Source organism: Peromyscus californicus, unplaced genomic scaffold, assembly GCF_007827085.1.
Source record: "Peromyscus californicus insignis strain IS unplaced genomic scaffold, ASM782708v3 Scaffold_22__1_contigs__length_63687245, whole genome shotgun sequence".
In the NCBI taxonomy this organism is placed as follows: domain Eukaryota; kingdom Metazoa; phylum Chordata; class Mammalia; order Rodentia; family Cricetidae; genus Peromyscus; species Peromyscus californicus.
The window spans coordinates 40,723,139-40,867,317 of NW_026294525.1; the positions used below are offsets into that span (position 1 = coordinate 40,723,139).

The 144,179-nt window shown below is 39.6% G+C and overlaps 1 protein-coding gene, 1 non-coding gene and 1 pseudogene across 4 annotated transcripts; all 3 read right to left on the reverse strand.

Annotated features, from left to right (window-relative positions):
- Positions 1 to 3,398: 3,398 nt before the first annotated feature.
- Pkib (cAMP-dependent protein kinase inhibitor beta) lies at positions 3,399 to 104,897 on the reverse strand. Of its 3 annotated transcripts, XM_052751309.1 has the most exons (7): positions 104,767 to 104,890; positions 91,893 to 91,936; positions 84,488 to 84,580; positions 48,811 to 48,878; positions 27,466 to 27,577; positions 13,178 to 13,354; positions 3,399 to 4,111 (listed from the first exon to the last, which is right to left on the reverse strand). In XM_052751309.1, exons 5-7 carry the CDS (start codon positions 27,548 to 27,550, stop codon positions 4,044 to 4,046), a joined length of 330 nt encoding a protein of 109 aa, XP_052607269.1. In that variant the 5' UTR covers positions 27,551 to 27,577; positions 48,811 to 48,878; positions 84,488 to 84,580; positions 91,893 to 91,936; positions 104,767 to 104,890; the 3' UTR covers positions 3,399 to 4,043. The 3 variants fall into 3 exon arrangements, 2 of the variants coding, with proteins under 2 accessions (XP_052607269.1, XP_052607268.1); XM_052751308.1 differs by lacking the exon at positions 91,893 to 91,936 and having other exon boundaries at positions 104,767 to 104,897; XR_008221264.1 differs by lacking the exons at positions 3,399 to 4,111; positions 27,466 to 27,577; positions 91,893 to 91,936 and having other exon boundaries at positions 13,241 to 13,354; positions 104,767 to 104,896.
- LOC128118798 (U6 spliceosomal RNA) lies at positions 38,833 to 38,939 on the reverse strand. The gene has a single exon (XR_008221325.1). It is a non-coding gene; the product is annotated as a U6 spliceosomal RNA (small nuclear RNA).
- A 25,042-nt stretch (positions 104,898 to 129,939) lies between the features above and the next one.
- Positions 129,940 to 130,583, reverse strand: LOC128118141 (eukaryotic translation initiation factor 5-like; annotated as a pseudogene).
- Between the last annotated feature and the right edge of the window lie 13,596 nt (positions 130,584 to 144,179).

The following is a 144,179-nucleotide window of genomic DNA, read 5'->3' on the forward strand; positions in this document are numbered from 1 at the left end:
GCTCAGAATTTTGCCAGTATTGGGTCCTTTCACCTTTATAATAATTCACTGGTTTGCACATCGAAGAAACTGAAGCAGACAGCATGAAATAATTAGCCGGAGTCATGAGAACAAACAGCAGAGCTGTGCTTGGAAGATGCCAGGTACACAGACAGGAGACCGACTGGTAAGTGGCAGTTAGTTAGCTCCCCACCCCTCCCTTGCCCTGCTCCTGCCCCTGGGCACCTTCTTTCTTTTCATACCCACTCTCTCCTAACCCCTTGTCCTCTCTCCTCTCTTCCTTCTCTCCCTCAGGTTCTTGTCTTTTCACCCCCTCCTTTCTCTCTTGGTTCCTTTTTCTTTCTCTCCTCTCTCACCCTTCTCTCTTCTCCTCATCTTTCCCATCCCTCCCTCCGTCCCTCCGTCCGTCCGTCCCTCCCTCCCTCCCTTCCTCCCTCCCACTTTTGTGTTCTTTTTCCTTTTCCTTCTCCTCTCTCTTCTCTTCTCTTCTCTTCTCCTCTTCTCTTCTCTTCTCTCTCTGTCTCTTTTTCTGTGTCTTCACTCTCTTCTCCCCTTTCCTCCTTTTCTCCTTATTCTCCCTTCTGATCCTCTCTCTCCTCCTCTCCTTCATTCCTCTCCAGTCATCCTCTCCTCTCGCCCTTTCCTAGGCTCTCCCTTCCTCTCCCTTCTCCCATCATCCATCCAACATGCGCAGACCACTTAGGAGAGCAAAGCCGAAGAAGATACTGCATTATTTCCTTTCGCAGTAGGATGCTCATGTTCTCGCTCATATTCTGATAAGAACCAAAGATCACAAAACTGTCTCTGAGCACAGGACACAGAATGGATTACTTTTGCTCTCCTTTTTCTTTCTTTGCTGAGAGCTAAGTTTCTAGGCAGCTGCTTGATAGCTTTATTATTCCATTTTAGCCTGGTTCTCTGACAGCATGAATTAAGATTTTCTAATAATTGACTCAAGCAAGCAGCTTATACAAAGACAATGTAAAAACGGGCTGGGGACCTTAACATACTGCAACCACAGAGCCAAGTGATTCCTTTTGAAAATGTCTGCTTCCTGAAACATAATATTCTTTACATTAAAAAAAAAAGCTGGTGAGAAAATTCAATTTTGTCTCTAAACAACTTCTGACCTCTAATTCTCCTTTGTCTTGGCTCCTTGGCAAAATAATAAACACATTCTCTTTCTCTAAAATATTCTTTGTCAACAAGTCTGACACCTTGTATAGGACAAAATACATTGTGTGTGTGTGTGTGTGTGTGTGTGTGTGTGTGTGTGTGTGTGTACTATGATAAATTATACTCTCCGAGATACACAATCCAGAATACTTGTCACTACTAGAAATGAGAAAAGACAGTTTCAGTGTAAATGAAAGAAAATGTCATTAAATAGCATGACTCAAGAGCTATGTTATTTATTTTCCTTCTTTATTTTCCTAAAAAATTAAATATTCATCTAAATACTGACTCACAATTATTTTTGGAGGCAACTATCATAAAACCCTAGTGTCAGAGACTCATCCTGAAACAGCAATGGTCACCAAGTGCCAGCCATTAACATGACTGAATTTGCATTAATGTGGTAATTATCCCAAACTGTCCATTTCCAATATAATCTATTCTCCCAACAGCATGAATTAGGGACATTTGTGAAACCAGAGTCAACTCACCAGTTTAGTTACCCATCTACCTCCTCACCAAAGAACAAGACCAAGAGGAAGGGGGGAGGCACTGTGATGACAACAGCTAATATCCATCCAAACACTTCTTCCAGGCATCATTCAAGTGCTTTACATATACAACCTTATCACTGCTTTCACTACTGTCTTAGTTTATTCCCACTGTTGTGGTAAAATATCCCAACAAAGGCAATTTAAGAAAAAACAAAGGGGGAGCATATTTTAGCTAACAATTTCAGGTTACAGTCCATCATTGAGAGGAAGGCACAGCACCGGGAGCTCAAGACAGCCTGTCATGTCACGTCCACAGTCCAGAGCAGAGCAGACATGAATGCAGGCATACCCTGCAGATACTCTGATCATCTTTGCAACTCTTCTAGAGGCTAGGACCCCAAACTAGGGAATGGTACCACCTACAGCAGACTGGGGCTTCCCACATCAGTTAATGTTGTCAAGACAATGCCCCAAAGACATGCCCATAGACTAAGCTAACCTAGGAAATTCCTCAAAGTGACTCCTCTCCGCCGTGACCCTGGGTTTGTCAAGTTCATGATCGAAACTGACCATCACACTCACTCTACAAAATGTAGACTATTATTGATGCCATCTCACAGAGGATAAAGGTAGAAACATGCAGACATGCTCTTCATTGGTCAAAGTCACGTAGCTAGAGTTGAAATTCAAACCCAGGGAGTTCATTCTCCAGTCTCGCAACTTCAGTAACATTGACAGTAAGGTTAGGCAGTTCCACTCTGGAGGCCTTTGTGAGGGACGAAGAGTGTTTACCTGTTGCTAGCAGCATCCCAGCTCTGCCCACTCCACTCCAGCAGCAGCTTCTGTGCCCGCCTCCTTTCCCCGGTGGTCTCTAGACTACGTCAAAGTCCACTGGGAGGCTGAATCCTAACCCCAGCCCATTTGGAAACAACTATTCTCTCTGTTTCTCATGCTGACCATTCAGTCTCACCTCATTAGACAACTTTCCTAAATACTTAGATGGCTATAATATATTTTATTGAACATTAATTTAATACACACCTATACACTAATTTTGATTATTTTAGCTGGAAACAATGAAGCTCTTGGAAATCTGCCTTTAGTATATGTAATCATGAAGTTAAACTGGGTCGATACAGTCACAAGCAGGAGGTGATTTAAAGTACCAAGACTGTCACTGCTACTGTTTCAATAACATCACCACTTTTTACCCAGCATACTTCAGAAAATGAAATAAAGGAAAACTGTATCAGTAACGAATTTCTACCATAAAATTTTATTTAGTTAATGTAAACAGATGTAGTCTGTCAACAAACAATTAAAATGTAATTACCTGCATATATATAAATATAAATATTTATAAATAAAATTATTCAAAAAAATTAAGATCCAGAATTATATTATTTTTCTAAACTATCTAACAGGTTAAAATTTGCTGGCACCTTGGTTTTGCTACTCTTCTTTTCTTTTTAAATCTATATTTAAACATATATTAAAAGCATGTGTTCTGCTATTTTTACTTACAGTATCATGCAAATATTTAAGTGATTACTGCTACGTTAGCTACTTTAGGAAAAATATAAAAATTGAGGTCAGAACTCCTGATGGAATTACTTTAGCAACAATTTGTACACACACACAAAAGTCCAGAGAATAAGAAACAGTCCAGAGAAACTAGCACAGTATCTTATACAGTCCACATAAAACAAGATACACACATACACCAAGTTAAGGAATATAGTGCAATTTATTTATTACACATGTTTTATATAAGCAATTTGCCACAAATTTTACATTCTGTGGGTCCATATGAAAAATCACAGTATACACAGACTAGATGCAAAATACATCATATGAAAGCATCCTAGAAATGTTTATGTTGTCACAACTCTTACACTATTTCCAGAACACTCAACTTTTTGGGGAAAACATGGTATAATTTTGACCAAAAAAAAAAAAACATTTTGTACGTGTGATATTTACTATTAATTCCATCTCACCAAAAAATATAATTTCCTACAAATTCTACAAAATATTAAATTACTAGATTTCTGTTTATGCATATCAAGAAAATTTTCTATCTCAGTAAGAACATAATTAAACACATATCTGACTAAGTAAATCCCAAGATAGACAGTGGATTTTGTTGGTTATATAAACAGTGTGTTCTTCCTTGGGGTGCAATTTGAAAGTAATACCTTTTTATAACCTATTTGTGTATCATAGTTGTGGTTTAAAGACAGAGTATCACAACAAAATGACCTAAAACACACACATTATCACGGCTACTACCAGATCAAACACTTCAGGAATGCATACCCACTACGTCTCCCTATGTGAACAAAATCAACATCCTGGATAAATTCTAAGTGTTCATTTTTCTTCATTTAGGGGCTTTTTCAGTTGGTCTTGTGCTTTCTCTTCATTCTTCTTTTTAACATCTGCAAAAGAAAATAATTTCCCATTCATATGCAAAATATGTTGAAGTAGGTTTTATATTTAGAGTGAAGGAGTTGTCTTTCCGCTTTGTCTACCTAAATAGTTTCCATCCTGACTAGGTTATATTTTGCCCTCCACACAGATATGAATCTGCACAAAGAGGACATATTTGAGTAGTTTCTACATTTTTCTCCTAGTCATCTTTCTTCCTGATCTATAGTTACTACGTGCCAGGCACACTCTTAAGATGTCATTATACTCTCTATCAACAGGGTAGCAAACTACAGTAGAAGCAGGTTAAATGACTTGTGGAAAGTCACAGAGCTAGTGAAAGTCACAACTTGAACCTAGATCAAATGGCTACATGGGCCCTCAATCATTTACCTATTCTGGGACACACTTTCTATGTATTCTTTATATTTTCTATTTCCTTTGCTTCTTAGAGACAACCTTATATTCTACCCTTCAGAAAAAGTGAAATCAATGCCATCTCCTTCCTCTTCCTGCAACTAAAAGTCAAAACTCTCCTGTTATTTGAGATTATTCTTTCTGCCCCTGTTCCCATAATAATGGAAGGTGTACTTCTCAGGAATGGCTCATAGTTTGTTATCACTCACTGGGAAATGAAAGTGCAGCGACCACTAATAAAGACTTTGAGACAGGAAGAGGAGACATTTGCAACTACAACCCTCTGTGAGTGTAGGGCCCCATTCACTGCCCTGGATGTACACCATTGCTGTTGGCCCTGATGATGCTCCTGATGCCAAAGTCTAATGCCCTCGTGGTTCCAACTCCTGACAGTTTCTGACTCATCAAGAAACTAACTCCAGTGACAATTCTCTGCTCTTTATTTTATCAAGCTTCCCCTTTTCCTGATTCTTCATTTCAAATCACTACCAACTTTAAACTCTCCTTCTCCTCCCCTACTCCTCTTTGTCCTCCTCCTTGAAACAGGATCTCCCCATGTAGACTAGGCTAGCCTCAAACTCACAGAGATTTATCTACCCTTGCCTTCCAAGTGATGTGATTAAAGACATGCAGTTCAGTTGCAATACTGTTCTTCCTTTCATCTCTTGAAACATTCTATATTTGACTGTCTTCATTTAAATAAAATTATTTAAGTTTCAATCATTTCCTCAAAAATTCTCCTAACAAAACCATCCATAAAACCTTTGAAGGTAAGTCTGATAGGGTATATTTAGGCCTTTTAATTTGTAAAATACCTGTTAACCAATCTTAGCTATATAATGAGTTCCAGGCCAGCGTGAGCTACAATGTGAGGCCTCCATTAAAAAGTAAAGGTATTTACTAAGCTAAGCACATGAAGTAATTCTCAAGTACCACCCAGTGAGTGATATGAAATGGGCAATAAACAAAACATTTGAAGTGTGTGGTATGTGAGAAGTGAACAATAAATAGTCAGGAGGTTATGAAATCAGGAGTAGACAATAGAAACTGTTAAGATGTCTCCAGGCCCAGCGTTTATAAACCAGTAGAGAATTGGCTGAAAATAAACACCCGCAAAGGAGGCATTTTAGTAAAGACCTGCAAAGGCGAGGTAGTGTGCTGTTCATATCACATGGAGAAAAGAATCCTAAATGAGACAATAGTAAAGTCAAAGGCAGCCAGATGAAATGGACAAGGGAAAGAAAAGAGGAAACATGACATGGAATCCAAGAAGCACCAAGACTTTGTATATGTGGTGGGTGGAAAAAATGGCAGATTTCTGGGCCAATGTTGAAAGTGCAGCTAACACTATTCTCTAAAGGATGAGATGCAAAATGTGCAAAATAGAAGGGGGATGAGGATGAGGCTAACATTTTTGGTTTCAGCAACTGAAGTTGAAAAATAGCTAACCGTCAAGATTGGAAGGACACGGGGAGAGCAGGTTTCAGAAGGAAAATCCAAAGTTTCCTCTTATGCTCATAAACTTGATATTACCATTGGGTGGATACCCTAGCGATGATGTCAGCCGATAGTTCCTTCTATGAGAGCAAACTCTAAGGATCTCCAGACTGAGATCCAAAACAGCTAATCATCATGTCGACTTGAGTGGATTTAGAATGACCTGGGAGACACACCTCTAAACACATGTGTGAGGGCAGTTCCAAAGAGGCTAGACTCAGTGAGTGAGACCCTGAATATGGGCAGTGCCATCACATAGGATCCCAGACGGAATAAAAAAGTGAACCAGAAAAGCTAGCTGAGCGCCAGCATTCACTTCTTTCTGATTCCTAACTGCAAAGACAATGGAACAGCCTCCCCACAGTCCTTTCTGTCTTCCTGCTGTGACAAAACTATACATCCTTTCAACACTGAGCCAAAGTGAACCCTTCCTCTTTAGTTGGATTTCCTCAGGCATTTGGCCATAGCCATAAGAGACTTCAGAAAACGGAACTGCAGTGCTAAACCTGGTTGAATGCTTCATAGGCCTTTACAACCAGCTTTTGGGAGGAAGAGCTCCAGGCTAGGGAAAAGCCTTAAAATGTTAAAAAGAAGTGCTTAACAGGATATTCTGGTGGGGATGTGGAAGACCAGAATAGCAAGACACGTGAATACAGGAGGTGTGTCTTATGAGGTGTCAGAGAGGAAGCAAGGATGCTATCAAGAATTAGACTAGAAGTCATCATCTAATGCTCTAGTGAAGTCTCTGCCGATGTCCTGAGAGCTTGAGTGAGACTGAACTGCAAAGTAATTGACTACCATGTTTGGAGGAGGAAATGTCAAGGTAGCAAGTGTTGAGGCTATGTCATGGCTACTGCTTCTTGTTCTTTTGCGTGCTTACAGTGAGAGCGAGCTGCCACTGGAGCAGAAAGAAGCAAACATTTACAGCTTGACAAAGAAGGGGAAACATTTAAAGCTGCAGGTCAGCCAAGTGTGGAGAAAGCAGCTGTAACTGTTAAAGAGATTGGGGGATGGATGGGAAAACTCATATTTTGTACTGGGTAGGAGGAAAGATGCCAGAGGGCAATGCCTTAGTCTTTCAAGCCTCAGGTTTGTAAAAATGAAAATTCTTTTGAGTAGGGTGGTACTCAAATGTGAAGCCTATGAAGAGGTTCTTTGCTAAAAATTATTCATCAAAGGAAGAGTTTCCCCAGGCTCAGCTACCTAGTTCCACAAAGACCTTATACAGTTGCTCTATAACAGTGGTTCTCAACCTTCCTAACACTGCAACCCTGTAATACAATTCCTTATGTTATGAATTAGGGCTATGGTTACAATTTAAAACTTACATGTTTGGGTGTCAAGTTGATAAAGGGTAGACATGTAATGGTTAATATTCATTATCAACTTAGCTAGATTTAGAATCACCCAGGAGGTATCCTAGCGGGTGTACCTGTGAGGACATTTTGAGAAGGTTTTAAGTGAGATGGGAAAGCCCAATCTGAATGTAGGCAGCACCATCCAGTCAGCTAGAGGCCTGCTAAATGAAAAGGGGGAAAAAGAGAAAGAGAGCTGAGAACCAGCATTCATCTCTCTACTTCTTTACAATAGATACAATTTGACCAGGTACTGCACACTCCTATCATGACCCCCATGATAAGAATTACCATCCTAACCTGTGAGTGAAATTAAACCCTTCCATGACAGCATACATAAATGATCCTAAAAATTCTACTAGGAAACTCCTATAGCTGACAAACACTTTCAGCTAAGTAGCTGAATACACAATTAAATTACAAAAATCAGTAGCCATCCTATATACAAATGACAAATGGACTGAGAATGAAGTCAGGTAAACAATATCTTTCATAATAGATTCAAATAATATAAATTATCTTGGGGTAATTCTAACCAACTAAGTGAAAGACTTGAATGATAAATACTTTAAGACACTGAAGAAAGAAACTGGATGGAAAAATGGAAAGATGGAAAAATCTCCCATGCATATGGATCAGTAGGATTAACATAGTAAAAATGGTCATCCTACCAGAAGCAATCTACATATTGAGTCAAAATCTCAACACAATACTTCACAAATCTTAAATGGAAAATTTTCAGCTCTATATGGAAACACAAAGAACCCAGGATCGCTAAAACAGTTCTGACAAATAAAAGAACTGCTGGAGGTACCATAAACCCCAACCTCAAATTGTACTACAGAGGTAAAGTAATAAAAAAAAAAAAGAATAGTATTGGCATAAAACAGTTACACTGATCAGTGGAATCAAAATGAAGAGCTAAACATAAATCCAAATAACTATAGACACATGATTTTTGATAAGGCAGAAATACATATTGTAGAAAAGACAACATCTTCAAAAAATGATGCTGGTCAAACTTCATGGCTATATGTAGAAAAATTCAAATAGATTCATACCTATAACCTTACATGAAACTCAATTCCAAATGGATCAAAATCCTCAGGCACTAAGAAAATCAATAAATAAATGGGATGACCTTATAAAACTGAGAAGCTTCTGTACAGCAAAGGATACCATCATTTGGACAGAGCAGTAGCATACAGAATGGAAAAGAATTTTACCAACTACACATCTGATAAAGGACTAATATCCAAAGTAAATAAAGAATTCAAAAAACAAGATATCAAAAAAACAAATAACCCAGTTAAAAATGGAGCACAGATCTAAACAGAGAATATTCAAAAGAGCAAACTCAAATGGCTGAGAAACACTTAAAAAAATTCATCATCAAAGAAGTGCAAATCAAAACTACTTTGAGGTTTCATCTTATACCTATCAAAATGGCTAAGATCAATAAAACAAGTGACAGCTCATGCTGGTGATGAGGATTTGGAGTAAAGGGAACACTCATCCATTGCTGGTGGTATTACAAATTCATACCACCGCTATGGAAAGCAGGAAGATGGGAATCAATCTACCTCAAGATCAAGGTATGTCACTCTTGGGCACGTACTCAATGGATTCTTTATCCTACCACAGAGACACTTGTTCAACCATGTTCATTGCTGCTCTATTCATAATAATTGGAAATAACACAGATGTACCTCTACAAATACATGGATAAAGAAAATGTGATATATTTACACAATGGAATATTACTCAGACATTTAAAAAACGAAATCATAAATTTGTAAGTAAGTGGGTGGAACTTAGAATAAATCATCCTGATTGAGGTAATTCAGACCCTAAAAAGAAAAATTTGGTATGTATTCACTTACATGTAGCTGTTAAGTCAACAATAAGCAAGCTACAACCCTTATAACCAACAGAGGTTAGGTATAGAATAAGGGACTAGCAGGGAGGATTAGATCACCCTAGGAAGGAGAAATAGAATAGATAACTATGGATGGATATCTGAGACTAGAACAAGAGGAACAAATGGGGCAGGGGAGAGAAAAGGGAGTGAGGGAGGAAATATGGATAAGGACAGCTAAAATTAATGACTGTTTGAGGGGTTATATGAAATCTAATAGAGTAGAAGTACTAAAACATATATATGAAGGCAATCTAAATTAAACAGCCAAATAATGGGGGAGACCCAACTAGCTATCTCTTGTTACCAAATGAAGCTTCCAGTCCCAGAATTGGGTTACATCTGATTGAGCTTTTGGTCAGAAAGATCCCAAGGAAACCCCCCAAGCAACCTAGGCTGTTAGTGAGGCTATAGGTTACTCTCCAAAAAACTGATGGCAGGGCCCCATTGCTAAAGCAACACCTAAGCAACTCATTGAACATGGAGATATCAAGCTGGTGCCTACATAGAGCCTTTACTCCTTCATCCCGGCATCTTTGTACAGGAAGCTACTTTGCACACTACCAAATGACAAACATAAACACCAACCCAGCCACAAACCCTCTGATCTACAATAGTGTCTTGCCTGCAAGATATGCTAGTGCAATGGTGGCACAAAGACTCTGGAGTAACCAACCAATGTCTGATTTGGCTGAAGGCCCACTCCGTGAGATGGAACCCATACCTGACAACGCTTGGGTGACATAGAACCTGAGACTAGATAGCCCAGGGACCTAGGATAAAACTAAATACTATTGTTCTAAAAAAAAAAAAAAATGTAGCAATAAGATGATTCCTAATGATGTTCTGCTAGACTCAGAGATCAGGGCCTTGCTCAGCCATAATCAGAGAAGCTTTCTCCTGTGTAGCAGATGAGAACAAATACGGAGACCCCACAGCCAGACATTCAGAGAGTAAGAGACCTTGGAACATTCAGTCCTAAATCGATGGCATCCATCAAATCCCTCCCCTCAGGGATCTGGAAATCCTGCAAAAAAAAAAAGGCAGGGGAGACAGAAAGAGTGTAAGAGCCAAAGGGGATGTAGGACACAAAGAAAACAAGCTCTCCAAACTCAACAGGATAGATGCTGCACATATGAATTCACAGAGACTGAGGAAACATGCAGAGAACCTGCATGGGTCTGCACTAGTTGGCGTCCTTGTGCTGATAGGACAAGTGGACCTATGCCCCCATCTTTAGGGTAGAAGCAATTTCCAAATGATAACCACTTGCAAATGAAAATTTAGTTTACTCCAAGGGAGTCTCACTGGGGAAATAAACCATTCAATTGTAGGATGTATGCCCAACAGCAGATGGCCAACAGAAAATGAACTCAAAAACTCAAAGTTATCTTTGGAGGTTCCTTGTCCCATAATGTCATGTCAGAACTTTTCCTTATTTTTTAATTTTTTTCCTTTTTTACTTTACACACACACACACACACACACACACACACACACACACACACACACACACACACACACATTTTTCCTCCTCTCTTTTAACCCTGCAGGTCTTTTGCATATGTATTGTGGTTTCCAGTTTAGTGTTTTTAAGAAATTCCTGAGTGTGTGAATGAGTGGGTCTAAGCTTCTTTATAGGTTTCTTGTGCCTTTTGTTGGGCTCTTTTCCTTCTTTTTGTTTTGTCCTATTCCAACATGCTTTTGCTTTATTATATCTTATTTTATTACTATCCCTTAGAAACCTGTTTGTTTTCTAATGAAAGAAATGAGGTGGATCTGAATGGGAGGGGACATGGGGAGGAACCAGGAGATGTAGAGGAAGGGAAAACTGTAATCAAGATACATCATGTGAGAAAAAAAAAAAAAACACCTATTTTCAATAAAAGAAAAAATTCTTCCTTAATATGGTTTTGTCAGTTAGTTGGTCATTGCAACAAGAAAAGTAACTAATATAAAATCTAAATCTATGTTTCAGAAGGATAGAAACTATACAATGAAATCAGATAGCATTAGAAGCAAAGAAACATTGACCAAGTTGTCAAAAGACTGTACTTCACACTTTCTATCCCATTGATTGATTGAGTGATTGAGGATATGAACAAAGTGATTGAGGATATGAACAAAGAGAAAGCCAAAGTGAAAAAGTCAGTGAGGAAAAAAGAAAGCCATGAGAGCAAAGTCTCCTGTGAATCAAAGGAAGAGACCTATTTGAGGGAAGATGTAGTAATCAATCATGGTAACATTTTACAGGGTCATGCTAGAGAAGGCCTGAGAATGGACCAACAACTATAGCCATGACAACACCACAGACTGGTGAGATGGGATGAAGTCTCACTAGGACTAGAGGAAAAGGGGGAAAAGAAAATTAGTAGTCAGAAGAGCAACGCATTGTCATGGTACTTTTCTACGAAACAGAAACAGGGAAACAGATAAGAGTTGCAAGAAAACTTAGGGCCTTAGCAGTCACAGTCTCAAATTTCACAAGATGTGGCCCTTGCTTATAGGTCCAAAGTTCTCTTCTTGTCTCTTCTTTTTACTCTTCTCTCCCCTTCCACCCACAGTGGCCAGCCTTTATTTCTAGACTACATCAGTCTGCTTTACCCCAAGGATGTTTATATTTCATTCTTAATTATGAATTCTCCTCCACCCCATCTTATAGCTGGATTACTGTTGTATGCAGGGAAGAGTTGCTGAGTTTTTATTGATTTTTAAGGATTCTAAAAATTGTGGTTTCTTTGAGGACTTCAGTCATGAGCCCTGCATCTGTATCACTCCTTTCTCCAATTCCTTCCTTCCTCATGCAAATTCATAACTTCTTTCTTACTTATTGTTGCATGCATATACATACATATGCACACTTCTATATATAACTTACTGAGTCTATTTACTTCTTCCCATATGTGCACATGTTCAATGCTGACCACTAGGGATTGGACAACTCATGTAGGAATAGGTTTGTCTCTGCAGGTAACCAATTCTCTCTTAGTAGGCCCTGACCTCCTGAAGCTCTTCATTTAGTGTGGGACCATGTGGAATTTCCCCTGTCTGCATTGGTGTATCAACTGGTCTCATCCTTATGCTAGTTTTCTTTGAGACAGAGTCTTACACTGCAGCCCAGGCTGTCCTGGAACTCACTGTGTATCCTAGGACATCATCAATCTCATAACAGTCCTCTTGCCTCAGCCTCATGAGATTCTGATTTCAGTGATGCCTTCTCTGACTTCTATTCTAATATAGTCACCCACGAACTCTCCACAAGGCACCCTATCTTGGTTTTCTGATAAAGCATATCATTGTTAGTCTATATATTTATTCCTTTAAAATCCAATACTCCTGTTGGACTGGAAGATTTGAGGCAGCAGGAGGTCACATCTGCCCTACTTACCACTGGGTTCCCTAGTATTCAGCAAGGTAGATGAAATAGCAATGATAGAAGCAAGACATTTTGTGACTGAAACATCATCTTCCATCACCTCTTCTTGATATGTGAGAAGGCTCGTTGTCTTTTTTAGGATTCTCAAACAGTAAGTGGTAAATTAAGACAGATAATGAACTAGTCATGAGCCACAATACTCAGCTCCAGTGCAATGGTTAATATTTATGATTACTTTTAATTAATTTTGTAGTGAAGATTGAAACTAGAATCCTAGCACATGACCCCACACATCCAATAGACACAACAGCAGTTTCTATGTTCATCCCTAGGACATCAAGATGAAATTATCTAGTTTCAGAAGGGCATAAAAATCTGCTTAGCCTTAAAACCTGAGAGCTTTTAGACAAGAAGAAAAGAGAACACTTAGAACTAGTTTAAAGGCTGCTCCAAAGGAAAAGATTAAAAGGAGAGACATGCCATGGGTTTTATTTCAGAGGATTAGGAGTGTTACCTTCCTTCATGGACAATGCCTCCAACTTCAGTGGAAGATCAGAGGATCCACCTGTGGCTGCTGGACTCTGGATGTCAGGTAAGGCATTGCGGCGGCCTGCCCTTGCTGAAGCTGCAAAGTTGCTGATCACAGACTCCACATCAGTCATCTCCGACGAATCTGTCCTCGTCACAGCATCTGTAGATAGAATGTGCACATAAGAAAATGAGCCCGTTCAGAGGTAAAGGGTCACCCCAGAGCCCGAGGGCTAGATCAAAATCACTACAGGTTTGAAGACCTGTCTCGGGTGGCACACTTACAGCATTTGTGCCTTGGCTCTAGGGTGCCCACGTGAACATTTGCTGAATAGAGCAGGAAGTACTTCTGTGAGCCAGATTGCTATAAATAACCCTGGAGCCCAAAGCACCACTTGAACGCTTGAGGGTGTAGTAGGCCTGGACTTTTGTTCTGCTTTTGAATCAGCCAAGCCAGGGCTTGGAAGCCAATGAAAACGGATTGGTATGGCCACTCCCAGAGTATTTGTTTGTGGTGCTTGTTTAGGCTGAAACCAAATCACTGTAATTGTGGGGAATAAACAAAGCATATTTCCCTTACTCTTTAGAAATAAATTCCACTTTATATCGAAGGCTCCCCCCACACCCCCCGCCCCGCTCCCGACGGTTGTAACTTCATTTGTTCTGATTCAGATAAAGTTTTCAATAGACCCATGCTTATGCTAGGCACTGTTTTCCTTGCCTTGGAGGAGACATAGTCATCACTAGCACCATCCCCATCGTCCTTTCACCTCCTAGTAATGACCTTTCTCTCACAATTCCTAAGAAATCATTCATTGTACGGGAAGTAGCAGTTATTACATCTTATAAAAAAATCATTCATTGTACAGGAGGTAGCGGTTATTACATATTATAAAAAATCTAAACTGACCGTCTTTCACATTTTTTTTTTCTTATAAAGTTTTCCTAGGAATTGATGTTGCACTGTAACACGGAAGCTGTGGCGGCAGAAGGGAGCATTTGTTGAGGAGGTATTATGCGTCCGGTTCCAGCAAGGCCTTGAGATGCTGAGGTATTGTATAAATGTGTGTCCATCTGCAGGCTGTGTATACTCAGAGGGACAACGGGAGGTATAAGTTTTCTGGAAGATCTCCTCAGAACAAAATGTGCCCAGTGTCCCCCAAAGGATGGAATTAATCCTTTTTTGGTATTTATGACAGTAAACTCTGGCCTGAGGAAAGCAAGCCAACCTTCTCATAGTAGTTGAAGGGTCACTCTCCTTGGACAAACAACTTTCACTCAGAAAATGCTAACAAGCAAAAAGGCGCATGCAGACACAATGTGTCTGATATTAGGAACACAACTCTTGTTGTCCATCACATACAAGAATTCATGTGGTGCCCGTGTGTCCCTCAGGAGTGTGGTGGCAGTCTGAAAGTGCCCCTAAAAGAGGCCTTCGATAGCTGTGCTAGTTAATCTCCTTTTACAAGTGTCATACGAGGCTTGCAGACACAATCTGGAAATTAGACTTTCAATGTCTGATATAAATTCGCCAAGTGTCTGGCATTGACAGCTGGGAGAAGCATCATGAACATTGGACTCTTAGTTCAAAAGGATCCACTTGATTACAGACTTGCAAGGTAGCAGTGGTCAATTCATTTAAATTTATAAGTCACAGTTTCCCTTCTGCATATCAGACATAACCATTAGCCTGTCTGATTTGCAGGACTCTCCTTGCGGAATGGAAAAGTGGTGAGATCAAGGGAAGATATCTGTTTCCATAAAACCATTGATGAGTGACTACTTGCATCATTGTCCATCTCTCACTGAATCATATTTTACCACCCTCCTGTGTACTCTCTTTAATCCTAGCAAGAAGATCCTGCTAGAGATCTCTTGAATTTTCTGAGAGAGAGACCAGCATTTCTTCACTAATATTAATAACAGATATTCTGTGTCTACCACCTCACTTAACCTCCCTATAATTCTATATTATATATTATAAAATGAGGGGGTATGGTCCTCATTTTATAGATGTAGCCACTGGGGCTGAGAGCTTCAGCGAGTGACTTAAAGTTGCATGACCACTAATCTAACATTGGAGAGAAGCTTAGTCTTGTTAACCCTGAGATCAAAATCACATGGATTATTAAGAGAAATTCTAGCCAGGCAGTGTTGGCGCATGCCTTTAATCCCAGTACTCAGGAGACAGAGCCAGGCGGATCTCTGTGAGTTTGAGGCCAGCCTGGTCTACAGAGTAAAATCCAAGACAAGAACCAAAACTACTCAGAGAAAACCTGTCTCGAAAAAACAACAATCAAAAAAGAGAAATTCTAAAGTCCCAGTGATATATGCAGCTAACTGTACATATACCTCCTTTAGATTCTGTTTTTCATTAATGTTGAACAGGGAATTCTGTCTGTTCAAAAATTTCCCTCTGCAACCCCCTCCCCCACTGTGTGTGTGTGTGTGTGTGTGTGTGTGTGTGTGTGTGTGTGTGTGTGTGTGTGTGTAAGAGAAATAGTGAGATACATACACAGGAATTCTTTATCTTAAATATTTGATAACTTGTGAGACCCTCCTACCCATGATAAATTTATTTCAGTTAAGGTGTCTTCTCTAAAGTTTGTGAAGAATTGAGTGATACCATCTTGAAACAGAGTTGGTTCTTGGGTCCTGACTCTATCCCCAGTCAGTTATCATTGTCTCAGACATAATGGCTATGATCAAACGCTCATCTACAAAAATCATCTCTCCATGTAACTGCAAGCACACCAAGATTGGCTTCATGGACCAGACTCATGAATTCTTGCTTGGTGGTCCATAGCCTTAAAGCTGAAGATAACAACAGAAATAAAAATATTAAGATACAAGGTGAGAAAAGTCAAAAGATTTTTTTTATCTTCTATCAAAAGAGAAATTCTAACTCTGTTTACATTTGTACATTGTATATAAATCTCAACGTTATTATTAAAAAAGTTTCTAAAAGGTAATTACAGCCTGTGGGAGCAGAATTCTGGGCCCTGAGTTAAGTTCTTTGCTATTTGGGAAGTTGTTCCTTTTGTCTTCACATTATTATCACCATGCAGAAATTTTCTAAACAAAAACATCACAAAACTATCTGAAAGTGTGTCAGCTGCATTCAGTAACAAGAATCTTAAGATGAGGTCAGAACTGGTCAACCAGGGAGAGCCAGCAGCCAGGCTCCCTTCTTTTGGGGCTCTGCTCTGCTGTTTCTCAGTTTACATTTGCATCAAGCCCCTCTCGGAGCCTGGTGCTGAGGCTAACCAAGATAGCCACCATTGACAGACCAGACAGCTCATCCTCTCAGCCCACAGAGCTTTGAGAGGATGGGCGTTCTACCGTGAAAAGCTGTCTATTTTCTGACCCAATATATTTGGTTTACAGAGAATTTTCAGGGCCTCTTGATTCAGTATTGGGCTCTTTGGATTTTCTGGCAATAGGCTCCCTGTAGCATTGGACAAAACTGGAAAGTCTATCAGGAAAATAATGTGAATTAACCATGGACATCATGCTATGAAGCTGATACTACCAGGTTAAGTAGAAAGTGTCAGATCTACTGAGAGAAGCATGTCCAAGCATGTCCACAGAACACTTTGAAATGTTAAAGTAATATGTCTTGTGGGAACAAAAAGAGGGAAAAAAATGAATATAACGTCATCTCAATTTTGTACAAAGAAAAAAAGACCCACTTGGGAACTGCAGATAGAACAAGGACCACATTAACCAGTGTTTAGTTCCTTTGACACATTTTGAAGTGTAATACTGAACATATATTACTTTTACAATGCAGAAAGATTGAAGAAAGACAAATTATGAGTCAGCAGACAATTCCAGTACAGAAAGGCTCTAGCAATAATATTTTGACCTATAAATAAACAACAAATCATAGTGAGTGCTCCTCCCTTCCCTAAATGTTCATTTTATTTCTCTTTGTTTTACTAGACAGTAGTGCTTTTTAGATTTTGTAAGGGATGGCATATGTAGAAAGAAGACAACTGCTCTCTTTTAATGCTCTGTGACATTTAAAAAACATAATTTATAGGAAGATGAGGTAACACAATGAAGGGAAATAAACTTAAGATAAGCTTCTAGGCATTTTAAATTTTGCAAGTTTAATTATATGAATGTTTGCTAACCAAGGTGGCTAACTCACTAGCAAAGCTTCCTCTTTCTCATTTGCAGAATTAACAGAGGACTCTACATGAGTTCTGCTTTGTAAGCTGTATGGCTTACAAGAGCTGGAACCATTTAAATATTTGGAGATTTCATCGAAGCCCTGTGTTTCCAGTGAGGTAATGCCATTTGTATTGTCCTGCACATACTTGATCTCAGTTGAAAATACAGTTTTTAGGATGCCTTAACAAAAGACTATAATACATGCATGTATACATGCACTCCAGCCTCTTTGCAATCTTCAAAATATGGAGATCAAAACATAAACACAAATGAAGACAGTCAGATGTTCAAGTTAAAGAGAGTAACAGATTTATACACACATATATATGTATACACCATACACATAAGTGCACATTATAATGTGTGTATGCACACATGTATAACCACTAAACTCTCAATGAACTTAAAAGAATTCGAGAAAATAGTGTGTTTCTTTGTTGAAAGTGTAGCTACAGACAGATATTACAACATCTCTCTCTACAGACCGGTCAGAGCATCCTCTGCTCACACTAGCCTTTCCACAGACTTCTTTACTTTAAGCTGAGAATGTAAGCAGGCTGATACTTTCCTTCTTTTCTCAGTTCCTGATCCCTGTCTGTCACCCCAGTTCCCACGGTGAAACCACTACTTATTCTGGGCATAACACTTCAAATAAACTTCTTATCTGCTAACTTAGTTCTTAGAGGGGTGGTATGAGTCAGACTGAAAAAATAACCCCCCACAACAACAATAGCAAACCAAACACTTAGAATAACAACAACAACAAAAAGAATTTTAAAAATTATGTTTTGAGAAGCAAAAGGAAAAAGAAAGATAGTGGTCTCAGCTGACATCTAGGGGCTAAAGACAACTCAGTGATAGAGTTAAGGGTTAGTATGTGCAAGGCTCTTCAGCAATAAACACTTTTCAAAAGGAAAAGAAAAAGAGGACAGGAGAGGAGGGGAGGAGAGGAGAGGGGAGGAGGAGAGGGGAGGGGAGGGAAGGAGAGGGGAGGGGAGGAAAGGGAGGAAAAGAGAGGCATGGCTTTATCTCTCTGCAGCTCTCAATATCCCTATATTTTATGCTAATGTTCTTCAGTTCTCTATGTTGGCAGAGATCCTTATTTTGTGATTTTCTGTCTTCTATACACAAACCACCTCCAAACATGGTGAAAGATGCTGAATAGTTGCTTCTTTGGGCACCAACAAATCAGATATTTATCCATCTAATCGCATGCAAGCCCTGTACCAGCCCACAAGCCACAAAGAGGAACCAGACTGTGCTGAGATGAGACACAGTCTGGTGCCTCCAACTGCCTTTCTTAACCTTGAGTCCTCATCTTAGGAAATTAGGTAAAAGATATGAATCCTGTAACACATCTATCCAACCAAGTGACAACACCATTTTAAGCTAAACAGGGCTTAGAAGAAGCATTTGCATGTGTAAGAAATTACTTTTTTACTTGGAGATATGTCTCTTTAAAATTCCTCCATTTGCCGGGCGGTGGTGGCGCACGCCTTTAATCCCAGCACTCGGGAGGCAGAGCCAGGCGGATCTCTGTGAGTTCGAGGCCAGCCTGGACTACCAAGTGAGTTCCAGGAAAGGCGCAAAGCTACACAGAGAAACCCTGTCTCGAAAAACCAAAAAAAAAAAAAAAAATTCCTCCATTTGTGGCATATCTATGTCTCCAGAATAAGACAAAAACAAATGAAAATTTATTTACATTTGTGGACATACACTTTTGTTCATGCTTAGGTTCTTGCTTGCAATAACACAAATTCTCAACATATATTCACATACATATTGAAGTTGTTCTAGCACAGAAATTTTTTAAGCAATTAAGCATGTAGTATTCAAATCCAAACTTAATTTTATTCTCCCTTAAACTTCCAGATGAAGTGGTACATAAATCTGAATACCTTTCCAGCACTATAGTACTTATTCTTTCAAAACAGGACTACTTATGATAATAGTATGAACTGAAGTGAGGTATAGTAAATAGTACAGGATGCTTAGCTATGTGCATGGTGGTGTTGGAATAGAGGATCCTCTTTAATGGACCATGCAATGTTTTCAGTTTTCTGCTATAAAGACTTACCCAATATACACACACTCTTAGAGGTCAATCTGTTACAAGGCTTTCTCAAATCCATTGCAGCTTCCCAAAGCAATAGTCTAATGCAAATTGAAGTCAAAATAAAGCCTACTTGGCAAACTCTTTCCCAAGTCCAGAGAGCATTCTTTCTTTCATTGCTATTGTTCTTTCTTTCTATAACAGAAGAAAGCAGCTACCCAGGAGGATACAATAGAGTCTCTATGCACCAGAACGTTTTCCTCAAAAATAAGCATGCTTCCCTTTGAATGCATGATCTTCCCTTATCCCCAGTTCTGGAAAGACTGAAACTAGCGCTATCCACAATACACTTCATTGGTGTGTGTGTGTGTGTGTGTGTGTGTGTGTGTGTGTGTGTGTGTGTGTGTGTAAGAATGTGTTTGTTGTATGTATTTGTGTGTCTCTGTGTGTTGTATGTGCTGGGTGACATCCAGAGCACAGAATGGCACTTTCAATTCTCCCTTGGATGAGTGCCCTTCGTTGTAGCTATAAGCTACAGCATAGCATCCTTGTGTGTTACAATTTCCATCATTTTGACAGTCTATTTCTTATTTTATCTTATCTTACACAAATTGAGAGGACTTAGCAAGAACTAGAAGGAACCATTCTCATAAAAGAAAGGAAGGAAGGGATGAAGAAAGGAAGGAAGGAAGCAAGCAAGCAATTAAAAAAAAAGACTTCAAAACTGAAAGAGCAGCACACCAGTTATTGTTCAGTTAGGGACACTGAGTCAAGAATTCCCAACCATGGATGGGAGCACATGAGAACCACATGCTGAGAAGCTCCACTAGGTGAGCAGAGGAGGAACAGGTTGCTCCCAACACCGGAAGTGGAGTTGGCTCTCCAGGCGTCAGCACGGTCTGCTGGAAGCTCCGTGGAAGAGCAAGCTACTGGGGTGAGAGACTGCTCATCTTCCCTCACTCACCCTTTTCCTTTCCTAGCTGCTTCCGGACACAACACATCCCCACACTTCACCATAGGGGCAAAGACATCAAAAGCTCACAAAAGTCCAAGAACTCAATTTCCACTTGTGGGAAAATAATATAATTTTAGAATTCTTATGGCCTACTTCCACTCACCACAGATGGATCAGTTTCTCTGCTAATGAGAGAGCTTTAAAATGTCCAATGACAGTTGGTGACATCAGCCAAAAGGAGAGGAGAAGTTAATATGACCATCATGGTTGCACTAAGAAGGTTTTGCATTCCTCTGATTCGTGTGAAATAAATTCACGAAGCAAATGGGAATTAGAACCTGATACCGACACCAAGTGTGAGCCAGCAAGTGGTAAAGTCCGCTTCCACCATTCATAATAAAGATTAGATGCAACTACAGAATAAGATAAAAACATAAGACTGTAAAGCCAGTTATCAACTGCTCGGTGGGATTTTCTTATGCTAACATTCAAATAGCTCTGCATGAGGGTCTTAAGTCAGGAAAATGCAGGACCTTGTGTGTGTGTGTGTGTGTGTGTGTGTGTGTGTGTGTGTGTGTGTGTGTGTGTGTGTGTGTTGGGTGGGTAACAAGCATTAGTTATAATTCACAGTCATAATTAATGCGAACTCTTACAGCATCAACTTTTATCCTCGGGTAGGCATTCAATAGCTCCATGATCTGACACAAGTCTTCCCTGGAAAGGACTCATTAATATGAAACTGGACAGACTCACGGACCTCAAGCCACTCGCACACAATTGTCAACTGTCTCCAGTACGTATGTCACCCCGACACTTGGGGGCAGTCGCAGACTTGTAATAGAGTCCCCTTTATTATGATGTTTTTTTTTTCTCAACAGGGAGGAGATTAAGCCTTTTTCCTCTGAGTTACTTCCCTAAACCTAGGATAACTCTGAGGGATACAGCATCAGTAAACGCTGTAGAACAACTGCTGTCCCACCATAAAGATAATTTAGAGCAATAATTTAAGAGTGAACACTTTAAGTCACATACTCTCATTTCAGAATACTTTTATAATGTGTATATACATATGCTTTCATCTTTCAAAAAAGAAATTTTAGTCTGACACAAATTTAAAAATGTACTATGTACCATATACGTCAAAATAATAAATTTAAGAATCTAAAGCCAGGTGGTGGTGGTGCACGCCTTTAATCCCAGCACTCAGAAGGCAGAGGCAGGCAGATCAAGTTCAAGGCCAGCCTAGGCCAGAGTGAGTTCCAGGAAAGGCTCCAAAGCTACACATTTGTTGAACTTCCTGGGCTATTTTTTAAAGTCCATCAATACAACCCCGTTTTATACCTATATATCACATGATTTCATGTTATATTTACAATATATCAGTATAGCTTATAAAAAACTTTTTGATTTAAAAATCGTATCTTCCATTTGATCACCCATCTCTTTGCACTAAAAGTGGCTTCAGCTTCTATTCCAAGCCCCCTTAAGAAATTCAGATTTGGGGCCTGGAGAGATGGCTCATTGGTTAAGAGCACTGACTGCTCTCCCAGAGGACCCAGGTTCAATTCCCAGCATCCACATAGCAACTGTCTGTAACTCCAAGATCTGACATCCTCACACAGACATACATGCAAGCCAAACAACAATGTACATAAAATAAAAATAAATTTAAAAAGAAATTCAGATTTGTGCCTCTTTGACAGAAAACCATTTCAAATGAGGACTTCAACCCATGCTTTCCAGCACTGGCATGTGTACCTAACTACTCCAGTATATGATACTGAACTACATTAAGTAGTACTTGCTTCCAATGTGGTCCTTTCATTTGTTTAGCAACCCATCTACAGAAATTGCAAGTCTGATTATCTAAAAGTGGACATTCCTGAAAATGAATCCTGCATTGCTTTCTTATAGTCTTTTGACTTAAAGCAAAACTTGGAAGTTCTCTGCTAACTTCCTACTCTTGACATCAAAGTAGGATTAATATAACCTATTTTACTGTATTGGACCCAAGCAAATAATGGCTCTAAATGTTGCTCATTAGTAACTACATAAATGAAAAGTGTTTAGCTATCAATTACATTGATTTATCAATGCTATCATAGAATATTGTTATGGACACCAATGGTCCTCTTAAGCCATTCTGTGGATAAGTTTTTAGAGACAGCCTATGGTGTGGGTTATAAAGGCAAAAAGGTTAACTCTTAGACATTCTTACTGAGTCAATGTTTAATAAAAAATACACTTATAATCAGTAGGCCCAACACACACACACACACACACACACACACACACACACACACACACACACACACAGGTTCCATCTTGGCTACTATTTTACAGCATCTGTACAGAAAAGCATTTTGTCACAGAAAACCACACTTCCTTAATCCTACCATGAGTCTCTCCCTAAAGGAGAAATTTTTACATTCTTTCTGCAATAAACTGTTTCAGTGTTGTCTTCAGGAGTTAAACTGGGTCCAAATCCTCAACTGTTTTATGATACTTCAAAGACAATTTTTAGTCCAAGTACTGTTCTAATTACACTGAGGAAGGTCACGGGCACAATTCCTGATCACCTTACTTTATTCAACACTTGTTAACTTCTAGTATCTATTCTAATTTAAGTAGATATAACCCCAAACAAAGCATAATGGTAAAAATAAGAGACATTGCTGAAGATTGAGATTGTTCATAAAAGTGGCCTGGATAGGCCGGGCGGTGGTGGCGCACGCCTTTAATCCCAGCACTCGGGAGGCAGAGCCAGGCGGATCTCTGTGAGTTCAAGGCCAGCCTGGGATACCAAGTGAGTTCCAGGAGAGGCGCAAAGCTACACAGAGAAACCCTGTCTCGAAAAAAACAAAAACAAAAAAAAAAAGTGGCCTGGATAAATAAGTTGACATATAGATCTGATACTTCAATATATCTAGTATATATATATTGTTTATATATATAATTTTTATTTCTACCAATGTATCTTATCTTATCCATTTAATGAAAATTTTTTTTGAATGTCTCTTACTCTATTTGTGAATAAATATAATTTTCATCTTTTTCCCTTTGCTGTGGAGAAAAGAGGAAAAATGATTGTACCCACTTAATCTCCATTTTGTTTTTTCCCACTGCTTTATTTTTCATTATAGGAGAAGAAACCAGTTAAGTATTTCATCAAGCAAAAAAATTAATCAAAATCACAGTAGCAAAATTTTAAGCATTTAGAGGATTTTTTTTAGCATGGATTAAAAAAAAAAACTACCCAATAGCAAAAAACAAGAAAAATCATCTCTTCAAAATGTTTTTATTCCTCAAATTATAATGCTTATATTATCCTATAATTGAGTTAAACAGATGAAAATGTATTTAAATGGATTCATTTAGCCTGTACAAAATCTTTTGTAAAACAAAAATGTTACTATATTTTTGTTATATAAGTACAATGAGTTCATGAAAATGATATCCAAAATGTGCCTTAAAAAGCAAGTAAAAAAGTAATGTTGTAACCCGTATGCATCTACAACTTTTATAAAATGCATGAGGAGACAACACTTTAAGAGAAATGTATTGCAACAGCAGTCCTTTATGTTAGTAGAGTTACTAGCTATGATTTCTGCTTTTCTCTTCCAGTTTTATTGTTTTCCAAACTTTCTGCAGTGGCAATTTTTAACAATAATGCTTTTTCTTTAGTCTTCGAAATTATAGTTACATGATTTCCCTCCTTCCCTTTCCTACCTCCAACCCCTCTCACACACCCCTCCTTGCTCTCTTTCAAATTCATGGTTCTTTTTAATGGTTGTTACATATGTACATAGAGGATTTTTATAACAGGAAGACTGACAAAATGATTTTGAACATGCACTGTTTTTAAGCCCTTCGATGAAAATTTTCTTGTGTGACCTTGGGATGTACGGTGGTCCTTACTAAGTCTATTGTAAAGAAAAGGAAGCCAAGGATCCTCAAAATGAATTAGCCTAGCTAACAAGGAAAGACCAGAGTCCATTCATCCTCACTAAGCCTTCATCTACACCTCCTGGGACAGTTACTGAGCACAGCTTGTCTCCTGTCACCCATGTCTTACGGAGCATCTATGGAGTGTTTTGCTCAGTGCTGGATTCTGGGGAATTAGTGACAGAGACTAAAAACTGTAATATACACAATAGTAACACCACATGTAAAAGGTAAGTCCCCACTAAAGAAGGGAATGCCTAGTTGGTATAGACTGCCACTGTGTTGGGACATACACATAACTGGAATCCATATTGCAAAGAAGCAAATGTCATTAAAACTCATGAGCACATCTTTTCATTTGAGCACTGGGGATCCAGGAAAATCTCCACATCACATAGAAAAGATGAGTATGAGAAGCATTACCTGGAAATAGAGACCAATGTCAAGGACAGCTATTAGAAGGCCATTAAGAAGAAAAGTTTTATGAGGAAATCTACCCCCCCAAAAAAAACTGTTTTCAAATGCAAATGACCAAGAATAGCTTCATATTAAAATTAGAGCAAAAATAAAGACCTTAAACTATCAGATCTGATGACTTATTATAAATAGTTTGTTAACAGTAAATGCTGCCAATAATACTTTATGTTAAATTCAATGAGTATGTTACAGAAAGGGTCAAATACAGTTTTTGACTAGTGGACTTCACATTATAAATATTTTCATTAAGATACAAATTATTCATCAATTAAAAGCTTGTGGTATTTAATATTTCTTTTCTTTTTTATTGTTTTTTTTGAGACAGGGTTCCTCCATGTAGCTTTGGAGCCTGTCCTAGAACTTGCTCTGTAGACCAGGCTGGCCTCAAACTCACAGAGATCTGCCTGGCTCTGCCTCCCAAGTGCTGGGATTAAAGGTGTACACCACCACCACCCAGTAGTATTTAGTATTTCTAACCATACACATATACTTTTTGTTTAACTACCTAAAATCAGGCCACTTATAATGACACTATACTCTACATACATAATGTGTATCTATTTGATCATATATATCCATAAAATCATGGGTTGTTTTTGTTTTGTTTTGTTTTTACAAAATTCTTTATTATGTATCGTATCCTCAGAAATAGTTCCTCTTGTGTCCCTTACAGCATAAACTTTAAAAATTCATGGAGTCTACTGCTCTCTGTACATTAAAAATACCTATTTTTACCCTCATTCTGCCAGAACTGAGTTGGACCTGACCGAGCACATCTCAGTATTATCTCACTTAAGACATTTGACAATTGCAAGGGTTCATTGTATGTGTCAACTTGATGGGGTCACAGGGTGCTCTGATTGTGACATCCAGGCTAGGAGAGTGGTTTGGGATGAGATTAACATCTAACATTGTGGACGCATGTAAAGCACATCCTCCTTCCCAGTATGTGCTGCCTTCATCCATCCCACTAAAGCTGGAGTGAGGAAGAGCTCGGTCTCTCTGCCTGTTTTTGACTTACAACATCAGTTTTCCTCTACCACTGAACTCAGACCTGGACTAGAGCAACAGTCATTCATCCTGGCCCTTAGACTTGAAATAAGACTAGAATAAACAGAAGTTTATTCAAGAGTTGGGGGAGAGAGAGAGAAACAGAAGCAAAGAGGCAGCCTTCAGCACTCACCTTGATCTTTGTAAGCTTTTACTCTTCTGGGCTCATGAAAAATTATCTTTCTTATTTACCAACATAGTTATCACTTAAAAGAGAGTTTTAGAAATATTTAATCCTGACATTAAACATATCATGTACTTGGTTTTCATGGCTGTCATATGTTTGGGTTTGTTTACTTGGTCATTAAGTTGTCAATAATTCTAGAAAACCTAGTTCTGGCTATAAATTTCAATTCTTGCGCATTCAAGTACTATCAAAGCTTCCCTTTCATCTGGTCATACATTTGCACATATGTTCAAATACATAAATGCATTGTTCTTTAATAGGTTTTTTTTTTTTTAAATCACGGGTCTTCATTTTTCCTTCATAGTCTTGACAGTCTTTTAACTCAAAATAACACCATTTACTTCCCCATTAAAATTTATTCTCTCTTTGTACATTTTCAAATAATTCATGACCATCTACAGGACTTGTTCCTTCATGTGGCCTATGGCAAAAAAAATTAAAATTAAAATTTTCTGTGCTGCCCTGACCTCTAATAAATTGATGAGGGCCTTCATTTACTTAATAGCATGTTTTTCTTTTCACTCTTCTGCCGTGGAGGAACCCTAGTTATGCCACCCTTAGTTCAGGGAGCAGGCATAAATTCTGCTTATCCCTAGGTAGCAGGCTTTAGCTCCTAGTTAGCACAGCAAAAATCCTATCCTCTTTGGGAACTCGTGGACAGGATACTCTCATTACTGTTCACAGCTCTGGTCACCCACTCTACCCTCTCCAAGTCTTTGCATGGTCTGCAGTGTTCTTGGCCTTGTCCTGTGAGCATATGTGATCCCAAAACTTTTGTGGATCTCATCTGTCAACTGTTAAATGTGTTCAGCCACTGCCAGGTCTCCAGAGAGAGAATCTCTACCTCACCAATGGGGTGAATAGGAAGGAATGCAAATTACTGGTGTTGGGGACTACATAGCCTTCCAAACATTGTTATCTAAAGAATATCTAATCATCACAAAGTAACTGCTGTGGGGTAACTGGTTCTGAGATATGGCAAAAGCTGAAACAGAAACCTCTAATTGCTGGGGACTCTGAGCTGTGGACTGTGTGGCAGCACGCTGTCTCTGTCAATCATCATTTCTCTTTCCATACTATGATTCTCTTGTCTCCAAGATGATGTCAACACGGTATCAGGTTGAACTTTGTCTGACAGGTGGTCGCCGAGGCTTCCGTTTCTTACAGCAGAGAAAAGGGCAATGCCTTAACCAAGCAGAAGTTCAGCCCTGCTTTCCGTGGTCCAATCTAGAGCTCTCTGGTCACCGTGTCTATCCTGGGGACTGCCACGAGTTACTTGAGGTTATAATACAGATATTGTTTGTAATTATGAGTACATGGGACAAGCCAAAGGACACCCTTGGTAAGGTCTGTGGAAAGGAAGGAGACCACCATCCTGCAGAGAATCAGGCATGGCATTCCTGGTGTTGTTCATGCAGGGGTAGTGACCTTGCTGGGCTCCTGGGCTGTCGCTTCCCTTGCTGCTGTCGCTTGTTTTCTTTTGACCCCCAAGGGCATCAAGGTTCACATCCATGGTGGCCCGTGGCCTGTGGCCCAGGTGCTGATGAAAACAAAAAGGGGGTAGAGAGAGGAAGGAGCATTTGGCACTCAACCAATCTTGGGATGCAAAACCCACTGCCAATATGCCCTGGGCTAAAAGCACACCAAAAAGCTAATTTACAATCCCAAGCCCATAGACTTAAGACTTTTCTGGATGTGGACCTCTACCCAGGAAGATGAACTAGGAATCCCTGGAGGAAGGGGCAGCCACTTACAATGTAGGCTAACAAGTTCCTGAACATTTCCCTATAACCGCACCAAAAATCTGTGCAAAAGATGATTGTGTAGAGACAAAAGTTAAAGTATAAAACATTCCCTGGTTAGAAACCCAAAATACTGCCAGAGAGTTTTTTTTTTTTTTTTTTTTCATTTTAAAAAGGCGGTGAAAAGGAGAAAGGGGGAGGGTTTACCTATGTAACAGGAAATGTGGGGCTGCTGTGGAAGGTGGTTTTAATTAGGTCTGAGAGTCCTATCTAGGGTTCTTTCCCTGCACCACATCACTGACAGTGCTTCTCTTGCAACAAACATCCTAATCCACAGAGTTGGAGGGAAATATCCGTGGCATCCTACAGGACAAACCCTTGGCATCCTTGTGGCACCTGTACAGGGGTGAATCCAAACCCAGTGTCTTTAAACATATATGTCAATGATTACCATGAGGCAGACCTGAAAACTTGAAGATATTGATTTCAGGAAGGAGCTTATAAATATCACAAAGGGGAAGAGGGCCCTCCCCCACCACCTCTACTAAATATATCCAATGCACAGCCACCATAAAAAAAATCTTTAATGAGAAACATAAAGATTAAAAACCTAAATACAGAGAAAGGAAAACAGCAAAAATAAATAAATAAATAAATAAATAAATAAATAAATAAATAAATAAATAAATAAATAAATAAATAAATACCAGAGCAAAGCTGCACAAGCTAGCCTAACTGGAACTTTAAAACTTACCTGAAAGAATTTATAGATCAAAGGGAAAAGGGCTCTGATCTATTTTTGTGTCTCTATAATTTACTTCACAATTTACAGTGATGTCCGCTGAAATGTACCAACCGGTAAATTACCACAGCTTTAAGTAAGTCTAAGGGGGATGGAAAGATGGCTCAGAGGTTAAGAGCACTGGCTGCTCTGCCAGAGAACATGGGTTCAATTCCCAGAACCCACAAGGCAGCTCACAGCTGTCTGTAACTTCAGTTCCAGGGGACCCAACACCGTCAGACAGATATATATGCAGGCAAACACTAATGCACATAAAACAAAAAAAAAATTTGTTTTATTCATGTGGTGGTGCTACAAGCCTTTAATCTCAGCACTTGGGAGACAGAGGCAGGTGGATTTCTGATGTGAGGCCAGCTTGGTCTACAAAGTGAATTCCAGGACAGCCAGGGCTACACAGAGAAACCCTGTCTGGAAACAAAACAAAACAAAAATGAAATCCCACTAGCAGGTAGATCTGAAGTGCTTACTAAATTTAAACATATTATTTCCTACAGTCTTAGAAGAATAAGCAAGCATAAAAACAGAACAATATTGTCTTAGTCATCAGAATACACTTGCCTTAAAGTATCACATGGTAGGCATAGACATTCTGACCTAATGAAAATTAAATTAAGTCTTTGACACAAATTTGTTTGACAGAATGAGAAATGCTGATTCTCCCACCCCCATTCCATGTTAACATAATTAACACGCCTCATTTAATGTAAAATAGTGTCTTCAGGGATTCAAACTTATTATATAAGAACTGGTGGGTGAAGGAGCGATTATCCTGACTGATTCTCCATTTTAGTTCAATTGGATTTAATTTGTCCCGTTCCTAAATTTTGGGATTGGGGACAAAGTATGATGTTCTGCAATGGGTTTCTACAATCTTTAACATATGGTCCTTTTCTATAAAGGCCCATATATCTAATAACCTCCTGACTAAAAGTGCCAATTTCACCCAATCAATAACTTCCAAATATTTTACTGCTATTAATCTGACTAATATGATGAATTTACCACACATTTGATCACAGTTGCTTTTACTGACAAAGAGACATGATACACCTTAACTGGGCTACTCATGGCATCCACGGGCAGCAATGCTGCTGAACACATTCCCTACAGAAAATTGCTTTAAAAAGGAAAATAATATTATAATTTCTTTTTAAAAAGTCAGAAAAAGGCTTACAAAAGCAGGGTCACTACCTCAGACATAGTAGAAGAAGGCCCTTTCACCTCTATTAAATACTTGAAATTCACTTGTTAACCCATGTGCCATTCCATTCCTGACACTGTCAAGGAATAGACACTGACATTTTCAGCACCCATAAAGTGAATACATGTTCAGCATCTGTGATGGTTTGAATGATAATGGCCCCCATAGGTTCATATGCTTGAATACCTAGTCCCCAGTCGGTAGGTTTGTTTGGGAAGGATTTGGAGGTATGACCTTTTTGGAGGAGGTTTGCCACTGGAGTTGGGCTTTGAGACTCAAAATACTTGCAGCATGCTCAGTGAACACTCTCTGCTTCATGCTTTGAGACCAAGGTGTGAGCTCTCAGCAGTTCTTGCCACTGTGTCTTTGCCTTACCGTCATGGACTCTAAACTTCTGGAACCATAAGACCAATTAAGTACTTTCTTTCCTAAGTTGTGTTGATCATGGTGCTTTATCAAAGCAATAGATAAGTAACTAAATCAACATCTATTTTTTTCTCCTTTAGGTTCTGGAGGCAATGTACTCAGTTGGAAATCTTAATATTACTAAAATTTTGGTCCATGTTGAATAGGAATCCTGCCAAGCCAAAAACTAGATAATCTGTACAAATTATAAGTGATAAACAATTCTGCTGGTACCTACAGATACTTTGGTTGCTACATCTCATATCCCCAGTCTCTGGATTGCCTATGATGATTATAAATTGCCCACGGGATTCTAATTTTTTAAAAATGCCTTTTCTTGGCCTCATACTATATTCCAGTAGAGTGGAAGACAGTGAAATTAACAGAGTCTTGGAATAGAACCTCATAGAACTTGAACCTATACTCAAAAGTACCCAGCAACCCATTTACCTTGGGTCATTAAAGTAGTACCCGCTTAGCTTGGCATGTCTACTGTGATCTTAGATACAGAATGGAGTCACATCTGGGCATTTTGACAAATTCTCCCTCCTCTTCTTTACTCTCTCATTTGCCAGACACCATGACATTCATGAAGTCATCCACTTCTCAATGTTCTTAGCAACATGACAAATTTCTTGTAATAAAGTAAGTGAATACAACAGTAATATTTCTGATACTCATCTTTGTGGAGAGTTGTTTCCTTTGGTCTTCTAGCCAAAACATTTCTAATAAAGGATAAAGCCAAGGGGAGGTTCAATGATCGCATTGCAGGCATTCATCCTAGCACTGGAAGCCATGGCCATTGGCCCTACCCGAACATTTTTGCAAACTTGTAGACACCATTCGCAAGAGTTTCTGCTTTAGGTAATGAGCACTGGGAATTTCTTGCTTTACAGATACTCAAAGCATGGATTGGATTAACACATTTCTCCTGGTAAGCTTACCCCACAACCTAACACCAACAGGGTACTCCGTATCTGACTAGGAATCCTAGATAACAACAGCAGTTGGGGAAATCATGTGACTTAGAATACTCAGGCTGAGAGCTTGAAGAAGACATGTAGTGGGAATTCAACCTCCCATAAAGACAATAGTGATGATTAAACTTGGGAGACAGCCAGGGTAAGTAAGAAGTCTAGTGATCTTTCCAAAGAATTCTTATTTAAAACACAAATTGGAAAGTGATACTCAAGCCCCTATTAAGTGTCATTCTCACCAAAGGCATTGATTAGTGTCTGGAGATAATGAGTTCTACATAAGTGTCACACAGGTAGCCATTACTGGCTGGACAAAAGACTGTGTAGTAAAGTTCATATTTTTTTTATTGCCATCTCAAAATATTTTGTCCTTTGTTAGGTGGGTGCTTTGCATCCAAGTAGAAATGCTTTTGCTCATTCCTAAAAGCCTTGGTTATCATCTAGTTATAAACTGTGGTCCACTAGGTATAGTAGCATGTGTCTATAATCCTACAACTCAGGAGGCAGGTTCAGGAGAATTGCCATAATTTTGGATCCTGCCTGGTCTATACAGTAAGTTCCAGGCACAGCTTCTGAAAACCCTGCATTAGCAGGTCTGTATTCTCTGCCTGCCTGCATAATTGTTCCAGCAAACTAATTACATCCCTTCCTCGGCACCCAGGGGCACCTGCATGTCTTTATACATAAAAACTTGCATGCCCATGGCCCTGTAAACGTACAATGTTCTCCCCATGCCCACTCCCATCCCCATGCTGTCACCATATGTGACTGATTAATTACCCTCAGCTTTATAATTTCAGTGTCAGGTGGTGTTTGGCTTTTCCTATCAATAGGGTGAATAGATGAGGACACCCCACATTACCATTACCACTTTTACTTCTCCCTTGAAAAGGAACCTGAAGGATAGAAAGGGGAAAGGCATTGGGTTTACATACGTCTTGTGTCTACACCAACCCTTAGTGGGGTGTGACTTACTCTGTTCTGCACACTACAATCTACAGTTGTTTGAAGTGTAACCACAACACTGAGTTGAAGTATATGTAGCTTCATCTTCTGGCCCAGCCTAGGATATATGAAGCCTAATGTTTGTTTAAACCACTCTTATTGATGCTTGAATCCTATTCAGTCATTTTTGGTGTCTCCACCACACTCCTCTTAGAGCCTGGAAACTCTGAGGTGGCCTTTAAGCTCATCCACCTAGGAGTTTCTGTTCCCCATGACTTCTCTGCCTTTCTAGGGCCACAGCACTCACGGAACTTCACTGCTGTACTAGAATCTTCCCTGGGAATTAAGCTGTAATTCTCTCTCTTGGGTTTGCTAATCTCATTAAAATTTCTATCGCTGCTTCTTCACTGCTCAACCAAGAGGGCTGGAGACCTGGGGACCTCAGCAAATACTCCGGAGCCAAGTTCTCCTCATATCATGAGTTCTCCCACCAGCTAATAAATGATTCATTTCCTTTCCCAGAAACATGAAACCTAACTCTCATGTCATTGTTTGTTTTTTCCTCCTCTAAGGTTTGATCTCAGTTCTCCAGTCTCATCTCAGAAGGTTGAAGTCAGGCTGCTGTCAGATGTAACGTTGGCTCTCAAGACGGTGGCTCTTTGTCTCCACTTAGCAAACATTAGAAACTTGGGCAATCTTTTGTTCTAAATTTTATGTCTCATTTTCAGCTAACAGTGTCCACACAAAACACTAAAGGAGGTTTAACGAGTAAAGAAATCTCAGTTAATAATTAAATTGTTATCAGTCATACACCTTTAGCAGCTCTTCTCAACTGAGCCTTTAGCTAGGCGGTTGCTTTATATACATTTATAAGCTGTGTATTGCTTTATTGCATTATTTCACTTAATCATTACCACAAGTATCAGTGTGTGTGTACATGATAGAATGAAAAAACTCATAATTGTGAGATGACTAAAGTTGAATTTTCCAGATGTTAATCTTGCCCTATGTTCAGATTTAAATTTCTTATATGTTACTCCAGAATATGGGTTTTTAGTCATTTCATAAAGTCAATCCAGTTTCCATTGACGTTTATAAAATTGGATGATATTAGGATAAGATAGAAGTATCTTAATTTAGAAATAAGCCTCCTAAAAGTTATCTAGTACAGTCATTTGTCACATACATGAATCTCCTCAACCCAAATATTGACCTTCTATGACCCAAAATACAATGGTATTTTTATTTTATTATATTTTATTTGTGTGTGTGTGTGTGTGTGTGTGTGTGTGTGTGTGTGTGTGTGTGTGTGTGTGTAACTGTATGTGTATATGTGTGTGTTTGTGTGCCAGTGGTCATGGAACCCAAAAGAGGCTTATAACCCTAGAATTATAGGTAGTTATAAACTGCCCAATGTGGATGCTGGGCACTGAGTTCAGGTCCTTTGCAAGAACAGAAGGTCTCTTAACCACTGAGCCATCTCTGCAGCCCTGTTTCTATAGTACTTCATACTCAAAACACTGTTCAAGCAACTCATACGATTCAAAAACTTTTATTTGAATTTACTTTTAAAATCCGATTGATTCTTAAAAATGTAAATCATTGAACTGAAAAATAAGCATGATTTTGAAAACAATGTGTGTTCTTTATGCTTCTTATTAACTATTATACAGTTAATATATGGGAATACATACTTCCATATTCATTAAAATTCTCTCATAGAATAAATTGAAAGAAAACTCTTATAATTTATGGTATAAACTTCTATATAATTTAATCACTGTGTTATGTCTGAGTGAGTTAATTTCGCCTTCCATCTTATTTTCCATTCACAATCAGTAACAGAACTTGCTCATTAAAAACAGTATGAGGCCAATGTGAACTTTTGTTTTTATACGAACTTACGAGTTTTTCAAATATTATTTTAGAGTTTTCTTGATGTACTTCATCCTTATGACTTTTTTATGAGAATACTGAAATAATTCACATCTTATAAAAAGACATTTTCTCTTGAAAAGGAGAGAAGGCACAAATAATGCAATAAAGGAAACCACTGTTTGATGATCTCACAATAGCGGACACCTGGGGACTGCATGCCACTAGTCTGTTCTTTGAGTCATTTCTATAGAGTAAGGCAAATCCACGTGAGATGCTCTGTAAAGTCCTGGGCTTTCCTTTTGAAACGTATAACTAAGATTTGAAGGCTTTCTTCTAGCTACACGTACCTCAGCCTAGATATCCTTTATTTTTAGCTGCTGAATGGTCAGCCATTCTGCTCCAGCCATCTGTCCTAACATTGACCTCATGAATTTTCCAGGCTTTAGATACTTTTTTATAGCTTGGCTAACAGAATCATTTTCCCTCCTGATGTCAGGCAGTGTAAATTAATGCCTCTTCTTTCTTATGTGCTGTTCTGCCACAAACTAGATTCTCACCTTTGCACTTGATTAAATTGTAGAAAGGAGACGACAAATAAAATGAGGTCTCAGAAAATTACATCCCTCCTGTGCCAGCCCAGAGCCCAACAAACAGAATTTACCGCAAATTAGCTCTCCCTGAGGTCTTTTTAAAATCTTCATATAAGAGCCGGGGGGGAAATACAGGAGGGGGGAATGAACCAACATAGGAAACAAAACAAAACAAAACAAACACTATTTGCTGAGAATTAATCTTATGCCAGAAGAATGAGGACAGTGTTTGCCTAATTTGTTTATGTATAACCATCAATGATGACAGCTCTTAATCAATATAGAGTTCCAGCTACTCCCTAGAGCTTTTGATTTAGACTATCTGGTATCATATGTATTCTTAAATCTGTCGGTAATTAAGGTTAACAGGTTTGAGAACTGAATTAGAATAAAGCTTAACTCACTACATCCTTCTCACTACATCTTGTTACTTTCTTCTACACCTTTTCCCAGAATGCACTGATTAATTTGTTTCCATATCTAAGAGGATATGTCACTCACACAGCAGGTTATATATAATTGGTGGTTTTAACAAAGAGTAACAATGCACATACTCAGCCTTGGAGACCTACTAGTTCAATTTTAGACGTAAGTAAAATTTTCCTTATACTAAATTAAAAATTGAACTAAATTGAAAAATAAATTCTTGTTGCCCTTGTTACATCAGAATATATGTCGGTGTCTTCCTCTGGGCTCTGCTACCTTTCATTTTCATAACAGATCATGAAGTTCACTGATGAAACACTTAAGTATCATTGTCACTAAATATTATGTAGGGTACTTTCCCCCTAGAGAGATATAGCTTCCTGGGAGGCAAGAACAAATATTTTCTATGCATCGACCATGGACAGCAGGGGTTCAATGGAACACTCCAACTGAACTTCATAACTACTGACCTTGACTGAAATCTCTTTGGGTCTCTCAGAGATGTAAAAGATGGAGTAAGAAAAAGGCAATATGGAAAAGATCTCATGTATTTAACTAAAATTTGACAACTATTACTGGAGAGGTTTGCTTACCTGAGTCAAACAAATCAGAAGAAATATTTGGAAATGTGGTCAATATTAACCAGCTTCATAAAAGAATAAGTTTGAGAATAAATGTGTGAAAGAAGTGGAGAGACGCTATGTGATCATTTTATACTGTGTCAGACATGCTTTCGTTAAAATGTGAAGTTCAGTATCTGATGGATCCTTGTTCTATTTGTTCCCCTAATGTAATATTTTTATTGATTATTTTAGAATTTCACATAATATACCCCAATCACACACATTTTCCAGTCCTCCCAGGTCCACCCCCAACCCTTGTGACCCCTGCCAACAAAAAAAAAAAAAAAAAACAAGTCTAATTTGTGCTGCCCATATAGTCACTGGAGCATGGTCAAATTCCCAGTGGCCAGCCCCTTAAAGAAAACTGAGTCCTCCCCACTGCCCCCACCAGAAGCCATCAACTGTGGAGAGCTGCACTTCAACATCTTTATCACAATTTTTTTTTTTTTTTTTTTCAAATCTTAAGAACTCTTCATTTTTATTTCAGGTTTCAGGCCTCACGTAAAAGTCTTGAAGCAGAGTGTGCCTGATTGGAGCAGGCACAGTACCACTCCATGTTCTAAGTACTTAGGAGTCTAGAATATCAGAGGACACAAATCACAGCACAAAAAAAATCAAAAATTACACTTACTGCTCAATAAATCAAGGCCTCTGCTGATTCTTGTAAAGGGGAGATGAAATTTCACAATTCGCCTATGGAACTTTGGGAAATCCGGAAGCAAAGGGAGATTTTCTTTAACTGCTGTGTAAATGTTGTTTTGTTATGATGAGAAAAGAGAGACCAAAGGATGGTTAGTTCTGCAGTCTAGATCAGTTTTTGAAAATAAAATAATAAAACAAAAACAAAATCAAGGAGCCGTTTTAAGATGAAATCCAGGTTTCCTTGATAGACAACGTAAAGCAGAGAGAAGGGCAGGTGGGTAGGTGCATCCTGGGGGTACACACAGCATTCTGAAACAATGGGTCAGGATGTGGACAGCAGGGCAGGACACCTGCATGAGCTGTAACTCATCCATAGCAATGTGAACTTGAGGGATGTACTGCACTTGTCTGTGTCTTAGTTTTTTCAATGGAACTTCAATAAAATAGGGACAATGATCATATATCCATTCCATCATGGAGTTGTGACAGTTCAATGACTTTCCATGAGGAATCCATTAGCAGTTGGATGGATATTAGTCCACTGTGCTATCTTTGTTAGCTAGCATCTTACAAGTTTGCTTGAAGATTTTTCTGCCAGTTAGAGTTATATATTGCAAGAAATTCTTCACCACCAGAAGACAGTCTCAATTATCCAAAAATATAAACATATGCAAATCAGAACATTTACATAGAATGGATCCAGAAGCCCCACTAAGTACCAAAAGTTAGACAGACTTGCTGTGTCCATGAGACTCTGTGTTCCAGGGGTCACTGTGCTGTCTTCTTTGCAAAGCTTTTTTGTTTGTTTGTTTTTTGTAGCTGTGACCACATTCACAAGCCACGTCCACCTATTTTATGGCCTTCCTTACAGGTATATTTTTTTTTTTTTTTTTTATTAATTTATTTTGCAATACAATTCAGTTCTACATATCAGCCACGGATTCCCTTGTTCTCCCCCCCTCCCGTCCCCCTCACCTTCCCCCCAACCCCCCCCCCCCATTCCCATCTCCTCCAGGGCAAAGCCTTCCCCACAGACTGAGGTCAACCTGGTAGACTCAGTCCAGGTAGGTCTAGTCCCCTCCTCCCAGGCCGAGCCAAACAATCCTGCATAGGCCCCAGGTTTCAAACAGCCAACTCATGCAATGAGCACAAGATCTGGTCCCACTGCCTGGATGCCTCCCAAACAGATCAAGCCATTCAACTGTCTCATCCATTCAGAGGGCCTGATCCAGTGGGGACCCCTCAGCCATTGGTTCATAGTTCATGTGTTTCCATTCATTTGGCTATTTGTCCCTGTGCTTTATCCAACCTTGGTCTCAACAATTCTCGCTCATATAAACCCTCCTCATTCTCGCTAATTGGACTCCCAGAGATCCACCCGGGGCCTAGTCATGGATCTCTGCATCCAGATCCCTCAGTAGTTGGATGAGGTTTCTAGCACAACAATTAGGGTGTTTGGCCATCCCATCACCAGAGTAGGACAGTTCGGGCTGTCTCTCGACCACCGCCAGCAGTCTGTTGTGTGGGTATCTTTGTGGATTTCTGTGGGCCTCTCTAGCACTTTGCTTCTTCCTATTCTCATGTGGTCTTTATTTACCATGGTCTCCTATTCCTTGTTCTCCCTCTCTGTTGTTGATCCAGCTGGGATCTCCCGCTCCCCCAAGCTCTCTTTCCCTCAACCCTCGCCTTTCATTACCCCCACTCATGTCCAGGCTGTTCATGTAGATCTCATTCCATTTCTCTGTCATTGGGTGATCCCTGTATCTTTCTTGGGGTCCTGTTTTCCGGGTAGCCTCCCTGGTGATGTGAGTAGCAGACAAGTCATCCTTGTTTCATGTCTAGTATCTTGCTATGAGTGAGTACATACCATGTTTGTCTTTCTGAGTCTGGGTTACCTCACTCAGGATGATTTTTTCTAGATCCATCCATTTGCCTGCAAACCTCATGATGCCATTGTTTTTCTCTGCTGAGTAGTATTCCATTGTGTATATGTACCACATTTTGTTTATCCATTCTTCAGTTGAAGGGCATCTGGGTTGTTTCCATGTTCTGGCTATTACAAACAATGCTGATATGAACATAACTGAACAAGTGCTCTTATGGTGTGGTTGAGCATTTCTTGGGTATATGCCCAAGAGTGGTATAGCTGGATCTTGGGGGAGATGGATTCCCAATTTTCTAAGAAAGCGCCATATTGATTTCCAAAGTGGTTGTACAAGCTTGCATTCCCACCAGCAGTGGAGGAGAGTTCCCCTAGCTCCACATCCTCTCCAGCATAAGGTGTCTTCAGTGTTTTTGATCTTAGCCATTCTGACAGGCGTAAGGTGGTATCTCAGAGTTGTTTTGATTTGCATTTCCCTGATGATTAGGGATGTTGAGCAGTTCCTTAAATGTCTTTCGGCCATTTGAGTTTCCTCTGTTGAGAATTCTCTGTTTAGCTCTATAGCCCATTTCTTAATTGGACTGTTGGGCATTTTGATGTCTAATTTCTTGAATTCCTTATATATTCTGGATATCAGTCCTCTGTCAGATGTGGGGTTGGTGAAGATCTTTTCCCATTCTGTAAAAATATGGAACGCTTCACGAATTTGCGTGTCATCCTTGCGCAGGGGCCATGCTAATCTTCTCTGTATCGTTCCAATTTTAGTATATGTGCTGCCGAAGCGAGCACCTTTATCACAATTTTTAAGAGTTCTTCTTGATCAGATTTTCCCAGACCAACTGCATACTGTACCCTCTTTCTTGACTTCCTTCATTGATATGCATCTTTCTGTTCTAGTGGCCCCCAGATCCTCCAAAACCTTCTTTATTTCATCTTATCAGACCATGTCTTGGGAAACTATTCATTCACTCATACATTCGTTTACAGGGTTATGCTCTGTTTGGGGTTCACCACAAACTAAACTCTAAATTCTAAAAGCCAAATCATTAGCGATGGCATCAGTTCACTAATGGAAAGAGTCTTTTTTTTTTTTTTTTTTTTTTTTTTTTTAAGGTGGGATAAAATTTCCACGAATTAACAAAACTTTGTCTTCTACCTATTTTCAAGTCTAGAAAAGATATTAGACTTGTGCTCCTGGTACAACTGAATCCACAATGTGAGGGGATTCCTCTTGTGCTCCTAGTCCAACCACATCCACAATGTGAGGGGATTCCTCTTGTGCTCCTAGTACAACCAAATCCACAATGTGAGGGGATTCCTCTTGTGCTCCTAGTACAACCGAATCCACAATGTGAGGGGATTCCTTAACCACCTTAAACTTCAGTTTCCTTGGTCCTTTTTGTGTAATGCCCCCTCAATGTTTGCATTGTCGGCAGGAATACCGACAATGTCTTGAGTTTTCATTCTAGTAAATAAGTATCTGTGATCTCACTGATTCATTGTACTGGCTGATCTTACGTCAATTTAACACACAAACTAGACGTTATCTGAATGGAAGGAACCTTAATTGAGAAAATGCCTCCATAAGATACAGCCTTAAGGAATTTTCTTAATTAGTGATTGATGGGGGAGGGCCCAGCTCATTGTGGGTGGGGCCATCCCTGAACTGGTAGTCCTGAGTTCTATAAGAAATCAAGCTGAGCAAGCCACAGGGAGCAAGCCAATAAGCAGCATTCCTCCATGGCCTCTGCATCAGCTCCTGCTCCAGGTTCTTTCCCTGCTTGAGTCCCTGTCCTGACTTCCTTTGGTGATGAACAGCACTGTGGAAGGGTAAGCTGAATAAACCCTTTCCTCCCCAACTTGCCTTTTGGTCATGGTGTCTCATTGCAGCGATAGGAACCCTAAGACACTCATGTTCCACAGACCTGCTTGATTCAAACCTAAACTTTCTAGCCACTTATTGGAAATAGGAGGATGCTAAGGAAGGACATAATGACTGAACATAGTCTAATTTATTTCTTAGCATTTGAAAATCAATTTGTTTTCACTTAAAGACCTATGGACTTGTAATAACTTTACCAGTTTAGAATTTGGAATTTGGCTATATGGGTAAAATTTACTAAAACTGTATCTTATTTGCATCAAAAGTATGAACTTAATATAATATGTACATGATGGCTTTTATTTGGCTTGAATGAAAAATGTTCTGGTACAAGTCCCCTGTCATCAGTCCACTGTCCCTAGGGCTTTTAGTACAAGAAGAGTTCAGTTTCAAATCCCCAGATAACACTGTGCCCTAGAAAACAAGGATTTCAGAAAACCTGAAATCCTCCCATTCTGGAGTCTGTGGAACTCTGACTCTATGCATATATCCAAAGAGGGATGTTTTGGAAAATTTCAGAAGCTCTAGTCCAGTATGTGGAAAAATGAAAAACAGCAGTAAAAGCTCAAATTTTTATTTGTTTGTTGGTTTGTTTTTATATGCATGCATGTGTTACATTCTTCAGCCAATTTTTATGGGTCACAGAGAGAAAGCTGATGTGCCTTCTGTCTCCTCACATAGCATCTAAAGTCTAAAGTACTGTTGATTACCATGACTAAAATTCTAAGCTTGTTCCATGATAAATTCTAGAAAGCTTTATGCAACTTGACACATGTATCTTAGATGTATTTTAAAGCCAAGATTAACTAGTTATGGTAGGAATTAAGTATTTCTTTGTATTCATAGCATTTGTTCAACTGAGGCCAACCAAGATGGACATTTTGCTTTTGAGTCTAAGATTCTTCTCTTTAATTTAATCCTTTCTAAAATTTACCTCCAGATGTATTTGCAAAACATGGTTAGGTTATTCATCTCCCTATTTCTTATATATATATATAATTATCACTATACATGGAATTTGTTTTTTAGAAACTAACTTTTTTATTGCCTACATATATGTGTAATCTCCTCCTTAGTACACTGGATTGTAATGCAACTGCATGATCCAGTTCCTAGCTCTATCACAGTCTTTGACTGGGAACAAATAACTGCTTTGCCATAATACACTTTTAGTGATCTGTGAAGGTGACCGGTTGCTAGAAAAATTAACAAGTATGTTGCAGAATTTTGAAATGTTTAGAAATGTTCTAGTAGACTTATTTTAAGACTAAGATCCATATTTTACATAAGAAATTTGCATGTCCATCTCATCTGAATGATCACATACATAATCCACTTTCTTTGTACATTTTAATGGAATTGTTATGAACTGATTGATGTGATTAAAGGTAGCCAGTGAGAACAAAATGAGATAACCCATCAGTAGTTTGTCATTTTCCAAGAATTTTGGACTTAGACTTTTAGCTATCAGCTAGTTAATAAGACCAAAATAAGCAGACCTGGCTCCAAAGAAGGAGAACATTGGATTGCTAGTTTAAGTGAGCATCTGGTTAATTTCAACATTCAGTTTTAAAATCAATGGACATGAGAGCCAAACTAGGTCCATAGATAAAATAACAATCATTCCTAGTTAATTTTTTTTCATTCAAAAATAAAAACCCTTTTCAAACATCAGACTGCTTGAGGAGATGGTGGGATTCCAGTGGGGTGAGATATGATGAAATAACCTTGCCTGGGGAAGGTGGACAAACAACTAAATAAGAACAGATCCAACCAGTGAGAGAGACCCTTGTGAGTGGGCACAAACATCAAGTCCTTATAGTAATTACATCACATTCAATTCTAGGTTTCCCATCTCTGCTCTACAGCTCCCTCCTGCTACCTGCAAAGTCAATTTTGCTATACTTCAAGTTTAACCATCCCAGTCATATCTCTACTCAGGGTGACAGAGGCAGAACCCCCAAAATGATCCTAACTTGAAATGGACCAGAGAGGGCCACAGTAACATTAAGAAGCCTTAAAGACAGCAAGTAAGTAAGCAGAAAGAGACACCGGGGCAGCAGATCCAAAAGTGGGACAAGAAGAGTCTGAGAACAGATTCATTAGAGCCTTTGGATTTACAGAAATACTGATCGAGGGCAGCACAGATGCCTCCTTGTGCAGTGACTACGGCACAGGTATTGAGGCTCAGTGGCAAGATGACCTCTCAAGTCTTAAAAATATACTTTGCTTTTAGAAAACTTAAAGGAGAAAATATATAACAGATGAAAAAAATCACTTATAAATACTTAAAGATATCCTTATCTTTATAACAAAAACCTGAATATATTTGGAAAATGGTCGCATATAAAACATGAGATAGTGGTTTTTTTTTTTTTGAAATGCGAATGTGGCTTTGTGATCTAGTGTCCAGAAACTTCTCTTTTGTGGCAACTAATAACTTTAATCCCCTTATCTTCCACCACTGACTTTTCATTCTCTCTTATCCCATTTGGAATTATAGAATATTCAAGGTAAAGATTATTTTTGGTGGCTTTCTTGTCCTTATCCCTCCTTCCAGTGGCAGGGTTTCATTATGAACCTCAAGCTGGCCTCTTCCCTCCCAGGTTCTGGGATTAGAGGTATGTACTACCATGCCCACTTGGTTCTTGGATAGTGATATCCTAAACAATGATGATTGTCAATGCATCACATTCCAAGGAGATCTCAGCAACACATCTGGAGAACAGAGTGCAGAACTATTACATGGAAGTTCATTCTACAATCCAACCAGTTGTTTATACAGGTGCCAATTTTGAGCACAGAGAGTCCACTTCCTCCTGAGACATCCTTCTCAAGGCCCTAGCCAAGTCATATTTTATTTGACACTGCCTACAGTTGCATGTTTGAAAATAACAATTTCTAAAATAAAAATGCCATTTGTGATTTATAATTTACAGTATAAACTGACTATATTTAAAAATACCTAGAAATTGGACATGGTGATTCATTTTGATTGTCAAATTGACTGGATTTAGAATCACCTAGGAGATCGACTGCTAGGTGTCCATGAGGATGATTCCAGAAGAGAACTTTGAGAAAATCCATCCCTCAATGCAGAAAGCACCTTCCAAAAAAGAAAATGTCAGCCCAGATATGAAGATGTTGGAAGTAAAAGTGTGCCTGCATTTGTTTCTTCTCCCCGAGTGAATGTGCCAAACACTGACACTGCCATCCTTTGCTGACATCGGGCCCTAGCTTCATTGGCTTTCCAGTGCCTACTCTATACCAGTGACTCTCTGAGGACCCTTCCAGCTGTCATCACTGACTCGTTTGGGATTGCTGAGGCATCCAGATTCGTGACCTGAGAAGCTACTACCTTTTCTGCTTTTCCAGCATGCAGGAAAAATTACTGGCCCTATAGCACAACCCAACTAATGCATTTCTTTTTAGTTCTGTTCCTCCAGACAACTTTACCTAATACACCTGGTAAAGAATTATTTTTAGGTACGTCTATGAAACTATTTCTTAAAGTGCATGTATAGACTGGATGGGGGAAATACACCCACAGTATAGATGAATACCATCCAATCCACCAGGGACTCAAAGAAAACAATAATCTGAGAAAATGCAAATCCATTGTTCCAGTCTCTGGAACTAGGACATATTCTTCCTCTCCCTCACTTGGGTGTCACATCTCTTGTGTTCATGGCCTTTAGACTTTAGGACTTTAACCAGCACCTCCTGGATTTTCAGTGCCTTTATGCTTCTAACTGTGTATTGCACCATGTGGTAGTTTGAATATAATTGGTCCCTATAAGCTCATAGGGAGTAGCACTATTAAGAGGTGTGGCCTTGTTGTAGTAGGTGTGGCCTTGATGGAGGAAGTGTGTTACTGTGGGGGCAGGCTTGAAGGTCTCATATGCTCAAGCTATGCCTAGTATAAGATGGACTCCTACTGCCCATGGATCAAGATGTAGAAATCTCAGCTCTTTCTCCAGCACCATGTTTGCCTGCACACCGCCATGTCCCATCATGGTGATAATGGACTAAGACTCTGAAACTGTAAGCCACCCCAATTAAATGTTTTCTTTTATAAGCATTGCTGTGGTCACGGTGTCTCTTTACAACAATAGAAACCATAATTAAGATAGACGTTGGTACCAGGGACTGGGGTATTGCTTTGATAGGCCAGACCATGTTTTTTGTTTGGAGGAATATGGACTTTGGGATTACGGATTAGAAAAGCAGTTGAACACTTTAAGCGGGGGCCTAATGGGCCATTCTAGTAGGAACATGGATGACAGTAGTGCTGAGGGCAATTTGAACTGCAGGGACCTGGTTCAAGAGATTTCAGTGGAGAATAATATTAGTATATTACCTAGAGATCATTCTTGTGATATTTTGGTGAAGAATGTGGCTACTTTTTGCCCTTGTCTGAAGAGTCTGCCTGAGGATAACATGAAGAGATTTGAACTAATTCCATTGGCAAAGGAAATCTCAAAATAGCTTAGTATTGACTCTGTTGTGTGGTTATTAGTGGTCACTCTTATACAGATCTGTAATGAAAAGGAACAAGCTGAGGAAGGAAAAATACAAAATGCATAATTTGAGGAGAAAAGGAGCACCAGGAAGTGGGATGGAGCTAAATACTGTGTTCAAGGAGATATAATAGATTTTAAAAATGGAATAAAGGGAGTGGTGACCTCAGGGCATGATCCCACCCAGCTAAATTTACAACTTGTGAAAAGGAATTAAAGAAAAGCTTAGAGCAGGGTGTGGTAGTGCCTGCCCTTAATCCCAGCACTCCAGAAACAGAAGCAGGCGGATCTCTCAGTTTGAGGCCAGCCTGGTATACAGATCCAGTTTCAGGACAGCCAAGCTTAGGCAGTGAAGAAAACCATGGAAAACAGAAAGGCTGTGAAGATGTAATTAAACAAGGGGGCCATGTTCCAGCCCAGGCAAGCAGCAGAACTTGGCAGCTTCAGCTATGTGGTTCTGGCTTTAGAGTCAAGGATAGAAGAAAAGGCTTATGGAATTGTCATCTGTACCTAAGGAAAATTGCTGAGGCCAGGCCTGTGTCAGGAAGTGTCTTTGAATGGAGGCCTAGAGAGGCCATTGTATGAAGCTGTGAAGGTAAAGCCTGGATTGCTTTGGAGACCCCAAGATGTTGGGCATACCAGAGCCATGGAATACCTGCCAAAGAGAGCTGCTAACATGGAGTGGAACAAGCCACAGAGAAAGAAGTACATTGCAGTCAACAAAGCTGAAAGGAGTTGGAGATCTGAAGAGCATTTTAACATTAGACATGAAGACGCATAGTTTGGAGTTTGCCCAGCTGATTTTGATTTTCAGTCTTGCTTTGGTCTAGTATTTCCTCACTATGCTCCCTTCCCTATGTTTTGAAATGGTATATTTTATATATATATATATATCCTGTTTATATGTTGGAAGTATTTGATCTTTTAAAAGGTTAAAAGAGAGATTCTGTTATAAGAAGTAGACACCAATCTTTGGTCTCCACAGGCAAGTGCACATGTACTCTTAGCCACATGAACACAATCAAATGAACACATACATACAACACACAAATGCCTATAAAGACACGAGTTTACAGGATATGAAGAGATAACTCACCAGTAAAGTACTTGTTAGCCTGACTCAGCACTCTCTCTTAGTATCAGAATCTGAATTGAATATCCAAGACCCATGTTAAAAAAAAAATGCCAGGCATAGTGGCACACACTAGTAATCCCAGAGCTGGTGAGTTAGAGACAGGTGATCCCTGCCCTCCACACACATCCATGCCTGCACACATATGTGAAATATAAGAGTTTAGAGAACACTGCAATAGTCTAAGTAAGAAGTGAGAATAATTAACAAGACAGCTTATGTGTCCTACTTATCAATTCATGAAATCTCACATCATTTGCATTCAAAAATTGACCTGTTTTCACAGAATTACATGTGGCAGAGCTAAAAGAAATCAGTGACAAAGCATGAGGTACATAGGGCTTTGCAATTATTTGTCATCTGAGCTTGGTTCTTCTGCTTCTCACACAGGTAAACACATAAACTGTCTAAGCCTCTGCTTTCACTTCCTTGGGGTTCACAAAACAAAACCTCTCGAAGTTGAGAAGATTCATTGTGACAATGCCTGTGGGGGTCAATGTGGACAACCCATTAATGTTGAGGAAACCCAGGACAGGTTACCTGGAGACTTCCTCTCATCTGAGAGATGTTCGTCTCTCTTTAGAAATCTGGTCTTCCTGTTGGATTTTCTTTCTTAGCAAAGAGCACAGCTATGGAGTTTGAGAGAAGGCACAGGGTAAGAGACAGGAGGGTAACAGTAGAGGTGGACATGGAACAAACAGCCTGCCCCTCTTTGGCCTCAGAGGCCTCCCCGCTAAGTGAGATTCCTAAGGAAGACACTCTTGCAGATGGACGTGAAGAGGAAGGCTGACTCAAAGAGCACTTTCTACTTGGTCACTACAAGACTGCTCAGAAGCCCAATTCAGCACTAGAGAAACTGGTTTCAAGGGAGTTAGCAGTTCTTGCAATGGCAGAGGCAGCCTAATATAGTAGGGACAGAGTGGAGTTGGGAGCAGAAATATGATTTTCAATCTCTCTTCTCCTGTGACATTGGGCAAAGCACTAAGTTATCCCCCCCCCCCCCGCCCCCGCTCCCTCTATGAGTAAGAGACTTAAACTAGATGGTATCCACAGTCCTTTCTGGCTGGAGAAGCTCTGCCATCTAATGAGTTTTACACCTGGCTTTTATTAGATATCTCAACACAAGTTTTTCACTCCTTCCACTTAATCTAGACTTGCCAAACGTAAGTATATCCCCTCACCTACACAGGCCAGGCATATGTACAGCTTCCTGTCTCAATACTTAGGGATGGAAAGGGGCTGTAATTCAAAACATAGAAATCAGAGAAAGTTTTCTGAAAATCTAAACTGCTACTCAATCTGCTGAATCAGGACATTTCAGGAGGAAGAGATCTAGGAATACCCATTCCTTAAAACCCAAACCAAAACATTTTCATTAATATTAATGACCAAGTAGTTTGAGAATCACCATTAGAAGAAAAGGCATCTTTCTCAAAGTCTGGCCCACAGATCACTTTGCAGTTCAAGGGTCTAAGATGCTTGCTGAAAGCAACAGGAAGTGTAGCTAAGAATCCATCCTGAAACAGTTTTCTCGATGATCCCACAGAGACCAACTTAACTCACAAAATAGTTTATAGATGTTTACTAAGAAAGTCATCTTTGGATAAAAAGCTCAAAATTTACAAAATGCCATAGGAAAGATGAGGAAATATGATAGTAATGCAGGCATATTTCATTTCTATGTAGTACTGTTTCATCATGTCATTTAGTTCCTATTACAAGCTGTGAAAGAAACACCATAGCATGCACTGCAGTGTCAAAACTGAAACTATCAAAATCATCAGAGAGTTCAGGTAATTTGCCCAAGATCAGAAAATTAATAAGTGGATGGATTTGAACCAAAAAGTAATGTAACGTAGCTAGGAAACAGATCACACCACTACAGAATGTTTAAGAGTTGAACACACCCTTTTAATTAAACAATATGCTGGATTTTATCTGACGATGCAAGTTAAAAAATATATTAAGTTCCCATTGACTGGTTTCATTAGCTACCTCACAAATGGTAAGGTTATTATAGCGACCTTAGATTAGCCGAGATGAAATAAATATTAACTACTAAGTAACAGTGATTCAAGGATTTCCCTGGATTATAAAAAGGTCATAAGCAGTGATCATTTCAGGTCAACAACCCTCAAATACAGATATTTGTAACTGTGAAATCCAGACATGTGCTGTCAAGGTTCCCTAGCTACTAAGGACCCTAGCTAGTGGCCTTGCTTTCCTGATCTCTCTTTACACCATGGTCCCTGGAACAACACTCTTGAACTTAGTATATAGTCACTCAATATTGGCTTTAGTGGTAAGCAATACAAGCCTTATTAAGCTCACAGTTTTCCTTAAAGTAATAAGGTATAAAATGCTATTATTACAGATAGCATTTGTAGGACATATTTCTATTTGTTTTTCTCTCACTGGTAAATTTCTTCTAGATTTACCTAATAACACATCTGTCAATATGTTTGCTTACCTTAAACTTTTTGACTAAGTAGCATAGGATGGATCTGTCTGATTGTCAGATCCTGAACTGGCCCATTGAACACAATTATTATGACACAGTAATAGGCATTTCAGGAATGTATTGAAACTGAACAGACCTTAGCTATGTGAGATGCAACATGAGCTTTTAAAAAGTTTACTAAAACTGTTAAGCATGGAAAATACAAATCACATGACTTTTATTTTTTTCACATGACTTTTAAATGAATAAACATGCTTCTCTTTCCTGTTGTATTCATGCCCTTTCTTCTTCTTCTCTTCCTTCTTGTGTCATAAACTTTCTAAACCATATGGACATGATGGCAATACGTAACATGTCAGTCTTATAAAATGCGTGGACACAGACACACATAAGAGAAAAGCACAATGAAAATGACGTCAAGAAAGAGGAATTGGCCAAAGAATAATTGCAATAGTAACTAGCTGTACACACACATGGTAAAGGATTTTTGATTGGTGTTTGGTTTCTTTTATAACATTTTGCTGCTGTTTTTGAAGAGTGGTAGATTTTTCAAATTTTCATGCCCATTCACATTGTGTAGCTATATTTGGTCAAACAAAGGAGCTATTTCTTTCCCCAAATCAGTATCTAATTTCTTAAGTAGAGGAAAATAAAAGGATACTTACAAATCTCTGATTATGATATGTTGTTATTTCTAAGACAGGTGAAGGGTGAAGCTGAAAATCTTACTTTCCTGAAAATGGAAAAAAAAATGGGAGGGAGAGAAGAAAAACACATTGAATAACCAAAAAAGAGAATAATTAAGTTAAAAATGAAATTTGAATATTTTGGCTATGCTTTTTAAAACATGGTTAAACTAATGAACACTATGATTTTCCTGGCTTCCTTAGGAAAAGTAGAACCTCTGAGTCAATGATGACACTGTGTGTAGAAAATTCAAAGGGATTTCACTCCCAACACCAGATGTGCCTAAGATTATCAGCTACAAAATCTAGGGAGTCATTACTACACGAGCACAGATCAAAGGCAAGTTGAGGGGAAAAAAAACCATCTCATAGACACAACACATTTCAGCAAGCAATTTTGTACTCGTCCACAGAAAGATCATATAAGAAAACATTTGGCATTGTTATATTTTTGAGTTGTGGATATGCATCACACATTCAGAACATGACCTGGTGTAGCTCATTTTGGAGTGGATATGAAATGTCTCCTACAGGCTCGTGCCTCTGAACCTTTGGCCCCTGACTGGTGGTGGTGCTGGCTGTGGAAACTGTGGGAAGTGAAACCTAGCTGGAGGGAGGAGGTTACTGGGAGTGGGATTTGGGATTACAGTCTGGCCCAGGTCCACCTAGATAACTCTTCTTTATCAACAACATGTAAGAAACTGTGCCATCAGCTCCCACTTCCTATGAGGACCCCCGCTGCCCTGCGTTTCTTGTTATGATAACTGTATCCCTCTGACTGGTGACCCCAAATAAGTCTTGCTTCTCTTAAATTGTTTCTATCGGGTATTCATTCACAGCAGCCAGAAACTGAGGCATGATACCAGGTGCCCAGCACAGCTATGGGAACCACAGAGAAGGAATTGAGCCATCTTCATCCCAGCTATAAAAACAAATTATATACACTCAATTCCTCTTCACAGAATGGGCCCTGGCTCTTGGTTTAAGCATCTGATTCAAACAGAGTGGAAAGTAGTAGGCCTATGACTTGCCAGTGTTCACCTTAGCCACTCACAGCAATATGGTGTTTTGCAGACTCCATTTGTCCCAGTTCAATGTGAAATTCACCCTTTCTAAACTGTTTTAACAATCTCCTAGACTATATTCTTTTGCACATGCTTGCTTACTGAAGGTTTATTCTTTACCTGCATTTGGGGTGGAATCATTTCAAAGTCAATCTGCTCATGATCATACACCCTATGGTTGATCCTTTCCAACCTTCCTATCACTACATAATCAAGCCCAAGATTCATTTGGTATAAGATGTCCTGCAGGAATTAACTCCATTCTACCTTTCTCTTTGCTTTTTACTCAAGCCCAATATACACCAAGGCTAAAACTCTAATGTTATACACAGGCAATGGGATTGTATTTTCCTTTGTGGCTGAAGCTCTTTATCCTCAATTTTCTCTCGTCCCTTGCATCCATTCATCTATTCTAGGTCAACTTGAGCACCCCTTCCCAGAATGCTTTCACATCTCTTTCAGACTAGGTAGAACATCAGTTACATCTAATTGTACTTATCCTGTGCATTATAAATTTTTCTCAGTGACCACCTTCATTCTCATGCTAGTTTTTGGTTTGTTTGTTTTTTTTAAACCTTTCAAAGGTATCAACAGTGACTCATTTGTCTTATCTCTGGCACAATATTTAGCAGATTGTGAAAGTAATGCAATCAATAATTTTTTGAACATCAAGGTGTGTGAGGTTCATTTGAGACTTATAGTTGCTTGATGGCATATTTTACTACCTTGTGAGACTCTTAAAAGTCAAACGAGGACATGTTTAGCCTTGTTCCTATACCCAACTTCTCATATGGTTTCTTATTCTCCCACCCACTCAGGGACAGTTTCTCTTCAGTCTTACATTTATAGGCCAAAAATAAGGAAGTGAGAAGAAGAAGAGAAACATAAATGACAACATAGTCATGTGGGAAGTAACAAGAAGACAAAAATTTGTAAACTTAAACATTGGTAGACTATAATACCTATATACATCACTAAAAATCCACAAGGAAAAAATCATAACCCCACTTTCCTTTTTTAACCATTTGCATATGCTCCTTGGCAAAGATCCAACAAAACTTGCAAACAGGAATTCACTATAAAGTCAGCTAGTAAAAGCATGCATTGCTATTTTTAAAATGAGGATTAAAATCACTATACTTTTATGCCCTTTCTAGAATTAAATTTAGGAGGGGGTTGTTTTATTTTGTTTTGTTTCTTGAGCCAGGGTTTCTCTGTGTAGCCCTGGCTGTCCTGAAACTTACTCTGTAGACTAGGCTGGCCTAGAACTCAGAGATCCGTTTGCCTCTGCTTTCCAAGTGCTGGGATTAAAGGTGTGTACCACCACTACCTGGCTAAAATTAAATTTAGTTTTAATGTTATAATTTTTGCCTACATTTGTCCACAACAAAATAAAAACATGAAATAGGAATAGAACAATCATTTTCCTTCCTGACTTCTTTTTGACTAAGGTTAAATATAAAATACTTCTTCAGTGGTCCTTGGATATATTTTAAATCCATTAGTTTGACTCATCATATATCAAAACTCAGATTTATAAATAATATGATAAATATAAATACAGTGAAAGTTAAATCTCTAGACAAAACAAATGTTTTTTAATTAAACATTTTTGTACAAAATTACAAAGATTCCTGAAAAAGTTTCAAGAAAAGTGGGATATACCTACTATTTTTGTAGTATTAACATACTACAAAATATGTATTGACATGACCCAAAGTCATCCAAGAGGGGAATCTCAATTGAGGGATTGTCCAGATCAGATTGGCCTGTGGATTTGTCTACGAGAGACTACCTTGATTGCTTATTAATGTGGAAGGGCCCAGCTCATTGTGGGCAGCACTATCCCTAGGCAAGTGGTCCTAGACTGTATAAGAAAGCTATCTAAACATAAGCTTGAAAAAAAGCCAATAAACAAGGTTCATCCATGATTGCTGCCTCAAATTCCTATTAGAATTCCTGTGATGACTTCCTTTATAATGAAGTAGAATATATAAACTAAACCATTTTCATCCTTAAGTTGATTCAGGTCATGGCATTTGTCATAGCAACAGAAAGAAAACTAGAATAATATCTTACGTACTTTTATTTTTATAAATTATAAAAATGACCAGACTAATACATGCTAAATTATAACTGTATATATGTTAAACACTTAAAGATAAATGTAAGATGAAATAAATATCATTATGTGTTTGTGGTTGTTTGAAAGAGAAAGATCCCATAGGCTCATGTATCTAAATGACTGGTTCCTAGTTGTCAAAAGTGTTTTTGGAAACATTAGGAAGCATGACCTTGATGGGGGAGGTGTGTCACTGTTGGATGGGCTTTAAAAAACCCAAGTCAAACCATATCACTCTGTCTCTGCCTCCAAATTGTAGATCAGAATGTAAACTTTTGGCTACTGCTCCAGCACCATGCCTGCTTGCCTGTTATCACGGTCCCTACTATGATTGTCCTGAACTTACCTGTAAGAGGTACCAGGTCCTTGTGCTTACAGATAAACTCTAGGGAAACCAGGAACGCTAAACATGCAGGGTTGTCTCTTCAAAGGAAAATATATATATAACCTATTTTCTGCCCAGAGAGCTGGGAGCAAAGGTGGTTAGTACCCTGGTGACCTTTGCTCTATCTGTATGACCAAGACCACAGTAAATCCTCTCCCTGACCCTTAAGATGTAACATGCAGTTCATCTATAGAACACATCTTGATGGAAGAGGTCACATGTACTTTACAAAGGGTTCCAATGTGATCACGTCTTAGGCTTTGTTGTACCTGTGTAATTTAGTTAATTATTACCAGGAAACATTTTTCCAAATTGTGCTATACTTAAATATGTCTGAAATAAACAACCGGTGCCAGAGTCTTGAAGTTTGAACCAACACCAGCTACTGAGTCATGTTGAAGGGACTTTTTTCTTGTCTGACATGGATTGATACTCTGCTGGTCGTGGTGTGACAGAAAATCCCACACTCACCCTCTAGAACTGCAAGCCAGCACCCAATTCAATGCTTTCTTTCATAAGTTGCCTTGGTGATAGTGTCTCTTCAAAGCAACACAACAGTGAATAAGATAGTGTTCTAGTATGATTTTCCTGAACTTTTATATGTAATGAATAATTTTCATGATGTGGACACCACACAAGTTCTAATTCTCTCTGCATTGCCTCTGCTGGAACTATGTGTTCTTTCAAATTTGATAATACTTTGATAGCTAAGAGATACAAAATGCAAAAAGAGCAAGTGACCACACCCAGATGGATTTCATTCCTTGCAAGGGAAGAGGGTCAAAATGTGAGTGTATCACCAGAAATAGATCATGTGAGAAACAAACTCCTTCAGAATTGTGAGCTGTCAGAGATCTTGACTATCATCTAGTCTAGTGACTACTCAACTGAACTCATAAGGGGAGGCCAATATAAAGATAGACACATGAAGACCTGCTGTAGATATCACAGGCTTCCAGGTCTGAGTCTCTGACTTTCCCTTCCCTCCACTATTCCTATTTCTAACCAAGGTTATAGTTAGAGAACTACATGGCCATTTGCTGTTATGGAGTCTGATCCACTAGACTAAAAATGGAACAAGAGCAACTACTTCACATCTGAAAGCAATAAAATTGCTGAAAACATTTGTCTTAAGTTTTAAGTGTTTATCTTCCCCTCTGATGTTCTTCTTTCACAGGATTTGCTTCTTGCATAAACTTTGTTTCCAGTAAAGATCTGAATCTCATTTAATAAATATGTAAATCATGAGTAGACAAGATTTATGGTAATTGTTGCCTCTAGGATTAGCAAAATAATGAACATGTATTTACTCTTTACTACTGAAATTATGACAACTTGGTTATATAAGTTTCTATCTCACAATATCTAGAATCGTAAATGGAAATTTCAAAAGATTATATCAGTCAAAGGTGTATCCTGCCATAAAGATACTCAAGTTGTAGGACTGGGGATTGAAACAAGTTGTTTTGGAACAACTAATCAACTAGACAAGAGATAAGTTTTATCTAAGCTTGCATCTCACTGTTTTACAATTTCCATGAGGCGCTATCTAATTATAGCTCCTTCATTAAGTACTTTTTCCATTTTTGTTTGTTTCTTATAGCAAATAATCATGTAATATATCAAAATATGAAAGATGAAATGCATCTGATAACCACCATTGAGTACTGTAAGGCAAATTAACAACCCCAACCATATTGGCAGGCTTTAAAGGGCTGTTCTTAAGATGCATTTAACTTCTCAAGGATGACAGCTGTAGAAACAACCATTAGAAGTGAATTATGATACTTATGATGATAAAAAAGTATGTGCATCCATGACTATGCTTTCCACCCACAACCCAAAGAATTAGCTGAGGAAAATGAGTGATGCTGTACATGATGCACAGGAGGCATGCAACACATGCTTAGTATTGAAGAAACACATTAATGAAAGAAGAAATATTTAAAAGGGGCTCAGAATAGAGAGATTGAGATAGTACTTTAAGAATATTTAGATATTTTTACACTTTAGGCTACTGGCAAAGTTTAACAAATTTTCACGTTAAATTAGTTTTTCCTTAAAAGATGAAATGGGTACATTAACAGTGAGCAAACAGACACATGAGTAAAAAGTGTCTAGATGGGCGATAAAAACCCACCAAAGGTTGAAGGTAGAAAAATTGGAATAATGAAGAGATGACACGTGAGTTCCCTGTGAAGTGATTCCCCCATTCCTCCAGAGAACTAGAACACTTAACACAAAGACTCTTACTCTGAGTCCTGTGTCATTAGGGGTGGTCATCCCAAGAGACTATTAAGCATGAGCTGTGAGCAGGAGTTCTAAGTTACTTCTTGATTACACTCTGAAAGAGAGGGGAAAGTGGTCCTTTCCTCTTTGCAAATGGGACTGAATCTGTGGAAGTGAGTCATTAACTACAAGGTGGACAAAGATTCTACATGCAGATTATGGGAGAAGAAGGGAGGAACCTTTCCTATGACATCATCGGGCCATTGTATGTCCCTGATCAGCTAGTAGAAATGTATGGAAGGAAAAGCAAAGTTTATGGCATTTTTAAACCACTATTTCGAGGCCTTACTGTAAGTATCAAACCTGTGTCCTAACTAATACGTAAGGTAAGAAAAAAAAACTTTAAAATGAGAAAATTCATGGAAAATAATTCTAGGAGATACTGGATGAGGGTGGGAATGAGCTTAAATAGGGAAAAATGTCTTAAGTTCAATGTCTGGGGCACGGGGGCAACAGTAGAATGAACAAAACAATGGCAGGAGAAAAGAGGGTGGGGAAGCAAAGGATACCAGATTATAGTGGAAGAGACAAGGGAGATGCTCAGCAAATAACTGGAACCAGGAGTCTGGGACACAGACAGCAGAGGAAATCAAAAATGGAAGATCAGCAAGTTCTTATAGTGTATATATAGTTTAAAAATGAGAATAGAATATCAGAATAAGATATCATGTACTGTCCAAAATTGAGTAAAGGTCTATTTGCCCACAAATCAGAAAGAGGTGTCCAAAATCAGCACAAGAAAAGTAAAGGCGCCGGGCGGTGGTGGCACAGTCGGGCGGTGGTGGCACACACCTTTAATCCCAGCACTTGGGAGGCAGAGCCAGGCGGATCTCTGTGAGTTCGAGGGCAGCCTGGGCTACCAAGTAAGTTCCAGGAAAGGCGCAAAGCTACACGGAGAAACCCTGTCTCAGGGAAAAAAAAAAAAAGTAGAGGCATTCCTTACATAGGAGTAGACTAGTAGAAATAGTGGAGAGGGTGCCTGAACAGGCTTACCCCAGTGATCAGACTGGTGAATACCCTAACTATCATCACAGAGTTTCTCTCCAATGACTGATGGAAGCAGATGCAGACATCCACAGACAGAAAAAGTACCTGAGCACCCTTTCCTTTGGAAGACACATCACTGACATCAAACTCCACTATAGAGCTATAGTAATAAAAACAGCTTGGTACTGGAATAAAAACCAACATGTGGGCCAATGGAATGGAATTGAAGGCCCTGATATAAATCCACACACCTATGAACACCTGATTTTTGATAAAGAAGCCAAAACTGTACAATGGAAAAAAGAAAGCATCTTCAACAAATGGTGCTGGCATAACTGGATGTCAACATGTAGAAGAGTGCAAATAGATCCATATCTATAGCCATATACAAAACTCAAAGACCTCAATATAAAACCAGTTACACTGAACCTGATAGAAGAGAAACTAGGAAGTAGTCTTGAATATAATTGGCACAGGAGACCACTTCCTAAATATAACACCAGTAGCACAGACACTGAGAGCAAAAATTAATAAATGGGACCTCCTGAAACTGAGAAGCTTCTGTAAGGCAAAGGACACAGTAAATAAGACAAAAATGACAGCCTACAAAATGGGAAAAGATTTTCACCAACCCCACATCTGACAGAGGGCTGATCTACAAAATATATAAAGAACTCAAGAAACTAGACATCAAAATAATGAACAATCCAATAAAAACTGGGCTATAGATCTAAACAGAATTCTCAAAGGAAGAATTTCAAATGGCTAAAAGACATTCAAGGAATTGCTCAGCATCCTTAGTCATCAGGGAGATGCAAATCAAAACAACTCTGAGATACCATCTTACACCTGTCAGAATCACTAAGATCAAAAGCACTGCAGACAACTTATGTTGGAGAGGATGTGGAGCAAGGGGAACACTCCTCCACTGTTGGTGGGAGTGCAAACTGGTACAGCCACTTTGGAAATCAGTATGGTGATTTCTCAGGAAATTGGGAATCAATCTACCTGGAGACCCAGCTATACCACTCTTGGGCATATACTCAAGGAATGCTCAATCATATCATAAGACACATGCTCAACTATGTTCATAGTAGTATTATTCATAATAGCCAGAACCTGGAAACAACCTAGATGCCCCTCAACTGAAGAATGGATTAAGAAAATGTGGTACATATACACAATGGAGTACTACTCAGCAGAGAAAAGCAATGACATCATGAAATTTGCAGGCAAATGGATGGAACTAGAAAATATTATCCTGACTGAGGTAACCCAGACTCAGAAGGACAAACATAGTACTTACCCACTCATAAGTGGATACTACATGTAAAGCAAAGAATAATCAGACAACAACCCACAACTCCAGAGAAGCTAGCTAACAAGAAAGATCCAAAGAGGCACACATGGATCATCTTGGGAAGGGGAAATAGATAAGATCTCCATGAGTAAACTGGGGATGAAGGGCGGGCAATGGAGGGTAGGGGATAGGGGATGAGAATATAAGGGAATGGGATGGTTGAGCTGGAACAGGGATGGAGGGGGAAAGCAATGAAAGAGATACCATGATAAAGGGAGATATTGTGGGGATAGAGAGAAACCTGGTGCTGGAGAAGTTGCCAGGAATCCCCAAGGATGACCCCAGCTTAGACTAATAAAAATAGTGGAAAGGGTGCCTGAACTGAATTGGCTTGCCCCAGTGATCAGATCAGTGAATACGCTGTCATCACAGAGCTTCTCTCCAATGTCTGATGGAGGCAGATGCAAAGATCACAGCCAAACATCAGACAGAGCTTCAGGAGTCCAGTCAAAAAGAGAGAAGAGGAATTCTATGAGCAAGTGAATCAGGAAACCTGTAAAGATGACCAAACCAAACTAGTGGAAACTCATGAAAGTTGGATCAATGACTGTGGAGCCTGCATGGGACTGGACTAGGCCCTCTGCATGGCGAGACAGTTGTGTAGTTTGATCTGCTTGGGGGACCCCCTGGTGGTAGGATTAGAATCCATCCCTGGTGCATGACAGGGCTTTCTGGAGCCCACTACCTATGATGGGGCACCTTGTGAAGCCTTGAGGCAGGGGGAAGGGCTTGGACTTGCCTCTACTGGATGTGCTTCCCCATGGGAGGCCTTGCCTTCTTATGGTGGGGAGTAGGGGGTGGGTTGGGATGGGGAGACTGAGGGGGCAGGAGGAGGGAAGAGGGGAGTCTTTGATTGATGTGTAAAATGAATGAAAAAAATTTCTTAATAAAAAAACAAAAAATAAGTCAGAAAAATACAACATAGAAATGTTTAATGTAAAGAGTCTTTCTTCTCCCAAACTTTTAATGATGATGTGTCTAATACATCCTGTCTGAATGTGCACTTTGTGTAGCTGCACCTTTTCCACATTAGGGCTTATCTAGCTCTGAGAAAAACAGCAGCTGCAGTGATGAATCACCAAACCTAGTTCTCAAAGCTGCTGCTCATACTAAAAGCTGTACCTCTAATGTCAGCCATTCTGTCACTATTGTAGGACCTGTCGGAGAGTCATCAGCCTAATACACTGACTGTGTCAACTGCTCTTCTCCTTGCATTGCGACACATTACGCAGAACTCCATCTCATGGACTTTTAGACACCAGAACAACCACACAATCATGAAAACGCATCCAGTTTGTGAAAGAGATGATAATAAATAATCCATTATTACAGATGCTGAAGAACTATGTGATTTTCAGTTGAATGATCTCACCCCCTCTCAATGTTGCCCTAAGGGGTTGTTCTCAGCCAGTCATATTCCAATTGTAACAGAAATATCAAATTAGGGTCATGAGTGGAGTAGTAGCCCTCAAAATGCTATGTTAAAATCATAAACCCTAGTACCTGTGAATGTAACTGGACTTGGAAGTAGTTATTGCAAGGTGACCAAATTAAGAAAAAAGAATTAGATGAGCCATTAAGCAAATATGATTGCTGCTCTTACAACAAGAGAGGAAACAGTGTTTCATCTCAAGACCAGCAGATATTAATTGATTTTGTCTAATCACTATGGTGACTGACACCCAGAAGAACACAGGGAATGTTCATAATATTAGAATATTATTTCCATGAAAATTTCTCAAGCAAATCAAATGAAGAGAAAATGATACCAAAAGGGGCAAGAGAATGACAGGAGCAAAGAGCTGAGACCCTGAACTCCTGAGCTGGCATCTCTCTGGAGAGAAGACACAGGTGCTAGAATCAAGATATCTTTGAATAGCGTGATGACCTCTGTGTCACTGAAGAAGTTAAACACCCTCCGTAACCTTCAGTTTACTCATGAGTAGAACAAGACTAACACTTTCACCAAATTCACACAGCATGAACTCAGTAACGACTAGCAATGTCACTCCTTATCTCAATGTTGATCCAATGTTGAAGAAATAAACCACCCTCCCAGGGACTCTGCTTTTTCTCTTTTACTCATAAAGAAATTAGGCCAATAGAAAGATGAGTCAACTCTAAAACATACTCATGTGCTGTAAAAATTACTTCTATAATCACACTATATCCAATTGGAAATTATTCTCAAATTTTGTTGGTAGGAACATTTTAAAATATATTGATTCCTCTTTCTTATTTGTTTAGATATTCATATGTAGTATCAGTATCTATTTAGAAGATATTGGATAGGGTAATAATTTTTTATCATTGGGCTACCTGTAGCTTTTATGAACATTAAATATCATTAGATGATACATTATATTACTTTTTAATATACAAGTAACAGTAATTTCTTATGGTAAAAGCATGCTTATCTCATAACATTATCTTTTTAAAAACTTGTTTTATCTTATTGAGTAGCCTGAGGTGTAAGAAACATTGAAATACCCAATCCTCAAACATAAGTGCCTTCTCTAAGGCATAACTTTTTTTTAATCTCCTCTGAGAGAAACCCAGCATGGTTAGGGATGACCATCCCCAGTACAAGTTCCTTTGAAAACATCCTTCCAAAGAATACTAACATTTGTACTAACTCTTTGTGAGAGCTGATTTTGCTTGTCAGCTTGACTGGGTTAAGAAATATCTGGACTGAGTCTACCAGGTTGATCTCAGTCCGCGGGGGAGGCTTTGCCCTGGAGGAGGTGGGAATGGGGGGAGGGCTGGGGGGGAAGGTGAGGGGGGCGGGAGGGGGGAGAACAAGGGAATCCGTGGCTGATATGTAGAACTGAATTGTATTGCAAAATAAAAATTAAAATAAAGAAAGAAAGAAATATCTTGTTCATTAATGAAACACATCTTTGGGTGTATCTGTGAAGACATTTCTACAGGTTCAACAGTGAAGGAAAGATCCACCTTGGATGTAAGCAGCGTCATCTCATGAGATAGGATCCATGAATGAGTAAAAAGGAATGAAAGAGAAGAGGAGAGAGCCAGCTGAGTGCCAGCATTTCCTGCCTTTCTTCTTTTCTTCTTCTCCTTTTCCTCTTTGTTCCTCCTCCTCTTCTTCTCCTCCTTCTCTCCCTCTTCCTCTTCTTTGTCTTCTTCTCCTCATCCTCATCTCTTTTTTTCTTTGATTATTTGGTGATTTCACAGAATGCACCCCATCATGCTTACTTCCCACTCCTCTCATGTCCACTCCCCCGTTGTGGTCTTCCCTCAAAAATAAAAGGGAAAAAAGTCCAATTTGTGCTGTCCATATAGTTACTGGAGCATGGTCAAACTCACAGTGGCTAGTCTCTTAAAGAAAAGTGAGTCCTTCCCCACCCCACACCATTAGCCATCAATTGTGGAGAACTACTACTCTTCAGCATCTTTATCGTAATGTTTAAGGCTTCTCTTCAGTGACTTCCAGTCCAGGTTGCTATTTTTTCTGGGGGTTGGGTGGGGGTAGGTATTGTCACAGAAGACTTCTATGTCTCTCTTTCTCCACTATAAGTCTGCAGTCATCAATACCACTGCAGGAGAAGCTTCCTTGTCCTTTCCAGTCAGCAGGAGCACCATTCATGGACTTCCACATGATATCTGGCAACAGCACAGACCACATCTGGCCTCTGGGGACAGCGGGTGCCACAGACCTCAGCATAGTCTCCCATGGCAGTACAGACCACGGACACCAATACCAACACCTGTGGCAGCCCAGCCCATGGATATCAATATGGCTTTAGGCAGCAGTCCAAACAACAGGCATCCACACGGCTTTTGGTAGTAACATGGGCCACAGATATCAACTCGGTCCCCAGCTGCAGCAGGACCACAGACTCAGACATGGCCCCCGGCAGCAGCTCAGATCACGGACGTCAGCTTTGTCCTCAGCATGGTCTTCATTCCACTTCTTGATTTATAGAGATTTACGGAGTTCTACTAACACGCTCTTCTTTCTATTGAATCCTTCCCTGCCTTCCCTGATGGATCCTTTTACATCATGAGCCAAAATAAGCCATGCATCCTTTTAGGTTTTTTTTTTCTAGGTGTTTGGTATAAGTGATGAGAAAAGTAACAATACTCGTAATTTTCTTGGCTTTTAAAAATGAATTAAATGTATTTTATGTTTTTATAGATCTTTATTATCTTTGCTGCATCAGTTAATAAATACTAATTCTCAAGAGAAATATAGATCTACATCAGAAGTGATTTTTCAGTGTCTAGAACCACTCATTTCCTGTAACATGAGACTCAAACATTATTCACTCAAAAAGTCCACACGACCCTATTTGATAAAGTCTGGTTTTTATTTCTCATGGAAACCATCCTAATTAAAATTTTAAATAACCCCATCCCATTCTTTAATACTCTCATAAAATGTTAGCTCCATTAACGTTGGCACTCAATGTTAATGTTAAATTAACATTTTGAATGGTCTGCAATGCTCATTCCATTTGTTAAATTGGGGTTAAGCAAATAGACGGCATTGTTGACATAATATCACCAGGTGCTTTGAATGTACAGGAACTAGGAGAAAAATCTTTCTGAATTTTGTTGTTTGTCAGCACTAAATAGCACTAATGGGCAGCAATCACTGATATTTCTATTTTATACCCAACCACCAAGCTCTAACACATTAAATAAAACACCCAAACTTCCTCATTTAGAAAGTTTAGGGGTGACAAAAACAGTCCCCCACTCTAAGATAGCAGTAATAGTACTAAAATTAGTGTCAATGATAATAACATCATGGAGCAATTGCTATGTGCAATACAAAGTATTAAGTATGCATATAAATGCTAACTTTTCTAATCTTCCTAACAATTTTATAAATCATACAGTATTAGCCCTAATTTCCATGAGCACTGTTAGTTCTTTTGCGTAAGTCGTGAAATGCCTGGCTGAATCAACTTAAGGGGAAGTGTTTTTGTTTTCGGTTTGTGGAGTCTTTTCTCAGTCATGCTTTCCTGACCCCATTGCATAGGCAGCGCATTACAGCAGCAGGAGTAGGGGGCAGAAGAGAGCTGGTTACTTTCATGGTGGCCATGAATAAGACACCCCAAATCCTTGTCCCACTGACCTACTCTCTCCAGCTGGGCCTCACCTTCTAACGCTTCCAAGATGCTGCTTCCAAGGGACCAAATATTCAGAATCTGAGACTGTGGGGAACTTCATGGGCAAACTGTAACAAGAACACCAAGTATCTTCTTCTGCCCTCCTCTCGCAAGTCTCAAGTTTTAGGAACTTTTCCTTATTGTCCCCATAAGTGAGAAGACAAAAAAAGAAAGGTAAACTTAGGGCCTTATCAACAAAACAGAACAAAACAAAAACAACAACAAAAAACTAAAGTTCTAACTTGGATGGAAACCTGGCTAAAGATTTTATATATTTATATATCATCTAAAATATAATAGAAGTAATTTGTATGTTGTTTCTTTAAATAACCAAAAGATGTTACCAAATAGGCATTATTATAACATTATCAAGATAGGTACGATCATCCCCATTTCATCAATGAAGAAGCAGCCTGGTTGGGGGCCGGGAGGGGCTTCCAAATACACAAGTTCTGAATTGACAGTGTCAAGATTTGAACTCAGATCATGAATCGAATACAAATACATCAACCACTGGTACTTGTGCTGCCTAGAACAAACAGCAACAACAAAACCCATAGTCCATGTAGGATTTGGTAATATCCACAGCTTCAGGCATCAACTGGGGTTAAAACATATTCCCCATATGGGAAAGATATCACTGTGGTATTTGGCATGATGTACAGAGTATAATAGTAGAACTGGAATGTCTGAATTCTATCCTGTATAGCACAGCTATCTATAGTCATTAGTCAAAGTTCATATCTTTAGTTATGTCCTTCAGTGACTCCAACATGAATCACACAGTTCTTGCATTGGAAAACTGATTTGAGAGAAATGTTTTAACTCAAGGAGTCCATCAAGGTGTGGCTGAAAGTGAGTGTTTAAGTCAGTCTACTCCCTAATCTTTTAAAAATTAGAAATACACCACTGAAAAAAATAGCTCGATAAATACAAATATAGTTTCCTGGGGGGTGGGTGGAGCACTGGAAACAAAATTCCAAGAAATTCTAAGTTATGGTGAATCCAGAAGCAGGCGTTGCAGACCACCTCAACATGAGAGAATCCACAGGTTACGCTCAAAATTAAAGCCATGCCAGACAGGATACATATTATCCTATCATCAGTCATTTGCAATTAAAGACACCACAACACATTTCAACTCCAGTTTGCTATGAGCAGCTACAGTTTAGAGGTAAACCATCCCCCGTGTAGATTGAAGCTGACTGACTAAAAATAACAATGCGTTTATCAGCATTTTGGTGACACTCATGAGTGCTCCCAATGAGTGTATAGCTGAGAGCAACCATTTCAGAGACAAGTTTTTATTGGGTAAAGGCCAACGACCAAGGCTAACTGTTGGGGTTTACATCTGAAATGGCACCCACAGACAGGCTCATCTTTTCAATGCTCAGTGATGCTATTTCAAAATCTATGAATCCTTTAGGAAATGGGACCTGGATGGCTGAAGTGAATCTCTGGAAACTGGACTTAAAAGAGTATAGCTGCCTCCGGAGGCATCACTCTCCCTGCCTCTTTTCGTGTTCATGTGAACAGCCACAACCGCAGACTTCCACCACCACGCCCTCCTCTGCGCCTTCCCCACCACGGTGGACTAAGACACTTGACAGCAGAAGCAGAACTAAACTTGCCCTCCCTTAAGTTGCTTCTAGGAGGTGTTTTGTCACCACAAGAAGGAAAGTAACTATTATAATAATCAAGTAACTAACTGAAAGCTGGGAGAGCTGTTTCACTCCTTTAACTAGAAGCTAGCGAAAGAGGAGACAGAACATATGATATGTGCTTCACAAGAGATATGAAGGGGAAAACCATGCTGTTAAAACGTAAGTCAAGATGAACTTAGATCAAACCGGGAGGCCAGAGAAGCCTCTAAGGAGGTCAATGAGGAAAGGAGGCCTGAAAAAATCTACTGTGTGTGTGTAGACACAGCCACGGGTGATCTTGCCTTCAATAGAATGACTCGATTTATCTGATTTCACTTTCGTTTTTACATCTTGGTGCCATGTCTCCAACTTGAGGATGTCTTTGTTACTCTTCTGGTCCTACCCCTTAGGATTTCCAATTCCCCCACAGTCCTCTGGCCCCCTCATTCCTCTCAGCTGGATTCTGGCTGACTGGCTGCATGTCTAGAGCTGTGGATGATGGTTCTTTTCATTGAGGAGCCAGGGGCAGTGTGAATCAAGTGGGCGAGTGGACAAGTGAAGACAAATGTAAACTCTTTCCCTCAGCTTCAAATATTGCATTAAAACTGAATGCATAAGCAAAATTTACTGAATTCCTATGATTTTTTTTATCAACTGAGGTACAAGGTGCTTTAATTTCTTAGTGCAGTTTTGTTAAATCAAAGTGATATTTATGTAACAGCTGTTTTAAAGAACACTTAAATATTAAATGACATCTACACAACACAATATTCTTTTACAGCTTTACTAGATCTGTTATTTCATAGAGGCAAAATTTATATTGACCAGATTCTACATGTACATATATTAGCCCCATAACCAAATTTAAAAAAAATACATTATTTGGATGTAACCCCAATAATAAAGAAGAAAAAGTCTTAAAATATTATATATAAAGGAAAAGAAAACTCACAATACCATGAAACATAAGATTACTATCAAGTGAGAGAAAACCCCAAAATAATACTCTTTTCTTTGAAGTCAAAATTTATAATTCCACACATTTTCTTAAGTTTTTAAGTTTTATAATTCTATATGTTCACAAAACACAAACAATTGTTTCTTTGTCAGTATTTTATAGGTAAAAGAATAAAGCCTATAATTAATATTTGCCTATGAAGTACTTTATAAGAGTTATTTAATTTTAAACAAATTATACTCATAAACATGATACATATTAAGGTTATTTAAGATTACTCTCTCTAGAAATGATATCTTTTCTGTAAAACTCACCATAATTACTAATTATATATTTGTATGTTTGTTTATGTCTGTCATCTCTTCTAAACTGAGAAAGTTTCCAATCTAAAATTGACTCACATTTTGTTTTTGCTTCAATAGAAAGCAAAATGCATTCTGCAGAAACTATATTTGAAATTTTGATCTTTTTCTGAAACCAATGGCACATAGTAGGATACTATCTATAGATGCTGAGCAGTAGCAATGAGTGGTTACCAGCTGGGCAGAATCAGTGACACACAGTCTGTGTACTCTACACTGTAGAGTTGCAGGAATGTTGTATGGGGTAGGTCAGGTGTATTAAATGCATTTTTAATACAAGGTGCTTTTGATTCATTAATGCCTTATAATGCAGGAGTCAAATGAAAGAGCATTCTAGCTGACTTCTGCAAACAGGGAAAGAAAAAATTAACTTAGGGCTTGAAAATCCCAACTCAAGCTCTGCATAAAGGACCTGAAATCTATATATTCTCCCAAATAAGTCTTTGTCTCCTATAATTATGGAGACTATGTTTCAAGCCCAGAGTCTTATCCTTTTAAGTTGATTGTAACACAAAATAAATTTCCTACCTCACAGAATTATTTCCCTGAAAGCAAACCATTAGCAGGAAGAAATGGGATCTAGACACCTAAGCTGCAGACAGATGGAAGAGCAACATCCTGGGAGAGCAACACCCTCAATGCTGATTGATTTTCTTCACCACTAGAGAGACCTTCTATACTGTAAGGAGGCTAACCCTGCCTCACCTAAAAATTATATATCTGATGTCAGTAACTTGCAAATAAATGGTGTTCTTCTCAGGACCCACCCTGCCACAGCTTTGTTTTTAGATTTATGACTCTACCTCGCAGACTCCAGAAGGTTAAGCACAATATATGCCCAATGCCAAAGGAACAAAAATTTTCCCAATTTATATAGACATAAATCTGGGGAATGGTGCAGGACTAGGTAGGACTTAAGTGTATGCAGTGCTCACTGGACAAGAAATCGAACCAGAACAATCTGGCTTGTGGAGACTGTACTCTTGTTGATTTTGGTGCCCCTAGGGAGGAAATAGTTAACTTGCTAAAGTCCTCCTTCATCTTTATAAACAAAGGAACTCTGGTACTGGTGAGCACTACTCACATCATCACAAGCTTTCACCCAGTCTCAGAAAAGCCAGTCTACAGAGCAAACTTCCCTTCATGAAAACAGGAGAAATGACTCGATACTGACAAGAGTTATATGTTTACCTGTCTCCTACCCTTATGGTGACTACACCAAGGAAAGGGAAGTTAATCATTCCGTTCACAAATTACTGGACAGAAGCTCCAAAATGACACCATTAGCAAGAGTCCTAAACATCACTTGGTCTACCAGCCTGCACGAACTCAGAGAGGTTGGGTAGGTGGTGAGGTTTTGGCTCAGGTGAACAGGCTTGTGTGTTCCAAACCCAGTTCATGGCTATTCCCCCATTCCAGTATATATTATTGGACTATGTATATATACAGCAACCGGTATAATTTCTTCATTGCTTTCCTGCATCTGTTATTACGGTAGGACTATTTGAGTAGAAACTTCTACCACTGTTTGTGCATGGTAAGACAAAACAAAACCAGATTTCTTGACTCTTTGCAGAGAGATTCATGACACCATCAAGGAATTGAAAGGTACACCGGTAAATTCCCACCACCCTCCCAGTTAGTTCTCCTGGTTGGCCTGGGTGGACTTTTCCATACATGTTGAATTCCTAGAGGTTTAAGAGTGTGAAGCATTTTAGTAAATTCCCTCAAAGGTAAAATCAAAGTCACACTTGCTCCCAATACCCTCCGCAGTGAAGCACAAAGTCAAATGGGTCCCTAGATTTGGAAAGCAACACATTTTTAGCTTGTGTGTGCAGCTCTGGCCCATTTACTTAGTGGTCACAAAAACTGCAGGTTAGAAGTAGGTCTATGAATAAGAGAGGGCTCTGCAAAAAGGCCAGACTGCCATGTTCTGCCATTGGGGGCTTATGACTCATCAGCTCTGATGGTGCTTTATATGCCAGTAGCTGTCAAGGATGCTGTGTGGAGCCCATAGCAGACCCTATGAATCACGGTGAACCTGAGGATTCTTCTGCAGATATATACCTTCCCTTGAAGAAATGGCATTTAACTTTTTTACTAAGTCTTAGTAGTAATGTCTCCCATGGGCCACCACCTTACCATACGCATCATGAACTAGTTGTTGGACCCATTAGTACAAAAAAAAAAAAAAAAAAAAAAAAAAAAAAAACTTCAATTCTAAATGGGAGCCATGTGTATAAGACTGAACTCAAGCCAGTCCTAATAACACAAATAATTTAACAGGAGATAGTCCAAGTGTCCATAATCTGTATTAATGTCTTATTACCTTCTTTCCTATCAGCTCACACATATGGCTTCATCAAGACTTTGTTGTAACACATTGGCAGGAAGAGAAGCTAGAGTCTGGCTTATAGATGTTTGTGCATGATATGTAAGTACTATATGTGCGTAGACAGCTATTGCAGTATAGCTTCTTTTGAATGTATCCCTGAAAGATAGTGTGGGTCTCTACCAGGCAAAGAACGCTAACGTAGTGTGCCTGCTTGAAAGCAAAAGGAATAATGAATGGTTGGAAGAGAAGTTCGTGTTAATACATACCAGCTCTGGCTGTGTGCCCAGTTCTAGAAAAAAGAACTATAATTAGGAGTATTTATTTTATTGTATGTGTGTAGTTTTGCTTTCATCTTCCCTTTAAGCACTTATCATCTAACCTTTATGACGCATAGCTATTACAGCTGCATCATGGTGTCTAAGTAATATGATGTAAAGAATAGTGACTATCACCTAGTGGCATATTTTCTTCCCAGAAATGGTTAGTATGGTTTTGATTACAAATCATGCTTCAAAAGAGTTGTATCATAATACCCAAGAATGACTCATTCATTGTCCCTGAGATTAAAGGTGGTTTAATAAGAGGTATAAGGGTGCTAAGCAGACGAAGGTTGGACTTTGATGACAGCTCCATGACAGTCAGTTTGTTGAGGTCGTTGTCCTCAATGATCTATCACATACTGACGTAGGAGTTGCTGTGAGGTGTTTTGTAGACATCATAGCATCTGTAATCAACTGACTCTAAGAAGTTTATCCTTAGCAATCAGGGTGGACCAGATCCAATCCCTCAAAAGGCTTGAGAGCAGAATGAGGGTTTGCTAAGATGAAATTCTATCCATCTATGGAAAGACATGTCAACTATGGCTCCAGAGTTTCTGGTCAACCCTTCTGCCAGCTCCTGAAGTCACTTCAGTTGTGGATCCGGACAGATACAATTATTTCATACTATGAGGATAAGTAAGAACAGAGCATATTTTAAGTATGAGATTTCTAATAACAAGGGAAAGTTGTCTCTCATTGTGAATCACCGGGGAGAACCAAAATTACAGTATTGTGTGAAGAACAGAGACATTGAGAAAGTAAAGCCCCATATAGTGAATAACCTGCCCCAAAGCTGTACAGAAGTTCAGAATTCAAACCATTACATTCCATGAGAATGAAGTAAATTAAATAATCACTTAAATTAATTGCCATTTGCTAAGTGAATGCAGTCACCTTCACAAAGAATGCCTATTTGAATAACGAAACACGGATTTTTCCCCTCATTAAAAAGTCATTGAAAAAACTGATAAAAGTTTCAAAACTTCATAGTAACCCACTAAAATAATTTTTTCTTTGCTAGAGATACAGCATTGGAGTGATGCCTCAGTAGTTACACTTGCTGCTCTTCTGAAGGTCCTGAGGTCAGTTTCTAGCATCCATGTCAGGAAGCTCATGACCATTTGTAACTCCAGTTCCCAAGGATCAGTTTCCCCTTTCTGGCCTCCACAGGTACCAGGCTTACATATGATACATATACACACATGAAGGCACACAATATTTACACATAATATAAAGAACAAACAAATCTGCTTCAGAACGTAAAGCAGGAGAATGCTTGAATTTTGTTTTGAGGGTTTTTCCATTGACCACAGATACATCAGTATATGTAAGGTCTGAGCTCCACAACAGAAGGCTGTTTAAATCTGAACTCAGGCAAGTCAGTGTCCAGCATCCTCTGCCTCATTAGTTTGATACAGAATATCTCCAAGTAGGAGAATACGGCATGACTGTCCCTGCCAGGAGAAAGGCTAGATCACATTCATGTCACTATAAGGAAATCAACTCAGCAGCTTCCATTGTTTCTCTTCCTCTGCAAGCAGGCTTCAGCAGTGAGCAACCACCTGCCTCTGTGATTTTCTCTGAGAGATGACCTCTTCCCAGGGAAAAATCCAAAAAGTGTAGGAATAACACACCCACGTTCCACGTGTCACTTAACCTTGGCTGCATGTGAGCAGCTCCAACTGTCAGGAATTCCGGCTGTTCTGCAAGTTACTGAACCTTTCCAAGATGAAACTGGCCAAGCCAATACCACGTTGCCTTCTAATTATCCTCATTAGCAATAAAGGACACTTATTGATTAATTCACTTGAGTTTTACAAATCATAGAAAGGAGTCACATGACCCTTGACTGAAGAATTTCAAAGTCAGTATCTACAAAGACCTGCCTGGCTCCCTTCACCAACAACCCTCAATCCCCATCACTCCCAAACCAGAAATAGCACAGATTTTATTATACAGTGACCTGCAGCCTCTGCTTTAGCATCCTGGATGGCTCACTATTGCTTCCACCTAATTTCATCCCTGGGGTCCCAGCATCTATACCAGACTCTGGTTATCTTCCCAGATATCACCTGCCTCCAGACTCTGTGTCACCATGGCTGACCCACATGCTGGGATACCATCTGCTGTGCCTTGCTGGTCCTCATGGACTCTGACCTCTTGGCTGTCAGATCCACCTCAGTTGCCATCATCTTCTTCCCTGATAAGGAAGCCTGCTGACTTACTTGGATAATCTCCCATCAGTCAAAGTAAATTCCAGTTCCAGTGGCTTCTTGCACTCTGATGATAATGATGAGGAGGGGGTCTTTAAAGAATACAAACTGATACACTCCTCTACCAAGCTCTTCTAATAATATTCTGCTATTCTCTGCCCTATGTCTAAATCAGAAAGTATTCCAATTGAACAGGTTTCGAGCAGAATTGAAACAGATAGTTTGTTTACTAGTTACTGGTAAGTGATAATTCATGTACTAACTTCAGCTTAAAAAAAAATCTGATAAACAGTGGAAAGTTCTCACAGACAAACAGGGGTAAAAATCTATCCTCAAATCAACATTACAAACAGCCTGATAGCCAAAGCACACATGTAAAGGCATGACTTTAATCCCTCATGATGGAAACAAAATGTCTGCACAATTAGGAAACCATTTTCAAAGCAGTTGCAGATTTTTGTTATCATATATGAGGCTATGAAATGGGTAAATACTTTATCATGCTTTTACAACAGTTCTTTAGTTCTACAAATAATCCTTGGTTAAAAAAAAAGACAAAGAGATATAATCATCAATGTTAGACTCTATTGCTATTAAAATTTTGCCTACAATGTATTCATCAACATAAACTTAGTAAGTTAAAGATCCATTGTGGGGGGCGGGGGAAACAGCCTTAAAGTGATGTGAACTGGAAAACTTCATAAATATCACAGCAAGTAACATCAAATAATACTTTACTAAGTAGCCATATAAGGAAACATTCTAAATACAATACAAAAGATAATGGATTTCATTTTAATAACCTTAGGAAAGCAGTACTAATATCAGTTCTATTTTACAGATAATAGTAACATGAATCTTAAAAGGTCTTATTAATTAAAAAAAAAAAACAGAGCCAGATATTTGAGTGAAAGCTAAAAGATCAGAGAAATAGAACAAACCAGCCACGTTCTTATCTCTATGAAATCCTCAGCCTCAAAAGAGAGACTTCCTGTTTACTTATGCCTTATATACCTTCCTGTGCCCCGCCATCTTCCTTCCTTCCTAGTTGCTGGGATTAAAGGCATGTGCCCCACACCTGGCTCTGTTCCCAGTGTGGCCTTGAACTCACAGAGATCTGGATGGATCTCTTTCTCCTGAATGCTAGGATTAAGGGCATGTGCTACCACTGCCTGACCTCTATGTTTAATATAGTGGCTGGCTTTGTCCTCTGATCCCCAGGCAAGCTTTATTGGAGTACACAATATATCACCACACTGCTCAGCATAAGGATTAAATAATATGCCTGAGTCCATGTAGCTCAAAAAGCGAACAAGGGAAACTCCAGATTAGCAACCCATGACTTAGCTTACTGCACTGTGCTTTCCCTCAAAATGATTTCAAAAACTACGGTAGCCAGATAGTACCAAAGCATGGTAGGAAAGAGATTTAATTTTCAATTTCCATCTAAAAAAAAAATCTTCATGGAGTTTAAACGTCCACCTATATCAACAAGATTATGAAATCTTATGCAGTGGGACTACTGATATAAACAAAAGTAAATGAAAAAAAACAGTATAAATTGCTGTTGTAATCACAACTTCATTTGATAAGCTTAAGCTGGATATTTGTATTTAAATGATAACAACAGGCTCCACAGATCTCTTGAGAAGTGCATGTTGGAGAGCTCTTTGGAATCAGCTCACAGAGTTAAGCCATGTTCTCCATTATATACCAACAGTAATGTAACCACATACCAAATTCAGTAAGGGAGAGCCTTCACATACATGCAATGTGAATGTGACCTTGAAAGGACTGTCCTTTCAGCCACACTTCAGCAATCATAGTCATGCATAGAATTGTTATATGCTGAAATGTTTGGTAATAATTAGCAGCTAAACTATCCACCATGCCTTCCAAAGGTCAGAAAATACACCATCTGAGACAAATGACAACAACCAGCTCATGGGCAGCTCTGAAACAGTGATGTCACTCTGGGACAATGATGTCACTCTGGAACAATGATGTCACTCTGGGGCAATGATGTCATCTTTTTACTTACGACAGTTGAACATTTACATGTACAGTTTTCTATCAGGGGAGTTTTTAATGATTACCATAACAATAAGTATGCTGTTTGCAAGTTAGGATGGCAGTCTGACAATTTATCAAGATATTTTGTATTCTTGAACATCTATAAGTTAGAATTTTAATAAATTTATTTGAAGAGAATATAAATTAAACCTGATATTTAACCTACGACTAATTATTACTTCTAACGTGCTATTTAACGTTTGCCGAATACACTTAGTGTTTTAAAATTCTGTTTCTAAAATGCCAATCAAGAACATGGATTTTATTTATTTTAGAAATATGCAAAACATCTTGAAATATGAACAAATATGAATTGAGTTTGATTTAAAAATTAGTTACATTCCTTTCACTCTTAGGAGTTATGCCAGTGTCAAAGTCTAAAATCCAAATGGAGTGAAGATTTCTTTGTCAGTTCCATGTGCCGCTAATGATACAATCTCAATGTTCACTTACTATCCAGAACTACCGAGGCTGCCTTCAGCTATGGGAAATTGCAGGCCTGGGCTGGAGCTACAAACTCCTGTTTTTCAAGCTGGCATAGTTGGTTCTGTCTCCAGAATAATGTTGACATACCCAAACCTTTCTAGAAAGGGGCATGTCTGTCGTGTCTGTTAATTACCTAGAAAGCAAAGCAACCAAGGGGCAGAGCTTTGCTGAGAAGTCCCCAGGAAGGTGATGAACTCTCATGACCAGTAAATTCCAATTTGCTAAACCACATTCTCCTCCATATTAGAACAAATGGGACAGAATGCTTCACCCAGAGGGAAGAGGTAGCTACATTAGGTTCATAATATAGAGGCGGCAATCAAATGGGCAAAGTGATGAACTGAAGCTATGTTACCAGCCGTTCTGAAGTCAGAATAGCAGACAGTTTTGTTATGTTGATGAGGGGTCTCTAAGGATTCATTATATTCTATTTCACACGTAAGCAACACAATGAGGAAAGAGAGGGACAAAAGTTTTCTGTATCTTATCCCATGCAACTGTTTGATTATGAGATCTGGGCTTTGAGTTAGAAGACCACCATTAACCTTGCTGCATAACCTAAAGGAAAACTCTAGATGGGCGGTTCTCAAATCTGTAGGTCACGACCCCCTTGGGGATGAATGATTCTTTCACAAGGGTCACCTAAGACCTTTGGAAAATACAGATATTTACATTATGATTCATTACAGTTATGAAGTAGCAACAAAATAATTTTATGGTTGGAGATCACCACAACATGAGGAACTGTATTAAAGGGTCAAAGCATTAGGAAGCTTGAGAACCACTGCTCTAGATAAAATTTTAAAAAGCAAACATTGCTGTAGATATGGTTCATTGGCTAAATACCAGAGCCATTGGTAAGTACATCCTTTTAGGGATCATCTTGGACTTGCAAGTATTTTTCATTAACTAGCTTTTATGTAACAGAAATTGTTTGCAGCCCCTCAAGTGAGACCTAGTGTTGTCTTGGATGATCCAAGAGTCAGGTAGCACCTGAAACTAGGAGAGTAACAGAGAACTTTGCCCCTATAGCCTGAATGTGAAAGTAAAGAAGTGAGCTGACTGGCAACAGCAAGTTTGATTCATTTGGGTATGGTTTGATGGAGTGTTTCTGCTTACCTAACAAATCAATTGACTAGGCGGAGGCCTGTGATCAGTTGACATTTGATTCAAAAGTAATCAGCTACACGTCAAGCTTGTTGGTTTCATTTTTCTTGTGTAAAGGTTGTAGGTACAGATAAGCCCCAGGCACAAGAACTTTGTTTATTTTGAGAAAGTCAATCCACCTGTTGTGGTCTCACTGCCTTAACAGGCAATCTGATTCTCAGTATGACTTGTCTGGCCTGGTCTTAATTTATTCACTTTTTCCAACTTCCCATCCACTTTAACTTTTATCATTTTTAAATAGCTTCAGTATTCACACTCTAGAGACTCATACATTTAGGATGTTGTGAAGGTTAATCATCACTATCAAGTTAACTAGTTTTAATATCACTATAGAAATACACCTTTTGATATCTGTGAAGTAGTTTCCAAGAGTATTTAACTCAGGTAGGAAAATCCACCCTAAAAGTGGGCAGCCGCATTGCTTGGGCCAGAGTTCTAGACTGAGTGAAAGGAAAAAGGGAGATGAGCAGCAGCAATCATCACTCTCTGCTTCCTGACTCTGAGGAGCCACCTCCTGCTCTCACTACCAGGCCCTCACCACTCCAATGGCCACTCTATTCCCAAACTATGGGCCAAAACAAACTTTTCTCCCCTTCTTTGTTTCTTATGAGGTATTTGTTCACAACAACAGGAAAACTAATAAGGATGCTTTCTTCTAACTCTTTCAGCAATAACACCCTGTCATCATAAACTCTCTTAAGAAGCAAGCAGGCGAGGGGACATAAACAGCAAACAAATGCTTGCTTTACCATGTGACACAAAAATCCCCAAAAGAGAACACAGAGCTAGGAAGACAGAACCTTGATGATCTTAAAAACATGATGTTAAAAAGAAGTAGATACGGGCTGGAGAGATGGCTCAGTGGTTAAGAGCACTGGCTGGTCTTCCAGAGGACCTGAGTTCAATTCCCAGCAACCACATGGTGGCTCACAACCACCTGTAATGAGATCTGGCGCCCTCTTCTGGCTTGCAGGCAGAACACTGTATAAATAAATAAATAAATAAATAAATAAATAAAAGAATTCTATTCTTTTAAAAAAAAGAGAAAAAAAAAAGAAGTAGATCCCTGCTGATGTGTGCTATATATACACAATGGAGTACTACTCAGCAGAGAAAAACAATGACATCATGAAGTTTGCAGGCAAATGGATGGAACTAGAAAATATCATCCTGAGTGAGGTAACCCAGACTCAGAAAGACAAACATGATATGTACTCACTCATAAGTGGATACTAGATGTAAAGCAAAGGATAAACAGACTGCAACTCACAACTCCAGGGAGGCTACCTAGTAAAGAGGACCCTAAGAAAGACACAGGGATCGCCCAGCGACAGAGAAATGGATGAGATCTACATGAGCAAACTGGGGGTGAGGGGGGTAATGGAGGGCAAGGGTCAGGGGAAAGCGAGCTTAGGGGAGCGGGATGTCCCAGCTGGATCAGGACCAGAGTGGGAGAACAAGGAAAGAGATACCATGATAAATGAAGACCCCATGGGAATAGGAAGAAGCAGAGTGCTAGAGATGTCCCCAAAATCCACAAAGATACCTCCACTATAGACTACTGGCAATGGTTGAGAGAGTGACTGAGCTGACCTAACCTGGTGATCAGATGGCGAACACCCTAACTGTCGTGATAGAACTCTCATCCAGTGACTGGTGGAAACAGATGCAGAGATTCATGGCCAAACCCCAGGAGGAGCTCCAGGAGTCCATTGCGGAGGGCGGGGGGAATTATATGAACAAGAGATATCGAGACCAAGATTGAAAAAAGCCAAACTAGCAGAAACACATGAACTGTGAACCAATAGCTGAGGAGCCCCCATGGCACTGGACTAGGCCCTCTGGTTAAGTGAGACAGTTGATTAGCTTGAACTGTTTAGGAGGCACCCAGGCAGTGGAACCTGGACCTGTCCTTGGTGCATGAGCCGGCTTTTTGGAACCTAGGGCCTATGCTGAGACACTTTGTTCAGCCTTGGTGTAGGGAGGAGGGGACCGGACCTGCCTCAACTGAATCTACCAGGCTGGACTGAATCCCCAGGGGAGACCTTGCCTTGGAGGAGGTGGGAATGGGGGGTGGATTGGGTGGAAGACTGGGGGGTGGGAGGAGGGAGGACAGGGGAATCCATAGCTGATATGTAAAATTAAATTAATTATAAAATAAAAATATTTATTTAAAAAAAGAAGATCCTTTTTGTAAATTTAAAATAGGCAAATCAAAATATTGAGATGATTCCAGAAATGCGAGAAAACATAAAAAGTTTCAGAACAATGTACACTTCTCATGATGCTTCCACAAGATGACTAATTGTAGTGCTCTATTTAAGGAGGAGTTTCAGGAAATATCACAACAAAACATGTTCTTTCTCAGAAGTAAGGGTTGATTTTATCCTTTACTCTCTACCTTGCTTAAATGTCCCATGATACAATTCACAAAAGTCCCTTGACTGGTAATGGGCTAATGTTAACAATAAAATTAAGTTGAAAATATTGTAAGTCAAAAATTGTGCAGCACATTTAACCTATGAAACACTAATGCTTAGAAATGTCACTGTAGAGTCAACATTGTTCCTTTCACGGTTGCCTGGTTGACTGGAAGTTGCAGCTTATTGCTGCTTCTTAAACCCAGCCAGAGTGTTGTAATACGTACTGCCATTCCAGAAAGCACTAACATTCAAAATTCAGACTACAGTTGCTCATGAATGGGTCTGGCTTTCACATCATAAAATGGAAAACTTGGAAATCAAACCATCTTAAGTTAGACACTTCCTACGTAAAAACAATGTCGACTGCTACAAACAAAAGCGAGCCAAGCTCATTAAAGGCAAACTAGGGTGGGGAGAACTGAGTGATGAATGGCTCATTTGCTGTAACTGGTAAGCATGCTTAACACCAAACACAGCTCATTGAGTTGCTATGGTAACAGACAACCTCTAACTGCTTTATTTGCCTTCTGTTAGAATGACGGGGGGAGTTTAACCACCTGAGTCCTTTTGGACTTCTCAATGACTAATGTAAATTGTTCAGTGTTGGATAAGGCAGCATGACTGATAAACAGGAACTGATTTGCGGCACAGCATTTTAACCCTAGCAAATTCAAACTCCCCCAACATACACGAGCATGCTGCCTTTGAACAGGCTGTAACACATTCCTTGTCCAATCCAAGATCTCTTTTGATGTAACCAACCAGAGTTGGCAATCTAGATTCCCTTGGCATAATCCAAAAACTATAGGTTGAGCTAAAAATAAAGTTGTCCATAAGCTAAGGACATACAAGGGAATGCTAACAAAATAGAACAGTTTCTAATGATGTATATTTACAATTTTATTTACAGCACAATTTATAAAGATTTTGTTTTCAGGAACCCCAGACAAAGAGGACTTTTAACATCAATGAGTATCATCTTCACTTTCTAAAAGTGCTTTCCAAGGTAAGATTTACCTTATTTCTTTATTCTAATAGTACCATTCATCAAGTACCCACCTTATCGAAACATCTTGAATTGCTTTACTAACACCCACTTTATTCAGGTCTCACCACCACCTTCTTGAGACATACTGTTTTACTCTCCTTTGCTACCACTGGTTCTTTAATATAGAAACAAAGACTCAGAGATACATAATTTATCTAAAGGCTAAGAGATAGGCGACAAGGCTGGCTGGTTTTTAACTCAAAAGTAGCCTGGTGGTCAGTTCCTCATGGGAACCCTTCTCATTCCCATGATCCAAGGAACACTTGAACTGGTTTCTGTGGCATTTGTTAACCACTCACTGCCCCTTTCGCTACTCCTGTCTCACATATGAAGCCCTCTGTTACGTCCTTTCTTAGTGGTTCAAGCTTCCAGAACTTTCTCTAGTACCAGAAGTTGTTCCCTGAATGCAAACAAAAATGTTTTCCTCTAGTTCCATCCACTCAGACTAGCTTTGGTTTTTTTTTGTTTTTTACACCAAACTGATTTCTGTTTCTACCTCGTATTCTTGAGCCTACCGAAGTCAGCATAGGTTCCTAGGACCTTTCAAAGGAAACTGCCCAGCACTCTGGATCTGACGCTGCCTGAGGTATCCTTAAAGCCCTTAATTAGACCCAGCATCTCTATCCAGGCATATCACAGGAAACAATGAAGTCCTCAACTCTGTGTCACTGGAGCTCACAAGAGCACCAAACACAAGACAAACAGGATAGAGTCTCAGAAACTCCTTGTTAGATGAAGGAATGAGAAAAAATCCTTTCATATACTATACATAGTAATTAGCACTTATTTTGATGTCTAAGATTCCCTGATAAACTTGACCCTTTCTACTTTGTTATACTACAGTGGTGGCTGTTATCACCTTTTTGTATAGCTTGGTTTTTTGTTTTTTGTTTTTTGGTTTTTGGGGTTTTTTTTGTATAGCTTGTTATACACCTGTTGGTTGTATAGCTTGTTTTGTTCTCCATTTTTCCCTTCTACAAATTCCTGCTCACAGTATTTGGTGTTGTGGTGGTGGTGGTGACTTATTTTGTTTTTTACAGTCTTCAAAAAGTGACAGTCTGGAAAGCATGAAGATTAACAAGATTTTGTTATCTTTATACTTGTGTTTGTTTGATTTTGTTAGTCATTCAAAACAAAATGATAGTCTCTCTCTTTTATTTTACTTACTCATTAGAGAGAAAAGTTTCTATAGTTCTTTTGTTTATTTTCAGGCTGTTTTCTGCTGTAACAAAAATACTGAGAGAGAGAGACAGAGAGAGAGAAAGAGATTTTAAAACTCTTCTGTCAGGGGCTAGAGTGATGAATCAGTGCTGCTTTTCCAGAGGACCCAAGTTCGGTTCCCAGCACCCATCTCAGGTGGCTCATATCCACCATTAACTCCAACTCCAACAATACTCTCTTCTGGCCTACATGGGCACATTCATTCACTTGGCATACACTATAACACACACACACACACACACACACACACACACACACACACAATCTTAAATAAACAAAAATACCTGTGTGTGTTCAGAAAGAGTCTTGTAGAGACAGTCACAATGTATTCCTTTCTTGGAGATTCAGACATACCCCAACATGCTTTCTAGCCAGCAGGAAATGTCTTCTAAGGATGTAGTTTTCAGAGTACCTAAAAGTCCTTGTAGGAAGGACACATAAAATGGTTGTTGGCCAAACCCTAAGACCAAAACTTTCTTGATAACAAGCTGTGTCAGACCAAAGGGAAACACTATAGTGTTGCTAGATTAAAAGAACTGAAATATCAGATTCAACTGAGGGTCAATGACAATGAGAAGGGTGAGGAGAGATGGCTGGATATACACTGTGGCATAATTGAAGCCTGCAAACAAAAGAGCAACACAAATGATGGAGATGAGAAGTCCATTCGGCTGAGAATGCTGGCAGAAGGCCCTGGGTCAGCACACATGTCTTCAGGGAGAACAACAATGGCCAAGAACCATTGCTTTGCTCAGAGATGTGAATCCAACCAGAAAGACGAGAAAGATCACAGTTGATCAGCTATTCTTTCCAGAACTCAGCAATGATGCCAACAGGCCCTCAGGCAAAAACGTATTCCTTTGTTAATCTTTGTGCCAACTGGTTGTCATAGTACAGGCCACTATTCCTTGATATATTTCACATGAATTAAAGCTTTTATCTATTTGTCCTTTTGCACATGTACACATGTGCCATGACATTGTGCACAGAGGTCAGAAGACTACTTCCAGGAGTCATTTCTCTCTTCCCACTGTTGTTTCCAGAGAATAAACTCAACTTCTCAGGCTTGGGAGGCAAGGGTTTTTGCCCTCTAAGCCCTAAGACTTTAAAAAAAAAAACCTTTAGTGTGTGTTAATGATGATAAATTTCCCTTTCTCATTTGCTTTGTGACTGCAGCATGTGAGAAAGGAGAGCTACTCTAGATGGAGGTGAAATAAGCCTCTTTGTTACACCATACTTCACAATAATCAGACAAGGAACACTTCTCTTTAAATGTTATTCTTGTGCTGCTCCATTGCTATCATCTATTGCATTTGAATAACTGGGGGATTTCATTTCTACTACTGATGATACATTTTCACATGTACAAAACTTGAATTATTCAAAGATGTTGCAAATGACTTCTGAAATATGCACTGACGTGCAAGAGTTATAAAAATGTCTACTTAAAATCCCTCACTCTTGTGAGTATTGTAGCTCAAATTTAGTTGTTCTTTTTGATGAAAAACTGCTTCATTTCCAAGTTGTTGCTGTGGTTTTCTATAATGCTGTCATTATTTATATGTGTATCTATATAATATATATGCACATATATGTGATAGTATATCATGTCATGTTATGACATAACATCCATGTGTTGACAGTGTCAATGGTTATCTATGCTGCAGAGGGTAGGAAATCAACTTACCCATAAGGCCTCTGCTTTACTAAACCTTTAAACAACCATATTTTTGGAATGTTAGCTAGAATTTAACTGATTCATTAATTCTACTCTCAAGAAATTAAAACAAATCCGTTGTTAGGGCTATGCTGTTTGTGTCTATTTTTCATTTATAGATAAGGAAGTTTTAATAGGATTAAGTCTATCACTCTTCAGCCATGGATTCTTGTTTTAATAACATAATATACAATATGGCAAAGGCATTCACGAATGTATTTTCCTCCCATTATATCTTTTAAATGCTGTGCTCTTTGTAGAATTTTCAAATTAATTTAGTTCCTCCTATATTAGTTACTTTTATGTTGCTGTGATAAAGCACCATGACCTGAGCAACTTTAGGAGAAAAGGTTTACTTGGGCTTACAGTTCCAGAAGGATAGAGTCCACAGAGGCAAGAAGAGCATGACAACAGGCAGGTATGGCAGACAGCAGGAGCAGGAAGCTGACTGGTCATATTTCAACCGCACACAGGAAGTAAAGAACAAACGAAGTGGGGTGTGGTTATAAGTCCTCAAAGCTCACCCCCAATGATACACTTCCTCCAGCAAAAGTGCACCTCCTGAAGATCCCATAACCTCCCACAAAGAGTCTACCATCTGGAGAGCAAGAGTGCCGATATGGAGCCTATGGAGGAAACTTCTCATTCAAACCACCACTGGACCTTTAAGTTTCTATCTTAGTGAAAAACACAAAGTAGCTCACTGTCTTGAGTATAATAACTCTTTAACATATTTTAATCCTCAGAAATGGCAAGTTCTTAAATTATCCCTTCTTTTCCCAAAATTTTGCTTTTCCGCCGGGCCATTCAATTCTTCCATTTTAATGGCAAGCTTTCCTCCAAATATTTTGAGGTTACATTAAGTTCACAAGTTCATATGGAGAAGATAACACTTACACATTTATTATTCTTATCCAGGAATGCAATATAAACATTGTTCACTGCTCACCTTCTTTTGTGTTTCTCATTCTATTGTTATTCATTTAACAGTATTCAATTAACAATATATTCTTATATATTTCCTACACAGCTATCCATAGGTATTCATGACTATTATAAATGAGATTATTTTATCATATTGTCTACTTGTTGTGGGAAAATAAACTGTTTTATACAGTTACGTTTTTTTATACCTAAGTAACTGCACCCTTTTATTCCAATACTCTTTATTTTGCCATCTTTTCCATAATAATCGTAACTTTTCAAAATTACAACTATTAAGAGACAACTATGTACAGTTTTCGGACTAAAGACTCATATGTTAAACCACCTGAGCACTAATTTATTTTTGCTACTTATTGTCTGTGTGAACTGGGCCAAGTTGCTTAACTTCTCTGGTGCTCAGTTTCCAAGTTTGTAAAATATAAAGAATAGTTAATAGTATCTCCTAGAAGTTAAAAAAAATTTAAAATTATTGTAAGGAATTTAAAACAGTTCCTAACACAGCTAATAATTATTTCTCCTTTTATTTTATCCATTAGAATTTCTAAAGTGAAGTGAAGTTCAGGTGATCAAACTTGTCGTACAGTTAACCCTGAGAGTTTTTCTGATTTCTTGGGAAGATTTCCTTATATTTTAATTAACTTTTGCTATCCTAACTTACCAAGTGGTACACATGTATGTTTTCTTAAAATGAACATTTGGAGTCTGTTAGAAAATCCAAAGTGTAGGTATTGTTCTTTGGTCTATGACTATAAAGTTATTGAAATAAAATTTCCAACTTGGGGGCTGGAGAGATGGCTCAGAGGTTAAGGGCACTGGCTGCTCTTCCAGAGGTCCTGAGTTCAATTCCCAGCAACCACATGGTGGCTCACAACCATCTGTAATGAGATCTGGTGCCCTCTTCTGGCCTGCAGGCATACATGCAGGCAGAACACTGTATACATAATAAAAAAATCTTAAAAAAAAAAAAATTTCCAACTTGGACCACCATCACGTTCCAACTACACATCCACTCACTATCTTGCTTTCTTGTTGATTTCTAATTTCTTTAGCTAATAATTAGAAATTTTCTTTTTGGCTCTTCTTCTCATTACTCTTGGGGAGGGTTGTGGAGTTTAGTGTTTTGTCCTCAAAGGAATCTGTAAAATGTGTCACATCTGTCACGGAGTTCACTGAGTAGAGAGAGATGATGCGCTCCTCAAGAGTGTGCATTTCAACGACGCAGGATAAATGTCTGGTGAAAGTGAGATGTTGCAACTTCTTTAAAGTCAGTATTTTAGCTTCTGCTTTCCATGCTGGTCAAGGACATAGGTTTAACAGTAGACAGAATTAGACTGCTAGCCAACTTCACCACCCACTGGCTAAATCTGTGCAGTTGGCCACTAAGCCAGCTTTCATCACAGAAGAGAACAACCTCTTCACCTCCTCCCAGAGCTATCATGAGAATTAAACAGATTCTGTTTATAAGTCCTGAGCATTCAGCCTACCATACTGACCCAGTAATTATCTTTCATATCCGTTTTAATTGTCCTCAAGTGCAATGCAAGTATTTATAACTTTGCTCACTGTTTTCCCCCACTATAAAGATTAGAATGGCTCCTGTAGAAATCTTTGTTTTTCCCAAAATTATTTTACTGAAATCATTTCCTTTCAAAAGGTAAATTTCAACAAAGGTCCTATTCTTCATTGACAAGTTTAACAGTTGGCATTAAAATAAAAATGTTCTGTTGGGCAGTGGTGGCTCAAGTCTTTAATCCCAGCACTTGGGAGGCAGAGCCAGGCGAATCTCTGCGAGTTCGAGGCCAGCCTGGTCTACAGAGCAAGATCCAGAACAAACACCAAAACTACACAGAGAATCCCTGTCTTGAAAAACCAAAAAAAAAAAAAAAAAAAAAGTTCCAATAAGACATAGAACCCATTATCAGTGTCTAAATCTTAGTGGATGAAAAGGAAGTATACACTCATCTCCAGAAACCCAGGCAAAGAGCCCAAGTCCCACCTAGTACCTTCTGCTTGTTCATGGTCCCTTACTCTTCTTTCTGTTCTCTTGGGGATCTGAGCATGGGAGAATACTGGAGACTTTGCTCAGGCTGAAGCCTATGCCATGTTCTCCTCATCCATTATCTAAGCTGTGATGGAGGGGCAAATTTCTCACACAAGAGGGCAGACCCAGAATTAAGGGTTAGAGAGGCCACAAGGCAAATTCCACCATTGTAAAATACCATTAAGATCGCAACATGAAGGTGGCCTCAATTTTCAACATACATGTCAAGTATGTATATAAATACTTTAAAGTGTGGTGATATTGTGTCCCCCAATATATTGTGCACCTTAATAAACTTATCTGGGGTCAGAAAACAGAACAGCCACTAGACAGACATAGAGGCCAGAAAATGGTGGCACATACGCCTTTAATCCTAGCATTCTGGAGGTAGAGATCCATCTGGATCTCTGTGAGTTAAAAGCCACACTGGAAACAGCCAGGCATAGTGACACATGCCTTTAATCCCAGGAAGTGATAGTAGGAAGCAGAAAGGTATATAAGGTGTGAGGACCAGGAACTAGAGCCCTTTTTAAGCTTTGAGGCTTTTAGCAGCAGTTCAGCTGACATTCATTTGGATGAGGACTCAGAGACTTCCAGTTTGAGGAAACAAGATCAGCTGAGAAGTTGCTGAGGTGAGGTTAGCTGTGGCCTGTTCCGTTTCTCTGATCTTTTAGCATTCACCCCAATACCTGGCTCCAGGTTTGTTTTTATTAATAAGACCATTTGAAATTCATGTTACATTAAAGATACTGTTTTCCTATTCCCCCAAAATGCATTAGTTTGAGTTGTATGTCCACCAGTCAGCACCATCAAGATTATTTCCTTGAAAACAGTTACATAATTCTAACATTTGGGAGGCTGAGGCCTGGGCTAAATGTTCACGACCAGCCAGGCTACATAGGAAGACCCTGTCTCAATAAAACAAAACATAACTGGCATGCATTGCTTGCTGTGTTATCTCAGAAAAAATATCTCCAAGAAGAGTAATAATTAATATAATGAATTTCTTTCCAGAGTTAAAGACTAGAATTTTAAAGGATTTTAATGGACTGTTGGTCTTTACTGAGAACAAATTAAAGAGGCATGACTAAGAAGAATAGAAATATCAAAACATGCCCTTTCTCTATTACCCTCAGACCCCCAGGAGTCAGCAGATGGAATGTAGCTCAAGTATGCAGTGTGTATTGTTAGCTATAAATGTATCACTAGAAATAACTGACTGGACAATATGGAGTAACTTCCTAAACTGGAGCCATCCCACCCTGCCCTTTCTTCACTGTCCTCCAGCTTTTATAACAATAAAGATATGTTCTGTGACACCCTCAATACAATGATCAACAGGACAGAGAGTTTACCTACCTTTCTCCTTCCTGCCTGGATGTTGTCTCAGTGATTTTATGGTTTCCCGACTTCCCAGATCTGTCTTGCGTGGTTTTCAGTATCTCATGGCCCCTGAAGGGAACAAAACAGGAGAGAAAATTATAAAGATAAATGTCTCTAGTTCCTTGTCCATTATAGAAATGAACAAGTGGTTTCTTGAGAAGAAACATAGCACTTAAAATGACCAATGTCTCATAATTTTTCTGTTTCTCTGAGACTAAGAGGACAGATTTCTTGAGCAAGCAGCTGCCTGCCTTCATATATATGTAAATAGTAAGAGTGATATGAATATATTATATATACCAATTATCTTCTGAGAAACCTTTCTTGTGTTTGCTCTCAAATTGTGTAAGAAGAGTTTACTAAACAGTTAAAATGAAAAACGCATGTTTTTCTCCACATTTTCAAATTTCCATTCCAAATTGATTCTCTAAGTGAGTGGCAGCCTTTCTCAACCGTGTGATTGAAAAGGCAATACATCCCTGCAGCAGTTTTCTTTGAATCCCAATGACAAGGAGCAAGGCCATTGTTTTCCTCAATCACATCACACAATATTGGAATTCTTGGGGGGAAAACATCCAATAAAATCCAGCCTGCACATAATGCCTCAGTGTCTACAGTTAACCTGGAGCTTTTCTGTGAACAGGCAGCCGACCTACTTGCACAATTTTTGTTTGTAGTCTTTTAGGTTTTCTACATAAAATGTCCCCATTTTAAAGCTAATAATACACAAAATAACCCAGTTATTTTCATGTCCATATGTGTTTGATAGTCATAGCTACAACTGACCGCTGGGTAAATCAGGCCCCCTTCACTTGAGCAGTCTACACTTGTGAACAGACATGGGATAAATGCTTCTCGTCCCAGATGAAAAAGCAATGCTTTGTTTTGTTGACATTTTATAGAGATCATCTGATCACTGTTCTCCTAAACCTAGGGCTGATATTGTCCATGCTCCTCTGTTTGTCCATGCTGTCCAATTTTAATAGAGGTGCCATAGCAGGAAGAGCCCAGTTCTGAGCTATGATTTAGAGATGAGTGCTGTCTACTCTCTTCTCAAATCCAGTTGTTCCAGCCTCATGTTCTGCAGGTCACTCCTCCAACTCCGTTCATTCTGTATTCATCAAACAGCCTGGTCTCCCCCCCCCCCCCCCCCCCCCCCCCCCCCCCCCCCCGCAACACACACACATGATCTCATCTACACCTCATCATTCCCTGAAGAGGTTATGACACACCCTCACCAATCTCCCTGCTCTAAGACTTTCCTCCCCTAGCCCGTCCTCCACAAACCCTTCACGTTAATAAAGCAATAAGACCTTTCATTTGTTATGTGTGAAGTACATGTGGTCATATTTTACTATGATTCTCAGACAAGATATCTTTTTTCTCACAATGTAAGAACTGTAATGGCTGCTCTTTGAAGTTGCTTTTAAGTAATTTAATGATTCTTTTCTCCATTGCTTCCCCATTTTTTTTCCTTTTTTTGTTTCAGAGTTTGCAAGTGGTCATGAAGAGCACCACAAGGGCTTTGGCAGGCAGAGGCAGGAGGACTGAGCTAAGTTCTCACTGTAAATCATCCATTTGTCAGGTATTGACTTGAGTCCTCATCTCCTCTGCTTTAGGTAGATGACAGAGCCTTGACGATCCCATTTGTCTCTCTAGATTACTCTGAGATTCAAGGATGTTCCCGTGCAATGAAGACGCAAACGTGCAGCTGTTAATCTCCCACAAGAACAAGAAACAAGAAAAGCAAAAATGTGCTTCTTCTAGTATTAGATCTTGCCCAGGCCCCTGGGATGGAATCTGTTCACACTCCTACATCTTCCTGCTTCCTTTTAGGAATGGGACATTCTAAAGAGCTGGTTTCTGTTTCCAAAGAAGACTAGCATATTCCCCCGTGTTTGGATTTTTAAAAGACCCTGAAGTGAAAAGGGAGAGAACAAATACTGCAAGTTCTCACTAATGTCTGGAACCTAACAATGCAGGTCCCACAGAGATAGGAGACTAGCGGTCACAAGAGGATGAGGGAACAAGGGGAGGGGAGATGAGTAAATGTTGCAGAACCGGTACAAAGTCACAGAACAGATCCTGATGTTCTACTGCACAGTAGGGTGACCACAATTAACAATATGTATCCCATACAAGATTATTATTGTTCTTACCACAGAGAAATGATGAATTTAAGATAATGTGCATGCTAATTACCTGAGTTTATAGCATCACATCACATTGCATGCTATGAATGTGTGCATTTGATTGTGCATCAGTCAAAAATAAAATAAAAAGAAACAGGACTCAAAAGAGCAATAAGTCTTGATTTACTAAACTCAGCATTTAAGCAAAGTAGAAGAATCGTTTAGGAGACAAGTATCAACCATTTTCTTTAATACATTGATAATAACACAAGAAATCAATAAATACTTTTAATTAAAAAAATAGCTGGAAAGATGGCTCAGCCACCGAGAGACCTTGCTGTTTTCACAAAGGACTGGAATTCAGTTCCCATCACCCCCAGTACCCCCATCACAACTGCCTGCAACTCCAGTTCCAGGGGATCTAGCACCATTTTCTGGCCTCTGTAGGCACCTGCATAACTGCGTGCGCGCGCGCGCGCGCACACACACACACACACACACACACACACACACACACACACACTACATAAATAAATAAATAAATTACTCTTTTTTAAAAAAAAATACAGTCTTCATCTCAATCACTGAGTTCCAGGTTAACTACGGATGTGTGTATAGCAGGATATTTGTTAAGCTTCCAAATAAAAGGTATCAACTCGCCGGGCGGTGATGGCGCACGCCTTTAATCCCAGCACTCGGGAGGCAGAGCCAGGCAGATCTCTGTGAGTTCGAGGCCAGCCTGGACTACCAAGTCAGTTCCAGGAAAGGCGCAAAGCTACACAGAGAAACCCTGTCTCGAAAAACCAAAAAAAAAAAAAAAAAAAAAGATTAAAAAAAAAGGTATCAACTCACATCGTTTCTATGTTCAGTATAATGGCCTCAGCTCAAAGAAATTTTTGATTTGAACTAAAGACTCACAAGAAATGTCACTAATCCACTTTTCCCTGCCCTCTAATATATGGCCTTGCATGAACAATCCATCCTGCTGGGTTCCAGGTAAATTTTCTGGGGTGTCTAGACGACACTGGATGAACCAAATGCTCTTAACTGTCTTCTTGCCTTGACATCTCTAGAGCTTTATATAACAAATCCTCACACAAGGCCTGAGAATCACAAACCAAATGAGGAAAGATAAATATATCCGTGTGATAATTGATCTTTGTCAGACTAATGGATGAAAATTGTCACTTTAATACCAGCTCTGTTCTTTGATGTAGAATAACACACATAAAATCACTGTCCTAATCATCTTAATAAAATAGTTCAGGATTATGTCTATTCATAGAGTTGTGCAAATGTTATCATTCAAAACAAAGACTATGCCCATTAAGCCATGATCTCCACTCCTCCCTCTTGGCATCCCTAGTAATCACCATTCACTTTTCTGCTTTGGACTCCGTATTTATTACAAACCTGTTATTTTGTGACTGGATAGTTTTCTTAGCAAGGAGTTTTCCAGGTTTACCTGTGTGTCAGCACATGTCAAAATTCTTGTCTTTTTAAAGGCTGGATGATATCACAAGCTATACATTCTGTTTTGCATATGCATTAGTGAACATGAGTTGCTTCTACATTCTGTGTCATGAACCATGCTGAATGATTTATGCATTTTTCTATTTAAGCATCACAATATGCCATAATGAGTGATTTCCAAAGCTTGGTCTGACACATTCATCCCCAAGGTCACACAGTTAACAAATCCCAGAGCCAGGATTAAAGCTTAGCTCTGTCCAACTCTAATACTGGACACCATGAGATCTCATAATATTCTTGAACTTTTGATTCTGCTGTTATGTATCTTTTTCACGTATATGATTTTTCTTTTGGGAATAAATGATCATGCCCTTACACTTTCCAAAGCTCTAAAATGGTCTTCGAGGATTGACTCTAAAACTATTTAAAATCGTATTTATTTCCCCTAATTATTTTCTAACTGCTTATCCTTCACTCACATCTTACATCAAAGAAAATACACTCCCCTATTTAAAAAAACAAACAAACAGAAACAAGGGCGCTAGTTGCCTGCTGAACTTATTGTCTTATACAGTGAGCTTTGATGGATACAAAGAAACTTGATGGAAAGGGATTCTTAGTGAGGAGAAGAGAGTCAAATCATAAACCAAGCAACTTAGTTACCCAAATGGTCTTGTGGCTTTTGCTTCATTGTACATTTTAAAAAACAAATTCATTGTAAATACTGACTTGGCTGCCCTCATAAAATAATATAGTACCTATGGCATATTATAATGAATAAGAGCATGGGTTTTGAAGACTGATTTTTTTTTTTAAATCTTAAATCTGTACTATCTTTGGCCAAGTTACTAAGTTTTCCGAGCCAGCCTAAGTCACCTTGTATAAAATAGCCTTAAGAGTCAAGTATTTTGTGTATTGTTGTTAGAATCAGCCTATATCCATAACAATATAGTTGTGTATTGACAGATGAATGTATAGAGAAAATGTGGTACTTATGCACAATAGAATATTTGTTTAGCCATAATGAAAACTGAAATCCTGACCTTTGCAAGAAAATGGATGGAATTAAAAATAAACTACACTCAGAAATCCAAACATCATGTTTTCTCTACTATCCAAATATGTGTGTGTGTGTGTGTGTGTGTGTGTGTGTGTGTGTGTGCGTATTTGTTTGTTATGAAAGTAAAAAGGAAACCATGAGAGAGAAGAAAGACATCTTAAGGGCGTTAGAAAGGGATGAAAGAGAGGGTAACAGAATTCATGTGACATGGAAGCAGAGGATGAGAGTATTTAGGAAGAGGAAGTGAACCTATAGGAGGGGATAGGAGGTTGGGAGCAGTAGGGGAAGGAAATGAGTTAGAACAAAGTGCAATTATATATATTTATTTATGTAATTATATATCACATACATGCTTCATAATATATACACATATGTGTATGATAATCCTATAAAAAACCCTGTGCTTTGCATATTACCCTAAAAATAATTGAAAACAAATACCTTTTTAAAGTCTAGTCCATCATTTTAACTCACATAGAACATTTTCTAGCAATAATGTATTCCATATGTTTCATATTACCAACATTCATGTACGACAAATCATGGTTCCTGCCAATTGTAAATGTGTATAGGATAGAAACCGCGTCCAGCATCTTATGAAGATGTTCACTTGCCTGTGGCTACTTCCATAAAGTACCTCAGCAATGCTCTAACTAAATGGTCTGACACACATTACTGTGAGTGAATGTGTGTTAAACCGATCTTTGTATGAAAGGCTTAGGAAGAACTTTTTAAGTTTTAAGTATTTACAAAAATAAAGGAGTTCAAACAGGGAGCGCAGACTCTATTGCTGACAGATGCTGGGCTTATCCACATTAGCCACAGCACCACCTCTTGGTCTGTAGGACACTTGCCTGAATCTTCAGGTGAAGAGTTTGCTCAACAGAGAAACATTGACTTTGAAAGTTAGAATTCAGCCCTCTTCAGAAAGCTGATGAATTTCAACATTTTTAACAACTCTTAAAGAGTAATTTATGTGCTATATAAATATTAAAATAAAATAAGACAATTTCCTGACCTTTCTATATAGAAGGAAAACTCAACAGAGTATCTCAAATACTAGGAGCAAATTATGTTGTTATTAAATCAAACACTTGACTCTCCAGGACCTCTTGACCAGATTAGAAATATCTTGATAGTTTTTCTCAAATGTAAGTATTTGCTTAGTTAAATAATTTAATAGAGAACATTAAATATTTCGTGTAGCACAATGAAAAATGACATCTCATTGGCCCAGAAAACTTACCTTACAATGAAGCCTGAAGGACAGAAAAAAAAAACACAGAAGTATTTGTATCAGAATTCCTGCGGTCACTGCTTTATGCCCTGCCCCAAGTTTATATTTAATTTAATTTACAACAATTCTATAAATGCCATGTATGTTCATAAGTATATAAGTTACCATCTCTGGTGAAAAGGTCAGACACTTACTGATAACAGCCCCATGCCTCTGAGGGAAGTTCAGACCCTGCCAAGATGTACTGCTCCTCCTAAGGGGAGTGGACCCACCCCCACCACCTTAAAACTCCACAAAGGGTGATGTGGCACCAAGAGCCCCCAGGTTGCTCAGCAACAATCCCTTATGACCGCTCCAAAGGGACTGCTAAGCAACAGTGCTGCATTTGCCCCAGCTGTTCCCAAGAGCACTCCCAGCTCAGTGGCTCTCAAGAGGGCCAGGTTCACAAGAGGCTAGGGGCACCTGGTTTTGTGACTAGTTACATAACATACACACATATGTCTCAGGAATTTCTCCACTGTTGCTAAATAAAAATCAGGGCAGAGTTAGTTTCCAGCCTGAAGGGTACTTTGAATGTACCCTTGATTTAAACTCTGTCCTTGGAGAGTTGCAGAATCTGTCAGAAAAACTAAAGGAACTGAAGCAAAATCTGTAACAAAAGTACTCGAATAAATAATAAATGAGCCAACCTTTATTAAGTCACATTTAAAGGATGACTTCCAAAGCTCTCAGTTTCAAAGAACTTAACCATGTGCCTACGTTTTGTCCAAAGGAAAGTGGGGAAATATAAGAATGAAATCACAATGCTCATGGAAAATTATACCTAACATATTTGAAGCTGGGTGTGAGGACACACTGTTGTAATTCCAGTACTTGACATTGTATGAAACCAGCTGCGCCTACATAATGAGACTCTCTCAGGAAGGAAGGAGAAAGTAAGGGGAGGGAGGATCAAAAGAGAAAGAGGAGAGAAATCATAACTTTACAAAATATTTGAGTGCACAGTTTGGGTTCAGCATAGCAACTTCTAGGCAAAGCTTTCATTTTTATGTATAGTTAAACCCATATTTGGATGTTCTGTCCCAAAGTCTCTATAGTTCTACATGCTGAAACTCAGCAGATCTAAATTAATCCTATTTTTCCGTATCTCACTCATATCTTGAAGGCAACAACTAGTGAATAAGTCTGATGACTATTCCCATCCAGTCATGAGTTCTGCCCTGTCCTTATTCCCCATGATGCCCCCAAACTCATCGGCATAGGAAGGGTACATGGACCCTTACCCATTTCACAAAAGCATAAATGAAATTGCACTACCCCTCTGATTCCAAGCCTTCAATAAAGGCTAAGCATAGATAGCATGATACATAAGATACTTCTGAATCTATTTCCTGTCCAACATCAAGCCACATCTGCTGCTGTTCCATGCGGTACACTTCTATTGTGTTGAATGAATCATAGTTCCTCAAACATACCTACCTCTTCATATCTCTTCAGTTTTCCCAGAATATGTTCTTCTTTCCCTGAGAAATGACAGGTTATCTTTTAAGATCTGGCAATAATATCAATCTCCCCAGAGTAACTGGCCCTGATTTCAAGATTACCGATAAAGACAACTGTTCATGTCCATACTTAACCCAAGTTCCTATGGCAACTTTAGCCACATTGTTTTGAAGTTGTTTACCTTCCCATTAATCCGTGCACTTCAAGAGCTCAGATCATGTCCAACTAGATCTCCTTGGGGCCTGGCCTAGTCCTTAGAATTAAGGAAGTGACTGTTGTATAATGTATTGTTTATTAGAGAAGAGTAATTTTAGGCAAAATTGTAAAATACAAAAAGACTGGGCACCTTTTGGTGTCTTTTACTTTTCCTATCTCCCAAGTGGCCAACAACATACATCAAGGATGGGAAACAATGTAAGTTTCCCAACAATGTCAAAAACTCCATCTCCAGACTCCTCCTCTTAAACTATAATGAATGCTTTTACACTAAATCGTCCTTCATCAGATATCCCTTGAGTGACAAAATCCTTATAATCTGGTTACCTCTATTCTTTTCATTTTTTCCATGCAGTACTAACCCAGTTCTTTGGCAAATTAAGCAAGCATTCTACCACCAAGCTGCATCTCCAGCCTGTCTCCTTCTTACTATAATCATAATAACACAACACTCAAAGAAACTACCTATTCAATAGCCAATCACTGATACTGGTCTGGATCCCATCTCAGAAAGATAATTTTTCATACGGATCAACAATTGGATTTTGCTTGTTTTTGAGATGGGATTTTATGTAGTCCAGGCTGGCTTCAAACTTGTTACATGGCCAAGGATGACCTTGAATTTCAGATTACTGTCTTGCATCACCACGTCTGGTTTCTGTGATGGTGTTCTGGATTGAACTCAAGTTGGTCTAACTGTAAAACCTCCTAAAAAGCCCTGAGTCCGCATTTCCTCAATAGCTGCCTCCTTTGAAGTACTAGTTGAAAAATTAAGTAGGAACATGAGAGAAGAATAATGCACAAAAGCCCATGATTCCAGCCACCAACCACAATATCATACAGTTATTCTTCTTCACCTCTGGAGCTAAAGATATGCCTAAACCTCATGCCTATTGGGTTGTTTGTTGCTGAGCATCTTAGTTCCATATCTGTGCTTGTGCAACTGTCAAGCACTTTTACACTGGGAGCAGTGTGATCATCCAACTTGAACACTAATTCTGAAGAAGGAAAATCTGAATCCTTGGCCTGCTTATGTTGACACACATAGAGAGAATTCTTAATCTATTGAGCTGACTGGTTCCATATCCTGCTACGGCTGTGTGTCTTCAACTGGGAAACCAGTACTGTTAGGAACACTTTGCCAGATCACTCTTGTGTGGAATCACAAGCACAGAATTAATGCTGAGTATCTACATAATATTGCTTAATAGTACTTGGCTTAAAATAGTTACACATTAAAACAAAATAGACCTTGTTATACATTAGAATACAAAATGTACATAGATTTTAAGGTGTATATGAAATTTCAAAGGGAAAAAAACCTCACCTTGCCTCTAGACTTAGTTATGCCTCTAGATTTCTGGGTCTTTAGTGGAGAAAAATAAGAAGGCTTTGTCTTTGGAACTCACTCCTAGATTATGTTAAGATAGGACTTTATTCACTTTCAGACACACACACACACACACAAAACCTTCCTCCTCCTCCTCCTCCTCCTCCTCCTCCTCCTCCTCCTCCTCCTCCTCATCCTCCTCCTCCTCCTCGGTACAAATCTATAGTCACCATGTTTAAATACAGAAAGCACTCTACCTTAGCTATTCCCTTATATTTGGGATGGCAGGTTAACCTTGAGAATTTTAAATTTTTGAAGCAAATATTTTTCTTTCTCCACTATTAGTCCTAAATACGCATGTACTCATAAACACAGTCTAAACCCTCATGTGCGTAAAGTAGGCCTTCCCATTAAAGTAACGGCCACAAACAGTGCAGGTGCATTTGATGCTAAGAGGACTGTTGATAAACAACTGCTGTTATTTCTATGATGCAAACACACGGACGGAAGGAGCAAAGGTTAGAAATTTCTGGAAAAGAAAAGAACAAGTAAGTGGCAGATCTAAGCTCTGAGTTCAGATCTAACCAAGGCTTACTCTCTATACATAACCTGTGTTGAACAGCCACTTGATATTATTAATCTTTACCTGATCAGCAATAAACCAGAAACCTCTATTATTTTACAGATTCTACCAATGGCCATTTCTCTTCTGTCACATCTGAATATAAATATTATATATAAAATGTCCCTTCTACCATATATGTGTATGTGTGTGTGTGTGTATGTGTACACACACACACACTTATATGATATTTTGCTTTCAGATTTGTTCACATATAAACAACCAGTTAAAATGGATTCAGGTTCACAAAATTCAGTATTCAATAGCACTGGCCACAAACTGAAATACAAAGTCTTCCATCTGATATTTAAAGCCCTCCACAACATCCTCAATTTCTGCTTTCACTCTTACTTTCTCTGGGTCCTGAATATTCTTCACAGCTCTCCCTTGTTCTTTTCTGCATTTGTACTTTTGTTCTTGTTACCTTCTAATTCGGGGATGTCTTTTCTCCAGTCATGGAATTTCCTTCTGTGCCTAAAGGACCACCCCAGTTATGACATCTTCTGTTCAGCCCTTCTGATTCCACTTGAATTTTATCTTTCTCTTCTTTGAAGTCTCTGAAGCAGCCTAATGCTTTCTTTTTCTTAGAAGCTATGTGTTCTACTTAGATAGACAGGTGGGTTTATTACCTTCCATCACCTGCTATGAGCAGTCAGAATCCTAAGCATCCTGTAAAGAAGATGGAGTCTCACTCATTCCTACTCTCATAAATTATTAATAAATACACAGAAATGCTTGTATCCAAGAAGATGCTTTTACGTGGACATTTGTTCAACTTTAGTTAACCTTTTACCTCAAAAAAAAGAAAACAGGTGTACTAAGTTAAAATTTTAAATAAGCACTTTTAAATGTTCATTATTTTTATTTTATTTGTCTGGATGCTTTGTCTTACATATAAGTCTATGCACCATGTGCATGCCTGGTGCCCACGGGAGTTAGAAAATGACATTGGATCCCCCTGGAACTGGCATTATAGATGATTGTAAGCTGCCATGTGGGCACTGAGATTCAAACTCAGGTCCTCTGAAAGAGCAGCAAATGCTCTTAACCACTGAGCCATCTTTCCAGCCCTAAATGTACATTTATGATCACTCTCATACATGAGCATGAAAATGAATGTGTACATGCAACATTAAAACATGGAATTATGGGCTCTTTTTACAATAATATAAATAGTTTTATGTCCTGATTTTATGATGAACAATTGAACTCAATTTCTTGATATTGATATAATTGTGTTGAGAAAAAGACTGAAATCTCAAAAAAAGAGAGAAAGAGAGATTTGTCTATGGTCATATGAACTAAAAGCCAAGGTGGCTATATAACAAGGCTTTTAATTTCTAGCTTAATGATTTTTGAGTTCTTATCTTCAAAATCTCTGTCCATGTTTTCTCAGGTGTTAGCCACAGATATATGGTCATATAAAGGAGAAATATTCTCTTTCATATTTATCATTTCTTTTCAAATTATTGTTTGAATACAGAATATATATAATGAAATCCATTAATGATGATTAAAGAGGATTATACTGAACAAGTTTTATTTCTGCAAAACTTACTTTGCAACCTAAAACACAAAGAATACAGCAAAAGTCAAGATATTAAAAAAACATACTGCTACTCTGTGTCCAAATAAATGTCACCAAAAACCTACATGCTAATAACATTTACGGTTTTCACACATAAAACCGTCTTTGGAACCAGACCCTGTGTGACACCTCAGGTTTCATTTTAACCCATTTGTCCTCAGGTGGGAAGATGGCAGTAAGTGTTAGCCCTGCTCAACATCTCTTTTTCTAGTCTTCCTTCCCTTCTCTACACACTGCCAGATTCACCTGTTTCCAGGAACGATGCTGAGATCCAGGCCTGACAAATCCAAGGTTCACAATCCCCTGATCTCAGCAGCTGGTTCCGATGTGGTTTGACTCACGCCTGCCCAGGAAGCGTGTTACATTTTCCCAACCATAGCAGTTGTTTCCAACACGGGCTTATGGTAGGAGCCGATTGAACATGACCTGGGTACTAAAACCCTAGGTACAGACACATTTGTTCCTTTGAGTTTATGCTTTCCAAATTAGTTATGGAAATATTGGTAGCATTTTTTTTTCCCCTCTGAGTAAACCCTGATAATGAAGTTACATCAAGCGGTGTTTAGGAGCTGGTTCCCTTCAAAATAATTTGCATTCTGCCTCAAGCTGTGACTAAAAGCTGAGTGTTTAAGTTTCATAAACCTCATAAACACCTCTTGTCCATTTATGTTAGCTTGACATGGATTTTCTATTGTGGAAAATTGTTGTTCTAATCCTTAAAATATGCTTAATTATCTAAGCATCTCCATTCACAGCAGATGTGAAGGGTTATCTGCAAAGAGGTGAAACAGAAATGTCATATACTTATGATCAAGTGACAGTGCACAGCTTTAAAGGAAAAATGAAGACAAGTAGGTTAAAAAATAAATTTGCACTTTCAAAAGCAAGGGTCCTTAAGTCAAACTGGAACCCCAAGCATGGGCTGCTAAAGGTGAAGCAAGCTTTGCTGAGCCTTATGAGATGCTTAACATTCTTCCACTGCCATCTACCCTGTCTCGGAGAGCTGCCCAGGATCTACTCTGAGAGGAAACTGTTCTTCACTTTTCCTGAAACCTTCTCTCATCCTTCCCAATGCAGATGAGTAAAAGCCAAGGCTCACCCTCCAACTGGCAAAGGCATGTCTAATTTCCCTACCATTGAGTCCACATGGGACTCGGGGATGATTGCTTTACGGCAATGCCGTAGGACAGTGACCAGGTCAGCTACAGTAGATGGACTGCCCACATTATCATACCATCTTTTGGCATCCATTTTTATAACTGATGCTAAGAACGAGAGCTGAGTGTGAACCACACTTAGACTTTTTTAAATGCCCAGTATGAGAGATGAGCTGTCCTTTTCAATTCAGCTCAATTTCCAGTGGACCAAGGATTTGGATTTATGCCCCAATCAAAATAGGCACTGATACATTTTTATCAAGTGACTGGACAGGAGGGCTAAGGAGATGCCTCCGTGGAAAATTGCTTGCTGAGAAAGCAAGCACAAGGACCAAAGTTTAGATCCTCAGCACTCACATAAAGTCTGGGAGGTATGCTAGTCTCTATCCCCAGCAGTAGGTAGGGTAGACACAGACCTATCCCAGTGGCCCCCAGGAGAGTTAGCCTAGCTGAAATGGCAATCTCCAAGGACCCTGCCTCAAAGACAAAGTAGAAAGCAATAAGGGCAGTCACCGACATCAACCTCTGTTCTCTACCTGCACATGAGTGGATGAGTGTACATACCCATGCATACATGTACACATACATATACCCACACATACATGTACAGACACATACACCACATGTGTAAATAAAATAAATGGCTAAACAAATACTCTCCTTACTTACTCATCTAGGAAATACAGCCATAATACCAATTCCATAGGTTGAAAAATATATAAGGCACCTGAACACATCTAGTCTGAGGCCTGGCATGTTACTCAGCAAAGGAGAGTTTTCCTTTCCTTAACATAACCACTTCTATGGAGTGTATATTAACTACTCTCCCTTAAGCTCCCATCACAGGTCAAAGGGCATACCATAAGTTCGTGACTCCCACTATTGCCCTTAATCTACACCCCCTCCTTTGGAAAACAGTCCCATGACTTATCTTCTCTAGACTCACAGCCTCTCCCACAAATGAGTTCCTTAAACATTAAATCAAAATGAATCTGTGTCCCAAGACACCCACCTTCCCCACCGCCTTTCACCTGTCACCCGCAGAGGAGTATCCGACAGTGACATGCTTCCCTGCCTCCTCTTGGGTTCGTCCTCACAGTCACAAGGCCATTCATTCTAACTCTCTTCTCGTCAAATCAAAAGCTCTCTTAACCGCCCTGCTGCCGTCACTCTTACACGGATGACCTGTGATTCTGAAATTCTACCCACACCTGTTGCTGTAGCAAGTCCCTTTTCAACTTTTCTGGGCCCCCCTGAGGCACTCCCTACACTCTTCTGTTGCTGCATTCTTACTATGGGAGGTCTCATCACACTCTATCCTACATACCAACACCAACTAAATGCTTATCCCCTGAGCTCTATACAATGGCCTCTTACATCTCACCTCACCTCTGATTTATCTTTTACACATAAAGTCGGCTCTTGTTTTCATATAAGGACACATTCTAAGGTTCTGAGGACAAAAAAAAAAAAAAAAAATGAGGACATATAATCCAGAACGCCCACCAAATCTGCTCCCATTCTCAAATTGCCACGTTCATAAACGGTGCCATCTTGCAACCTCACACCAAGAACCAGAGACTCGTTCAGCATTCTGTACTTATATAACTCACCGGGGTCAAGCATTTTCAGACTCTAATATTTCTGGAATCAGAATATTACCTGTTCTTCTTCATTTGGGTGACTTAATTAATAGTTAGAAATATTGGCTCGGACCGCCACAGTAGTCTATCTACCCACCTCAAATTGTAAGAGTGGAAAATGTCTATAACTTCCTGCTTCCTAGAATATGTGAAGGATGTAGTGAGTTGGTTTTATTTTCTGTCTAACTTTTCCCTCCTGTGCACAGTTCTGCTTCTGTCCCACAGAACGGTGACAGACGTCCTTCTTCAAGGACAGGGGAACTGAGAGGCACAGCGGTTTCTGAGGAAGTGCCGCCTTCTGTAACTTCTTCTTTGGGCTTGATAGACATTTTACAAACCTTCAGAGTGCAACAAAAATCCATCACAGCTGTAATAGGGCTGTTTTATTAGACTTGAAAGACCTCTTTGGGAAAGGCAGGCAAACGGGTCTTATTTTGTCTTTTTGAGTTTACTATTACACCCTGCTCCAGAGGCTCCACTTATTTTCATTAAAAAAAATAACAAACGTAATAAGGTAATATAATTGCTTGAGCTATAAGCCATCCTATTTACACATGTGTGTGCATGGAAACAGAGAGAGACAGAGAGATTGAGAGAGAGAGAGAGAGAGAGAGAGAGAGAGAGAGAGAGAGAGAGAGAGAGAGAGATTGCTTTCTTTTCTCCCTGAAACATTTTAGTTCAGTGCATAAAAATTAATCTAGAAATAAGCAATTTTGTGATGCTTAGAATACAGACATGTACAGGAAGAATGTAGGACTCTTTCTTTTCCTCTGTGGTTTTATTTATGTCAAACTGGTCCTTGGTTTCTCCTTTTATTTCATTCTCCAAATGAACACCTTCAGTAGCCTATGGTGAACATGAACACACACACACACACACACACACACACACACACACACACACACACACACGACGAGAGAGAGAGAGAGAGAGAGAGAGAGAGAGAGAGAGAGAGAGAGAGAGAGAGAGAGAGAGAGAGGCAGGCAGAGATACGATGTGTCTTTTCATCAGCAGAGCCAATGTTAGGTCTTATAAGGAAGTGGGGAGTGTGTGGGGAGGATCCTAGAAGGACTTCCTGTATGTATGTCTGTCTGTCCTGTGCTCAGATACTTCAGCTGCTGCTCCAACATGTCGGTGTCAACAATGTCCCGGCTCCACACTGCTTGTTCTAAAGCATCTCTGTCCCCCTGGCCCTCCTTCCTGCCTGAGAAATCCTGTTTCTAAGTAATCCAGGCGTCTAGGTGAGATGGCTGTCTCCTGTTCAGAACAGACACAAACCTGAATCCACTCCATTCCCATCTCAGCATCTCTGAACCCCCTTCTGACCAAAAACAACACAATACATCAACAAAAAGTAACAGCTCCTGGGCACTGTTATATTAAGATTCTGAGTGACTGAGGGACACAAATCATCATTTATGTAAAGTCCACAGAAGGAACCCTACCTGGGTAAATGCACAGAATGGCCATTTGCCATTGAGAGGTGAAAAAAAAAAAAGCTCTCATTTGAATAAAAAGTAGAAACTCTGTTTCATTTCTCAAAATCACTTCTACTTCTAGTAAGAAGAAAAATAATAACCACTTTTGGTTTTGCAGGTATGCACAGGAGTGTGACCTAGAACTTTTTGTGTGAAATATCATCCACTCACAATGGCACAGAAGAGGTACATACAAAGTATATGATAATATGTGAGAACAACAGTATTTAGAAAAGTGTGTACCAATGGGAGAAGTTTTGAAAGGAAGGCTTCAGTCTTGATTTTACCCATAATATGTGACTTTTAGAGATGTAATTACTGAATCTGGGGCCTTAGATTTCCCCACCTGCATTAGGAGATGCTTAATTATTATTTGCATGACATTTTAGCTAAGGAGGCTTCTTTCATTGTAGACTTTATCAATTGTATTTGACATTCAGAAAGGAATCCTTTTTTTTTCTTCTTCTTCTTCTTCCCCTTAGGTTGAACTTGTACACTAAAGGCATGGGAAACAACCAAATCTACAGTCAAGCCACGCAAAGTTGAGTGGTAGCAACATCTGGAAATACAAACTTCAAATGGATTTCCTTCTCATTTTGAATTCAGATTTAGTCTTGATTAAGCCTGGTTTGCCTTCATTTGCATAAAATAAACCATTAAGCAGGAAATATTAGCGAAAAATGTTGTAGTGTTTTTTTAAGAGTAGTTTGCTGTACTTGAACTTTGAAAGGAAGCTTTCCTGTGTGTGTGTGTGGGGGGGGGGGTCTGTCTGTCTGTGTCTGTCAGTCATCTATCACACACACACACACACACACACACACACACACACACACACACACACACACACTGTACTAGGTAGTTTGGTGTGTCAATGTGACACAAGCTAGAGTCATCAGAGGAAGGAGCCTCAGTGGAGGAAATGTCTCCATGAGATCCAGCTGTTAGGCATTTTCCCATTTAGTCATCCATGGAGGAGAGCCCAGGCCATGGTGGATGGTGCCATCCCTAGGCTGGTGGTCCTCGGTTCTATAAAAAGGTGGGCTAAGCAAGCCATGGGAAGCAAGCCAGTAAGCAGCTCCCCTCCATGGCCTCTGCTTCAGCTTCTGCCTCCAGGATCCTGCCCTGCTCAAGTTCCTGTCCTGACTTCCTGCAGTGATGAACAGCAACGTAGATGTGTAAGCCAAATAAGCCATTTCCTCCCCAACTTGCTTTTTGATCATGGTGCCTGTTGCAGCAATAGAAACCCTAACTAAGACACAGACACAGACACAGACAGACAGACAGACAGACAGACACACACACACACACACACACACACACACACACACACACACCTACCTTACTCCTCTAGCACTTTCTACATTTTATACATATTAAACTTTTACCAAAGCTCATTCTACTATGTTCTTTAAAAGAGGGTCATAATTTTAATATGTAAGCAAGTATTTCTTAGTTTAGTATCTAACCAAAAGAAATGAAAACATGAGCTTACAAAAGACTTACATGTGAATGTTCTTAGCACTGGCGTTCCTAATAGCCCAAACTGACAACAACACTGAGCCAAAAAGATGGCTCAGGGGGTAAAAGCATTTGTCACCAAGTCTGCAGGTGGAAGTTTGGTCCTAGGACCCAAGCAGTGGTTGAAGACATGAACTTACTTCCCCAAGTTGTCGTTTAACCTTCAGGTGCATGCTACCTGCACACTTGGGGACACACACACACACACACACACACACACACACTATACATACATACATATATATATATATATATATGTATATATATATATATATATATATTTATATATAAAAGCATGCCTACCACCATAAATCTGGGGCCAAGAATCTGAAGCTGGGTAGGTCACAGGCCCTAGGAGAGAACCTACTACTATTATTCTGCTAAAAGAACCAAGTACTAAAGCAACATCTAAGGACGCATTCCCATAGCTAAATACGTCTGTCTCTCACTCCTCATCAGAGAAGTTTCTTTGTGCAGTAGAAGGTGACTAGCCCCCCGCCCCCCCCCCCCCCCCCCCCCCCCCCCCCACAACTCGTCCACACACAGAGAAAAAGAGACGTTGAGTTCCGAGTACTTAATGGGACATCTGTGTCACATCTTCTCCTCTCAAGGGCTCAGAGATAATCACTAAAGAGGGGTTGGAAAGATTGTAAGAGCCAGGGGTAGAGATGACTGTGTCGAAGCAGTGCTTTCTGGGTACAACTGGATAGTTACGCATAAACTCATAGTAGCTCTGACTGCATGCGCAAGACCTCTCCAAGATTAAACCTGGCAAAACCCAAAGTGAACGGGGAGATGGTCATAAAGTCCTACCCCTAATGGTGAAGTTATTGGCAACTGATGATGGGTGAAGGAAAGTCAGTTTTCTTAAGAGATGTGAATCCCCAGAGGCTACCCATGTTCCAACCACACGGTCTCACAGCCAGGCACATGCAGGTAGGTAGCACTGTTGACTCATGGGTTTGAAAAAAGGACACCTGAAATTGAGAGGGAATCATAGGAAGAAGGAAAGAAACTGGAGGTGAAGGAATAGGGGGGCTGGACTCAATCAAACCACAAAATGTCCAGATGCAAAACAACTGGAAAATGGACAAAATATGGTATGCCCACGCAGTGAGAAATTACTCAGCAGTTAAAAAGGAATAAGTTATTGATGTCTACCAAATTACAGATGTTCCACAAACCATACTGCAAATGAATCCAGAAACCAAAGAACATATAATACATTATTTGTCTGAAATGTTTAGAGAAAGTAAGCCTATAGGAACTGAAAAGTGGATGCACAATGTCCTGGAGTTGGGATGGAAATAGAAGACTACAAATAGGCCCAATGGATCTTACAGAGTGCTGAAGATTAAAACTAGATCATGCCGGGCGGTGGTGGCGCACGCCTTTAATCCCAACACTCAGGAGGCAGAGCCAGGCGGATCTCTGTGAGTTCGAGGCCAGCCTGGGCTACCAAGTGAGTTCCAGGAAAGGCGCAAAGCTACACAGAGAAACCCTGTCTCGAAAAACCAAAAAAAAAAAAAACAAAAAAAAAAACTAGATCATAATAATTATTATGCGTCTTGGTGAAAGTTCTAAAAATCATTACTAGGGGGTGACTTTCTAAAAATCATTTGCCTCTCAAGAGGGTAAATGTTATGATGTGTAAATTTATAATCTATACCTCAATACATTAATTGTTTAAATCTGTAAAGCAAACTGCATAGGAATTTAAATAATTGCAATACTATCAGAAAAACAAATTGATCCATCATTAACTTAAACATATGCTTAAATTGACTAAAGAAGGAAGAAAAAAACCTTTAACAAGAATGAAATTTGACACTTCTTAAAATATTCTAGATGGAGTAATGTCCCAGTCTGTGTTACTTTGTGAAGAAAATCATAAACAAAAAAAAAAATAGTTGATTACTAAAACTTTTCCCTGTGCTTTTTTTTTTATTAGATTCTGTTTAAAATTGAATCAATTGATCTTGCTAAACACTTCTTTTGGAAAATAAGCTCTCTGGAGAGAGTGTCAGTTGAGGGGCACCGACTAGTGTCTGTCAGTCACAGGACACAATGGTTTCAGAGATACGACCTTTGGCTTCAGAGTTGTGGTCACCAGTTTTCACTTTAATAAGCCAGACTCTGAGCTTTCTAAATATTAAATTCAAGGAAGTTTTTTTTTTTTTTTAACACGCCAAGAAGGAAAAAAAAAATCCCGTGAAATGGATAGTGGATTTTTAAAGGTTGCTGTTTACAAAGAGAAATCCAACTGTTAAGAGTAAGGCTAATCCAATACTGCTCCAGTATCAAACCGCTGATAAGAGCGCTTCATTTGGATTTGTCTTTCCTGACTGCACCTATGTCTAAAGCGATCATCAGCGCCCAGTATCCACCTGCTGATCCCGCAGAGTCCAGCTGCTAACCCCACTGTTTGCCTTTACGGCTTCTCTCCGGGCCCAGCACCTGCTGTTCGGGATGCTTTTCTAAATCAGGAATGCGCTCTGATACCATCGCTGACATTATCGTCTCGGCTTCAACTAAAGAAGGAAATTGACTTATGGAATCCGGGAAGACCATACGACAGGGTCACCCTTTCCAGAAGGTGCCTTCAGAAAACTCCCCCAAAGGCGGCAGTCACAACAGCCAGGACCAGCCAGGGCTGGGGCGCCCTCTGCCTCTCAGCCTCTGCGACCACCTGCCACTGGAGTGCCTCCTGCTTTACCGGCTGGGGTCTTAGCACCGGGGAGAGTCTGATAGGGCTGCGGGACACCCCTGAGGTCACCGGTTTCCTCATAGGCATAGTTTATGGAGGAATGGGGGAAAACCGGTAAGGTGAGGTGACTTGGCTAACGCCACAGCCGCTCTGGACGCTTAGAGCGGGCTGGAACTCAGACCTCGGCTGCGCTAGTGGACGCTCACCGCCGCCGGGCACTAGGGAAACGAAGCAGGAGGAAAACGACGTGGCGTTGATGGCGCGACAGGAGAACAGGGCTCAGCAACTTACAACCAGCGGTCCCCAGAGTCCACTTTCAGTGCCCAGCGGGTAGAAGCCGATGAGCAGACCTCCCCCCGCACCCCGGGCGCACCTGCCTTCGCTCCCACAGTCCTCCAGCTTCAGGTGGAAGGATGGGATCTGCTCTAAATGTCCCCTTCCCCTCCCCGGTCCTAGGCGTGTGCCCACCGGACGGAAAATAGCAAAGTTGCGCTGACACGTTTGCACGCTCAGTCTCTCCCAACTCCCCGAGTCCTTCCCCTTCCTCCTCGCTCTCGGGGACCCCCGCTCGCAGTCCGCCCGCTTACGTACCAGCTGCGCGCCAGGGATGCGAGCGGCGCCGGGCCAGGTCCCTCGCGGTGCCGCCTGCCGGCCTCTCTGCGGCACGGAGCTGCGACGCGGCTCGAGCTGGCGGCCGCCTCTGCCGTGGGATGCGGCGGCGGCGGCGGCGGCGGCGGCGGCGGCGGCGGCGGCGGCGGCGTCTGAGCGCCCGGCGGAGGCAGTGGCAGCAATTTGTGGGGCGGAGGGAGCGGCTCGGTCCCGCCCCCCCCGGGGGGGGGGGGGGAGCTGAGCTCGGCTCCGCAAGACCTGCCTTGCAAGCAGAGCCCGCTGCCGCCGAGCCCCAGGGGGCAAATGCAACAGTAGCTCTTCCTTCCCGGCGGGCGGCGTCCTAAGGGCAAAACTCTCTCTCTCTCTCTCTTCTCTGCACGTTCACAGAGAACCTGAGTCAGTTCCCCTGGGTTCGGTTAAGAATTTGCTGGAGACAACTGCTGCGGGAAGTTCGCACCTCCTCTGCTGCCTGTCAGGTGCTCTTATGCGTCCCTCAGGTCGGGGTGCGTTCCCAGTTCCCAGGGCTTGGGCTCCCGACGTCTAGACGTTGCTCTCTAACAAGGGATGTTTGGAGAAGGCAGGTCTGTCTGCACCTGGAATCCGGGTGTTCAAATTTATTTACAAGGATTCTTTTAGCACGTTGGAGTCTCACGCCATGCAGAACACTTTGCGTGCGTGCCTGGCTGTGTGTGTGTGTGTGTGTGTGTGTGTGTGTGTGTGTGTGTGCCGTGAACAGCAGAAATCAATGCATATCAAGCTTCACTTTTAGACTCTCACTAAGGAAAATTAAGTTCTTACTATTAAGCTGTTGTTAATGCCCTTTTTTAAAAAAAAAAATGTAAGAAATTGAAGATGATGCTGCTAACAAAACTATGAGGCCTCCTCTTTGCTTCTGGAGGAGGTGGCCTCTGATGTCATGATAGCAACCGGAATGTCAAGTCTTCATAGCACTGGGCTGCTCAGTTATCCTGCATCTGGCTTCCTGGAATCCCAGATCTCTGACACCTTCCCCACTGACGATTTCCAAATCTCCTTCTCATAAAAAGACTGTGAAACATTAAAGTGCAATCAGTCAAAAATCTTTAAAGTGTCTACAAAGTGTAGATGTCTACTCCTTTAAAGTGTCTACAAAGTGTGTGATGGTTAGACTGTTTGTTATTCAATATCTGTAACCCCACGGTGTGCTAATAATTCTCTACTTCCAAGTAATAAACTGGAACTCAGCAAAGTTAGGTCATTTGCAAAAGATGAAACTGGGAAAGCCAAACTGTGAGATGGCCCAGAGGGTAAAGGTGTTGACTGCCGAACCCGGTGACTTGCTGATTTCCAGGAGTGGTAGAAGGAGAAAACCGACTCCCATACATTGTGCTCTGACTTACACATGTGCCTCACGCACACGCATGCATTCACCAATACACATATATAAATTTGATTTTAAAATTTGAGAGAGAGCTGGGGAGATGGCTCCATGGTAAAGAGTTCCTGCTGCTTTAGCAGGACCAGCATTGCATTCCCAGCACCTATGTTGTGTAGGGCAACGGACTGCAACTCCGGTTCCGGAAGTTTTGTTGCCCTCTTCTGGCCTCCACAGACATTGCATGCACGTGATGTATAAACATACTTGCAGACCAAACACAAACATAAAAATAAATAAATCGTATTTTGAAAGATCTAAGCTGATTTTAAAACTCATGTCTTTCTTGAGTCCTCTAAATGTTGGGATAAGAGCATTTTTTTTTTCTCTCTGAGAACATTTATGAAGTCACGATGCATCCATAAAAGAGATCAAGCATTACATCTGTCTTTAAGCTTTGAAATGTGCCTGCTATTCGGTGCCTTTCTAAGTCCTAATACTAGTCTATAATGTAATACAGTATGTGTTATCTAAGCCCAGGTATTCTAAAGCTAGTTCCTGTTAGGGACCTACGATGGGGTCTGAGGGTAAACTAAATAAGTTATTATATGACAATGACCAAAGTTTTATGATTGTTCAACTGTAGTCCTTACACTTACAATTAGTTTTAATTTAAAAAAAAAAAACTACATTTGGGGACAAATTTGATTTTAAAAACTAGTCCTCAATGATGTGCTTTTAAAGTACTACATACTTCAAACTGTCTGAACTCACGAGACTATGTCCTCAGTACCTAAAGTATCCACACAAAATAGATGCTTAAAGAGAAGGGTTGTTGTTGTTTTTTTAATTCTGTATCGCATTATTTGTTTATTTATTGTAAGTGACACAGGGCCACAGCACATGTGTAGAGGTCAGAGGAATTCGGTTCTCTCCTTCATCAAAGGAGATTGCATTTTAAGAGACCACCAAGATTTTCAGGGAGAAGGGCCATGCAAGTCTCAAAGGCAGTCCGAGTTCTGTTCTGTTCAGGGCAGTTCTGGCCGAGATCTGAGTGGGAGTTGGGAACGGCCACGAACAACCTACTCTGTGGTTCTGTCAGAGAGTATGTTAGCTTCCTAGGGTGACATAACAAATTGTCACAACCTAGGTGATTTAAACCAGCATGTTTGTATTTGTTCTCTCATAGTTTGAGAACTGAAGCTTGAAATCGAAGTCCCTCACCCCCCCCTCAGCACTCTGGGAGGTAATACGGGCTCTGGATCACACTTGAGGTGTCAGGCTTGGCAACAAGGCCTTTACACACTGAGCCATCCTACTAGACCAAGGAGTATCTTATCCATAACTCTAAATCTGTCAAAGCAGATCCTCTTATTAAATCTTTATTGTCTTCTATCGGCAATCCAAAATATCCCCCTCCCCCGTGAGTCATAAGTGGTTTTCTAACCACATGAATTCTTTTTGGGTCAGCTATAGGGAAGTGAAGAAGAGTAATTTATATTATAGACTAGAACTTTAGGGAGATGATGCCTGAGGAGGAATTTTATTTCTTTCCAACAATGAGTTTAAGCTCTTCTCTGATGTCTAGGATATGACACCTATGTCTACAATTTGGACCTTGGAATTGCCAATTAATAGGCATGCATAAGATAACCTTTTCTCCCAATCATGTAGAAGTGAAGAAAGGAAGGAAACATTTGTAACAGAAGGAGAGAAGGATGACTATAATCAACTACTTGAAGATGCATCAGGCAAGTTCCAGGCCTTTCTGACTGCACCGAGTACTTGATAGTGACCCCTTCGTTTTAAAATTTGATTGTAAGAGAAGTGTTCATGGAAATGTTAGAAAACACATCATTTTCTCAATACTTCAAAGAAGTTTCTATACTTTATTCAATTTCCAAAGTGTATTTTTGGTTTTTTTTTTAACAGATTTTAAGACTTTCTATTTACTAGTGATGTTAAATCTTTGGAATAGGTATTTTCATGTTCTGTGCATTTGAGCACCCTTGCGTGAGTCAGTGTGCTGATATTTTGTTTGTACTCTAACAAATAAAGCTTGCCTGGAGATCAGAGTGTGGAGCTAGCCACTAGAGGCCAGGCAATGGTGGCACACACCTTTAATCCCAGCACTTGATATCTCATGCCTTGGATTCCAGGATTTGAGAGACACACACCTCTAAGACCAGCACTTGTAAGGAAGAAACAGGAAGTGTTATGGCTGGGAGGAGAGAGGAAGTGATAAGGCAGGGTGGAGACAAGAGCTCAACTTTTTCAGCTGAGGAGTTGGCTAGGTAAGAGTGTGGGTGTGGCTTGCTCCTTTGTCTCTCTGATCTTTCAGCATTTACCCTGATATCTAGCTCCAGGTTTTTAATTATTAAGACCAATTAGGATTTGCACTACAAGTCAGTTTCCTGCAACTATCCAGACACTTAAGATAAAAGGTTTGGAAGGAGGAATGGTTAGTTTCGACTCATGGTTTCACAAGTCTTAGCGAATATTTTCTTGGCTCTGTGCTTTGGGCCTACAGTGGCACAGGTACCTCATGGCCGGAAAGCATGGTGGTCTGCTCACCTCAACCAGCTTGGGAACAATGAGAGACAGAGAGAGTGCCTCTGTCTCAATAAACTCTTCAATGACATGTCCCAGTGACCTAGTTTCCATTCCCTAATGGCTTCAGCCTTTCCAAATAGCACCACAGGCTGGTGAGCAAACCTTTAGTACTCACGCCTTTAGGGACATACAAGCTCTAAACCATAATACTCATTGACCTTCTTGGACTGGCAACCTTTCAGTCATGTCTTGGTATAGATTTTTTTTTCCCCCTTCTTGGATGATTCCAACTTTGTAATTCCAGAATAAGGCCATGCTTGTGACCTTGCACTTGGACAGCTGAAGCAGATTAGAGAGGCCACATTCATTTGTTTGTCTCTTTTTCTCTGTGTGTTTTATTTTCCATACTTCTAAGGCCATGCTTTTAAACTCACTGTTTTGTTTTTGTTTTTTTTTTTTACTGCACAGCACTTAACCCACTGCTAATTCTGCACATTGCATTTCTAATCTCAGCGACTACAGTTTTCAGCTCTGGAAGCATCATCTGTGGCCTTTTTTTCTTTCATATCTCAATTCTGTCTACTTAATATCCTTACTTTCCCCTCCTTTTTCACTACCATATGGGATGTGGTTACAATAACTTCTCTGATATCTGTGTCAAAGCAGATCTGCTTCTGCTGGTTTCTCTCCTCTCTCTCTCTCTCTCTCTCTCTCTCTCTCTCTCTCTCTCTCTCTCTCTCTCTCTGTCTCTCTCCCCCTTTGGTTTTTGAAGGCAAGGTTTCTCTGTGTAGCCCTGACTGTCCTGGAACAGGCTTTGTAGAACAAGCTCGCCTCGAACTCACAAAGATCCACCTGCCTCTGCCTCCCGAGTGCTGATGTTAAAGGTGTGCACCACCACTCCTGGCTTCTCTTCAGAATCTTGATCAGATTTTCCAGCCTTCTTACAAGCCTGACAATTCTTATGGAAAGCCAGATTTGGTGACTTTATCTCACTGGGTAGATGAAGAGCATTTTTGTTTTCAAGTATTAGTATTCTTGACCATTCATATTTTGTTATAATATCTGGCAAGAGTTTGGTGTTTTGAAGCTTTGTATTGAGTTGTGTGAGGTATGGTTAGAAAGAAGTCATATTAATCTAGGACTTACTTTTCTCCCATTCTGAGGTAATAAATAAATTTCTACCTCTCAGCCTCTTCCCATTCCTTCTTCTTCTTCTTCTTCTTCTTCTTCTTCTTCTTCTTCTTCTTCTTCTTCTTCTTCTTCTTCTTCTTCTTCTCCCCCACCCCCTTCTTTTGATACAGGATCAATGTGTTCACTGTGTGGCTCAGGGAGGCCTCAGACTCACCTTCGTCCCCCCTCAGCCTCCCAGCACTGGCATTATAAGTATACCTGTCTCTTAAAATAAGATGTTTTCTATTTTTGCTGGAAGGAAAGTGAACTATTTAACTTCTGCTGCTCATTCCCTGGGTATGACTAATCAGGTGACTCATTTCCAGTCTTAAGTAGTTTTCTCACATGAAAACAAAGATTGGACTGAACTGAAGATTTGTGAAGATCTAAAGATTTCAAGTTCTTTTCCATTCAGATCCCATTGCTAGAGAACTCTGCGCTGTGCAAAGGACCAACTCCATCTAGTCAACTCTGGAAGATGACTGAACTTGGCTTGAGTACTCCTCTCTGCACGGTAGCTTGGACATTCTCTTTAGACAGTGCTCCGAGGCCCCAGTATGGTCCTCCCTTGTTCCTTCTTTCTCACGGTTAACTATCCTGAGCTGCCTGGCATGCAACATCTAAGAAACATACCAATTACCCGCTTTGGTAACTTTCCTAGGCCAAAGGGTAAATGTGGTGCAGGTTACTACATTTCAAGTAGAGCAAATGTCCCATAGTCTTTTTAGATTTTTGGTTTTTATAGTTTTTGTGTTTTCATATAAAACATTTTGCAACAAAACATATAGTAACAACTCATCGCACACAGTGCACTCAATAAGTAATTCAGACTCAGTGAAATAAATCTTAAAGAAGAGAAAGAACTTAGTTGCATTTTCGCAGAGGAAATTAATCTGGAGAATTTTGTGGATGATATAATTCTGGGATAACCAGCTCTATTCTTAACTTTGTGGGAACTTCTGTGGTCTTAACTTTTTATGTCTAGATTTTTATATAAAATGGCAATTGATATTGACATTCTGTTAAAATTATGTAGCATTTTCATATTAAATATGAACAAAAGAAGTTTTACCTAGGATTACATTTAAGTTTATTTTCTTTAAAATACTTTAGCACTTACAAATATTATCTATTTATAAATAACTCATTATCAGTACAGGGCTAATTTCTAGCTGTAATCTCCACCACAGTTGATAAAGTCACCATGAAGAGCTACATTGAAGTCAAGGAAAGGAATAAATACAAAAAATTTCTCAGTTCAGAGTTGGTAATCCTCTCAGCTTCTTCATTAAACTGATGATCAACAAATCTTTATTAACAAATACCCCCATTCTCACAAAGTATTTTTATAGTATTTACTTATCAAAACTATACAAACTGATGTTGTTTTAAAATGAAAGTCTATGAACCTACTGCAGCCAATTCTTTTTCCCTCTGCTCTTTGTTTATGTATAAGTTATCTGGGCAGAGGAAGATAGAATGCACTTTGACAAAAGCCTCAAAGAGAATTATGAGACAGGAAAGGATAAACCAGGGTCAGGAAGGGGAGGGCAGTGTAGAAAAGAAAAACTGAGAGGGATAAATAACACTAAATATTCTCCCAAAAAGTCGTATGGAAATCTACTACTGCAGAATATTCCTAATGTACATCTTTCCACAGACATAAGAAATATAAAGTGGAGTTATCCTATAAAGAGGCAACAGTGTCGCTAGTAGACACCACAGACTAACAAACAAAAAGCCCACTCCTGGGAATGGGTTACATCTTCTGAAGGTGTTAGCCAGTGAGTTTCCAAAGATCCCCAATCATTAGAAGCTATTGCCAACACCTCCTCTTGGTAATCTTCCAGAACTTGACAGTAAGACTGTATAGCTGACTATATACTTGAGTCATAGAACATAGACAAATCAAGCTGGGACTGACCTGGAAACTTCATGATTACTGCTCAGCTTTCCTAGTGCTGGAAGGTGCTATGCATGCCATCAGAAGAGAGAAAAAGCACCATCCATACCCATCTGTGAGCTCTGAGAATCACAGTAATGAATGGCCTAACAATACACGGCATTGGTAAAACAGTAATATGAACATCATGCGAGTAATCAACTACCTTCTGATTGGATTTAATGCTCAATTCAATAGACAAAACCCATGCCTGGAACTATCATTAGTCAAGAACAAATGGCTAGACAGGTCATAGGCCCTAAATGAGAATCTACTACTATTATTCTACTAAATAGACATTAAACAAACTCCTAATGACATCACGATACTCATAGATTAAGACGTCTCTTCATTTACACTAAATGATGATCAACATAGAGAACCACAACTAGCCCACATACAGAGAATAAGAGTCTTCAGACACCCTTAGTAAGAATATATATATCACATCCCCTTCCCTTAAAGGCTCAGGAATCATTGTAGAAGAGGGAGCAGAAAATCTGTAAGAGCCAGAGGCAGGTGGGTGGCTACAATGAGATGCTATCATCCAGACACAGAAGGGTAGCTGTACATATGAACTCCTGTCAGTTGGGATGGCATGAACAAGCCTTGTCAAGACCAAACCAGACACATTTCCAGCACAGAGAGGGTTGCTAAGCATGAAGCTGCACACCTGGCTGAGGAATTACTGGCAATTGTTAGCTGCTGGGAAAGGGCCAGTTTTCTCTGAAGTGCAGCCTCTGATAAATCAACCATGCTCCAGTGGAAGACCACACCTCCAAGAATACTTGATTGGAGTAAAGGTGGGTGCACAAAATTGGGAGGGAAGGGAAGGTGGGAGTGGATCTAGAAAGTTAGGGGAAGGAGAGTGAATGTGGCAAAATTCGTTGTACAAAAATTCTCAATAATGAAAAGATCTTGAAATACATGATGAGTAAATAGCACAGATACACATTGGCTTGGCACACACACTTTTACCAACAATGCTTTAGTCTATAAAAGATCCCTAGAGAAGTGATCTCCAAGCACACATGATTTCAAATTAAGAGTATTAACTATCCCTGTCCCTACGTGTTAGAGTGGTGTGTAGTGTGGTTCCATAAGCTCTCCGAGGCAGTAAAATTGAAGTGTCTTGGGAACATAAAACTGTACCTCAACTTGATATGCAATGCTTTGTTGACATTCATGAGAGGCCCGCCCCTTTCTGACCAGAAACAGAGGAGTGGATGGGGTGGGGGTAAGAGGGAATGCAAGGTAGTGGGGTGGGGGCAGGAGGAGAAGAGGGAAGGGAAGCTGTGGTCAGGTATAAAATAAATGAAAATTTTTAAGTAGTTCAAAAAACCCTGTAGACCCATCCTAGAACTTACAAACCTCAGTTGGCCTTAAATGAGATCTCCAACCATTTGTATCATTTTAAATTTGAAAAGCCCTATTGTATGTGCATCTTAAGTTCAGTAGTTGATCTTCTGAGGTTTCACTGTGGATTAACTGTACTTGCCTTACTCTAAGGAAGAAAATTCCTTTCATCACTGAACAGTAATCCTAGTATTCAAGTTAATCCGATTTCTGGCATGGCAAATGCAGTTCATAAATAGTGTCTCAGGAGAGTGAGACAGATTACATGGAAAAACCACTCAAAATACAAGAGTCCTCCTTTCCTGAAAATGAGCCCCAGATTACTCAAATCAGAATTTTGAGGGTGTTTGACTTTGGAGTGTTTCAAATGTAACTCCTTCATGAGTCTGTAAATGATTAGAATTCTACAGAATTCATCTGAGCCCATACTTTAAAATAAGACCAATTTTCAATCTTCTGATGGGGGGGTCCAATCAAGTTACTTAAAAACTCATCATCTTTAAATTTTTAAAGTTACAATAATGGAAATTTTGATCAAAAAGGAATGCTGGAGGTTATCTAGTCAATTCATTCAACCATTTAGTTTAAAGTTATTTAGTCATTTCATTAAAAGGAAATTATCCACAAAAAGTTTGCAGATATCAAGAGCGATCCTTGATGCAAATCTTGTCCTACTAGCTGCCAAAAAAGAGTCATTACTGGACAATATCAGATATAAAAAAAAGATCATTAATTTAAATTTATTGTTTTTAATGCATAAAAGAAGTGTAAAATGTTGGCTCTATTTGCTGAGGTTAAATATTAAATTTGGAAAAGTCACAAATTTGATTCTTTAATTGGAATGACAATGGCCCCATAGACAGATGTTTGAATGCTTGATCCCCAGCTGATGAAACTGTTTGAAAGGACTCAGAAAGGTTTTGTTGGAGGAGGTGTGCCATAGGAGGCAGGTTGAGATTTCAAAAGTCCACAGTTTTCTCAATTAGTTCCTTCTGTCTCATGCTTGCGGATCCAGATGTAAGCAAGCTCTCAGCTATGCTCCAATGCAAGCTTACTACCCTGCTGTCATGCATCTGCCAGGATGGTCATGGACTCTAACTCTCTGAAACTGTAAGCCCAAAATAAACTCTTCTATAAGTTTCCATGGTCACAGTGTCTTATCACAATAGAAAATTAACTGAGACATTAAATAAAGTCTAACATACAATTAAAAACCCTAGCACCACTGAAACAAATGAAACTGCCAAGAGCAATTTCATGGTTTAAATGCTCTAAAGAAACCAGAGCAGGCTACTGGGATCTTGGTTTGAATTTTAACTACTGTATTAAACCAGCTTTAATAAGTTCAGTCTATGAGGAGTTATCAGAAAAAGATGGTGAACAAACATTTTCTTTCCTTCCTTCTTTGTTCTTTTTAGTTAGCTCTGGACCACTAAAATATCTTTTGAATTTACCTTCCTGCCATCACTCTGAGACTCAGATTCATTCTGAATAGGTAATTCACTACTGTGGTAGTTTGAATGCAATTGGCCTCATAATAATTCACAGGAGTGGCACTATTAGGAGGTGTGTGTGGCCCTGTTGGAGTATGTGTGGCATTGTTGGGAGGAAGTGTGTCACTGTGGGGGTAGGTTTTGAGGGCTCCTTTGCTCAAGCTTCCCTCGGTGTAACACACAGACCATTTTCTGCTGCCTGCAAGATGTAGGACTCTCAGCTACTACTCCAGCACCATGTCTGCCTGCACATCACCATGCTTCCTACCATATGATAACGGACTGAACCTCTGAACTGTAAGTGAAGCACTCCAATTAAATGTTTTCCTTTATAAGAGTTTCCGTGGTCATGGTGTCTCTTCATAGCCATAGAAACCCTAACTAAGACAACAACCAAGATACTTGAAATGGATTCAACATTTCATTTTCTATTCTTTTAAAGAAAGCATTAGAAAATAGTCTATCAATTAAATTAACACCTCAAATAGTCTATCAATTAAATTAACACCTCAAATAGTCTATCAATTAAATTAACACCTCAAAGCAATACTGACAAGTACTCCTTCATTTATCCAAAGGAAACTCAGTACTCATGTGGTTGTCCTAGCCTTGTGCAATGTATGTGTATGCAATGTGTGAATGTGGGCAAGTAGATGGGAGTGTTGAAATGCAAAGATCAGATGAAAGAGAACTTGCTAACTATAGAATTATTCAGCATGGAGAATCTAGGTTTCTGGGACTTCCTTCCTGAAAGAGAAATTTAAATGGTAGATAAACCATCATCTGCCTAGAAGGCTGAAATCAATATGATTTGAGGTTTTTGTTTGTTATTATTTAATGTTTACAAAATAGACTATCGTGACAGGCAGGAACGTTTCTAAAGGAAATGCACATCTTTAGAATAATTTAGCTTTGACAGATGTTTTTTCACACTTTACATGTCTCATATCTATGTTATCCTCCATCCTTGTCAATAGAAATAAAGGTGCAGAGGACAGACACGGGAGAATACACTACACATGTACCACAGCCCCACTGTCCCCTCTACCTCTAGTCTCTCTCTGCTCACCCTTGGCTCTCCTTGACTCCTTGGCCAAACTAGACCAGGAAAGATTTCTGATTGTTCTGCCATCTGAAACTTGAAATACTTTGCTGTGGGATGGTCTGTATGTCAAATGTGTTGCTGATTGGTCAATGAATAAATCACTGATTGGCAGTGGCCAGGCAGGAAGTATAGGCGGGACTAACAGAGGAAAAGAGAGAGAACAGGAAGCTGGGGGAGGGAGACACTGCCAGCCGCCATCAGGATAAGGAAGATGTAAAGTACCGGTAAGCCACAAGCCACGTGGCAAGGTATAGATTAATAGAAATGGATTAATTTAAGCTGTAAGAACAGTTAGCAAGAAGCCTGCCATGGCCATACAGTTTGAAACCAATATAAGTGTCTGGGTTTACTTGATCGGGTTTGAGCGGCTTGGGACTGGCGGGTGAGAGAGATTTGTCCTGACTGTGGGCCAGGCAGGAAAGCTCCAGCTACAAATGGCGTCCAACGTGGTGGCAAGAGTTTCCACCTAAAACCTGAGAAAAAAGATTCTAAAACGGAGCTAAAAACAGCTTCCTAATTGTCTCTCTCAAATGAGCGGCAGCTGCCGGTTTGAGCTACTGGCAGGTTGCTGGCGTGCGCGCTCGACCTGCAGTATGGCGGGAATGAGGCCTCTGCAAGTGGCACATTAAGCTACATTATGGATTTAGCCTTTGCTAGTACAAAACAAAAGAGGTTTTTGGGCTACATGCTGCTTGGATAAAAGCATAGACCCACGATAGCTCCCAGAGCTGGTGGTAAAGTACCACGCCACGTTGGGAAACTGAGGTGGGCGGAGCCAGCAGCCACAGCTGCTACAGCTTAAAGCAATAGATTCACAATAAGACAGATTCAGATATAATAGTTTAAAATGTGTGTAAAATATACATAGGCTTGAAAGAGACAAAAAAAGGTGATATATACAGTATAGAAACAAATACATGGTTTTAAAAAATAAAGTCTTTAAAGAGACAGTAAAATTAATATAAAAAATAAGCCACGTAGAGATGACTATTACACAGAGAGTCTGGATTGTGTTGTCTTTGGGATTCTTAACTACAGAGAGATGTTTGATTGTAAAGGAAGCTGAGTTAAACCAGTATGTATATTTTAAAGATACTTTGACTTCAAAATTTGGATGTAAGGATATGTTGCTTTGGAAAAGAGTCTCTTTTGTTTCCACAGAAAGCAAAAGGCTATGGATTTGTTCCAGAGTAAGATACATCAGGTTTGACCAGCCAAGACCCCCTGAAAGGTCTCCGATGACACCATGGCCCAGATGATCCAACATCCAGAACCGTTTCAAGACAACTGGCTCAGATGATACAGCCTCACGGACTACTCCATGATCCTAAAATTTTCTTTGTTTCCCCATAAGATACAGCGCCCCCCTCCAGCAGGAAGTAGTAAGAGAAGCTACGCCCAAATTCCCAAATATACCAAGCTGACTTTGGAGATATGTAAAGGTTAAAACCTTCCTTTTTAAGAAAAGAAAACGGGAAGTGCTGTGGGATGGTCTGTATGTCAAATGTGTTGCTGATTGGTCAATGAATAAATCACTGATTGGCAGTGGCCAGGCAGGAAGTATAGGCGGGACTAACAGAGGAAAAGAGAGAGAACAGGAAGCTGGGGGAGGGAGACACTGCCAGCCGCCATCAGGATAAGGAAGATGTAAAGTACCGGTAAGCCACAAGCCACGTGGCAAGGTATAGATTAATAGAAATGGATTAATTTAAGCTGTAAGAACAGTTAGCAAGAAGCCTGCCATGGCCATACAGTTTGAAACCAATATAAGTGTCTGGGTTTACTTGATCGGGTTTGAGCGGCTTGGGACTGGCGGGTGAGAGAGATTTGTCCTGACTGTGGGCCAGGCAGGAAAGCTCCAGCTACAATACTTGCTCTGGAGATTAAACTCTCATCCCTTTGGTGTCTACACTCACCAGATTAACTCTTAATACAAGGTTATCACATTACACCCTACCCATAGTTTATAATTCCCCTGGAGACAAAAAAAAAAAAATAACTCTTCTTGTTTCCTGAACTCCCAAGGAGCCATGTGTTATTCATCATGATCTCATTATGGCATGAACAAGGCAATGTGTGCAATGTATAGTATTATTGCCTCCAACGCAAGAGTAAACTGAACACAAACAGGTAAATCATTTACTCTACATCTTAACAACTAAGTCATAAAACGCTGTGTCAAAACTTCTTTGTCCAGCCCCTGAACCCTGTGACCTCCCCTACTCATCATCTAAGTATCCATAAATAAGGTTCTAAGCCTCACTCTAACTAATATTTGTTGTATAGGAGTCATCCACAAAGCTCTTCATTCTAAAATGAAGCTTCATTTTAAGATGATGTGTTGGCCAGCAGTGGGCTCAGAGGTCAGAAAGATAAATATTTTATTCAGATAGCACTGTTGTTACCAAAAATTTAGCATTTATGTATACTTTCCTGCTTCCATATAAATTATGTTTAGGAACTCCACCTTTCTAATTATGATTTTCACACATATTTTTCTGATTTTTGAAGTAACAGGGAGACATTCTCTGGTTAAATATGTATGTATTAACAGGTGAAACATTTCATAATAGTCAAAAGTGAATTTCAGATGTTTTCCAAAAAATATAAATAGCAAATATTTGAGACACTTACTCAGACTGAAAATGTTGTGGGTTTTTTAGTGTAATCTAAATTGACTTTGTTGGAGCACGTGATTACATATATTATCTTCCATTACTCTCACAGTTTCAAGTTAGTAGCATGTGATGGGATTTCCAAGAAACTACTGCTAATTTGTGGATATACAGCCTCAGCAGAACTCACTTTCTTACCTTTCATACTTCACATATTCACACAGCACACAGCACCTTCCATTATTCTGATATTCGCTCACGGAGCAAGGACCTCTAAAGCATATAGTATAAAAATCCACAATGTAGGGCTAGAAGTGTCTCAATGATCAAGTGTTTATGCCAGGTTCAATCTTCAGTGTTGGAGTGCAGAGGACCCACAGAATTTATAAGAACAGGACTTAAGAAAAAAAAAATACCTGGAAACAAAGCAATGTGTAAACAAATGCAATGTAAAGAAACAGAGGTGGGCCACAAAATGCATGTTCTTACTGGTGTGGTATCACAGGCCTGTAATCCTAGGCAAGCACCTCCCTTAACTATGAAGTTCATTCTTGATTCCCCATCTCCAGGCTTGAGTCCCATTTCCTTGATTGTTCTTTCAAGTTTAGGTCCCCTCATCTGCTGGACTACCAACTGTAAGTCAAACACATGTCTCTTTTATGAAGAGGGTGGGACCTATGTGATATTTGGGGAGGAATTTTCTCAAGAAGACTTTTAAATTTAATCCTCACTAAAGACCAAATAGAAAAAAATTAAACATTTCCATTCATGTGTCTAAGATTCCTCTCCTTTAGCACTGAGCCTATATTTCTTTTCATTTCTTTAAGCATTCTTTGAAGATTTAAAAGTGTCAGAGGTACAGAGCACACAGAACAGGCATGCAAAATACAAATATGATGTTAAGTTACTTGAAGCATTGAATTATTAGTCAGCTGAAAAGACAGCTAGATCATAGGCTGGTGCTCCTCTCAGCCTTGGTCATCCTTGGTTGAAATGGGTATTGGTTAATGCAGACTCATAACTGGTCAGCCTTGTTTGCAGTGGGTGATGGTTAACGCAGAGACTTATAACTGGTCAGCCTTGTTTGCAGTGGGTGCTGGTTAATGCAGAGACTCATAACTGGTCAAAGTGCTGAGAGTAAGTAATTGTTGAGTGCTCAGCTCTGAAACAGGTTATCAGTATCCGTAGATGAATTTCTAAATGGTCTTATTAAATAAAAAACACAGAGCTGGATATAGGGGTTAAAGCCTGAGCGATGCCGGGCGGTGGTGGCGCACGCCTTTAATCCCAGCACTCGGGAGGCAGAGCCAGGCGGATCTCTGTGAGTTCGAGGCCAGCCTGGTCTCCAAAGCGAGTTCCAGGAAAGGCGCAAAGCTACACAGAGAAACCCTGTCTCGAAAAACCAAAAAAAAAAAAAAAAAAAAAAGCCTGAGCGAGATCAGAGGAATAAGAACAGCCACAAGCTAATCTCGCCTCACCCATACCTTATCATCCAAATACAAGTGACTTCCTGTCTACCCATGCCTATATGCCTTACTGTTCTGCCATTTGATTTGCTCTCTCTGTCCAGCTACATCACTTCCTCTTCCTGTCCAGCTCTGTCACTTCCTATCCCTCTGTACAGACCTTCAGATCTCCATGGTTAACTACTGTTGGAATTTAAGGCGTGTGCCACCACACCTGGCTCTGTTTCCAGTGTGGCCTTGAACTCACAGAGATCCAGACAGATCCCGGCCTGCCAAGTGATAGGATTAAAGGCATGTGCTAACATTGCATGACTTTTGTGTTTACTTATAATGGCTTGGTTTTTCCTCTGATCTCCAGGCAAGCTTTATTTATTAAAGCACAAATAAAATATCACCATATTTCAGCACAAATACAATATTACCACATGAATCACCCCCACTCCCAAGACTCAGGGAATACTGTGGAAGGGAGAGTAGAAATAATACATGGGCCAGATGCTAGAGAGTACCGTTAAATACTGTCTTCTAGATATGGCAAGGCTGTTTTATCATGAACTCACACCAGCTCTGCATAAGGCCTTATAAGCAGGGCCCATAACCTTCTATCATGGATGAGGAGGTACTCATGAAGCCCTACCCCTAGTTGAGGAGTTAGTTAATAACTAGGTAGTTAATGATTGCTGGGAGAAAGTAGATCATTTTCTTCAGTGCTGTAGCCACTATTGTCCATGTCCTGGTAAATAATCCTCTACTTATACTCATGTAAACAACCCTAACTAAATTTAGTAACCATTGACCTAGTTTGGTTTCTGTTACTGTGATAAAATACTTCCTAAAAATAATTCAGGGAGGAAAGGGTAAATTTGGCTTATAGGTTGCTGTCCATCTTAGAAGAAAACAAGGCAGAAATTCAAGGCAGGAACCTAAAAGCAGGAACTGAAGCAGAGATTATGGAGGAATTCTGCTTAAAAGCTTGCTTCCCCTGGCTTTCTCAGTTTGAGATAGATAGATAGATAGATAGATAGATAGATATAGATATCTATCTATCTATCTATCTATCTAATATCTATCTATCTATCTATCTATCTATCTATCTCTATCTCTATATCTATCTATCTATATCTATCTATCTATCTATCTATCTATCTATCTATCTATATATATATATATATATATATATATATATATCCCAGGACCACTTTCCCAAGGGTAATCACTTCCTACAGTGAGGTAGACCCTCACATGTTAATCATTAGTTAAGACAATACCCCACTGGCCAATCTGATAGAGGCAATGTCTCAACTGAAGTTCTTTCTTGCCAAGTGACTCTAGTTTGTGTTGTTTGCAAAAACTAACCAGCACAGTCTCCAAAACACGTGCACACACAAAAACAGCAACAAAGACATGAAGGTAAGAGGGAGACCTGTTAGAAAGAAGAGGTCCAGTGTGATTGAGAACAATATGAGAAAAGGCCATTGGTGGTGAATATAACCAAAATACGTGTGTGTATGAAATCATCAAATGTTTTTAAAATACATTAAAAACTAATTTTAAAATACAGCTAGAAATATATAGCAGAAATAACAATGACACAATATGAGAAACCATCTGACAGTACCAAGACTGCATCTAACCATTAGAACACAAATAAAGACAAACTTAACCCACTGCAAACAGAAGCTTCTCTGACCAAGACTGGGAGCCGAAGAGTGTATGAGCACCATGAGTCATAGAGCCTATGACTCTAGCTTACTTTTCAGCTGACTGAGAATTCAAATTTATGAATTGCTTTACTTCATTTGGTCTTATTGGTCATTGCCATTTTGGGCTCAATAGATGATTGTTTACTCTTAGACAGTCTACCCACACAAAGTAGAGAATGACTCATCCACTGAGTAGGTAATTGAAAACATGATTTCACAATCCCCTTATCAATTTGGTTGTTATTCAGTTCAGAGTACATTTGTCATGCAGCAGGCATTCTATTAGCTACTAGGGACACAACCATAATCACTATCAGAAAGACGCCACCTTCTCGTGGTAGTTTAAATACATTCTCAAATCTCAAAACCGAATCAGTCTTTGAATGTGTCATCTGCTTACGTAGTTTACAAAGACTCAGCATGATTAACATACCAGGGAAGCCAGAAGAGCTCAAAAACCATCAAACAAGGTCATTCAGATCATTCGAGAAAGCGTATTTCACAATTTCAACTTCAACAGTGAACTAGGACTTAAGAAACCGGGTTGCAGGTATTGTTTCATTAAGTTGCAGTGTTTACTTGCATAATTTAATTATATATATCCCTGAAGAATTGACTTTGACTGGGTGTGAGGAAGATAGGGAGCTTAAATGATCTGTAGGCCCATTCCGATTGAACTCAGCAAGGGAGTCAACTCCTAGAAAAGGAGTCAGTACAAGTAGCCAGTCAGTCAGGTCTACAGGCTGAGTGACGGTGAGAGAGGCTCAGTTATTCAGCGGCATCTCCTGCTCTCTGTACCCTGCCTTACTACACAGGGAGTCACACTTCTACTGTTCAGAATACATCTTAAATCGGATGTTTAATATAGCTAATATTTTGGGTAACAGAACTTAAAATAACTCATTTCGTTGCAACCTCCTACTTTAAAATCATTTCTTGGTAGGCTGAGGCCACTCTCCTGGTTATAAAATAATAACATAGTCAGTGAAATTTAATCTTTCTTTGGTTATATTCATTACTAAATTCATTCATGTAAGTCTCTCTAATATAAAGTGGACAAGATTAATTTTTTAAACTTAATTTTTGCAACTTTCCTGTAAACAAGAGATGCAGAAAAAATACTTCCACCAATAGAAAAACAAGTATTGTCAGCAATTTTTGTCATCTAGGCTAGTGGATGGCTAGCTCTGTTTCTATGTCACATAGACTTTTGCCTTCCAAACCCCAATCTTCCATCTATTACTGGCTCAAGATGTGGTGCCAGTCTCATCAAAGCCAGGGGATTTTCAATTGCCGAGTCTGTGAATCACAACCTCTAATGTGTGCCTATACTGCTTACTCAATTCACTGATGCAAAAACAGTGTTGGATAGAATTCTGTGGAACCTGAGTTAATCTATTATTCCTTAAACACACAGCCAATACATCACCTTTGCACTAATATATTTAACCTTTTACCCATAGATATACATTTTACTTTAACTTTCTCGTTTGATGTTCCCATGAGATTAGAATAAATTATACTTCAGGGGGAAATACCCTGAAATTTTATGCATGTCTGATCATTCAACACTTTCACATTCTTCCATTTCTAAATATACTTTTTTCTGATTAGCTTGCTCATGTTTTAATTAAACCTTTTCACACTTGCTATCAACACTTAAATAGCCGTTTACATTGCAGACAATCTGTGTCCATGCTGTGTAATCTCTTCCAGGTAAAATTAGGTTAACTCAGCCACCATGAATATAAACAACACCTTTCCTTATTCCTCTGTGACTTCCCAAGTTAGAACCTCCTACACTGCAGACACAAAAGTCTAACTCTACAGCTCCCTATCCAAATGAAATTGCCAAAAGAGGTACAGCCCAGTCTAAATAAAGTCAGACCAACCTAATAACTGGCGTGTCTGCTCTATTCTCTCTGCCTTCAGAGATGCCCAAGAAACTATTGACCTATTTTGTTCTCAAGTCACAAACAGTAAGTCAAAGCTGTGAAAATAGACAAACTAGTACAGAAGACCTTGTTGATGTTGTACATGTCATCATAATTGTGAATAATTAATTAGTGGCGATGTTTATATTTTGACTGAAAGAAGAGTAAAAGGACACATAGGGGTGTGTGTGTGTGTGTGTGTGTGTGTGTGTGTGTGTGTGTGTGTGTATTGAGTGGTTAAGTGCATTTTCTTGAAGTAAATCTGAGCATTTAAAACATTAGCAACTACCAAGCCTTCTCCCAACAGATTCTCCTCTCCTCATCACCTTATCCTGTCCCACAACTCTGGTAGAAGTCCCCTCTTTACCAGAGCACACTCCAGCACCTAGATTCCCAGAGGTCACCCTGGCCGCCAGAACCCCAGGAGAGGCACCCTGCTGGACCAGAGGACACAGCCAGTCATCAGAACCTCAGGCCACTCAGGCTAGAAGACCAGGGAGGAAACAGAAATCAAAGGAAAAAAACACCCATCCAAGAAAGACAAACTCAGAAATCAGTACCTAAACCTTTAATTACCCCAAACCCAGATGCCTGGATGCCAGTGAACACAATCAACAATAGTCAGGGCAGTATGTCACCACCAGAGCCTAGCTATCATACAACACCAAGTTCTGAATATCCCAACACAGCTGAAGCACAAGAAAATGACCTTAAAGTCATCTTTATGAAGATGCTCAAGTTCTTAAAGAGGAAATGAATAAGTCCCTTAAAGAAAGCCAGGAAAAAGCACACAAACAGGAGAAGGAAATGAATAAAACTGTTCAAAACCTAAAAATTGAAATAGAAATAATAAAGAAAACACAAACTGAAGGAATCCTGGAAATGGAAAAGCTAGGTAAGCAATCAGAAACTGCAGATGCAAGCATCACCAACAGAATACAAGAGATGGAAAAGGGAATCTCAGATATAGAAGACACAATAAAAGAAATAAATGCATCAGCCAAAGAAAAGGTTAAATCTAAAAAATCCCTGACACAAACATCCAGGAAATCTGGGACATGATGGAAGAAGCCAAACTTAAGAATAATAGGAGTAAAAGAAGAAAATGAATCCCAGCTCAAAGGCCCAGAAAACATTTTTAACAAAATTACAGAAGAAAATTTTCCTAACCTAAAGAAGGAGATTCCTATAAAGGTACAAGAAGCTTACAGAACACCAAATAGATTGGACCAAAAAAGAAAATCCCCTCACCACATAATAATCAAAATACTAAACATGCAGAATAAAGAAAGACTATTAAAAGGTACAAGGGGAAAAAAGCCAAGTAACAGAAAAAGTCAGACCTATCAGAACTACACCCAATGTCTCAACAGAGACTCTAAAAGCCAGAAGGGCCTGGACAGATGTCCAGCAGACCTTGAGAGATCCAGATATACCCAGCAAAATTTTCAATCACCATAGATGGAGAACAAGATATTCCTTGATAGAATCAAATTTACACAATATCTATCCACAAATCCAGCCCTACAGAAGCTACTAGAAGGAAAACTTCAACCTGAGGAGGTTAAATATACCTATGAAAACCCAGGAAATAATCTCACAACAGAAATATCACAGGTGTTCTGTTCAATACCAGTAAATGGGGCCTCACAAAACTGAGAAACTTCTGTAAAGCAAAGGACACTGTCAATAGGACAAAACAGCAGCCTATAGAATGGGAAAAGATCTTCACCAACACTACAACTGATAGAGGGCTAATATCCAAAATATATAAAGAACTCAAGAAACTAGACATCAAAAGTCAAATATTCCAATTAAAAAAAGGGTACAGATCTAAACAGAGAATTTGCAACAGAGGAATCTCAAATGGCCAAGAAACACTTAAAGAAATGGTCAACATCCTTCGCCATCAGGAAAATGAAAATCAAAACTACTTTGAGATTCCATCTTACACCTGTCAGAATGACTAAGATCAATAAACACAATTGACAGCTCATGGTGGAGAGGATGTGGAGCAAGGGGGAACACTCCTCTACTGTGAACTATTCCCTTGGTGTATCATTTCAGGTCTTGAGACACAAAGAACAAAACTGGCAATAAATAAATAGATAGTTAGATAGACAGACAGATAGATAGATAAATAAATAAATAAATAAATAAAATCTCTGGTCAAGTAGGAATTGTATTTTAGTCTCCAACTATAAGTATTTATATACAGTAATATGTTAATACAGCCATTGAATCCTTTAAATTTTCTATACATACAATCTATAGCTACAAAGAACGACAAGATGGCCAGTCACATAGCCCTCCTTCTATCACCCTAAGCAGATAATATCACCTAGCTGTAGCTTTTTTGGAAGGCGTGTTTACCAGCATTTGTACAAACAGCCTTTAAGAAAAGCAGACTGTATAGCAATGATCTAAGAGCTACACATTCTACTGTCAAAATGCCGTCTGCCTTTTGCAGATATTCCCAATCCTCACATAAAGATGAAAGCCACAGCCACTGGCCATATTGTTAAACAGTAACCCATATCTGACTCCTCACTTATATTTTCTTTCCTCCTTCCCTCCCGCTTCATCTCTCAGTAGCAATTAGATGAAAACAGTGTGAGGCTCTGTGATATAACCATATTCTACTGCAGAGGAAATACTAACTTATGAGGATACACACCAGGACTGCTCAAGGAAGACCTGGATGATTCTCATTTTGATTGTTTTATAAATTAAAAGTCTTACCATATTAGCTCCATGCAGACAACAGAAAATATACAACCACAAAGTCCCCTTACTTAACTTTAAGAGGCATAAATACTTTTTGGGCAACTGCTACATACACCATATACTCTAAAATGTACATTATATAATACCATATAGAGTTCATAGGGCTAAAAGACAATGTCTGCACTCAAATAATGTGTGGGGCATATATGCATGTGCCCTTGCATGGGAAAGAAAGGAATAAAATAAATGAATGATGTCATATCCCACACCTGTTTTTACTACTTTTTCTCCATCCTCACTATGTTGCCCACGGACATAGAAAGCTAGAACAAAAACATCTTATTTGTAGCATACACACACAAAATATAACTTCATAGTTCAATTAACTAATATTTGCTCAGTTGTCAGAGACACCTGGCACTATTACAGTTTGTGGCAACCCCTGTCCACAAAGGAGATTAAGGTACAATAAGGAAGAAAACTGGGGCAGTGGTGGTGGAGGGGACTAAGATCAAGGTAAATACATGTTGGTAACTCATGGAATTAAGAAACAATCACATTAAAAAGATTACGTATAAGAAGCAAAATGAATTTGTTTTAAATATTTAATCTCCAGCCTTGAATTTTTAAAGATTTGGTAATTGCTTTCAAGGCATATACATGGGAGTTGTTTAAATTGAACACAATCCTGCAATTTTCCTTTCCAACTCAGTTTAAGCCCTTTGTGAGGGATCTTGGACCAACTCATTTGTTTCTCTTCTTTTCAGGACCTCATGCATAACGATGCCTAGGTGTAATTATCAGTCCACATTGAAAAAGAAACTAGTACATTGTTAAAGAGATGCTGTAATTAAAACAAGTCCGGGGTGACTGACAGGGAGAGGGAGTTCTCTAAAACAACAGTTCTCAACCAGTGGGTCACGACCCCTTTGGGGTCACATATCAGATATTCTGCATATCAGACATCTATATTACAATTCACAACAGTAGCAAATTATAGTTAGGAAGTATCAATGAAATAATTTTATGGTTGGGGGTCACCATAACATGAGGACCTGTATTAAAGGGTTACAATATTAAGAAGGTTGAGAACCACTGCTCTAAACAAAAATCAGGAAATCTCCCATTTCAATACCAAGCACCTGCTTCTTAAGAGTCTAGCCGGGCGGTGGTGGCGCACGCCTTTAATCCCAGCACTCGGGAGGCAGAGGCAGGCGGATCTCTGTGAGTTCGAGGCCAGCCTGGTCTATAGCGCGAGATCCAGGAAAGGTGCAAAGCTACACAGAGAAACCCTGTCTCGAAAAACCAAAAAAAAAAAAAAAAAGAGTCTATTCTGTCCTCAACGTAAGAAAATGAGGACTAGAGAAGTGGTTCAGTGGTGAAGAGCCCAGGCTGCTCTTGCAGAGGAGGACTTAGTTCTATTCCCAGCACCCACACTCACAACAGTCCAAAACTCTAGTTCCAGGGCATCCAAACCCTCTTACCTCTGTGGACATCTGCCCTTATGTGTGTGTGTGTGTGTGTGTGTGTGTGTGTGTGTGTGTGTGTGTGTGTGTGTGTGTGTGTGTGTATCTCCCATGCAATTAATTAAGAATAATTACAATTGTTTAATTCTACCAAATCACAATGCAGTGAGGTATTTAAAGTTCTTTTTAATTCCTACAATTTTAAGAATTTAACCTCTCCTTATTTCCACTTTTCAACTCCTCCTATGTGCCCCCTCTCACTCTTCAAGTTCATGGCTTCTTTTTCCTTATTGCTGCACATAGATGCATAAATATGTAAATACAGCGTGATGAGTCTGTTTAGTGTTAATTGTGTGTATATGGTTTCATGGAAGATCACTTGGTATTAGATACCTGTGTTGGTTTGCTTCTATGCCAACTTGACAGTAACTAAAGTTATCAGAGGGGAGGGAGCCTCAGTTGAGAAAATTCCTTCATACAATTGAGTTATAGGCAAGCCTGTAGGACATTTTCTTATTTAGTGATTGATGTGGGAGGGTCCATTGTAGGTGCGGACACCCCTGGCTGGTGGCCCTGGATTCTATAAGAGAGCAGGCTGAGCAAGCCATAGGGAACAAGCCAGTAAGCAGCAGTTCTCTATGGCTGCTGCATCTCCTGCCTCGAGGTTCCTGCCATGTTTTAGTTCCTGCCCTGACTTCCTTTGATGATGAACAGTGACACTAAAGAATACACCAAATAAACCCTTTTTTTACCCAAGTTGATTTTGGCCATAATGTTTCATCATAGCAATAGGAACCCTGACTAAGACAGCCTATTAGGGGCACCATCCCTGGGAAGGAGTAATTGTTTATCTTTCAGCAGACAATAGTTTCCTGATGTTGTCTAGGGCTGGGGCCCCATAACATTTTATTTTTACAAAAATCATGAGGACTGCTTGAATGGTGAGTAGATATCCTGGTTGTGCAATGTGAAAGCTCCCTGGCTTTGGTGGGACTGGGGGTATATCTTAGATCCATAGCAGATGGAATATCGAGGTTCAGCAGGTGTGAGCCTGTAACATAGAAACAGAACCAGGCACCTAGTAGTCCAGACAATAAGAATTGCTGACAATCATTGTTTTCCCATCAGCTTCTTCCCACAGGCTTTCTAGACAGTGTAGAGTTATCAAATGCATCACAGCATTAACCCCATAGAAAGAAACTAAGCTTATTCCAGCTGAGGGAGGCCTGACAACAGGAGACTGGGCATTCCTTGCCCAGAGAGGAGTCATTTAAGAGCATGTTAAGAAAGAAGGCAGCCAGTTTCAAAGAAGAGCATGAGGGAAAATATAATAGCAGAAATTTGTTTCTAATTTACTTAATGAGTAACATGCTAATGGCAGTAGCCTTGGCAATTACCTTCATTTCATAGACTAGATGAAAACAACACAATTATGTGGTCAGATCATCTTCTAGAGCTCCAATTTCCCACGCAAACCAACCAACTTCTAGAGCTTTATTTTTTCCGTAACTCATAATTGAATCTAGCAGAACACTGTTCTGTGATGAGACTCCATTCGAACCACTTTTAATTGAAAGAAGAAACTTCAAACAAACCATTTCAGTGCATGAACTTAACTGCATTTGCTTGGAACTTTCTTCTTATTTTCAAGGAAAAGAAAAACAAATTTTAAAAGCTTTGGAATAGTGAACTGTATGACTACAGGTAAAATATAAAATAGTGACTAGCCCAGCCTGTAATCTCAGGTACTCAGAAGGCTGAAACAGGACAGCCGCAATTCTAGAGAACCAAAATATAATGTCGAGGCTAAGGGAATGGATCAGTTGGGAAAGTGTCAGCTGTGCAAGCATAAAACCTGAGTTTGGAAAATTAAAAAAAAAAAAACCTGAGTTTTGGTCTCTCAACACTCACTTTAAAAGCAGGTCATGGTGGCATGTGCCTACATTCATTTTTTTTTTTTTTTGAAGAATGACCAAAATCAAATCTTTACTTTTTATAACTGTATAAATGTGATCCAAATGTGTCCACCAGTAGTTTTTTCAAAAGAAATATGCTATAAATAAGCAAACTACAACTGCTCACTGGTGTGTATGGACTCCCTAGATGTCTCATTGGGCTTAATCATAGACCACTCACCGTAATAGCATTTTAGTATCAAGTGTAGCACGAGGTTAAGCCATTTGAGCTTTTGCACATACATGTTGCACTTCTGGCTGATAATGGAGAAAAATTTTCAGCCATGCACTGTTAAGCGAATCTGTATCCATCCTTTTAAATGGCATCAATATCAATGTCATCATCCTTGTGGTCAGACTTCACAGTTTCAACTTTTGATTACCCTGGTAGTCTTCGAATATACCACCTCAATATTTTCATCTTCATCTTCTTCCTCACCACCAGAAGATTCTTCCTCTGCTTCCTTCAACCATTTAATAAACGGTTCTGCTCTGACACGAATCTCTTTGGCGCGTTCTTTTGAGACATATTTCTTAGAAGCCTTTTTCCGACCAGCTGATGATGACCTCTTCTTCTAAAAGGTCTGCATCATACATCTCCTTCAAGACATATGGAATCTTGGAGATCAGGCAAGCTTGATACATTGCTACCACACTTTCCAAACCATGAAGAAGGTACCGCTGAGCCTTTTTGTCGTTATGACAAAATCTTAAGAAGTGGCGCCTGTATTTCTTGATCTGCTCTCTTATCTTCTCGTTAAAGAAAACTTCAGTCAAAACAAGAGGACCCATGGCTTTTACCTCCAGTCTTTCCGCCTCAGCAACAATTGCTTCATCAGATGAACCAGTAGTGCCCTGATCTTTCTTTTCCTTAACAAAATCAAACAGGATGTTAACACGCTCTTCTACAGTTCTTTCCAAATCATCGCTGAGTGTCACAACTTCTGCATGTACATTCATGTTTTTTAGGAGGCAGAGAGAGGAGAATCTGTGAAGCTTGCTGGTCAGCTAGTCTTACCAAATTGGTGAGCTCCGTGTTAAGTAAGACATCCTGTCTCAGCCAGGCGGTGGTGGCACACGCCTTTAATCCCAGCACTTGGGAGGCAGAGCCAGGCAGATCTCTGTGAGTTCGAGGCCAGCCTGGGCTATGAAGTGAGTTCCAGGAGAGGCGCAAAGCTTCACAGAGAAACAAAACAAAAAAACAAAACAAACAAACAAAAAAAGACATCCTGTCTCAAAAAAAATAGAGATCAGTAAGAAGGACAGCAATAGAGGAAGAGAGCAGACATTGTTATCTGGCTTCCACACACATGACACAAACCTGCATATACACATGCACACATGTACATTCACATACAGTATACACACACACAAAAAAACTCAAAACACAAGTGTCCTCTTTTAGTCTATTGTCTACAGAAATCCTGAATGTGGGATCATAATTTGTGTACACCTTTATAGTCTCAACAGTTTTTTTCCATCGAACATTATTTTATGTTCTTTGTTATAAAAATTTTAGAAAATATCTTTTCCTATTATGTACTGTGAAAACAGTGTGTGTAGTGGGTAGCCATTCCAGCTTTGATCTGGAAGTTCCAACCCCCATTGAGACTTCAGCAACTGTCACGCCTACAAGGTGGGGCGAAAGGAGGCGCCTGGGGACCTGAGCTCTGGATCGGCGGGCTCTCTCTCTGTTGCGGGACCCTGGACTGGAGAGGTGTACCAAGCAGAGCTCCAGAGAACACCGCTGGACTGCGATACACCTTCCCCAGACTCCGCGACCTACCTATCCCTTAATTTGTAAGTTACGCCATTAAATAAATCTCCTTTTATCTACGTGGAGTGGCCTTAATAATTTCACCAATATCTGGCGCCCAACGTGGGGCCAGAATTTCAGACAATCTTACCCATTACTCTAAGACTTGCTGCAGAACCTACAGTTAGTCTAACTGAGATTTAACTATCTGAGCTTTCTCACAGTACCCAACAGAGATAACATCACCCCCTAAACAGCAGGAAGTAATTCTAAGAAAACGACGCCCCTTCTCCCTTAGGTTTCATAATTCTCAGGGTTATGGATGATGGTTATAGGGTTGGGGGTGGAAGGAAATATTAAACTCAGTATTCTAAAAAAAAAAAAAAATGAAAAGAAGAAATGGAATGGATAGGTATAAGGTATTATGGTAGATTATTATGTATACTAGTAAACAAATTTAGTAAAATAGCAGCCTTAAATAATTTGCACTGTAATTTGCACTGTTATGGATTCTTATATGTTGATACAAATGTAAACTATTTTTATATTCCTGTCTAAGATAATTTGTATATTGATACAAATACAGAACTATATTTGTTATAATGTACATATATTTCTACTCTTATTTGAAATACTTGTATATTGATACAAATGTAAATTTATATCTGTCATACTTTATGTAGGTTCTACTTCTGTTTAGGATATTCGGTATATTGATATGTATTTAAGATTATTGTCATATTGCATATCACACTACATACTCCTACCTCTGTTATAAATATCGATATATATTTAAGATTATTGTCATATTGCATATTGCACTATATACTCCTACCTCTGTTATAACATCTTGTGTATTGTCACAATTTTGAAGTCATCGTTCTTTACCATACACTTGCTTATAGACTGTTTACCTTGTTTACGTGAAGCCTTAGTCCTTAGGTTATTTCGGTAGATAAGACTTATAGATTTATAGTCACCTATGCTTGTCATCTCTATAGTTACGTTAGTTAGGTTATCCAGATTTACAGATACATAGGTCAAATGGACAGGTAATCTTCAAACACTTCATAGACCTAGAGAATATGGCATTTAAATAACTTAGAATTCTGTTGATGTGAGACATAATTGCTCCTGGCTGCACCAATTTGATCCCGAGAGAATGTTGGGCTTCTAAGACATTTCCATTTGGAAGTTTGTCTTCTTGGCACAAAATGGCCTACTGGGCAAAGAACTGCCCTTGCCTCGACGGCTGACAGTACTAATGCAATGCTGTCCTTTCTGGACAAGCGGGACACAAGGAAAGCGACCACTGTACTCTGCCAAGACAGGGTAAGATGGTCTTTCAGAATTCCTGCTTCTGAAAATGGTCTGTCAGATACTTTAGGCCTGTAGCCAATTTGAATGCACCAACAATGCTGAGAAACATTAGGTGACTGTCCAGGCTGCCAGCTGTCTCCGTCTACTCTCGCAAGATTCCCGAAAGTTGCTTGCATCCATCTACCATTTCTCAGGTACCATTATATTCCTTCTCACGTCTTTGATGGGATTGAAGACTAGCAGTTATAGTTACAACCTAGTAGATAGAACATATTAAGTATTAGATTCAGGTTCTTTAGGATAGGACACCTTTTGGAATGATCTTTGTAACATGCCATTTACCTATGCTCTATACTTCTCTGGATTATAGTATGTGTTTCTTGCTTGATATTGTTTGCATTGGTTGTAGTTCCATCTTATCTAGGTCATTATCCCTCATTATTCCTGGACTATATTTGATAACCATTCCTTTGTATATAGTCTTATATTAGGTTAGAACTTTCTTATTTAGACAAAAAGGGGGAGATGTAGTGGGTAGCCATTCCAGCTTTGATCTGGAAGTTCCAACCCCCATTGAGACTTCAGCAACTGTCACGCCTACAAGGCGGGGCGAAAGGAGGCGCCTGGGGACCTGAGCTCTGGATCGGCGGGCTCTCTCTCTGTTGCGGGACCCTGGACTGGAGAGGTGTACCAAGCAGAGCTCCAGAGAACACCGCTGGACTGCGATACACCTTCCCCAGACTCCGCGACCTACCTATCCCTTAATTTGTAAGTTACGCCATTAAATAAATCTCCTTTTATCTACGTGGAGTGGCCTTAATAATTTCACCAATAAGTGTGGGAACTTTTTACCTATAACTCTTGTGCACCAGGCCTTTGGCTAGCTCTAAATTTGTGGATTAAACCTAGTTACAAGAAACATTAGTGTGGTAAAACGGTTACTAGGTACGTAACTGAATGCCTCACCCTATAGATGTTGTTAATGACAAACTTGGATTCAGTCTTCCTGATGCTATTACCCAAATGTTCAGAGAAAATAGGCTCAGTGAAAATAAAATATAACTCACTTTAGCTGACAAAACGAGGAAGAAGGGTAGGTATTTTCTATTACGGCTTTTTTGTAATGATTTATGTGACCTTTATATTTTACTAATACCATATTCTTGATATTTATGGTAATTTATGAATTTAAAATTTTTGTTGAATTTTCAACTTTCAAAGCTCCACATTGTAGTGTTAATTCTGCCATGGTTTTGAATTTGTGACTTTTGCATTTGTAAAGATATTTTTATTTAGCTATTACATGAGGGTTTTTTCTTTACAAATTCAGTTAATTTTCTTTATTTTACCTACACTATCATTTTCATAGCAACATACTTCAAGCATATAAAAAGCACATGGGAAGAATATGAATTTCCTGTCATAATGACAGTGGCAAATATCTATTGTGTTTGTTTGCCCATCACCCCTTTTATCAAAGCAGAATTTCTTTGTTTTTTATGATTCTAATTTTCAAGGGCAGGTGATAAGCCCAAGCTTTCCTAAGAAGGAAACAATACAGAGTGATATGCACCCAGCTAGGTCTATGACCCAGGGTTAGGCAATCAAAGTCAGCCCAGGATACTTGCAGGAAGTTTGGAGAAAGATGATGATGTCTATATCTGTTTTCTGTTGTTATAGTGAAATCTCTGAGGCTGGACACTTTATAGTAAATGCATGTTTATTTAGTTCACAGGTCTGGAGACTAAAGAGCATGGTGCTGGTGTGCACTGGGCTCTGGTGAGGTCTCATGGATCTATCACAGCATAGCAAATAACATAGCAATAGAGTATGTGCGAAAGGGGGAGATCACATGGTGAGTGAGAATGCCAAAGAGATTCAGAAATATTTTGTAATATTCTGACTTTCACAAGGAGTAACCACGACCTCCCAAGAATTACATCAGTCTCATCTGAGCATGATGTGGCCAATGACTTAATCACCTCCTTCTGTGCCAACTCTCTTAATGATTTTATCCATTCTCAACAATATTCTAGGGACCTGTAACTTTGGGTGACAAAGCATATCCAAGCCATAGCAAATGGCTTCTCAAAGTGAACTTATTAAACTAACAGGTGATATAAACTTCTGTGGGCTGGAGATACAGCTAGTTGGTAGAGTGCTTGCCTATCATTGATGAAACCCTGGCTTAAGCCCCGGTACCTCATAAAACTGGGAATGGTGGCATATAACTGTAATCTCAGCACTTGGGAAATGGAAGCATCGCCCACAGATTTAAAAGTTCAAGATCATCACTCAGCTGTTCAGTGAGTTCAAGACCAGCCTGGAAGACATGACAATCTGAAAAACAGCAAAAGCCTGGAGTCGCTTGTAGGTATTCTTGGTAGCCCATTTAAAAGAAAAAAATACCAAAAAGCAAAGGCATCAGAGAAAAGCAATACAGAGAGACAGGTTTCTCATTGCATGATTAAAGTAGTCCGTGGATAGGGACTAACAAGATGGTCCAGTGGGTAAAAATGCTTGCTGCTCAAGCCAAATGATCTGAGTTTGATCCTCAGAACCCTATGGAAGAAGGTAAGAACCCAACCCAGAAAGTCCTGACTCATACACACATGCCATGTCACACAAATACCCGTACTTATACAAGCAATAGTAACAAATAAAATCATAATAAATAGTGTACTCAGATATTCAGATCTGACTATACCCCTAGCCTAATTTTACCCTTGTCCTTTCCGGCTTGTGAACCAACTAATAGCTTTTTCTTTTCATTTTCTACCTACAAACAATTTAGCTACCACGGAGGACAGTTATTACTGACAAATTGTGAAGTGTCAGGTTGACCAAATTGAAGCGGGCTACAAGGTAGCGAGCATTCCCCCTGTACTAGCTAAAGAGCAGTCCATCTGGCTGGCCGGTAGGGAAGCAGATGGCTACACTGCTATCTGTCATGCTTCATACTCAGCTTGTGTGTCTCCTGAAGCTAGAACTTTAGGATATGTGATAGAAGAGGGTCAGATTGCTTCAGTAGCTCAACCAAGTCCTAAGTTTGCCTGTTTAAATGCAAACAAAACCACATGCAACCTTGTAAATCTGGATTTAACAACCCAACATAGCTGAGAACCACATTGCCATGGGTTTTGCAAACTGTAAAAAAAAAAAAACATAAACAAAACAAAAACAAAAAAAAACTTCACCCAAGACAAAGTTAGTGGAAAGAAAGCCAGTGAGTCGCCTGACAGAGGTAAAAATTGGGTCTAGAAGAATCTGTGTGATTTCCCAGGCCTTTCTCAGACAACCTGAGTTGCTGTTTCCTGGCTGAGGAAATTAGGATGCTAAAGGTGAAGACGACAAAAGTTTGATCTAATTATCTTAATTAAAAAACAGTGGAAAGAACATTCTGTCATAGCCACCTGGAGATATGGGGAAGATTAATTATCACTCCCAATTCCAACCAACTGCTCTGTATCACATAAACCTGTAAGCTAAGAGTTGAAATGCAGCTTGGAGTTTCAAGACCTAAGTCTAAGAAACAGAAAGCACAGACTCTCTTGAGAGGGTGATTCATCAAGATCTTAGGTTCCAGTTACTAGTTTAGGACGTTAGCCAAATTCGAATTAACTGGCTGGTACCCAAGGCTTTAGGAAGGTTGTTCAGTCCTGGGGAACTTCAATCCTGGCAAAGCAAAGCAATGTTTTTGGCAGTACTACCCACCAAAGCTTACCAACAGGATGTAGTTTGCTAACATATAACAATTAAATAGGGCGCTTTCCCAGTATCAGTATCAAATGGAGTTACAAGACCATAATTACCAAGGAAAATCTCTCATGATTCAGATTGGCTCACTAAAGATAGTAAAAAATGCAATCCCTAACCAGTGGAACTACTCATTAGTTTTCTAATTCCAAGAGAGAATTTTGTTGAAGTCATATTTAGTTTTGCTGACTCCATGTTTATCAACTATGTTCATTGTACATGGTTAAACAAAAACACCCTCTTAGTCATACATTGCTGGACCATATGCCACTATATCCTAAACTGATAAAAAGACACCAAACAAAGACCATGGCCTAGAGATACATAGAGTAACTATACAAAACATTATTTGTATTTTAGAAAAGAAAAGATGGTGGGTTGTTTTTGTTTGTGTTGTATATGAAATAATTGTAGTATGTTACACAACAACATTGCATGTGTAAAGATAAACAACAATTTATTAACGTAAAAATTATACATTTTATGGAAAACCAAATGTTGTGTTAAAGACTTTCTTTTTTTAAATGGAGAATCCCAATAACAGTACTCTGCTTTTGGTTGTGGATTTTTCTGAGGGTTAGATGGACTGCCTCAGTTCTTGGGTCATAGTCTTACCTTGCCTGTCACCTGTAGAATCCAATTACTGTCTATGATATGAGCACTTGACTCAAGACTCATCAACCAAACCAGACTCATACTAAAAGTGAACCACTGATATTACTAGTCGGGTAGACTATAATCCTGAAACTATCTATACCCATCCTTGCTATGGCTTACAGAGATTCTGAGAATTAAACCATTGAAAAGGGCAGAGCAGAGAAGCATGGAGAGAAAAATCCTTGATAACATTCCATGAACTCCTAAATTCATTCATGCTTGAAGCTTATAAATGCAGCCTGTAGTCCTCAGTCATCTGAAACAATAAATTCATTTTTCTGCTTCACAAATTCAAAATGCATTTCTAAAACTTAGAGTCATAAGAACATGAAATTGCTTCTAGTCTTACTCTCCATGCTAATAACATAAATTCCCTTTCCTTTATTTCTTTCTTTGTTGCTATTTTTTTTTCTTTTGTTGTTATTGTTATTGTGGTGGTGGTGATTTTGAGACAGTGTTCTGCCATAGAGCCTAGGCTCTCCTCAAACTCACAAGCCACTGCCTCAGCCTCATCATGACTATGATGACAGACATTGGGCCTCCACACACAGCTAAAAATGTTCATTTCTGTGTCTTCCTGTTGTACAGCATTAGGTTTCTCAGAAGAAGAAAATTTTCACAGAAGAACTTTCTACTTCCCAAAAATGGACTTAATCACACACCTCATATAGTATTATGGAAAAGTCTAAGAAAATCAAGAGCACATTTGCTCTAGTCATGTAAGAGATGTGAACTACCATTGAAGAGAGCTACTATAGTACTTAGAACTTACCCATCAGTGAAAGGTGCTTGGCAATGGACAGTCCTAAGGAGAGAGTAGAATTACAATAGAGTCCCAAAAACACTGCAGTGAGATAACAGGCCAAAGTCAATGGGTTTGCAGCTGGTCATCATGGCTTATGCCTGTAACCCCAGCACTGGGACGAACGAGGTAGGAGGACTGACGCCAGTTCAAAGCCAGCCTGGGCAGCTACAAGAGACTGTGTCTCAAAAAGCCAAGAGGAATAAGTAATGCTTGTAGGGAAATCTGATAATGACAGCACCTCAAGCCACAGAAGTGAGAACGTGTCCCAAGGGGAACTGGGAGAGAGGTCTGTAGATGCTACTATGTCTTCCGTGATTGACACTAAGCTAGTACCCACACTGTCTTTAATTGGCCAGATCAACAAAAGTTCCATTTCTCTGCTTCTTTAACTGGCTGCAAAGACTGTTTTAATCCTCATGCCTCCCAAATCTCACAGGTTCTCTTTTGATCAACTCTAATTTACAATCTAGCAAGGGAAAAGATTTGGGGACCAGTGGTTCTTAGCTTAACCATGCTGACACAGAGTGAGCTGAAACAGTCCTTTAACTAGGTTGCAAAGGAAGTCCACATTTCTGCCTACCCTCATGCAGAACTCTCTTGCACAACTAAGAACATACTGTCCCTCTCCTGAAAAGAGGACACATACATGATGCCATCTTAGGATGAGTTCTCCTCTAGCAGAATCACACTCCCTTTTTGTTAGCCGGGAAATAAATGCTAATCTCTCAGTTTCATCCCTGAGAGCTCATCTCATTTTTGAAATAAGACGACAAAACAAAAAGAAAAATGACTATTACCTGTAGACACAAGAAAAGCTATGTCAAATGAAGGTGAAAATACTCAGGACATGACAATTACATTTTTACCATATAACTGTAGGTGGCATTTGTACCTATCCTGTTCTATAAGCCATTCTGTATTTCCTTTACTCTCAGAAAGCACTTAAGAGAGTTGTAGGGAGCTTCATGTGAGTTCCTGAATGAATGTGTGTTGTTGACATGGGCATGACCATGTTACTGACCCTAGCCTCAGAGCCAGAGGGAAATGGCAAAGCCTTCCTCTGGTCCATGTGTGGATGGATGTTGATAGCATGTGCAGAAAATGCCCATTATAGTTCTTTCCCTCTGGATATTTATGGCCTGACCACTGCCCCCTTAAAGAGATTGCTTTTGCTACGATTAGCTAGATCTGTGTCCTTGATCCAGCTGTGTACCTTAAACCCTGTTTCCTTGTTTATCTGTATATAATAATCCCGCCTCTCTGGTCAACTGAATATAATAAACATGCTGAGTGTCCAGAGTGCTATGGTTTCTTCATCAGAGATTCCAGTCCAAGCAACCCCAGATTTTCTGTGTGTGTATGTGTCTGTCTGTCTGTCTGTCTGTCCTTTCTTTATCCCCTCAGCATGTCAGTCACTTCTATCCCTGGAGACTGAACAAGGACTCAGCAAGAAATGGTCCCCTGAGAATATGTACGTTTCCAAGTCCCACAGCCTTCATTCATCTGCAGTTTCTTATTAAACTCTGTCACAGAACATGGGTAATAATGGCCCCACGCATTGATTCTAGTCAAGTAGGCAGCATAAGGAACCAATACTGACGAGGTGTCAGTCTTGACAACCTGCTTAGTTAAGTTATTACTGTATCCCTTCTTGAAAAGGATCAGTTTAGAGTTTGGGGGAATCTAAGACATCTAAACCAGCAGTCAAAAGGTGCAGAAATGAGAAGCAGAAGTGTCAATGCCCACTCCTATTTCAACCCTTTGAATTACAGCTCTAGGCAAAACAGTGTCACATAGTTTCAAATTACCTGATCCGAGAGGAGAGGATGCCACTCCAGTCTCCAACAATACGGCTTTATAGTTGGCACCATAGTTGTGTTTTCCAAATGTCATTCCAGAGTGAGGCCAGCTGCTTCACAGGGATAGGTATCATGCTGAGACCAATGTGTTCTATGGACATGAGCCCACTGCCACATTGCATTCGTCATGATAAGTCCCATGGCCAGAGGGAATGCTGGATAGAATCCTATGATGTTGAATAAAGCATTTTGTAGGGAGGATGACTTGGATTCAAAACAACCACACACACTGGTTTTGGCAGAAGCACCAGAGGTAGAGAAGGCATACACACATCCAGAGATGGATCTATTCCAGAGAAAACAAAGCTCCAACGCATCCATGATGTAAAGGATCCAGAGAATTTTCTTGTCTGCATCTAACTGTTGGCGACTCCCCAGAGAATGGTACCATACACGTGCTCAGATTCTGTCTGGCAGCAGGCTAGACATTCAGCGTTTCAGATCAACTTTGTTCTGTCAGTCTCATGCATATCTTCCATTCCTTTCTCCCATACTATCATCTGTTCACTTGGCTTTGATAGAAGTGGCTGGGAAAACTCAAAATCACATTATTATTAAAATCATTTTTTATTGATGTCACTCTTCAAGGAGAATTCACATAGGACAAAATATTGTCATTCTTTGTAGGCAGGGGTATTTGTTTACTTCTTCAGACTGTCTTGACAAATTTTCTAGGTGTGTTTTCAATACTCTCTGGCTGAAGTCATAGATCTACTCTGATCCACATGTAGTGTTTAATGTTTGATGAATAGTCAGAAAAACACAACCTGGTGCCCTGCTCTGGGGATTTCCCTCACCACTGTCCTTTAGGGCTATTCATGAACAGAGTGTTCTCTCTCTCCCTTTTTTTTTTTTTTTTTTTTTTTTTTTTTTTTTTTTTTTTTTGGCTTTCTGAGACAGGGTTTCTCTGTATAGCCCTGGCTATCCTGGAATTCACTCTGTAGACCAGGCTGGCCTTCAACTCACGTAGATCCACATGCCTCTGCCTTCTGAGTGTTGGGATTAAAGGTGTGTGCCACCACACCTGACTTGAACAGAGTATTCTTGAATAGAACTGCAGACTTCCAGTGTTGTTCTTTTGAATATTGCCAGCATGTTATGCTGAAACTTTTGTAAACCAGGCCCCAAAATTTCTTCTTCCTAATTTTGCTCCACATGATAACATAGGTGCAGGCTGAGATGGAACAAACTGAGACAGAAGTACGAACTATGAGCATCTGTGACACTAGCAGATGGACAAACTTCTATCATCAGGCACCTGCCTAATCCTGATCTTCTGTGTACTGCTTCCAACTGATGCTGAAGTGCTAGTGCAACATTTTGTCTAAGTAACAAGTACGGTCCCTAATAGGCAGCTCCTGTAGTCTTAATAGAGAATGGTCACAAATATAGCCTGCCCAGTAGCAAAGCCAAAGCTGTTTTGGAAAAAGAAAAAAGTTTGGTTTTGTTTTTGTTTTTTTTGCATGGGCATATATTTACTCCTGGATCATCTAAGCTCCGTGGCAAGCCCTCTCCTGGGAAGCTGGCAAAGGTCTCATCATGACTCCTATCAAACCCTCACACTACAGGCGCCCTCAGATCTGCTCACTCTTGAGTACCAAGTTCTGCAACAGCTTATCCAAAAGGTTTGTATTTTTCTTGGTCCTCCTCAGAATCGGCAGCCAAAATTTGGTGGGTGGGTTGGGATAGTACACCAAAATGAGATGGACCTTGCCTCCAGAAAACCAAGAAAGGCCCCAAAGTTTGTTAGGTCTTCGTCGATGTTAGAACAGGATGGACGCATGCGGCACCATGTGCTTCATCTTTAAAGTGACATATTGACGTGCCACAGACTACTGTACCCAGAAAAGCATTATGAAGGTAGCAAGCCCTAAATTAACAGGTGGCACCTCTGTATCACATACGCCTCTACATTTCCAGGGTTGTGAGTTTTCCTCTTACATGTTCTGAGTCTCCTCTCCTCAGAAGTATCAACACTAATAAAGAAGAGCTAAAAGAGAATGAACAGGATCTTTAAACCAGTCATCCAAACGTGCTCTGAAAGAAAGCAGAACCCTATGCTACAACAGGAGCCAAAGGCCACAGTTCCTCCTAATGGCCACTTAAAAAGAGAAGAAAAGGGAAAGGAAGGCCTGCTGAATATACACCCACAGAATCGTGATATGACATTACCCTCTCACATCAAAGGCAGAATGCACATCTGGGTTCTTGCTTCTTATCTTTCTTCCTGTTTTTTTTTTTTTTCTAAAGCACTCTGTATTTCTTCTACTCTCAGCCTAAATTCTGCATCTCATCACCTATTCCTGTGATAATACACAATTTTCAGTGGCCTTCTCTTGCCTCCAAGATAAACAGCAAAAAACACCCAACTAAAAGTTCCCTTCAAATAAGGCTCCCGATTGGGTTTACAGCCCTGACTGTGAGAATTCACTTCATGCAAACTTTTCTCCCATCATACCAAATCTATCATATACCACAGAATAGAATGTGATTTTTCAGCTTCTAGTCTTCCCCCATCCTGGTCCCTTAGCAGGGAGTGTCCTTCCTCCTCCAGGATGACTCAAGTCATCCTCGAGACTCACTCCAAGTATGACCCCTCAGATTTCTTTGATTCCTCTAATATGTGATTGAGTCCCATCTCTGGGTTCCCCTAGCCTGTACAGTGGACAGCCATGATACATAAATGACTGGGTGGGTTTATCACCATCCGGTTTGGCTAACAGCAGTAGCTCCCTATCTATTCACTTGTAATTTGCTCTTGATTTTGTCTGAGATCGTCAGGAGGGAATTTACCATTACAGAACAACTGTTTGAACAATTATTAAAGTCAATAACAAGGTGCTTTTTTGCAAAGATTTGCTTAGCGGTCACTTAGAAAAGCCTGGTATCTGGTGTTTAATTCATTGATTTTCTTTTGTTGATCAAGTTGTGCATGAATTTCTCTGTAATAAAAAGAAATGATTGATCACTTAATTTAAATGTTAATTTTCTTTTTATCATTTACTCTGTTAAAATTATGTACTTGTCCCAGTACATAGCCTTCCCATAAAATTCTGCCTTCAGACGTATTACCTGTGAGATCTTTAATACATAACCCCATGTGGCTAATTCCTTCCTCTTATAACAGGAAGAGAATTGTTACTGCCCATCTTCCAGATGTTATAGATGCCTGGCCTCCTTTTCAACAGGAGTACAAGCACTACTCAGATGCAAGCATTATGAATACTGTGTGCTGAATAAATACATCGGTACATTTTGTGATGTGTTCCATGGATAATCCCTGTGCTCTAAAATTTATTTAACATTTTGTCTGCACAATGTCCAAACAAAATAGGAACAAAATTATTGCCTTTAAATGTCTGCAATTCAAAGCTTGTGAATGAGATAAAACCGGGAAAATACAGGTCTTTTTCATTCTTATTTGGGATTAACATTTTCTATCAATGTTGTAGGTTAATGGCTAATATATTGCTTTCATTAAAAAAAATAAGTAGTTTTTAGTCATAGTAACTGATAGTAGTCCCATTATGTTGGCCAAATTTTCACTCACGTCAATTCCAACTCTATAACAGAGTTTCCGATTGGAAATGTTTAGGATCCTATGAAAGAATTTCTATTTTTTTTTAAATTCACAAATTCTCAGTTATGCCTGTAGACCTAAAAACGCCAGTGTTGACTAGATGAATGGAATGCGCTGAGGACTGATTTCCCCTAAATTGAAACCACCTGTGCCACTCTGTTCCATTCATACAGAGCGTTGTGAAGCTCTTGAAGCACAAGTTGGCCTGCCAGCTGCTGGAAATACCAGGCTGGTGCAGCTGGAACCGTGACGACAGCAGCGGAAATAAGGTCTTACACCAAGTGGGCATCATTGTATCATTAGCAGTTTCTTCCTCACCAGAAATCTTACCCCACAGCCACCACTCACTGCTCTATAGAAGTCATTGTAAATAAAGTCCCTTAAAATTAGATGTGTTTGTTCATTTCACAAAAGTGTAACAAGCTCTTTCTATGTGGGGAAAAAAAAAAAGCCAACAAGCTAGGTCTGGTGATATAAAGCGAACACATCATTCACCATAAACTCAGAGATCACAGACCTGTGAGCTGCACATGTCCTAAAGAGAGAGAGCTTCAGAGAGATGACATTGGAGAAATCTTGAGAGACGGTGTAGCAAACTGATGAACGCGAGTATTTCTAGAGGAAGGAAGCCGTAGAGTTTTAAAGCAGGTGTCAATCTGCTTTGTGAATCCTGAAAACAAGTAAGTTAGACTCTGATATATAATGAACACCCAGAGATAGCTAGGATATAGCAGGACAATCAGAATGCCCATGGGTCAAACTGGATAGGAGACCAACGTGAGAGAAGAGGCGTGGGGTTATCCTGCGGGAGACACCAAGCATC

Excerpts from the sequence above, each read along its gene's own strand:
- Pkib (XM_052751308.1), bottom strand. The coding sequence starts at position 27,550 with ATGGATGTGAACCTTGATGCCCTTGGGGGTCAAAAGAAAACAAGCGAC. Across the intron at positions 13,355-27,465 it reads CAGCCCAGGAGCCCAGCAAG|ATGCTGTGACGAGGACAGAT; the intron begins GTCACTACCCCT and ends TTCTATCTACAG. Across the intron at positions 4,112-13,177 it reads GGCATTGTCCATGAAGGAAG|ATGTTAAAAAGAAGAATGAA; the intron begins GTAACACTCCTA and ends TTTCTTTTGCAG.